The sequence below is a fragment of the Biomphalaria glabrata genome, chromosome 4 (genome assembly GCF_947242115.1).
Source record: "Biomphalaria glabrata chromosome 4, xgBioGlab47.1, whole genome shotgun sequence".
Classification (NCBI taxonomy): domain Eukaryota; kingdom Metazoa; phylum Mollusca; class Gastropoda; family Planorbidae; genus Biomphalaria; species Biomphalaria glabrata.
Window position 1 is genome coordinate 39,050,995 of NC_074714.1, and position 114,293 is coordinate 39,165,287.

At 34.1% G+C, this 114,293-nt stretch overlaps 4 protein-coding genes and 2 long non-coding RNA genes across 14 annotated transcripts; 4 read left to right on the forward strand and 2 right to left on the reverse strand.

Annotated features, from left to right (window-relative positions):
* Positions 1–8,344: 8,344 nt before the first annotated feature.
* On the reverse strand, positions 8,345–12,651 carry LOC129925849 (uncharacterized). Its single transcript, XR_008777576.1, has 4 exons — positions 12,142–12,651; positions 10,819–10,944; positions 10,401–10,469; positions 8,345–10,043 (listed from the first exon to the last, which is right to left on the reverse strand). It is a non-coding gene; the product is annotated as an uncharacterized LOC129925849 (long non-coding RNA).
* Positions 12,652–12,949: 298 nt separating this feature from the next.
* LOC129925848 (G-protein coupled receptor 84-like) lies at positions 12,950–61,746 on the forward strand. Its single transcript, XM_056026954.1, has 3 exons — positions 12,950–13,176; positions 54,498–54,738; positions 58,609–61,746. Exons 1-3 carry the CDS (start codon positions 13,155–13,157, stop codon positions 58,700–58,702), a joined length of 357 nt encoding a protein of 118 aa, XP_055882929.1. The 5' UTR covers positions 12,950–13,154; the 3' UTR covers positions 58,703–61,746.
* On the forward strand, positions 36,363–43,034 carry LOC129925850 (uncharacterized). The gene is made up of 2 exons (XR_008777577.1): positions 36,363–37,238; positions 42,519–43,034. It is a non-coding gene; the product is annotated as an uncharacterized LOC129925850 (long non-coding RNA).
* A 3,264-nt stretch (positions 61,747–65,010) lies between the features above and the next one.
* Positions 65,011–67,625, forward strand: LOC106060510 (NADH dehydrogenase [ubiquinone] 1 alpha subcomplex subunit 12-like). The gene is made up of 4 exons (XM_056025842.1): positions 65,011–65,169; positions 66,221–66,303; positions 66,434–66,506; positions 67,272–67,625. The coding sequence occupies exons 1-4, from the start codon at positions 65,081–65,083 to the stop codon at positions 67,444–67,446; spliced, it is 420 nt and encodes a 139-aa protein (XP_055881817.1). The 5' UTR covers positions 65,011–65,080; the 3' UTR covers positions 67,447–67,625.
* On the reverse strand, positions 67,626–90,604 carry LOC106060509 (NF-kappa-B essential modulator-like). 5 transcript variants are annotated; one of them, XM_056025840.1, is made up of 17 exons: positions 90,483–90,604; positions 85,780–86,024; positions 85,276–85,386; positions 84,699–84,865; positions 81,427–81,582; positions 80,785–80,892; positions 80,212–80,367; positions 79,036–79,194; positions 78,483–78,590; positions 78,016–78,159; positions 76,678–76,811; positions 73,786–73,926; positions 72,658–72,751; positions 72,263–72,445; positions 70,988–71,167; positions 69,462–69,533; positions 67,626–69,194 (listed from the first exon to the last, which is right to left on the reverse strand). In XM_056025840.1, the coding sequence occupies exons 2-17, from the start codon at positions 85,892–85,894 to the stop codon at positions 69,051–69,053; spliced, it is 2,172 nt and encodes a 723-aa protein (XP_055881815.1). In that variant the 5' UTR covers positions 85,895–86,024; positions 90,483–90,604; the 3' UTR covers positions 67,626–69,050. The 5 variants fall into 5 exon arrangements, with proteins under 5 accessions (XP_055881815.1, XP_055881813.1, XP_055881811.1 ...); XM_056025838.1 differs by lacking the exon at positions 90,483–90,604 and adding an exon at positions 90,414–90,431; XM_056025836.1 differs by lacking the exon at positions 90,483–90,604 and adding an exon at positions 90,167–90,386.
* Positions 90,512–114,081, forward strand: LOC106069747 (uncharacterized). 5 transcript variants are annotated; one of them, XM_056025835.1, is made up of 19 exons: positions 90,512–90,641; positions 94,774–94,939; positions 95,645–95,778; positions 96,821–96,881; positions 97,205–97,408; positions 97,927–98,082; positions 98,738–98,845; positions 99,670–99,721; positions 101,224–101,292; positions 101,639–101,855; positions 101,999–102,123; positions 102,483–103,033; positions 103,244–103,396; positions 105,823–105,911; positions 106,347–106,489; positions 106,984–107,072; positions 107,266–107,349; positions 110,994–111,240; positions 112,073–114,081. In XM_056025835.1, the coding sequence occupies exons 2-19, from the start codon at positions 94,781–94,783 to the stop codon at positions 112,150–112,152; spliced, it is 2,721 nt and encodes a 906-aa protein (XP_055881810.1). In that variant the 5' UTR covers positions 90,512–90,641; positions 94,774–94,780; the 3' UTR covers positions 112,153–114,081. The 5 variants fall into 5 exon arrangements, with proteins under 5 accessions (XP_055881810.1, XP_055881807.1, XP_055881806.1 ...); XM_056025832.1 differs by lacking the exon at positions 90,512–90,641 and adding an exon at positions 91,950–92,075; XM_056025831.1 differs by lacking the exon at positions 90,512–90,641 and adding an exon at positions 92,082–92,227.
* The last annotated feature ends 212 nt before the right edge of the window (positions 114,082–114,293 follow it).

Consider the following 114,293-nt stretch of genomic DNA (forward strand, 5'->3'; position numbering starts at 1 on the left):
AATCTCTTAGTCTATTGGACTATCTCCATCTTTTCTCTTATTCTATTTGACTATCTCCATCTAATCTCTTATTCTATTGGACTATCTCCATCTCATCCCTTATTCTATTTGACTATCTCCATCTAATCTCTTATTCTATTGGACTATCTCCATTTTTTTCTCTTATTCTATTGAACTATCTCCATTTTTTTCTCTTACTCTATTTGACTATCTCCATATTTTCTCTTAGTCTATTGGACTATCTCCATCTAATCTCTTAGTCTATCGGACTATCTCCATCTAATCTCTTAGTCTATTGGACTATCTCCATCTATTAAAATCGTTTTATATTGTTTTCTTTTCGTTTCACTCTCGTCATTTTTTTTCTCAGCTCTTTAAAAACTAGGAGTGACTCACACAGAAAACGAAGAAAACAAAACACGAACCAGCTCTTTTTGAAAGATAATGCGTGACTATTCTCTGGACTGTATGCTTTAGTATCCTCTTAGAAATTGGGTCAATTACATCTTTGCCACTACTTTGACGTCAATGAACTGGGAGATGACAGATGACGTCAACGAAAACTAGTGATACGGGGTTCCCAGAAAGTAGACTAGGTAAAAAAAAAGACAACTATAACTTTCAATAACGTAGAAGTTATCTCCTTTATTCAATATCAAGCAAACTTATTGATTACCAATAATTAATTGTCTAATTGATTCGTGTTTTGTTAGGTACAATAAATAATTGAGCAAAGTTTCAACTTGATCCGAGAATGGGTGTGGGAGAAAAAAGGTTTTCAATTATCTAAGGGGAAGTAACCCTACATATTTAGCCGCATCTGTGAATGCTGCAAGATTAATTTCCCTTGTTTGTATCCAACAAAATAACTAATTACCAATAATTGACTAAATGGTTACTTTTTTAAATTTATTGATTTATGTCTTGTGCAAAGTTTCAACTTGATCCGAAAATGGGTATGGGAACAATAACGTATACAAACGTTTTACCAGACAGACAGATAGACAGACAGAGTGAGTTGATATAAGCTTTGTACAAAAAAATATAAAAACAAAAACACAACGTAAGCATTCAGAAAGAAACAAAGATATTGGCAAATTTCTTATTCCTAACGCTCCTTCTTCCCTAGTGTCATTAGAACATAGAAGGGGTTGCCTGAATCAGACAAGAAAATCAATGACTTTACAGAATGTAAGTCTCTATTTAACACGCAAGACTATATTAGCATATGAATATGCGTGGGTCATACTTATCTTCTATTTTGAAAGAACTTCTGCAATTTAATGAAATTTATAGCCAGTATCGGAAATTAACGCTGGCCCCATTTGTTATAAGTAGTCTAGAATTGAGAGTCTAGCGATGTAACAAAGGGCGTGCTCAGAATGCCAACTTTAGTTATTGGAACTATTTTCAAGTGTGATGATTGTATTTGTATATAGTATTATAAACAACACTTGATAGAATCTTGGGTGTAAGATTTTATGAATTCTATGTTTATTTCATTGGTCTATTAGTTAAAGTGGAGTGATGGCCCTTTGGGATATTGTTATTGTTGTCAGAGGCTGGAGTTTTGTGATTGAACAGTATAAGGCAGTTTTATAGTTTGATGTATATTTAGTAATTCAACCTTTGTTGGCGTTATCTACAGTTATAGTTATTCCAATTGCTTTATTAAATATATCCTGTTCTTAATACATCCCTGGTGTGTCTTTGAATCGCTGTAATACACACGTTATGTGTCCATGTCAAAGCCATAGGCCAGGAGTTCACAACATCAAAGTTTACACATCATGCAAAATATCAAAATACATTACAGATTTAAAAAAAAAAAAAAGTATTCCCTATAAAATCATTATTAAGGTGTGCTCAGCTAATATTTCGATCATAAAAGTCAGCAGAACTAACCAATCGTGTTATTTCAAAATATTTAAAAGTTCAATAGAAACTACTATGTAAATATCATGCGACTTTACTTTTGGACTACGTCACTAAATGAAGGCCATTTTCCAGGAACCTTACGACGACATTTGTTTTTCTAGAGGAGGAGTTGAAGAATGATCACGCGCTTTCCATCGACAAGGAACTATCAATCAACCAATCATTTTAAGCATTTTATTCGTTTCTACAAATATCTTCCTCCACCCTCAGTGGAAACCAGAGTGGCTTTTTTTTGTGTAGTTTTCAACAAAGTGTTCGGCTTATGTTTGCTTCTCATAACTGTTTTACTCTCTGTAAACATTGTCCTAGGATCAAGATGGTGATCGTACAGAGTATAGAGCTTCCTAATTCTACTCTAGGAGTGGTGGCTGGTTTTATTATAAGGGATGAACAGGATCTTCCCGATTCTTATTTCGGGCACTTAAAAATAGCCTTGTATTTTACAGGACCTAATGATTAAATTGATAGACATCTAGTAAAATCGAGGCGCGGTGGCTGAGTGGTAAAGCGCTTGGCTTCTGAACCGAGAGGTCCCGTGTCCGAATCCTTAGGAAGACTGGGATCTTTAATTTTGGAATCTTTAGGGTGCCCCGGGTCCACCAAGCTCTTATGGGTACCTGAAAAATTGAAATTGGTAGGGGAAAAGTAAAGGCGGTTGATGGTTGTGCTGGTCACATGACACCCTCGTTAACTGTGGGCCTAAGAAATAGATGACCTATACATCATCTGTAGATCGCAATGTCTGAAAGTGGAACTTTACTGGTATTATCACATGATGGCCTAAACCCTAAGTGTCTTCTTTTCTTTTTCCTCGTTCCTTGTATCACTATAGCTAACCCAGTCCTATATCTAAGACTAGTTGATAGATCAGGCAGTTTTCAATACACTTTGAATTCTAGATGCGTGTTCTGGAACCAGCATCTTGTTCTAGCTTCTTGTTCGGGCCTCTTGAACGATGTGATCAGCATTCTCTGGTGAGACTCCACAAGGGCTGGTTTCGCTAGTCACAATTTCTAGCTTCCGGAAAAATGTGTTGTCTCATTCTATTGAGTTCTGTCCACCCAAACTGAAACATAAATGTCCAATATACATGAGAAGGCAATTTATAAGGGATGGAATATAATGAGAGTCTGTTAATTACTCGATACAACCGCTGTAGCACTGATGCGCTAAAATTCAGATGTAAACAAATCTGTTAGTCATTGGGGATTGTTTACACTAAATGATAGTTACAGTAATCTGCTCTTTGTTTACACCTTTATTATTAAGGGCCCAAAGAAAAACTCTGAAACATGAAAAGGGGAAGATTGGCAGACATTTTGAAATTAATCGATAAAATAAATAATGGCAAGAACGCCATATTTAAAGACCACTGTTGCCAACTAAAGTATACACTTTTATTTTGTTCTACAAGCAAAAGAGCTCAGAAATGTGATCCCACAATACTTCCATATCCTGTACACCGGAGACACCAAAAAGCTTGCTATTTATAGATTCGGCTCCATGTTTGAAAATCTCCAAAATTATTCTAAGTCAATACAGGATATAAATGCATTTAATCGCGGCTCGCGATCTGTAGAGTGGGATTTAGAGCACACATCATTGAAATGAAGTCTTAATTGTTTCTTTTCTCTCTTAAAAGTCTCTTTGAGTTCATGTTTTGTTCTTCATTTTATTTTTTTTTGTTTCTGTCAGACATACCAAAAATATAATCTTTGCTCGGCTCACGTAAAGACTACGAAATAAACAATCTTAAACGCGTCAAAATATGTTGTCTAAGAAGGTATTTGATCTACCTGAATAGTTCGCCTTCATAGTTCGGTAAGTAGGAAGTACACCTTGGGAATATGGAAATGTAAAGGATGTGGCAGGAATGTGTGTGAATGGCTTGGAAAGGTTCATACTGGTTACTGAGTCATTGCAGTTGAAAACGAAAATAGATTGTATCTGCCTTTAGATCCAAGTATAACTTTATGTGTAGGTCGCAATAAAAAAAATATGTGGATGGATTACCATAAAATCTATTTCACATAATTATTTCTACGTTTCCATACAGAAGTCACCGTTGTTTTTTTTATTTAAAACCGTTTTATTTCATCCGTTGGGTGGAAAAACCCAGACATCCGAAGTGAGTTATTCAAAAAACTTAGACATTCGAAATGAGTTATTCAAAAAACCCAGATATCCGAAATGAGTTCTTTAAAGTAGCATAAGAAAAAGAGTGGTATGGAGGAATCCTAATTATCTTGAAGTCACGTGCTCAAAGAACTTTGGTTGAGCGTTGAATGGGAGGAGTAAAATAGATCCAGAGGGACACAAGAAGATGAAAAGAGATACAATGAGATGAAAAGAGATGGTAAGAGATGAAAGGCGATATAAAGAGATTCAAAGAGATACAAGAGATGAAAATAAATACAAAGAAATGCAAAAATATGAAAAAGAGATGCTAAGAAATACAAAGAGAAGCAAAGCGATGCAAAAAGATAAAATAAAGAAATAGAAGGTGAGACGAAGTGACACAAAGATATGCAAAGAGATACCAAGATATGCAAAGAGATACAAAGATATGCAAAGAGGTTTTAAAAGAGATGAAAAGAAATCTCATTTTTTTTCTGTCCCTTGACTTCCGTCGTAGGAGTGCTGTGACAGTTCACGTAACCAAATCCCTCCAGTTTTCCCGGTCAGCATCTGTTCTTGGCAGGAAATCGAGAGAGAGGCCGGTCCATTATTTGATGTTGTCCAGCCAGATTGTCTTTGGACGTCCCTTTCTTCGTGCTCCCTCCACTGGACCTTGAAGAACGACACTTGATTACAATATGACCAAACCAGACCAAACCAGCTCAGTTGATGTTACTCTTCCAGATTTTCCACAGTAGCTCATGGCAGCGGATGCCAGCTTAAACGGGTTTTTATCTCTTTCATTGGATCCTCCATCTCTTGTTATGTTTGACCCTAGGTATTTGAATGAATCAACTTTTCCTAATGTTTGGCCATGCTATTTATACCACAAACTAGTATTTAGCTCTTTTCAAACACTGTTGAACAAATTTATTAGCATCAGACTGTTCAATATCTCCAACAAAGTGATCTCCGCCATAAAACTTTGTAGACACTTTGAAGACAATTGGTCTCTCAAAGTGACGTACTACAGACATATAAATAGGAAACCCTGATGAATCCTTATTTCCCAGCAGTAAGACTATTATTTTTCACATTGCGAAGTAAAGCGCCAAAAGCCCTTACCTACTCGTGTCTTGCTGCCCACAGACCAGGATTTAAGGATCGTCTTTGTTTTAACAAGCAATACAATAAAACAACATAAGAAGCCAATAAGAGGGCCTCCTTTGGCAAAATGCAAATGACATCAACATTCCAAAGTCGAATCCGTCTTAAAACCTTTTATAATAAGTAATGTATTGATCATGACCAGTCGACTCTCATACAGGGCATGGTTTTGTTATCATACCAATTTAATGAATCTAAGTCTTTATTCTGAAAGTAGTATCTTTTCTTAATTAAGGGCGAAGCATCTTTACTTTAAGGGGCGTAGCTAAGAAGCTGAATTTTCGATCTGAACAGGAGTAAGTGGGGGAAGCCTGAGTCAATGTAAACTAATTAATGCATCCTTGTCTAACACATTTTAGGGGTACCAAGCCACTCTTAGTTCTCTGTGATCTGTATCTTTCTCACGATTAGATCTGAAACAAAAAACGCGAAGAGCCTTTGAATTAATTTATAAACTTATTCATTAAATGTGATAGATCTGTAGATCCACCCAGCTACTTTTTAAAATACTTTACTTAAGCGTTCATTGGCTAAATAATTATAATGATCGAGAAAATCCGTTTTGTACTATAATTATGCACTTTTCATCCTTATATGTGTTTTAAAATTGTTTGCTAGATCATGGAACTATACTAATGGAACACCAGCTTCGAGTTTTTTACAAAGATAAAGAGAGTCGAAGTGCCGTCGCGCATCTTTTTCGCGCACCATACCATTTTGAAAAATCGATGAGGATGCCAAAGAAGAAATTTACTCCGAGAGCCACTTGGATTGACCTTCATTGAGAGTAAAACTTCCCCACACTATATTTTATTAGATCTGTACAAACTTTATCCATTTTCTGACTACCTGATAAAATAGATACAATTTCCCTGAATAAGAGATCGTCACAAAAGTTATTTTTTTCGATCACCCTATAAGATGCCACTTATTTTCCAAAAAATAGAATCTAAATTCCGAAAATACAATCTTTCAGTGTTTCTGTGTTTGGTTTATTTACACTAAATCTGGATATAGACATGTCTACCGTTCCGCTAAATGCGTATTTGTTACGATATACTAAATTGCACGAAATAAAAATAGGAGGCCTAATACAGTTTTGACACTCCAAGCTACGCATTTCTAATCGTTTTTTTTATTATCGAAAGGACTAGGCTATAGGCATACATGTCTCGTGGGAAACAAAGAAAAAGTTAATCTTGATATATATAATATTGTAGCCTAAAAAAAATGACAAAAAAAAAACTATAGCCTAATCTAAAATGAAATAGATCTAGAGCTAGATTTTCTTGGACGAATGATATAAAATAAGTATAAATAATAAGTCATATAGGCCTAAATCTGATAGATCTAAAACAAATACTGATAGATTCATTCATTAATTAATTATTAGAATTACTTGACTAACAACTGGGTATTTTTATTGCCAAAATACAATGTATTTTATGTGCATTTATTAAAAACAACAACAAAAAATTAAGCGTTTGACGCAACTAGATCTAATATTAGTAATATATAGATTCTAGTTCTAGATCCAGAAAGCTACTTCTCTAATTCAGTTTTCTAGTTAGATCTAGATGTCTAGACCAGTAGATCTAAATCTAGTAAGGGTTTTTGTCATGGAATAGATTTATAAAACTTCAGCCACCTACTGATCACGATATGACAGAAAGGCCTACTCTCTCTACTACTAGACTCAACATCTACTAATGATCTAGTAGATTCTAGATCTAGTTAGTTATTAGTAGATCACTACATTTGACTAGATGATTACTAATAAAATTCAATGTGTACTTCCGACTTTAGCTCAACAAACAAGTCTACTCCAAAGTATAGATCTACTAGTAAAGTCACAAAGTGTAAAGGATCATTATATATTCACATTAAAAAAATTATAGGCCTAAATGAATCGAATAATCAGTCAATAATTTGACTAATCAGTAATCTAAATTGTAGTTTTTTTTTAAATGGCAAGTGTTATTGATGACTTCTGACTTGTAAACCAGTTGCAGAGATTCTAGTTTTTATTTTGATGACATGTTACAATATATCAATGATATTTAGATAAACGCAAGTACCTAGTGGAACAGACAGAAGGACCATTTAATATAAGGCAAAGAAGTAAGATGTTTATAATCCATCAAACTATGATCAAACTCACAGAGGACATGTGTCATTTGTGACGGCATTTCATGCATTTACAGAAGCTACAAACTATTCTACAAAAATGATAGGCTTGTCTTTGATTCCGAAGACTTATGGGGAATGCTATGTTTCCAGAGGCTACTCATCCCCAGCTGTGACCTACATATTATGCCACACTGAGCACAGGCGTAACCATTGTCCACCTGTGGTAGAATCAGTTGTTTTTTTCTTTTTGCCGTCTACCCTCGGCAATTAATTTTCATTGGTGTATACCACACCTTTGTAAGTGACCTCCAGCTGTCTCGTTCTGAAGCTGTATGCAACCAGGTGCTCTCTTATTCTATGTCAGTTAAAGCAAGTTGGCGCCTAAGCTTGTCTTTAAAGCATTTCTGTGGTACCTCTTTATGTGCATATGACATGTTAGGCAAATAGGTTTTGCCTATCGGAAGGCCATTTCGGAAAGTATAGGTGTTTAAAATGAAACTCCAAACATCTGGACTTCCAGTAACCAAGAAAATAAGCTTAGGATTCAAAGAGACGACACTGGCATTTCAACTAAGTAAAATTAATAGCAACTTTAATTGCAGTCCACCAATCAAGATAAAAAGAAACAAGTGTGGCTTCAATAGCATTGATGATATTTAGTTTACTTTTATCTCATTTACTAGTATTACTATTCATTGACTAAGGTTTTTTATTGTCAAATATGCATAAGTACATGTACTATTTCCTGCAATTTGATGAAAAATAATAATTAAATTGTGTGTAGTCTATATACAAATGTTTATAAGAGATCACACATTAGCTTAATTTACTTAATTTCAAAACTATGATTTTGTGTTCTAACTCTACTTAAATTATATTTTATATATATATATATATTTTTATATTTTATTTTAAGAATGCAAAGTTGGAAATTCTGTTCTGATGAAAAAAAAAATTAAAATAAAGTAGATGTTTATGGTTTCTTTGTATTTATTTTTTAGTTATTTATTCATTAAAAATTAATTGTTCATTAACATTTACTTGAAGTAAAGATCAAAAACACAAATTCAATACATGATCAGCTCTCAATTCATGCAGATCACAGCCCATCACTTAAATGTATTTACTGTCAATTCTACACACTATTCATTTCAAAATGTTGCTTTAAATTGTTATATGACACAATCAAAGTACTGGTACCTCACATTGATGTAGGCCTAAAGCAGCTGAAATAATTACAAATTTTCATTCAATAACTTGTACTGTCATTTATTATCAGACGTGTTAAAACTAATGACCTGTATCATAATCATCATCATTGGCCTCCTTCAGTTGTAGAAAGACTAAGGTTTCATCTCAGAGCACACTTCCTCATGTGGCTGTGGAGCCCTATTTTGGAGAGACACTCCCGTCCACAGCACAGGTTAAGGTGGCTTTTGCTTCAGTGGTAGAGGAGCTGGCCGTTTTTCGGATTGTACATTTTTCTTCCTGAGCTGAGACCCATGTACTTTCACTGTCCATAGCTTTCTTGGTCACTCTCTCTCCATCTGTTGCGGTCTAAAGCTATGTCTTCCCAATTGTCAGTATTGATGTTCACTGATTTGAGGTCACGTTTTATTACATCTATGTAATGGAAGTGAGGGCGACCAGTTTTTCTTGTGTCAGTAGTGTGTTAAAACTAATGACCTGTACATATAATTTATTAAGCAGGAGCATCAACATATCTTGAACAATAATTGTCTACAGAAAAACTTTATTCTTATCCAAACAATATACATTTACAATGTGTTTCAGAAAGTTAATTTATATTTATACAAATCTATATGGCCTAAAGATTATAGTGTATTTTGATGTGTGAATACCAAGTTACATTATTACATGAAAATAGTGTACTAATTTTTTAAATATTCTGGGTAATAAAAATAAAATCTAATGATACAATAAAATTGAAGCATTAGTCAAAAAAAGAAAAATTTCACTCAAGATCTATGTGAACTCTGCTTGAAAAAAATCATTTTGAAATTAATTAAAAAAAAAAAATTATGGTTCTTTAGTCAATGGCAATTATTTAACAATTTCATGATTATCCATTCATTTCAATATACTTATAACTGAAAAATAATTCATAAGGTTTAGATACAACCATTTGAAATAATGATTATAATTTTTTTCTTAATTTGCTTAATTCAAATCTAATATAAACAAGATTTCCTCTGTCAAGAAACTTATGAGGGAACAACATGCATGTTCTTCTCAGTAAGGGAATTAAGAATATTTAATTGATGTTGCTTTTTTTTTTGCCAACATTTTAAACCTTTGCACCAGGTTTTAGTTTTAAGGAGAATGCACCATATTTTATATGTTTACTTTTGTTAGATTCTTATTTTTAATTTTAAAAAAGTAAAATTTCCCTTACCACTCATCCACTGCACTCCCTCTTGTTTTAATGGGGCTCAGATTAATAGTTTTCAAGTACAATATCAAACAGATTTAAAGAAATACTAAATCCAAACCTGTTGGCTGAATGACAGGATATACATAAATATGTATACAGCTTACAGTATAATATATATATATCTTAAATTAAAATTGGTCCAAGACTTTTATTTTGCAACATGATGGGATTTTCCTTTCTGGTGGTGCTATGCAGGAGTCCAAGAATCTCATCTTTTCTCATAACAGAAAGTTATCTAGTTAAAAAAATAAATAAAAGGATTTAAAAAAAAAAATATGTGTGACATATGTGTTGACCATGCTAAACGTATATATGTTATTAAGTATAGTTATATAATTTTGCCATTCTAAAAATAGTCTGTACCTAAAAGGAGCTACTGCGTTAATGTGTAGACATGGCCCTGACCTTAATAGTTATGAATTATTACTATAGGTGAAGGCAGATGTTCAGTTAATGTGATGCACATTGAACTAATCTAAAAGCAACTATAACATATATTATGATTTACATTTTCATGGAAAACTAGTTTTTCAAAAATACAAGTACTTCAGCTTATGAGAAAAGTACATAGGGAAAAATTGCAGTACCTTACCTTTAAGAGGTGCAACCAATCAGTGACTTTTCAGGAATGCATGCCTTTTTCTTGCATTTCCAAACATAACTGTAATTATACAATTAGGCATATTGGTTAATTTCTTTTGAAAACATTAAAATAAAAAAAAATATTATTAAATTGAAAACGTTGTTGTATCAAACATACAAATTATCAGACAATTTTGCCTAATTTCATCTAACAGTTTATTGTAAAGGAATGGCCTGCACAACAGCCAAGGTATATTAGGCACTCATGAAAGATGAATGTGCTTAAGACTGTTATAAATAAAAAAAAAAACTAGAGAAAAATGTTAAATTCCATCCCAGATATTTGGATGTTGCTTGACCATGAAAATCACACAATACATAAAACATCTATTAGATAACTAAAATAAAAAATGTATAGTAGTACTTACATTAAATATTGAATGGATGCCAATATTATTAATGTCTGCCCAGAGAGTAGAAATAATATAAGTATGATCCTTGAGCCATTCTGGTACATCATCAGAACTGGTTGCCATGGTTCTACTTGTTAATAACTGAAACATTACAAACATTTTTTAAAATTTATAATTTATCACAGACTAGAATAGAAATGTTGCCAGGAAAAATACCAATGGTTAGAATACACCTGATGCTACATTTGTAGCCTTATTACTGGTTAAAATGCACCAAAACTTCATTAATTAAATCTGATAAGAAACATATATGTATCACACAAGTCCAAGTTTATCAGAGTGTCATAGCAAATAATTAACTAGATATGTGAGTTTTATATGAAAGTACTGAATTTCAGGGGATAGATCCAACTTGACACCACATCATTTATTATTTCATGAACTCATGGGTCTGGGCATGGCATGGAATGGAAACTATTATTTAATATACATGGGGTGTAGGCAAGGCATGGATTATAAATTGTCTTGTATAGATTAGATTGGGTAAAACTGCCAATCGAAGGTAACTTTTACTGATAGATCTGGATCAATTATAAATTTATGGGACCTAAGCCTGCATAAATTTTATCTTTTATTTATATATTTTATGTACATATATAACTAGTCTAGAATCTATAATTATATCTTAATAATAATTTTTGTAGATGTCATATAATATCTAACATATTAAGTATAGATCAGTAGATTTAGAATTTTAGCTAGTGAATATTTTTATATTCCTAATCTGAACTGGATCTATATATATCTAGAATTTAGATCAGTAGATTTAGTATTTTAGGTAGTAAAAACTTTTATATTCTAAATCTAAACTGGATCTAGATCTAATTATTCTAGAAGACTAGTTGTCAAGATTGACTACACTATGGCTAATGCACTAGCTTAGTAGGCCTACTAGATAGATCAAGAGACAGAGTACTAATAGACTCGTCTTGCCTCGTTGGGCCTCTCAAATCAGCTACAGACTTTAGAGACAATTTAGGAAGGTGAATATCGATCCAATTCAAAGATCTACGATCTACATGTTAGAGTCTAGCTAGAGATGCTAGATCTAGTCTAGAAGGCTTATCAATTAAAAATAAAATCAATCATTTCTAAAGTTTGTAAAATTATATGTAGATCTAATCTATCTATTTATAATATAATAAAAATCTATGTCTACTTTTTAAATATTTAAAATGATATGGCTGATGATATTAATTATTTTAATTGAGACATTGACATACTGTCACATACAAAGTAACAAAATAATTAATCTTATACTAACTCATAGACTCATACCGTATTGTATTAAACCTTCGAGTTTACGTTCCACTATCTTGACTTGACTATATTGACTAAATAAAGGGCACTATGATTATAGATGTAGATTATTATCTATGATGATGATGTTTATCAACTGGTAGATCTATAAGTAGTATCGTCACTATAAGTATAATAAGTATAACCGCTGCATTCTTTTCATTCATTGTCTGTATCAATAATCGTGTGAATGTGATGTGAAAGTGAAGTCTAGATTTAGATAGAATTGATAGATTATAGATCTACTATTAAAAAGTATTAACTATACTAACTATAGTGTCTATACTATAGTATAGCCAGTATGACTCGTATGAGTATACTCATATACTGTAAAAGTGTATACTAAGTCTAAAGCTATAACTATAGACTATAGACAGATTAGATGATCGATAGATCTAGATCTAGGTGTCTAGACTAGATCTATAAATATTCATATTCATATTGATCTCATGTATGGTCTAGATCTAGATTGTAGATAAAATAGAGTGGATCTCATGACTGTCTATATTAGATCTATCGATTTTTTTTAAAACGTTAAATAAATCTAGACCTTAGTCTTTAACTTTAGTCTAGGTGTTGTAGATCTATATTATTCTAGATAGATCTATTATACAAGAGATCTAGATCTATATATAAGTTCGGTTTTTTAAAAATTCGCATTCGAAATTTTAAATACCCAGATTTAAGTATTTATATACCCATATTGGTAGGTCCGAGTTAATCATTTATTAGATCTATTAAAACATGTCTATATAAAAGATTATTTTAAAAATATATTATTATATATGTAGTGGAGTGGATAGCGTTTCAGAGAACACCGGCCACCCCGATATCCACGTGACCCTTCACCCTAGATGGCACCTTGTGTCCGCGCATGACAAGGCAGACCAACGTGGGCACTGTCCATTCGACCGGCATCTCGTATCGCTGTAATGTCCGTATGTTACTGGACCTAAGTCGTCTCCACTCCCTTTTGTGCTTGGTTCTACACCATGTGTTCACGTATGGCTGCAGGTAATCACATTTTACTTATTCATATTAGCTTGTAAATTTAATTACCGGTAGTAGTTTATATAGAATATCACTACCGCGGTTTTGTTCATGTTGGACTATTCTTATTTTTAGAAGCCAGCATGTAGATGAATTCATTTATTGAAATGCGTACCTGTAGTATTCTATATAGAATGTGAACTGTCCATTTTGTAAATGTATTTTTACAACAAGTGTTTAGATACTGGCTTTTAAGAAACATTGTATTTGTGAGTGTATAGATTTGTTCTATTTAATTGTTGTAGTTTTTTGTAAGGAAAGTAAAGAGCGAAACTCTTCAAACAATGTATATTAGTTTTATGTAGGACAACTAGTTGATTTATTTTTTAGAGAACTACATTGTCTTTTATTTTTATAATGTTTCGGGTGTTCCATATCTCTCTTGTGTTTGTATAAGAGAAGGTTGGTTTACACTATATGATTTTCTTTTCGTTTTTTGTTAAGATTTAGTATTTAGACTTTGATGTTGTGTGAACAACTTGGTCTAACCATTTAGGCTTATTAATCATGTTTAGTTTATGTTTAGTTTATGTTTATTTGTAATTATGTTTTATGTTTGCCTTTGGCAGGTCTTTAGTGTATAGTAAAGTTTTGAATCGCCCTACGAGTCGCCTTGTCCTTTAGTTTGTTCTGTGCCAAACCCACCACATATAAAAGATATAGTTATGAATATTTACTTTAAAAAATTAAACAAATGAATTTTTCACTTTTGCTGGCTAGCAAAAAGGATGACTCCTCAATACTGTGAAAAGACGATAACTGCATGAGTTGGTTTGGAATTGTATTTTGTAAGACTAATTTTCAAAACATATCCTTCATGAGAGAGAACGAAAAAAGGTTGTCAAAAAAAAAGCTGGCTGGACTACGTAAATAATGGACCAGCGTCTCTCTCTTGATATCTTGTTAAGAACATTGGTGACCGGGAAAAGTGGATGGTTTGGTTGCGCGGGACAGATGATAATAGACATGTACATAAAAAATAATTCCAGATTTTGTGTAAAATACCCAAATGAGGAAGTACTGGAAACACCTATTTTAACGAAGTGGCCTTAAAAAAAAATCTTTTGTGACGATCCATTATTCAGGGAAATTGTATCTATTTTATCAGATAGTCAGATGGATAAAGTTTGTACAAATCTAATAAAATATAGTGTGGGGAAGTTTTACTCTCAATGAAGGTCAATCCAAGTGGCTCTCGAAGTAAATTTCTTCTTTGGCATCCTCATCGATTTTTCAAATCGGTATGGTGCGCGAAAAAAGATGCGCGACAGCACTCTGATCATAAAATCTCGAAGCTGGTGTTCCATTAGTATAGTTCCATGGCTAGATTTGATAAGTTTATTTTAACGGGAACAAATAAAGCAAACAAAATTGCTGATAAGCAATATATTTACACCCTATCGAAACGTAACGACATGACATGCTGAGACTTTTCCCCTTGAGCACGTGAAAAAGATGTGGTTATAATTAATTTAACTATTCCTTAGGTTAAGGATAAAGAATTTTGTAAATATGCTTAAGAATTTTTATAGTGTTTTTTTTTTCTTTTCAACTATTTTTAATTGCTCTTTTGATTGGCTGAAGTGAAACGAATAAGTCCAGAACCTTTACCTTCACTTTTAATTAGATGTATTAAGGTTTAGTTAGTAAGCCTTTATTAAGCGTTGATATGACAGGGCGAGGAGGTCCTTGCTAAAAATAAACGAAAAAAAAAACGTAATGAACTTTTTATAAAATATTTCACACAGACCTATATAGTTTTAATTCTACAGTACGACGACTGCTTGTTTAAAAATAGGTCAAGGGGATATACCTTTAGTTTTCCAACATACCATTGGTTGAGGATGAAAACATAAAGTCTGGGCAGGTGAATTTCTAGATTCAATTTACAGCCAGGAACAAAAAAGCCAATCTGTGCGGACTAAGTTAACCATCTAGACGTGCACAAAGAGGGGGGGGGGGGAATGCGGGTTCAAAAAAAGGGGGGGGGCAGTAGAAAGGATTTCCGCACACGCGACTGGCCCCTCGCCCCAACGAAAAGGGTAGATGTATTTTTTTTGATTATATCTAGACAATTTGTACATTTTAAAATTAGTCAATAATCTAAAAGAGGCTTGATGGCTGAGCGGTAAACCGGCGATCCCGGGTTCAAATCCTGGTGAAGACTGGGAGTTTTAATTGCGGGATCTTTGGGATCTAATGAGTAGGCTACCTGACATTAGTAGGGAAAGGTTAAGCCGGTTGATCGTTGTGCTAGCCACAGGACACCCTCATTAACCGTAGGCCACAGAAACAGAGGACCTTTACATCATCTGCCCTATAGATCACAAGATCTGAAAGGGGAAAATTACTTTTATTTTTAATAATCTAAATTATTTTTTTATATTTCAACACATTCTTATATTGTGTCGCACCCCTCTCAAATTGCAAATTCAGTTATTTGAAAATATAAAACAGAGAAAGAGGGCGGTACCTAATTAAGCAGCCTGTGAAGAAAGCATGGCGCTAGTTACACTGATGAATGGAGTTTGTGCAGCTTAAAATACAAGAACACAATTGGCGCTAGGGTTCCGACCCGTCCTCTGCTGGGGGAGCTCTTGACGCTCCCACTGGCTTTCTAGCTGTCTATAGAGTTACACAACATTTGTTTGCACCAGTCATCAGACTTCGTCTGAGAAATAAGATACTTAATAAAGCAGTTCTATACGCTAAGGTTACAGCCAAGTTTTGGATCAAATAGATGTACAGTGTGAGACTAGCTTGTACTTTTGTTTTGTTGTGGGTGTTCTTTCTTTCATCCTTTTTCTTCTTCTCTTGGCACGCAAGTGTCTGGTAACCCAACTACAAGGAAAGTCGATTAAAAATATGTCATTAATAGCAAAAAACGTGGCGGAGTAATAGGCTACGTCTATTTGTCAGTAATCTTATCTTATATAGCACAGACGTTTCTTCAAAAAAGATGATTATTTTGTTTTTGTATTTGAAGATTATGGTTCAGTGTTTTATGTATAATTGCTACTTTCGCTTTGCATCTTCTGTCCTGAAGGCTTTCTAAATTTAGTGATTTAACTAAAGGTGTTACTCTAGTCAAGTGTGAATATTCGTTTGTTATGAATCTCACTGCTCTATTTTGTGTCTGTTCCAGTTTCTTAATGTTTTCTTGAGTTAGGGGGTCCCTAACAGAGGATGCATACTTGTGTCTTGCTCAATTTGTGGAGTTTTAATTACGTTTGACTAAGACAGTGTTTTTCTATTGTGCTGGTTCAATTGTTGATATTGAAGATATAGACATGCATATAGTGTTGCAGGACAAATAGAAAGAGAATATGAAAGCGTCAGGCGTTTGATGGAATGCCAGATTTCATACTTTACCATTTAGATAGATAGATAGATAGATAGATAGATAGATAGATAGATAGATAGATAGATAGATAGATAGATAGATAGATAGATAGATAGATAGATAGATAGATAGATAGATAGATAGATAGATAAATAGATAGATAAATAGATAGAAAGATAGATAAATAGATAGATAGATAGATAAGTAGATAGATAGATAAATTAGATATATAGATAGATAAATTAGATATATAGATAGATAAATTAGATATATAGATAGATAAATTAGATAGATAGATAGATAGATAGATAGATAGAGATAGATAGATAGATAGATAGATAGATAGATAGATAGATAGATAGATAGATAGATAGTTTTAAAAGGTTTTGGCTTTTTCCATAAAAATATAAACTCCGCCTTCAAAATCCTCAATCAACGCCCAGGCGATAGCGACATACTAGTACGATCTAAATCCAGCTAATCAATTAATAGCTTATCACGGCAGTTCATTCCAGGGCCTATCCTGTTGTTTTGATGCTTTAGAAAGCGTATTGTCATGGTAGGGAGCTCATTTCTACACACACACACACGCACGACACAATAACATAAGGTAAAAAGTAAGAAAAGAAACTCTCAAGGAGATGATACTGACAGGTATACATGTACATTCATCTGAGTCTAGAGACGAGACGAGGCACCCATTGGACAATATTTTTAGAAAGCATTAAATGTTGTCTAAATATAACTATACAAACCCTAGGAAAAGTTTTGTGGGCTTAGTGTATGATGTTCTCATGATGAGAAGTGATAAGGTCATTATTAATTTTGTTTATTTGTTGTGATAGGGAACAAAATGACAAGAAAGGAAGGAATCAGCTGTTTTCCCTGGAAAATATATTTTCCAAGTCACTTTTGTTGGACCGCCTATTTCTATGACTAATGGAAGAATATGGGACAGGCATGATAATGTTGGAGATTTTTTCCAAATTACACAAGTGCAGAGATTTGCTCCCATTTTGAAAACCCCCATTTTGAGTCTCATTTGACCGTAACGTGTGTTGCTTCTTCTTCAATTAATGCTGCTATTTTTAGCAGCCCCCGAAAGGGGAAAAGACCCTATGAGTTTTGTGCGAAATGTGTGTCCGTCTGTCCGTCTGTCCCGTTTAGATCTCGTAAACTAGAAAAGATATTGAAAATCCGACATCACAATATTTTAGACCATTCAAAGTTCTGATGCAAGGGCTACTTTTTTTTTTCTGAAAGCGAAAAATCTAATTTTCAAAATCAGCTATGCAAGCAGTTTTTTTTAAAGAGAAAAAGGTAATTAGTATGCATTATAAGTTAGACCCAAATCAAAACGAATAGTAATATTGTAAATGTCATTTTCGTGAACTATTTCTAATACCACGGTCGCTATGATTATTTTTTTTTTGAGCATTCGAATAATAGATTGAACCTTTTCAAAACAATTACATTAATTATAAGACTTCAGTTAGGCCAGGGGTCGGCAACCTGCGGTTCGCGAGCCACATGCGGCTCTTTGGATGTTCAGCTGCGGCTCTTTAGTTCCATTCGCAAATATTATTCGAAAAAAAAAATTAAAAAAAAAAAACATTCTGATTCGATTCTATCTCTCAGCAATTTGTACTCGCTTTTCAGCGCAACCCTCCCACATGTCTTGAAATGTAACATATTTGCAGGTGGAAAATCTTAAACTTTCTTCTGCCTTATCACTTGATATATATGAGACTTGCGACATAAAAGACACCGCACAAATTGCCCTTTTTATCAGGTATATGTCTTCCCAAGGTCCTAAAGAAGAACTTCTAGGACAGACTAGCGGAGAAGATGTAGAGAATGTCGTGCAAAAATACCTTGAAGACATTAAAATCGATTTAAATAAAATAGTTTCAATAACAACTGATGGAGCCAGATGTATGACAGGAAAAAATAAAGGGGCAGCTATGATTCTTTGGCGCAAAATAAACCACGAAATTTTTACGGTTCACTGCATAATACACCAAGAAACGCTTTGAGTCCAAATATTTTAGACCGAAATAGTTAAGGTCATGAATTTGGAAATCAAGATTGTTAACAGCATCTTGTCAAAAGCACTCTACAATTGTCAATTTAAATGTTTAACAAAATGGAGATTCAGTATTCCGACCCCCTTTACAATAAAGTGAGGTATTGAAACGTTTTGCTTTGTGCTTGAATGAATTAAATACATTCCTAAATGATAAAAGAATTAATTACCCTGAATTAGAGAACGACAAATGGTTGCAAGCATTTTACTCTATGGTGGATATAATAATGAAATTAAATGATCTGAATCTAACAGTACAAGGAAAGGGATATCCAATTATGTTTTGATAGAAGAATTCGTTTGTTTTGAAGAAAAAAATTATTCTTTTTACAGAATATATTCAGAACAGTCGATTACTTCATTTTCTATTTGTAAAGCAATATTGCGATAAAAAAAATGCAACTGTTGACACGAGTTACTTCAGCACAGTTATAAAGAAAAATGAATTTGATGACAGACTTGAGCAATTCAAAACACTCCAAACGATTCTAGCTTTTATAATGAAAATCTTCACAACGCTAATAGCACCGAAATCCATATCGAGACATTTGGAATTGATACTGGATCTCTGGACATGCAATTGAGCTATTTAAAAAGTAACGCTTTGTGGAGTGGAAAATTGACAAAGTTGGAAGAGTTGAAGGTCCAGAAATAAATGTAACACAAAAAAAGTAGACAGCTTTAAAAGAAATGCTCGAGACTAAACACCTATATTCGACGCATGAAATAGTCTTCCAGATTGCTACAGTTTACAGCCTTAGTTTCCATCTGCCACCACGAGGAGGTGCTGCATAGGACTTGCTGTGGAGAGGCTATGTACTGGCAAGAGTTTCCATCTGCCACCACGAGGAGATACTGCCTAGGACTTGCTGTGGAGAGGCTATGTACTAACAAGAGTTTCCATCTGCCACCACGAGGAGATACTGCCTAGGACTTGCTGTGGAGAGGCTATGTACTGGCAAGAGAGACTTACAAAATTACTCCCCTTTCACAGATTCTACTCAGCGGTGGCAGCAAGTTAAGCTACCACACTAGAAGCTTGGCACAGCCTTTGAAAGTACCTTGCCCCAACCAATTATAACAAGAAAATAAAAGTAAAGCAACGTAAATATGTTTGACTTTGACTTGCCCCTTTCATTAGGGGCACCGATAAATGGGATTGCGTTGGGCACACCTAGATATAGACAACACGGATAGTCCTAACTCTCGTGAACAGTTACGAGATTGACAAGGAGATTCGTGCGCAATGAGCAGCGGTAGTCGTGGTTCTGTGTTAAATCATGTGCCAGTGACATCAAATACTTCCGCTCGTCAATACATCTTTTAACATCTTCCGTTTGAATTTAAGGAAATAAATAATTCAAATTCCGAATAGGTAGAAGATGACGTCATCAAAATCAGATTAAATAAAGCAGGAGACAATCGAAACGTTGTACCTTATCTAGTGATAGAAGAGAAAGGGAGTAACTCCTGTGCAATTAATTTTGACTTAACCAGCTCTCGAAATAGGCTATTTGTAGTAATCATTTCCCTTTTTGTCCCTAATTATAATCCACATTTATACATATTAATTAATCTTAAAATTACTTTGTTTTTAAATTTTATATTTTTGCACTAAGAAAAAAAGATTATTTGATTAAAAATGTGGGTTTGACCTTATAAGAAATGTAGATAATGTTTTTTTAATTAAATTCTGTATAAGAGTCCGAGTAGCATCCAATGCATATAAAACATATTATATATTTTACAAATGTAGTGGAGCGGATACCGTTTCAGGAAACACCGGCCACCCCGATATCCACGTGACCCTTCACCCTAGATGGCGCCTTGTGTCCGCGCATGACAAGGCAGACCAACGTGGGCACTGTCCATTCGACCGGCATCTCTTATCGCTGTAGTGTCCGTATGCTACTGGACCTACGTCGTCTCCACTCCCTGTTCGTGTCTGGTTCTACACCATGTGTTTATGTATGGCTGCAGGTAATTGCATTTTACTTTTTTATGTTATATTGTAATTTTATTTAGTAGTCTACATAGAATATCACTATCCCCGGATTTCGTCTATATTGTTGGACTATCGTTATTTTTAGGAAATCAGTATGTAAATGTTTCCATTTGTTGAATTGTGTACCTTTAGTATACCATACGAATTAGATCCTATATAGAATGTTAAATGTCCATCTTGTTAATCTAATTCTACAACCAGTGTGTGGATACTGGCTTTTATGAACCAGTTGTTCTATTTAATTGTTATTGTCTTTTATTTTTTATAATGTTAAGGGTGTTCCATATCTCTCTTGTGTTTGTATAAGAGATGGTTGGCTTACACTATATGATTTTCTTTTCGTTTTTTGTTAAGATTTAATATTTAGACTTTGATGCTGTGTGTGCAACTTGGTCTAACCAGTTAGGCTTATTAATTATTTTTAGTTAATGCTCATTAGTTATTATGTTTTATGTTTGCCTTTGGCAGGTCTTTAATGTTTAATAAACAGTTTGGAATCGTCCTACGAGTTGCCTTCGTCATGTCATTTAGTTTGTTCTGTGCCAAACCCACCACACAAATAATGCATTAATGACTTTCTTTATAAGACCTTACCTGGTCTTGCCTTTTTATTATGTAAATTATTTAACAAACTAGTATTATACAAACTAGTTTATATAAATGTATTTTTTTTATACAATAACAATCGCAGAGCTAGCGAGTATAATGAATAGGTAGAAGGAGAAATTTTAATAATTAAAAAAACAGAGAACAAAAACTTGAAAAACAAAACATGATTAAATTAATAATAATTGTATCTATTATATTAATAATAATAAGGCCCTTAACATTCCTAGGAACATCTTCGTTGCCTGAGGGCGGTACTGCTGCAGACCTGCCACATCACCAGAAAATTCCTCAGTGGAAACTGTTAAAGGGACTACGATGAATTTTGTTTCTCTTTAGCGAAACTCGACCCTGGCAGCGCCAGAGAATGACTACTCGTTCATTTCTAACATAATAATAATTGAACACATTATGGCAGGATGTCCAGCCCTATCAGAATCAGCCTACCTAGGTCGCCATAACCAAGTTGCAAAGTTAATACACCAACACCTGGCTTTGACGTACAAATTGATCGGTAAGGACACTCCCCCTTATTATAAATACTCTCCGCAAGAGGTTCTCGAGTCTACTGAACATCTGCTGTACTGGGATAGGCCTATTCTGACCGACAAAACGGTAGATTTCAATCGCCCGGATCTGCTTCTCGTCGATAAAAAAGAAAAAAACGCTACCATTATCGATATCGCCGTACCACTGTCTCATAATTTAAGAAAAACTGAGATAGAAAAACAAAGAAAATATGGGAACTAGGCTTGGAGATTAAGCGTCTATGGAAATTGTCCAAAATAACAATATACCCCATTGTTATATCAACCGAGGGGATAATAACAACTGACCTCACAAACACCTTCAAGGCCCTTAACATTCCTAGGAACATCTTCGTTGCCTGTCAGAGGGCGGTACTGCTGCAGACCTGCCACATCACCAGAAAATTCCTCAGTGGAAACTGTTAAAGGCACTACGATGAATTTTGTTTCTCTTTAGCGAAACTCGACCCTGGCAGCGCCAGAGAATGACTACTCGTTCATTTCTAACATAATAATAAAATAATGTATAGAGCGCTGTTAACAAACAGTTTATTTTTTGATAATATTTACAAACAGCTGTCTTTCCAGTATCATTTACATATATTTGAAGTCTATAAGTCTTCGTTTTGAGTGGTAAAGAGCCTGGCTTCCGAAACCAGGGATCTCGGGTTCGAATCCCACTGAAGACTGGGATTTTGAATTTTTTTTAGGGCGCGCTTGAGCCCATCCTACTCCGATGTGTACCTGACATTAGTTAGGAAAAGTTGGTCGGTCGTTCTGCTGGCCACATAACAGCCACAGAAACAGATGATCTTTACATCATCTGCCCCATAGATCGCACGGTTTGAAAAGGGTTCTTTACTTTTCTTTTGACACAAACTCATTAGCATATTACTCATTCGATTAACCAAAAGCACGTGCACGTGCGCGTGTCGAGACAATGTACTGGGCAGAAACATGTTCGAGGCAATGTACTGGGCAGAAACATGTTCGAGGCAATGTACTGGGCAGAAACATGTTCGAGGCAATGTACTGGGCAGAAACATGTTCGAGGCAATGTACTGGGCAGAAACATGTTCGAGACAATGTACTGGGCAGAAACATGTTCGAGACAATGTACTGGGCAGAAACATGTTTGAGACAATGTACTGGGCAGAAACATGTTCGAGACAATGTACTGGGCAGAAACATGTTCGAGGCAATGTACTGGGCAGAAACATGTTTGAGACAATGTACTGGGCAGAAACATGTTCGAGGCAATGTACTGGGCAGAAACATGTTCGAGACAATGTACTGGGCAGAAACATGTTCGAGGCAATGTACTGGGCAGAAACATGTTCGAGGCAATGTACTGGGCAGAAACATGTTCGAGGCAATGTACTATGCAGAAACATGTTCGAGGCAATGTACTGGGCAGAAACATGTTCGAGACAATGTACTGGGCAGAAACATGTTCGAGACAATGTACTGGGCAGAAACATGTTTGAGACAATGTACTGGGCAGAAACATGTTCGAGACAATGTACTGGGCAGAAACATGTTCGAGGCAATGTACTGGGCAGAAACATGTTTGAGACAATGTACTGGGCAGAAACATGTTCGAGACAATGTACTTTGCAGAAACATGTTCGAGACAATGTACTTTGCAGAAACATGTTCGAGACAATGTACTTTGCAGAAACATGTTCGAGACAATGTACTGGACAGAAACATGTTTGAGACAATGTACTGGGCAGAAACATGTTTGAGACAATGTACTGGGCAGAAACATGTTTGAGACAATGTACTGGGCAGAAACATGTTCGAGACAATGTACTGGGCAGAAACATGTTCGAGACAATGTACTGGGCAGAAACATGTTTGAGACAATGTACTGGGCAGAAACATGTTCGAGACAATGTACTGGGCAGAAACATGTTTGAGACAATGTACTGGGCAAAAACATGTTCGAGGCAATGTACTGGGCAGAAACATGTTCGAGACAATGTACTGGGCAGAAACATGTTTGAGACAATGTACTGGGCAAAAACATGTTCGAGGCAATGTACTGGGCAGAAACATGTTCGAGACAATGTACTGGGCAGAAACATGTTCGAGACAATGTACTGGGCAGAAACATGTTTGAGACAATGTACTGGGCAGAAACATGTTTGAGACAATGTACTGGGCAGAAACATGTTCGAGGCAATGTACTGGGCAGAAACATGTTTGAGACAATGTACTGGGCAGAAACATGTTTGAGACAATGTACTGGGCAGAAACATGTTCGAGACAATGTACTGGGCAGAAACATGTTTGAGACAATGTACTGGGCAGAAACATGTTCGAGACAATTTACTGGGCAGAAACATGTTCGAGACAATGTACTGGGCAGAAACATATTCGAGGCAGTTCCTTGAAAGGGGAGAAAATGCCTCTAGTATCTGTTAGTTCTTAGGCACCTCTAGTCCGTATTTCTCTAATGGGTACTTGACACTAGTTGTGGAAATGTAAAGGCGGTTGAACTTTGTGCTGGCCACATGACACCCTCGTAAACCGTGGGCCACAGAAATAGATGACCTTTACATCATCTGCCCTATAAATCACAAGGTCTTTTTTTACGTACACAGAAACAAGGCACACTCTACGCTGTTATCCAACAGGATGTCACCCATACTCTGCTTACCAGGTCACTAAGGTTATCTAAGAAAAGAATAAACATGACCCAATTAACTTAACTAAAGTAATTTAACATTGACCTATTTTCACAAAGCATTGTTTTGACTCTACAAAGCTTATATTAACTCACTTCGTCTGTCTGTCTGGTACAAATATTGTACACGTTATTTCTCCCACTTCCCATTCTTGGATAAAACACAATATGCTAAAAGTATTCATTGTTGATGACAACACGTGATTTAATCAAGAAAAGGTAACCAATTAGTGGTAATTAATTATTTTTATATAGAAAAAGGGAGTTAAACCTTGCAGTATTCATAGATATGGCAAAGATTTTTTGGTACTTCCCTTTTGATAAGCTTTTTTTTTAAAAATGTATTTTTATTATTATTTTGCTTGTTTTTAGTTCAGTCAATCCTTGCACAGGAAATATGACAGTAGATACGGGATACAACATCCGCCTCCTGCAAATGGGTGTAGTCTCTTTTCACTGCAGCCTCCTCGTCTTCTGTGTAAGAAGCTGGTATGCTTCGAGGCACCAAGAAGTCCACCGAAACATTCAAACAGGTCAGCGCGTATCTGACCTTGCCGAGTAATAACTTAACGTTCTGTTTTAGGGTTTAGCTGAATTATGGAACTTTTCTTTGCGTAGAGTTGTTACAAGTTGTAGAAATGTTGATTCCACAATATGAAATAAGGTCATGTACAGACAGTAAAGGGCGTGGACTTCTAATGTACCACCAGGAAACTAGGAAGTATAATGAACTATGGATATAAAAAGGGAAAGGGGTCTTATTATCTTATCTTATAAAATACAGACAATCCTTCAGAATAGAAGACAATTACGTCGTACCCGTACCCATGTGTTAATCTAGTCATGTATGTTAAACTCTTTCTATCTTCATTCGAATTATTTAAATACTTTGAAAGGTTTTTGTTTTTCATTAAGAACTCATTGGGGAGAAGACACCCAACCAAACCATCCAACCTACAAAGAAATTCAAGTTAAATTATTATTTCGAAACATTGGATATTTAATGTTGCATCTTCTACATATTGTTTTATCATGTTATTTATCTAATAAACAGGCTATCAAAATATTTTTAAAATATTTTTTTTAAACAAAGAGTATCTAAGAGGAATAACCACAAAGTCAAAGCCATATATATATCAATACTGCATGAATAAGTTCCCTTTTTCTATATAAACAAAATTATTTAATGTCCACTAATTCATTAACTAATTGGTTAACTTGATTGATTCATGTATTGTTATTGGCTTAGAATTATTATGCGAAATTTCAACTTGATCCGAGAATGGGAAGTGGGAGAAAAACGTATTTAAAAATCTAATGCGAGGAATAACTCCACATATACAACCACATATCACAATAAGTAGAATTTATTTCCCTTTTTCGATACCAAACAAAATAACAAATTAACTAATTAGTTGTATTTTTTTTATTGATTGATGTTTTGTTAGATACAATAAATAATTGTGTTAAATTTCAACTTGAGCCGAGCATGGGTGTCGGAGAAATAACGTGTACAATACGAACATTGTACCAGACAGAATGAACTGTAAAAAAAAATACTTAGGACCACGTGATCGTGTGCTATTTATATTACAAACGGCGCTCCTCCTGAGAAGTGAAAAATTACATTCACTCAGCTCAGGAGATGTATTAACAATTTAAAGGAATTGAGTGTAAAGGTCCATTGTTTAGTTGCGTGTCCTGTACATTTAGTTCGACGGCAACTGAAAAGTTAGTCTGTTACATACTCACTCAGCCCTTTAGGTTTTATGTTCTACACACTCATATGAGGTCAAATAATGTGTCTAATCAAGTCCGAAAAGCTGGTACATGTGTTAGCAAAATAATTGCTTGTAATGCTAAATTTGAGACGCATACCATTAGAAAGCATTTTATAGGTAGTTGAGTGCTTACATCCATTACCACTTCCGGCACTAGCCTCTGAAAACCAGTCCAACTCCTGGCCTTGACGTGTGGCTCAGATATTGCGTCCTGCGGAACTGTTCTCACTAACAGGAGAAGGGACAAAGGCAAGTAACTGGCGCTTTAACAAGTAAGCTTCGGGCAGGAGGGGCTCGTTAGCCATGGCTGGCTACCCACCTAGGAGAAGGAAAACTCTGAATTCAAACCTCTGTTGCCTTGCAGCTATACCCAATCATGGGAAAGGCTTCGGGAGTCAACCCTGAGGAAAACTCAGGAGCTGGCGACCCTGAGGCAGTTTGCAGCACCCATCGCTACACTCTGCGACGCCGCTGACCCCAAACTGTATCGGCACTGCCGTTCCTTTGTGGGCGACAACGTTCCGACCACAGCTAACGCCCAGGCATCTATCTCATTTCCATGAGATGATCCATAGTCGCTTCGCGACTGAAGGAGGCCATAGAATACTAAATGCTAACTGGATATAAAGGTTGTTGTTTTTTTTGGCTCAATAATGGCGACAATAGTATTTCTAGTAATTACTAGGATTTCCTCAACAGTCACACAAATAGGCTACATAGCAATCGTGATCTTGGTCCAACTAAAGATCAAACCAGAAAATGAAAGTTGACAACATGGATGTATTTAGTTAAAGTCACAAGCAGGACATTTGTGTAAATTACAATAGAATCATGATATTGTTTATACAGGAAATAAATACGATTTAAATGGATGATCACAATGTATTTTTTGTACAGGACATAGAGATGATTAAAAATGTAGATTATTAAATTATTAGTCAATTACAAAAGTATCCGTATGCATGTATTTTTCTAGCCAATGAATAAAAGAAATAAAAAAGTCAACAAATGTTGTGTATTTGTAAGTTGGTAATCTCATTTCACATATTTACAGTCGGTTAACAAGTATATGGCTAATATAGCCTACATGTCATCAGTAATACAACTGTAGCATTGAAAAGAAATGATGCTTTAGTTTTCAACTGAACTTGTGTTTGGAATATTTAAAGCATATGCATAAATATTAGTGGCATAAAAAAAGTATGCATTATGTTAATATAATATATATAGCCTATATATATATGTAAAAATTAATAAATAGGGAAACCAATGATATACACATTTCTGATTTCATTACAATAACAATTAGTGTACATGTTGTACACGCGAACGGAACACAATTTGAAATTAAAAAGTTATCATAGGATCCCCATATTGACGAAATTATTGGAAAATCAATCAAAGCATTAGAAATGTGTACAAATAAAAAACAACATATAACTAAAATGCTATTCAGCCTTGATTAGACCAATATTTCTTGGGTCTCAAGAAAACATAAATTGAATATTGAAAACGAGGCTGTCTCACCTCTCCCAGTTTATCTCAAACTCAATTACTTCAGTTTTATATCGGAAAAGTTTTTAAAATGTAACTTACGATTACGATAAGGGTTGGTAACGGCGCTGAGCAAATTTCATCAAACACGCATACAGGCACGCGCACACAAACACACATTGTTTTGGTTACATTATATTGTTATATTACACAAAAAATACTATATACAATTTTTAACTGTAGTTACATTTGACACAAAGAGGTAACATTAAAATGTGATTTAAAGTTGTAACTTTTTTATATGAGTAAAAAAAAAAAAGGATTGGAGGCGCGATGGCTGAGTGGTAAAGTGCTTCCGAACTGAGGGTCCCGGGTTCAAATCCTGGGGAATCCTGGGATTTTTAATTTTGGGATCTTTGGGCGCCTTGAGTCCAAACCAGCTCTAATTGGTACCTGACATTAGTTGGGGAAAAGTAAAGGCGGTTGGTCGTTGTGCTGGCCACATGACACCCTCGTTAAACCGTGGCCATAGACCTTCACATCATCTGCCCTATAGATCGAAAGGTCTGAAAGGGGAACTTTACTTAAAAAAGGATTAAGTCTGGTTCTTCATGGTATACAAAAATTAAACCTAAGTAAAAAAAAAAAATAAAATTTGCCACTATTAAAGTCGCTTTTCAAGCATTATGTGGATTTATATCGAGGCTTCGCGTTTGAAAATATATAATTATACATAATACTATTAAAAACGTATGAATCAATAAATAAATTCATTGTCTTCATAATTAAATGTCATTAATTGCCATTCATTTTAAAAGCAATAATTTTTAATCTAACCGTCTCAAGAAATTCTTAAGGTGTAACATTACAAAAAGTAGTTACTTGTTCGTTCAAGTTCCTTCAGTACTGAAGAGCTCAGTTCTTTCATTTCAGACTTCCCTCAAATTTCTGTAGGCTGGCAGGACATGAAGTAGTGTCGTATCGTCAACCCTAAATGCCAACTCAGCACACCATTAATTGACCGGAATTACATGTTTGTTTTAAATCGTTTGTGAAATTATGCATTGTCAATTCCAACTCGTGTAAATGGGCGTAAGCCCTTTTTCCTGTATCCTTTTCGTCTCCTGCAGGAGAAATTGGTCTGTTTCGAGGCAGCAAGGAGTCCATCTCGACATTCACACAGGTCAGCGCGTATCTGACCTTCCCGAGTAAAAACTTCACAGCTTCGATTGCTCCTTGCATTTGGAAACTTTTAGACTTGACCTCCTTGTCCACTACGTGCAGACGAGACAAGAACGCCATCAGGCATGTAAAGTAATCCTGGAAAGCAGTTTTGTAAGCTTCGGTGTTACAGGACATCTGTTTCGCCGGAAGTGACGCTATTTTCAAGGCTGTGAGATTCTTGATGCTGTTTATTTCTGCTACCGTCAGGATGTTCTGGCTGCTTATGCAACGCATGACGTCTTGCACTTTGTGGATGATTGCGTTGGCTGCTGTGATAATGTCTTTCTTTAAGTCGTGTGGACTTGGGGTTGAAGTCGAATGGCACTCACAGCGCAAAGTTGAGTCTAACAAAGGGGCTAAGTTAGCCACTTTAGTTAGTAAACACAGGAATAAAACGTGAATCAATGCCATCTTACTGATCTTATATTTTTAATGAGCAAAATTAATCATTAAAACTTGATTGCTGAATTGATGACGAGCTAAGAAAGTTCAACTTTGTTTTTATTATTTTAATTTTATTTTGTTGATTATTGCTATCAATTATGTTTTTATTAACAAAATCACTTTAATGTTTTGAAAGAGACAAATATTTCAATTAGTATTAAACATCGTTAATTCTTTGTTAATCTTCGCCTGTTTTATGACCCTTTTTGAACAGGTTGCCCCTTTAAATATCATTCTTATATTGAAACCATAAAACAAAAAGGCAAGCCTCTTCAAAAAATGAAAGTTTCCCCTACGTATGACGACAATGACTATTGTGCTATTTATAGACACTAGGTGTAAGCGACTTTTATTTCTCGTTTTCATTCAGACGTTAGGGTCATTCATGAGGGGAAATCCCCAGTAGTTACCTTCCTAATTAATTAACTTTCGATCTATTGTTGCGTTAACCTTATCCGTCGAACCTACCTCCACTGAATATGTGTCCGCATACCGAGCCAGTCAAGAAGTAAACATTGAGCGTCCTAGTGAGGTGGGAAAAGTGTCCCCATTCGTCAAATTCACTCGGGCCGCCTTGCTCGTTTCTTTGGGGGATGTTCTAATTACTTCCGGTGCACTTTATTTTAATTTGTGTAGGACTTTTAAAAAAAAATATACACGTGTTAGTGAAGGACTGGGTACAAAAACAAAAGTGATGGAAAACATCAGTCATCACTCATAACACGATGGGAGAGAGAGAGGGAGGGAGAGTGAGGGAGGGAGTGAGTTATAATGAGTGAGAGAGTGTGTGATGAGAAAGGGGGAGAACAAATATGTGCAGAGAAAGTGAAAAAGTGCGACAGAGAATGAGTAGCAGAAAGTAAGCGGAGAAAAAATGTGTGCAAAGTGAGAGAGAGAGAGAGAGAGAGACAGAGACAGAGAGTAAAAGAAAGTGAGAAAGAGAGTGAGAGTGATTGAGAGATGAGTGAGCAAGTGAATGTAGATATAGTGAGTGAGCGAGCAATGAGAGTGTGTGTATATGAAGGGAAAGAAAGAGAGAGAGAGAGAAAGAGAGAGAGAGAAAGAGAGAGTGTGTGTATATGAAGGGAAAGAAAGAGAGAGAGAGAAAGAGAGAGAGAGAGTAATAAAAGAAAGGGAGAAAGAGAGTGAGAGTGATTGAAAGATGAGTGAGCAAGTGAATGTAGATATAGTGAGTGAGCGAGCAAAGAGAGAGTGTGTGTATATGAAGGGAAAGAAAGAGAGAGAGAGAGAGAGAGAGAGAAAGAGAAGGAATATGAGTTTTAAAAATAGCTATAAATTAATTACATTCTGCCATTTACTGAGTTTTAGGAGTTTCTCCTTCCAACGTGTGATCCCAGTTTATCTAGGTTTCAAAACAATCCAAATCTCAGGTTTCTCCACAAGTTTTAATCATCATTTGAAAAACTTTGTATTCCTGCATTTCCTGCTACCAAACTATTGGTATTTTTGTTTAACTCTTCATAATTAATAGTCTAAACCATTTTAATGTACTGGCACCCGCTTAATAATTAATTCAAATTATCTTCAAGAGATAACCATTTTAAAAAGTCCATTAATACCTATATTTATGTTACTGAGATCTATTTTTAAATAGAAAATTAAATATCTAGTTTTTAGTAGTCTATAAATTAACGGCATTCAACACCGGTTACGCCCGTCTTGTTCTCTAAGTATTTATTGTTTTCCATATACCCTACCCCCCCATCTACTGCATTATTTATATCCCTTTCATCTTTCCACTCTGGCACATAGTTTACAGGCAGTTACTCACCCCACACCTCTCATTCGTTTCAAATGAAGCGGCCCGGAGTTCGTCACTTCCCAAATATACTTTTGGGATTTTAATTGTACTTTATGTTGGAAAGATCCAATTTATATCGCTTCTCCTTCACACACCTAATTTTAGCCATTCAATTCTGTTATCACTTTTCTCTACACCCCCCAGCCCCTTTCCTCTTTGTAGCGACATAGAAGGTTTTGTTGTTGTTGTTTTTTTCGTGATTTTTCATTTGCAAAGTTAATAACATAAAATAAAAGTTAAGTTCCCCTTTCAGACCTTGTGGTCTTTAGGGAAGATAATGTAAAGGTCATCTGTTTCGTGGCCTACGATTAACAAGGGTGTCATGTGGCCAGCACAACGACCAACCGTCTTTACTTTTCCCCAACTAATGTCAGGTACCCATTAGAGCTGGGTGGACTCAGAGGCGACCGAAGATCACGATATTAAAAATCCAAGTCTTCACCAGGATTCGAACACCAGCCCCCCCGGTTCGGAAGCCAAGCGCTTTACCGCTCAGCCACTGCGCCTTCTAAGTTAATGACATACTCAAAGTGAATTGTTTCGGCCAGCTCCTTCTTCTAGGCCAGAGAAACGGTCCTACCCTATTGAAGCACTGAAATAGGTTAAAACGAATTTTAGATGATATCGAGACCCACTTTGGTGTTCCTTGACACTTTCTGCATCCGGGGCGGCTGCACCTCCCACCATACCCTCGGCACGCCACTGTGTTGTTATTGCCCATGTCAGCTTTACTTGGAAAACAAAACAAGGGTAATATAGACCATGAATGATGTTGTAGTTTCCATCCCCAAGCCTTCTTTTTTTTGTTTTTGTCTCCTTCTCACGCTCAGGGGAAACAAAAATGTGTACACCGGAAAGTGCATTACGTCATCTGTGGTGTCGTAATAAGTATCAACAATGTGACGACAGACCGGTGACCCGGCAACCAGCTATTGGTCTAAACATGCCCACAGGATGCGACGTCGCATCGCAGGTCAGTGTTCAGGCCTTCTATAACGCATGGTCTCGAGTAGGTGAACTGCATTACACGGTAGAATGTAGCGAGACTTTAAAAAGTTCTGCTGTTCGAGTGGAATATTAAGCTGATTTATCGTCTGTTAAATAAAGAGTCGATTTCATCAATAACACCTTTCCAGCCCCCCCCCCCCCACCCCACCTGTTCCGGTCCTGCGTCGCAGTGCATTCTTGAGCTCCAATAATAACATAGAAAAGAAGGGAATTCCCCTAGTGGAGTGGTCTACCTCTAACTCCAACACAACAGTAAAGGCGAATTCTTGGAATTGGTGAATCGATCCGGTCCACCGGCAACCGAAAGTTAGTACATCTCTGGAAATGATGAAAAGATTGAAGCAATTAATTACTGAACAGTTATAATTGTACACTCCAATAATTACACCGCTAAAGGCCAATGTGTAATTGTTGTTCTCTTTGCTACTTTTTTTGCTTAAACTAGTTTTGCGGTGTATTCCCCCCCCCCTTTTAAATACAGATACATGAGGCTCAATATTTTTTGTTTTGTATTGCTAAGTGTCGATTTTTCTATGGATTATCTACACCTGCGTTTCTCAAACTGTGAGGGGGCGGGTGGGGGGGTCCTAACTAGGCCGGGAAAGGGAAGTTTGAGAACAAAGCCTGTCAATGTATTTTTCATGGGGAAAAAAATATTTTCATTGCATTTATAAATTCATGTTTGAATAGTAATCAAGTAAAATGAGATTATTACCAATGTTTTAAAAAATTAATGTCGCAGTTCAGTGGTCAGGCGATACCAATAGTTATATGTTTTTGTGTATGAATTGTATGTGTTTCGGTATTGTGGAGAGACCGTATCACTAGTCGAGTACTTTTAGACTAAATAAACAAAAGTTGTGTAGTTCGTGATGTCTATTCCTGCATCCTCGAAATATTTTTTACGGGGTCTACTTTTAAAGTTACGTCGTTGGGAAAGTTGTCTCCTCTTTCCTATTTCTCTCTGTCTTTTTTTTTTCTTTGAAAGAAGGTGTGCACATTTAAAAGAATATATGTTTTGAAAAGAAAATTTAGCGGGATTTTTAATAATTCCCCCCACCACCACCACTAGCGGATCCAAAACTTTTGAGTGGGGGCGATTTTTTCAAAACCCTAACCCATACGCCCATTTAATCCTAACCCTATGTATAAACACACACACTGCATATATATACAGCTTATATTTTGACAAGAGTAAATAGTGGTTATATTACAATTAGAGCAGTGTTTGTCAACCTTCTGGGGAAAAAAGCAATAAATTACGTTGGTGGTCCTTCCCTTGACAGCTAGGGGGTCTGGGGAAGTGCTGTAATCCTCCCCCCCCCCTGCGGGGTTCGGGACGAGCCACGACTCCAATTGTTTTCTTGCATTGGCCAACATGCCAGAAAAGGGGGGGGGGCAACATAATATTACGATTATATTATATTGATATTCAACTCATTTTCTTTACATACAATGATTTCTGCATACAAAATTGGACCGTACCCCTCCACTCAAAGGGTTTGTGTGAGGAAGGCAGTAGATGTAATTGCCCCCCTCCCACCCTCGACCAACGACCAGAAGGTGGCGATATAATATAACAATAAGTTCAATTATTAATGCGTAGCTTCAATCATATAAATATATAACTGTTAAAAAATGGGATTTCTACAAAAAAATTGGACCGCTCCCCCCTCCCCCACTCGAAGGACTATGGTGGGGGGAGGAGGCGGGATCAATGCAATCGCGCCCCCCTCCCCACCAAATGGACCAACATACTAGAGGGGGAGAGGGCGGCAAAATCTAAAAATTGGTTAGAATTTAATTAATTAGTATATACTAGTCGACCCACGGCGTAGCATGCGTCGCTATTTTGCAGGGCCGGCCTTAGGCCACTGCAACCTATACGACAGCAGTGGGTCCCACACTTTCATAGGACCCGCGCTAATTCTAGGTGATAAATTATTAAATTAAACCAATTTATAACTTATAACAGATTTCCCGCGGCCTCGTGTCGATTTACCAGGAGCTCCTGGAAATCTGAAATTGCAAAATATACGAAAAAGTCCAGGAAATTATTAAAATCTTTAGAAAACTCATAAAAATCTCATGAAATATATAGACAAAAAATGTCATTTTGGGGTGTCATTCAATATGGAAAACGAAAATCCTACGCGCGATAAAGAAAAAAAAAAGGCATTATGCAATACCCGTAATTGTGGAATCAAACTAATGAAGAGTTACTTGAGGTCAACAATTCTCGTAGATGGATCGAAAAATTTGGTAATTCTTGTTATTGAGAGTCATCTATGTAGGAAACAAAATTCTTATGATATACTGTATGACTTCGCTACACACAAGGCTCGTGTAGTAATTCTGTACGTAGTAAAGAATGAATAAAATGCAAAGACGAATACATTTTCTTATACAGACTCTTAATTTTCACTTACAAGCCGTATCCCTACCCAAACTGGGCCCCACGAAATCCGTTTCGCATTGGGCCCCCACAATGGTTAAGTCCGGCCCTGCTATTTAGTGACGGGTGAATACAGAGTAGATTACTTGTTCTCTTTCCATGACTTCTTGGTCACAAATGTTAATTCCGGCCCTGCTATTTAGAGACGGGTGAATACTACTTGTTCTACAACTACAACCCCCACACCTTTTTTTCGCCTCTAAAATTACGTGGGATACCTGTAGTCCGTCCGACTCGCAAAAATAAAAGTGTGATATTTCCATTACGTGGTGTCTAAACTCATGAGCCATGAAGAGAATTATATATATATATATATATATATATATATATATATATATATATATATATATATATATATATATTGTTAGACACCTTATTTATATAGGTTAGTTATTTAGCGACGCACCATAGGAGACGCATATTGAACGGGACTAGTGACGTTTGGGATATGTTGGGTTAGAGACTGGAAAATCAGTTAGCGATAGAACATTCCAGGGTAACGACGTGTTTAGTGACAGAGACTTCTACTGTGGCCTTTTATCAGAATAAACCTATGTACAATTGTTCATCATCGTTGACTACATCTCTTCACTTGTTAAAAAACCGATGTTAATTATTCCTGTCTGTATTGTTCAACTACACGGAATACACCCGAACAATTACACCCAAACGCCTGCAGAGTAATTGGTTGACTTCAAGACAGCCTGAATAAGCAACATCACAGTGGCGACCCCGAACCTCGAAGCCGGACCCCTGATGAAGCTGAACATCGAACCGGACCTCGAAGCAGAACGTTTACTCAGGTGAGGGTCGTGCACTTGAAGTTATAAAGTTTTATCGGAGTACGGCTGAACACAGAATCATCGCAGAGTGACTTTGTTCTAGATCTACATGTTCTTGATCGTACGTTCAACGAGCCGTTAACTCAGGGTGACCTTCGTCAGGACAGTAATCATCGTAACGTCTGGTCTACTTAACCAGTATAGTATCAAAGCCTGATCTTCATATGCTGAATCGACCTACAACCAGAGAAACCGTTCATTCATAACGGGTGAGAGATCACTAGTGAACCTGTTGGACATATTTTTTCTTCGTCATAGGAGCCACATTGAGTATCAAGTTTTACCTCGTCAGTTTCGAGAAGGACAGTTTGCCCGCTGTCAGAAGTATTATGAGTACTACAAGTTTGGTAGCTAACTAAATCGAAATCGCTCTGTCGTCTTACCCTTGGAGAGATTCTTGTGGAGCAGTTTGCTCATTGAACCGGTTGCTTACCACTTTTATAACGGTCACTGTGTTTAACCTTTGGAAGGTTAGTGAAGTAATATTTATCAGTACTGAACATTGATCTATGTAGTATTCGTTGGTCTAGACGATATCTAGACGTGCTGATATTGAAGTTGTGGAAACAGCTACATCCACTTAATTTCGTTGAAAACCGTTAATCGTCTAACGGAACGTCGTCGGAGGTGACCTTGGTCTCACCTAGTCTACATTGGACAGTTTGGTCTAGTGAAGCAGAGTACAACAGCAAACTTCGTCGTACTACCAGAGTAGCAGCAGAAGCAGTGAACTATTTTAGAGAACCGTTATTCGTCAGCTCAGATCAAGTCATCGTCAAGAAATTCGTTATTCGTCAGTCGTCCAGATAAAGTTACCGTCAAGAGACTGTTATTTGTCAGTAGTCGTCTACACAAGTCAAGTCATCGCCAGAAGAACCGTTAACCTATTCGTCAGTAACTGTGTACACAAAGTCGTCGGAACTACACATACGGTCATCAACAGTCGTCGAAGAAACTGGAACATTTTGCTGTGGCATATCAGGACATCTGTGGCATTACGTGGGATACTGGTAGCACCGGAGAACAGAGTCAGAACTGGAAGAGAGGCAGTGGAATTTGTTGTGATCTAGCATATTCGGGAGTCCGAACAAAGGGATCTTTCTTATCAAAAGCTAAGTGCCATTTTTCTTATTAGTGTATGTTTAGATTGCCCTTAGAAATAGATTTTGTCTAAATTTGGTATGTTAGCCTGAGTAAAATCAGGTGGTGCTGAAGCCTTAAACCCGTTCGGGGTAAAGACATAATTTAGATGAAAAGCTATATTATACGTTTAGGATTGTAATTTGTTTTGTTTGTGTAAACGTCATATCCGTTGTTGCCTAGTTACTTCGTGACGTTATCATTGTGTGCCATATTGTCATATCCCAACCCATAGCGATAGTCTCATTTAATTATTTCATTTGTTTATATTATTTTAAATTATTTATTTTTATTAATTTAATTAGATCTGTATTTTTTTTTCACTTAATGATAGAAAGTGCGGGTAGGATTCTTTTACTGTGAATCAGACTAAAATAATTTTAGTTTGAGCGGTTAAAATCAAATATGATTTTGCCATGAGAATAATGCCGAAACTGGCTATGTAGTCAAACACTATCGTCTGGCTAAATTTAGATCTACAAATTGTACAACTCTTTGATACATTTGATTATCTAGACTCTAATTTGAGAATATTACTAATTGAAAGATGAATGAAGGTAGTACATTCTAGATATATATATCTTGTTGAAGATATATTTGACATTGTATACATATATTTGTTTCATATGGTTGAATAGAACCATAATCTACTCTAGATCTATTCTAGACTCTAGACAGTCTTTGAATTTACTCTAGACACTTCAGTCATACCAGGTTTTAAAATTGATCATAGTTATTTATACTGGATCTAAAAGTCATAGTGCTCTTGATAACTAGATCTAAATGGTATTATTATACATACTATAATGTACTAGATTTAAATTTGGGTGATACTAGATCGAATATACAGATCTGAATATAACTCAGACTAGACTTACTCATTTACTAAATCTATAGATCTAGATAAAGACATAACATTTAAAACTTGTATAAAAGTTTGTAAAAACCTAAATATAAAATAAATTTAAAGTATAGCCATAACCAATATAGGCTAAGTAAAAATATATATAAAATATAAAACACAATGGCTACATCATCATATGTGGACCTTAAGGAGGTTAAGGAAACAGCTATGCAGGATGGAAAGGCCATGGAGTTAAAAGGAAAGGACTTAGCAGCTTATGTACAGCAAGTTGTGAAGGAAGAAACGGAACGTCAAAGACAAGAGATAGAGAGACAAGATAGGATCAGAAAGGAAGAATATGAGAAGCAAAAAGAGGACCAAGAAAGGCAGAGAGAACATGAAGCTAAAATGGAGAAGATGAGATTGGACGCAGCACAAGCCAGAGCCCAAACTGAACAAGGCAATAACACAAATAACTCAAATAATTATACCACTCAAAGAGACAACCCTAATTCGCAGACATGGCTAAAGAGAAAAATACAAAGTTTTGATGAACAGAAGGATGACATTGGTGATTTCCTGAAAAGATATGAGGCAAAAATGTCTACATTTAATATGCCTGAAGAAGAATGGTCTGAAATACTGATAGACTTTGTTCATGGTCAAGCTCTAACAATATGTCAAAATCATGACCATCATATTGATGATAGCTATCAAGTTTTAAAAAGAGAGTTATTGAATGCATATGGTCATAATGCTACAACTTTTAGAAAGAAATATTTTGACAATATACCATCATTAGGAATAGAACCCCAAACCACCATTAATATGGAAAAGGATTTTTTCAATAAGTGGGTAAAATTAGAAAAAGTGAATAACTCTTATGAGGGATTAAAAAATTTTATTCTAGTGGACAACTTTGTAAATAAATGTGATCCTCAATTACAATCTTTTATTAGAGAAAGAAATCCAAAAACTATAGATGAAATAACAGAAATAATGAGAGTATACAAAAATGCCTATCCAAATAAACCATTTTCTGATAGAGATAAGAGCAAAGTAGATTTAATAGGATACACCAAAGAAAATGTTGATAGAAGTAGAAATAGAAACAGATCAAATAGTGGAAATAGAAAATATAGTGAAATAACTTGTTTTAAATGTCAAGGAAAAGGTCATATAGCAGCTAACTGTAGAAGAGGGAATAGTAGGTCTGGAAGTAGAAATAGATACAATGAACAAAATAACAGTAGATATAGGAGTAGAGATAGGAATGACAGGGAAAATTATAGAAATAGGAGTTACAGTAGGGAATACAAAAATAAAGGTACAGATAGGGTATATTTCATGGAAGGAAATAGGAACAATTTTGCAGTATACCCAGGGTTTGTAAATAGAATTCCGGTGGAATTAATCAGGGATTCAGGTTGTAACACTTTGGCAGTAAAAACTATATTTGTCAAACCTCATTGGTATAAAGGGTTTACTAGGAAAGTAGAATTAGCAGATGGAACTGTAAGGGAATTTAAAGCTATAAGGGTGTACATTGAAACTCCATTTTTCACTGGTTATTGTGATGGCATTGCAATACCAGAAATGAGATATGATATGTTAGTAGGAAACATAAAAGGAGTTAAAGAATGTTCAAGAAAAGAATTAGAAGACTGGCAAAACAAATACAAAAACATAAGACAAAATCATGAAAACATAGAAACACAAAATATAACAAGTATGATAATAACAAGATCAATGGATAAAAAAGATGAGAAACAGGAAAATACAATAAATATAATAAGTAATTATAAAGAAAAAGAAACCAGTAAAGTAATACAAATAGAAAATACAGATGTTAAGGAAAGAGAGATAGAAAATGAAACACAAAATAGTCTTGAAACACAAATATCTCAAAGTGAAAAAGAAACAATACCCACATTTGCATTAGAACAAATGAATGACAATATTATTGGGAAAATTTATTCAAGAATATCAGATAAAAACAATAATAATCCAATGGAGAAATTTTGTATAGAGAATAAAATATTGTTTAGACAAACAAGTAATGATAACAAGAAAATAAAACAACTTGTCTTACCACAGAAATATTGGAAAGATGTTTTAATCATGACACATGATAATAATTTAGCAGCACATAGGGGAGTAAAGAAATGTTATAGGAATTTGTCAAAACAAGTATTTTGGCCCAAAATGAAAGCAACAATAAATAAATACATAAACTCATGTGACATATGTCAAAAGAGATCTAACAAAAGCCTAGTGAATAAAGCACCTATTCAAGAAATGGATGAACCTACAGCACCATTTCAGAAAGTATCTATTGATTTAATAGGTCCTTTAATTCAAACTGAAAATAATAACAAATACATTCTAACAGTAATAGACATGTTTAGTAGATACCCAGAGGCAATCCCATTATCAAATACAAGTGCAGAGAATATAATTAATGCCATAACTCAAAAAGTAATTACAAGACATGGTATACCTAAAATTATATTGAGTGATCAAGGATCTCAGTTTAAGTCAGAACAATTTAAGAAATGGACTAAACAATACAATATACAACATATATACTCTTCGGTTTACCACCCGGAGAGTAACGGTTTATGTGAACGATATGGTGGTTCATTAAAAAGATCACTAACAAAGATAATTCAGAATAATCAGAACAAGTGGGATCATTACATTAACTATGTACTATTTGCTCATAGAAACAACATCCATGAAGCAACACAATTTTCACCATATGAAATAATACATGGAAGAAAACCTAGAGATGAATTAGATGTTTTTAAAGAAAATCTAATAGACAATGAGAATAAATTAAATAATGACAGTGAAACAACAATCACAACAGAACTGAAAGAAATATGGACTCAAGCATATAACAACAATAAGAAGTACAAACAAAGTGCTCATGAGAATATAAATAAGAAAAGACAATTGAAAACATGAGAAGTAGGAAACAATGTATTAATATTGATAAATGACCTGAAAAATAAAATTGGTAAACAATGGAAAGGTCCATTTAAGGTGATAAAACAAATTACTGATGTGAATTATCAAATTGAAATAAATGGGAAAATTAAAACATATCACATAAATAATTTGAAACTGTATCATGATAGAGAAGATGAGTTGATACAAAACATTCAGGAGGAAATAGAAAATACATTTTCAGAAAGAGAAGAATGCTTGATGATAATAACAAATGAAAATCACAATGAAAATGATATTAAGGAAATACCTGTAATAGAAACAAAAGAGAATCAAACTTGGCAAAAGATTAATCTTAATAATTTAACTAAGGAAAAGTCAAAAGATATAACTAAAATAATACAGGAATACAAAGAAATTTTTTCCAGTATACCAGGAAAAACTAATATTATTAAACATGACATTAAAGTAACAGACTCAAAACCTATCAAGCTTAAGCCATATAGAATACCGCTACATTTACAAGACAAAGTAAAGAAAGAAATAGACAATTTACTAGAATCAGGTATAATTGAGCCATCAACATCTCTTTATGCTTCACCAATTGTGATAGCCAAAAAGAAGAATGGAGATATAAGATTATGTATTGATTATAGGAAACTTAACAACATCACAGAATTTGACCCATATCCAATGCCAAATATAGAGGATATTTTACATAAATTAAATGGAGCAAAATTTTTTACTAAATTAGATTTAACTAAAGGTTATTGGCAAATACCTTTAACAGAAAATGCAAAACCTTACACAGCATTTGTAACACTATATGGTATTTTTCAATGGAATTATATGAGTTTTGGATTAGTAAATGCACCAGCCACATTTAATAGAATGATGAACATGATAATTGGAAACAAAGAAAATGTTATTTGCTATTTGGATGACATATGTATTTTTAATAATAGTTGGGAGGAACATTTGGTAGATGTAAAAGAAGTGTTCAAAATAATAAAAGAAAGTGGACTTACAATTCAAGCAGAAAAAGTAGAAATAGGATTGGAGGAAATAATTTTCTTAGGACATAAAGTAAATAACAACATGATTAGCCCTATTGAAGATAACATAAAGAAAGTACTTAATATTGAAATACCTACAACAAAAAGACAAATTAAAAGCATATTGGGAATAGTAAATTATTACAGAAAGTTTATAAAGAACTTAGCAGAAATAGTGAATCCATTAAATGACTTACTTAAAAAAGGAAAACCTCAAAAAGTAGTCTGTAATGAGGAATGTGTGAAAGCTATTGACAGAATTAAAGATGTTTTTAGTCATGAATTAATATTAAGACTACCTGATAAAGACAAAATATTTTATGTCACAACTGATGCATCTGGTAATGCTATCTGGTGGTTGTTTAATGCAGAACTATGATAACTTACATCCTATATTATATGTAAGTAGAAAATTGTCAGAGGCAGAGAAAAAATATAGTGTCATTGAAAGAGAAGCCTTAGCTGTAATATGGGTAATTACTAAGCTAGAGAGCTATCTAATAGGAAGGAAATTCATATTATTAACTGATCATAAACCTATTCAGTATATACAACAAAAGAGCATGAAAAACAGTCGTGTTTATAGATGGTTCTTAGCACTACAGGAATATAAATTTGAAGTGAAAGCTATTAGTGGATCTGTGAATATTGTAGCTGATCTATTGTCTAGAATGACATTGAAATGAAATAAGTTTGTAAATAAACTATGATTATATTGATCATGTAATATATATTAATATATTGACACCATTTATATGTTATGGAAAAGGGAGATAAGTAAATTTGATGTTAAGCATTTAAAAGTAAGTATGGATATTTTTTTTTGTGTGAATCATTTCATATATCATTGACGAAAGTTAGTTCTATGGAAAAGGGTGAGTATAAAAGAAAAATGGACAAAAGCGTATAAAAGGGTGGTAAGAAAAAATTTATTGAATGTGTAAATAAAGTCTATAATTGTTTTTTGAAATGTTGTATTTTATCAGATTACTACCAGTGAAGAACATTTGTGAGTGTATGACGTGCCCATAAGATGCCACATTTTCCTCCATAATGAACTGTGTACTAATGAAGATGATTCTGGAATGTTATGATGAACTGTGTACTAATGAAGATGATTCTGGAATGTTATGAACATTGACATTGAATATGAGGAACTGTCAAGTTAGGATGAAGATGTCAAGATGAAGATGTCAAGATTTTATGTTTGTTTGTCTTCCCCTTAAATTGAAAATGCCCTTGTAAGACTTGACAGTAGTGGAAAAATATTGACATATTTTTTTTTCAAGGGGGGGAGGAATCTGTTAGACACCTTATTTATATAGGTTAGTTATTTAGCGACGCACCATAGGAGACGCATATTGAACGGGACTAGTGACGTTTGGGATATGTTGGGTTAGAGACTGGAAAATCAGCGATAGAACATTCCAGGGTAACGACGTGTTTAGTGACAGAGACTTCTACTGTGGCCTTTTATCAGAATAAACCTATGTACAATTGTTCATCATCGTTGACTACATCTCTTCACTTGTTAAAAAACCGATGTTAATTATTCCTGTCTGTATTGTTCAACTACACGGAATACACCCGAACAATTACACCCAAACGCCTGCAGAGTAATTGGTTGACTTCAAGACAGCCTGAATAAGCAACATCACAATATATATATATATATATATATATATATATATATATATATATATATATATATATATATATATATATATATAGAGAGAGAGAGAGAGAGAGAGAGAGAGAGAGAGAAAGAGATAGATAGATAGATAGATAGATAGATAGATAGATAGATATAGATAGATAGATAGATAGAGATAATTAACATAATTAAAGAGTTCCTAAACTCATTGAGTGCTTTATCTACAAAAATTCTCTCTAGTGAGTATCTGCAATCTGTTAAAAGGAGACAATTAATCACTTGACGCTTGTAATAGTTAGGCTGCTGCAACACGAGAAAACTGCGTCACATGAACAACACATTTAAGGACAGAAGTACTAATGGACCTCATTCATCAATCGTAAACAAACAACATTTAGTCACGTGATCTTATTGATAAACAACGGAAAAAAAACTGTCACGTGACAACCATCATGAATCAAACATGAAATCGTAAATTATATAGAAGAGATAGAGCACCACGTGGCTAAATGTTGTTTGTTTACGATTGGTGAATGAGGTCCATTGTGTTCTTGTAACGACTGCACTCTATAACTTGTACGGCGTAATAATGTAGGAGACAGCATTATTTCATTACTTCTATAAACAAGAGGTACACGACTTGCATTCACTGGCGGATTCAGGGGGGGCAGACGAATTTTAGTATAGAATTCACACAATTTGTATACGAATTCATTACTTATGTTAATAATATATACTAATTATTTATATTTCAACCTATTTTTAGATTATTTCGCCCCCCCTCTAGTATGTTGGCCGATTTGGTGGAGTCGGGAGGGGGCGATGGTATCAATCCCGCCCCCCCCCCACTCGAAAGTTTATGGGGGGGGCGGTCCAATTTCTTTGTAGAAATCACAGCTTGCTAACAGAATCAATTAAATATCTATGTGATTAAAACTTGTTTTTGATATTTTAACCGATCTTTGTATTATGTCGTTCCCTGTTTGCCAATTTATCTCTACTGCCCTTCCCACCTAAACCTTTTGAGGGGGGGGGGCGGTCCTACTTTAATGGAGAAATCATAGTTTGTGAACAAAATTAGTTGAATTAATATATAGATTTATATTATGTCGCTCGCCTTCTTGTATCTTGGCCGTTTCGGTGAGGTTGGGGGAGGGGGAAATTGCATGTACTGCCCTCCCCACTCTAGCCCTCTGAGTGGGGAGGGCGGTCCTATTTTTATGGAGAATCCTAGTTTGTGAACAAAATTAGTTGAATATCTATATAATATAAACTACATATTGATATGTGAACTCATTGTATATTATGTCGTACTACACTGTAATCTCAAATTTTATTAGTAAAATTTAAATGAAAAAGGGTTGTACCAGGTGGGAGGGGCGATTCATGCAATCGCCATTCCCCCATCGGACAAACAAATACTTTTTCTTTTTGTATTACAGTTAGGAAATTACAAAACAAAAACATCTGTCACTAATATAATTTATATATACTATAAATTAAATTCTTATATCGAGTCGCCACACCCATATTCTTTAATGCCAAATGCAGTCTTTAGCAGAAATTATTAAACGAGCGAGGATTAATCGTTTTCACTCTACCGCCCCTACCATTTCCAGACAGAGTTTATGTAATTTCACATGAATCTATCATAACTATTTTAAGAAAGACTTTGCATTAAAAAAATTAGAATTCAAACGAAATTTTTCAGTATAAGAGTCACGATTGAGATGAGTTCTAAACCCAAATCATTTTTTCATAGTCGCCTTTTTCTAAACTTTACTCAATCTGATATTTTTCTAGTTAAATAAATTTGGGACTATAACTCACAATTTATACTTTGATTTTATTGAATATTATTTATCGAAGAATTTTTTTTTCGGCGGAGATCCTCAAAGCCAAAATCTAAATATGAGGGGTATCTTATCTTTTCAAGGAACAAATCGGAATTTTGCAATGTATTAAGGGCCTATAAATTCATATAAGAATATTTTTCAAGTACAACATTATTCAAAAGGTCCTTTTTAAAAGTATAAATAATGAGTTTTAGGTCAGGAGAATACGTTTCTTCTGTGAAGTATGCAAGAAAACTCTTTTGGCGGCGGGGCTTAGCCCCGAACTCCATTGATGAATAATGAGCTGTAGATGTCAGGAGAATGCGTTTTTACAGTGAAAAATGCAAGAAAACGCTTTGGGCGGCGGGGCTTAGCCCCGAACTCCATTGATGAATAATGAGTTGTAGATGTCAGGAGAACGCGTTTCTACAGTGAAAAATGCAAGAAAACGCTTTTGGAGGCGGGGCTTAGCCCCGAACTCCATTGATGAATAATGAGTTGTAGATGTCAGGAAAATGCGTTTCTACAGTGAAGAATGCAAGAAAACGCTTTTGGCGGCGGGGCTTAGCCCCGAACTCCATTGATGAATAATGAGCTGTAAATGTCAGGAGAATGCGTTTCTACAGTGAAGAATGCAAGAAAACGCTTTTGGCGGCAGGGCTTAGCCCCGAACTCCATTGATGAATAATGAGCTGTAAATGTCAGGAGAATACTTTTCTGCAGTGAAAAAAGCAAGAAAACGCTTTTGGCGGCGGGGCTTCGCCCCGAACCCCCTTGAAAACCTTATAGCACTGCCTCAGTTGTTTTGTTTTTCACCAAAGGTTGAGAAATGCTGCTTTTTAAAAATTCTCATATATATATATATATATATATATATATATATATATATATATATATATATATATATATATATATATATATATATATATATATTAATGCATAGGGTTAGGGTTTACTGGGCATTAGGGTTAGGGTTTGGAAAAAAATCGCCCCCCCCCCCACTCAAAAGTTCTGGATCCGCCAGTGCTTGCATTGGAATGTCTTTCGGTGAATATACAGATATATACAGACTATTATTATTGTATAATATAGTACTATGCACACACTAAATTTGTCTCATTGGTGTCGTGCGCGCGTGAAGTTTTCTATTCTTGTTTAATAGTTGTGTTTTAATGTCTAGGAAGTAGTTTGTATTGGGCGTGTTTTGTTGTCAAGAATATTGTGTGTGTGTTTATGTCACGCTTAGTTCCCGTATTGTCTTTGTAGCAGAGAGAGCTTTTTAGCTGCAGAGCTGTTAACGCTACAGTTTACAGTTTCACTGTTTCCTCGTTTTAACGGGTGTTAGTCTTGGGGCTATGAGGAAGAGTCTAGTCTTGAGTTCGCCCTTGGAGCCGTGACTGGAGTTGTACCATAATGCCGTAACGGAGTGTGCGTGTGTGAGGTGTGTTATTTATTCAACTTGATATGCTGTTGCTCGTTGGTTATTACATTAGCCTGTTGAGGTGGGGGAACCCGGTCAAGTTAGCAAACTCCTAGATAACTTGTAAACCCGCCTGGACAGCGGGCCCACCACATATTCTTGAACCCGGGCCCACGGATACCTTGCTACAGCACTGGCTCTTTTTATAAGGTCCCAGTAGGCCTCCTTGAATGCCAGTTCTTTCGAGATGATCATGACCATATCACGAGTGAGTTGTAAGAGTAGTGTTCAGATCACAAATCTGTCCTGAAGCGTCGCCCTTACTCACTGTCAGTTTTGACCGCGACACGTGTAAGTTGATGAAACACACGATTATACCTACCCACGTCGCCACCACATTTATAACACTATCTTTCTCTTGATATCACACACATTGTCTCATTTTCTCTCACTCGCATATATCCCGGCTTTTTTTTTTTTCTATCTTTTTCTTTCGGTACGTGACGTTTTGGTGCGAGATATAATTTAAAGATAATTTAATAACCGCGTAGCTTTTATAACAATAATTTATTTCACTCTAGTATAATATTGTATGTATAATATGAATTCTAACACCATCCAGCGAATTTTGTTTTGTTTTGTTTTTATGAATATGTAAGTCAGATTCCTGAATGGTAATGACATGCTTCCCCCTCCCCTTTAACTATATATGATTTCTGCTAAGCGCGGTGGATGACATTTAAAAAAAAAGAATTGACATCAGTTTAATATCCGAACAAGCTAAGATACTTTTAAAAGATGTATCTCTAAAAATTGGGTAAGGGTGATTTGGGTGATACATCTCCCCTTGACGTAGGTAAAGTCAAACATATGAAGACAAGACCTGCACCGAGCACTGCTCGTTGGCGTTATGCGTCTGGCGATCATCTCCTTTCGACTGGTCAATACCTATGACACCTATCCCGCCCCCTCACTTTCGGGCACATTTCGCTTCTTGCACAGACTGGCAAAACTTTCGCCATTTCATACTATTATATTTTTAACTGAAAACCTGGTGGCAGTCAAACAGTCGAAGCGAGGAAAAGTCAAAATTTCGCTTGAAGGATATCTCTCTGTTTTTGATAGGTCTAGTGCAGACCACTCTAAGAAGTTCTGGTGTTGTGAACTTAAAAATGAATGTAGAGCTCGTCTCCACACAGATGCTGTAAACAACGAACTTGTTCTAAATCAACAAGGCCAGCACATCCATGGATGTGATGATGCACAACTTCAGGCTACCTCTATTTTCACAACAATCAAAAAGAGAGCTGCTTCTTCCACAGAGATCCCATCTTGTATCATAAATAGCGATCTACAGGGAACTTTAGCAGCAGTGCATGCGAAATTGCCCAAGAAAGACGCTTTGCGTAAAGTAATTCAGCGGAGAAGAAGTGAAATTCAAGGAGCTCCTCCACAGCCTGAACATAGGTCAACTTTGACTATTCCATTAGATTACCAGAACTATATAGTTTCACTTGAGCTGAAAGAATAGTTTATTTTGTATGACTCGAGAGAAAATGACGATAAAATATTTTTACTATTCGGTAGAGAATCAAATGGCAGTTGAAGCAGTCAAATGAAAAAGCTTTACGTGGATGGGACATTCACAATCTCCCTTTCTATATTCTCACAGATCTACGTTATTATGACAGATGCAGTAAGAGGTGGTTTTTGTACTGCCTGTCTTATATGTACTATTGCAATATACCCCCCCCCCCCGAAATTTTAAAAATAACTTTGACTATTTCATACACGCTTACTGTGAAGCATGGATGGCTGTCTGGTCTTGTGTAATATTAGTGATCTAACAATAATTAAAATAACAAACTTCAAGACCAAAAATAACGGACAAAAGTATCTCTTGTTCTGTACATGAAAAAATCGTCTTAACACAAACACTCATACAAATATAGACATTTATCATTCTTTTTAAGGAAATAATACAATGAATGTAAATAATGTGACCAAAACATTTCGAGCCTAAACGTACATGCGCCAAAACGACCTTCGCTTCAAAACGGCTGCGCCAAAACGTCCTTCTTCGTTTCTCTTTATCTCTCTTTTTTTTTTGTCTCTCTTTTTTTTCTCTCTTTATCTCTCATATTCACATAAAGAATGGTTTATCTGTTTCAAATTATTTTTCCAGTTCTGCTCTTTAAACTATTCTCTGTCCATAGTTTAACTCTAGAAAAAAGAGATGAAAAATCGTTAAAAGTTTAGCTCTAGTGTTTAAAGAAAAAGTGAATTAAAATGTACATGTTTAAGAATGCCTTTTGTTTTCCACAGAAAATAAAAATATTGCTATATAGGGCAGTGACCCACAGCTTGACCTACTCGCATTATTTAAGTGCTTTCGTTTGTTGTTACAGAAGTAGTTAAAGTGTTGAAAGTTGAGTAGTAATTTCTTCATCCTCAAGTCTATAAATAGCAGGGCGGAGAATTCGTTGTAAAGACGTCATAATGGCAGGCGCACCACACGAACTAGGAAGCTGGCTAGCCTATAGCCGTTTCGCTTGCGATCAACCACGAGACCGGTCAGGGCAGCATCGATCTGATCTCACGGTGGTCAGGGTCAGTGTGTACCATCGCTCTCGCGTGTGACAAGTTTTTTCCAAGAATGGGTACATAATTAGAACAGGGTTGGATAATTAACTTAACAAAATTGTAATTGTTAAAATTGGTTTTGAAAATGCCAACATTTGGTTGCGTCCTTAGTGAGCGTCAATTAAAGAGTCGTGCAGAAGGGCCCTGAGACACGTGACCACAAGAAATAATTTCTGTCAATGAGAGATTGACTCTTCGCCGACCTTTTTGTTCGAAGATCCCCAGCATCTTATGATCATGTAATCTTGCCCCCCCCTCCCCAGCCCTTTCGTATCCTGGTGAAGACTGGGATTTTTTAATTTCGGGATCTTTGGGCGCATCTAAGTCCATCCAGCTCTAATGGGTACCTGAAATTAGTTGATGAAAAGTTAAGGCGGTTGGTCGTTGTGCTGGTAACATGATACCCTCGTTAACCGTAGGCCACAGAAACAGATGAACTTTACGTCATTTGCCCTATAGACCACAAGGTCTGAAAGGGGAACTTTACTTTTTTTTTTTTTTTACTGGGCACTCAGGAACTCACTCCTGACTCTGAAACCGTAGAACAGGGTAGTCAACCGCGTAATAACAAAGTAACTTAAGGGAGAGAAAAACTAGACCGAACTACAGTCCAGTGTTGTTTATCTATTGTACTATTTATATTGAATATACTAGTGTTAATTTACTTGTCACACTATTTACTATTATTTACAACAGAAAGTAGTATTTGTTGAATGTTGACACTATTTGTTGATATGTTGTACTACAGATACCAGTATTTTTGTTATTTAGTTATAGGCCTACTACGGCCTATTATATTACGTTGCTTGCTATTTTCACCCTAGGAGGGATGAATGTGGTGAAATAGTTGACACTGGTTTATGTTTTTCTTATGTTTGTGTAACGTCGTGGGAATGTGTTCACGGCAATGGTTTCTAAAGTGTGTTATTGTCTATATATCTTTCATCAGTTCAGGTGTCGTTCTAGCTTAATAAAGTCTTGTTTTATGTTTCTCTGTAGTATACAGTGTTACTTTATTTTATTACTTTATTACAATAGATCTACTACACGTTACAATGTTCCAATGATAGGTCTTTAGATCTAGACTTAGAAGACGATGCGAAAACTTTAAAATTTAACTTTAATTTATTTAAGTCTTGAATCAATAATGGCTTACATGCGGAAATTCCCGAACGTGATAGTTCTTTCAAGAACGCGATAGTCCTTTCAAAACCGTTGTTGGATCTAGATCTAAACCTAGTTCTCTAGCCAAATTAAAAAAATATTTTTTTTAGTTTGAAAAATTATACCGGTTTAACTAGAGTTTTGCCAATGTGGCCAACGAGCTAGTAATTATTTACTCAACTTTTCTTGAAAAATCGTTAGAGCGGCTTTTGAGATTCGTGTCCTGGTTCAGGTTCCATCCTCCATCCTCGCTTCATGAAGTTGTCGAATCTTTTCATTGACAAAATAATCAACTGAAACCGATTCACTTAGTTGCTTTTCCATATTTGTTAACCTTGACTGATTAATTGTTGGCTTTGTCGAAAACTTCAATTACTTAGGTTTGGGGGGGGGGGGTATGAACATTTAATAAAAGGAATAAAAAAATAATTTCCAAATCAATTTATAATTTTTGTTTTATTATGACTCGGCTACATTCTAAACATTGCGACATTGACCTGTAATTGTTTTATTGGTGTCCCCTTAACTTGGACGTCTTCAAAATTTCCTCTACACCTGGCGCATTCAAGCCTTCTGCGTGACTTTTTCTTAAGTAATTTTCCTCCCCCCCCCTCACCTTTTTCCCACTTCAGTCATTAGACAAGTAACCTAATTGTCCCTTAAGCTTTTTTTATGTAAGAACATCCTTAATGACAACATTGTAAATCTGTTTCATTGCAGGGGCATGATGTTTGTAAAAAAAAAAAAAAGTGGTTTCATGTCACGTGATAACTGATTTGACTTTAAAAAATGTAAATCCATAAAATATTTTTAAAAACAATGTTAAACTGCACTGATCATTTTTCAAATCAAAGATGCACTCTATCGAGACGCACTAACAAGATATATGCTTCTCAACACTGCTAGAGAAGAAAAACTATATGGAGAGCTGCCTCACCTGGAAACCAATGCGCAGTTTATTTCAGATATAAAACTACTCGTCTGAATCCTCTAACATAAAAATGAGAACGAAGAGGAAGAAAAAGAAAATGTTTCATACAGTTGGTTTCATGGCGTCAAGCAAGGTTGGGATAATGACAATATTGTCACAGATGAATGTGTCTATAATCTATTTCATTTGAAATGTACCCCCGAATGACCGGAAGTTTTAAGTTTAGACAAGGCCAGAGGCCAGTGTGTGATATATGCTAGCAAGAGTAATACAGTTGTTGTGTTCGTCATGATCCATTTATTAGTGTTTTGTTATTAAAGCTGAACTCATGGACACTTGGTGAGAAACTTATGTAGTTTCTATAGAGCTAGATAGAATAGAAAGATGTAACAATGTTCAATGATTTTCATCAGGGCATTGCTAATGAGCCTAGTAATAACAGAAGTACAAAATGGCCTTCTGAATACGCCTTCCAATCTTAAGGCCCACTTAGAAAAAGGAAAAAAATCTAATCTCTATTTTTCGTAAGGAGCGTTATTCTATCAATAGAGTAATATAAGAAACTGTCCATAAGCTGTTGTTGGGGCTGGTATTTGTCACGAATCGATACTGTTACATCATTCTTATAGAAACGGGGTCAGACCAAATAGTCACAGGAGTAAGCACGTGTTAATTTAATTAACCAATTAGAGAAAGAAGTCAGAAAAAATGTCGCAAACGTGTTTCTAGAAAGTCATAGCTAAGAGAAATATTTGGAACAGAAGTTTCTAGAATTATAAGAGAAATGTTTGGAACAGAAGTTTCTAGAATTCTAAGAGAAATGTTTGGAACAGAAGTTTCTAGAATTCTAAGAGAAATGTTTGGAACAAAAGTTTCTAGAATTCTAAGAGAAATATTTGGAACAGAAGTTTCTAGAATTCTAGAAAAGACGATTTAAAAAGGTATAAATTGGGCGAAAGTGAGTTAGTCGAGGTCCTTGAGTTGTAGCAAGTCTCTGAATTGAACTGTTCCTAGAATTGTTGCGGGTCCATAAGTCTTTAAGCGACTTTGAGTAGTTTGCATCTTTGAAAATTATTATTAGTGAAAGTAAAGTTTAAGTTAAGAAGATAGAAAAGTAGCTCAGTCGATCATTATATTTAAGTGATATTACGTTGTGAATTTATTATTTCAGTGGTTTTGTAAGACTAGATGTCAAGTAGTGCTGTAGTGTGAATTATTGAATTAATTTTTGAAGGATTTCATTAAAAGAAAGAAAAAGAAGTGGAGACATTTTATATTTCCCCGTCAAGCGATTCTCTTTATGCCATTACATATACACAAAGGAAAAATAAGCACTGCATTGTAAACACATTCCTAAATATGAAACCCTCACATATTTGACACTAAAAACAGAAATCCCTACGGTTTTAACAGAAGTGACATTAGGAATGCATGGATGTGTGTGCGACCACGTACGTGGAGGTTAACCCTAGGCTGACCCTAGCCCATCAAGAACGGTACCTGCAGTAAACCCAACCTCCAATCCTGGCTATTGAAAAGAAGACAATGTCTACATATACTTTAAACATAAACTTATACGTAGGCGGAACATGGAACCATTTTCTCATTGCAAACTCTTAGTGTTCATCACTGTTTCAATTGTAAGAAAAATTAAACATTTGATAATTCTGTAAAAATGCTTAAAATTAAAGGGTGAAATAATACTATAGAAAATACTACTACTACATACAATGATCTAATTCAAGCAATGCTAAATCTATGTTTATGTGTTAAGTATATCCTTGAGAAAACAAATTAATTGTTTACACTAAAAAGAAACCTTTGGTTCGACCGTTATAAGTTTAAAAAAAAAAACATGTCTAGACATTAGACTTTGTTTAATAAGTCGTGTAATCAAGAAACTAGTTTCGAATGCCGAAAAACAAAGTTCTTTTATTACATATGACTTTAGCGGAAATTCCCCCACTGGACTTGAATGGGGTGTTGTTTTTTTTTTTTTTTGTTGTTTTTTTTATTATACTTAAACGAGTTTGAAGACTCAATGCGCATGCATGAACATTTGCCGACTTTTTATTTACGAAGGCTTTAAGAGCACCTGAAAGGCTCTACTCATGACGTTTTGACAATTTACAGAAAACATGTAAGAACGTGGATACTCGAAACTGGACTTTTCCCCTCATTTGTCTACACACACATTTACACACAACATTTACACACACATCCGAAACATGTTCAAGAAAAAAATAACTTGAAGTCATTTTTCATTCGTTTTTCTATTTAAATAGAATGTTTTCTAAAGAGTCAACTATACAAGCTATAGAGGAACGAATCTGGGAGGCAAATGCCTCAGCGTTTTAAGATATCCACGTAAGACATGTTCACATCTAACTCAAAGTTCTCTGAGAAAAGCATTCACTAAGATGTATGCACAGGGAAGTACATGATTTGGTAGGTTCCATCCTCAATACACTAACCGAATCTTTTATAAGGCAAGGAGATCAGCCATCAGGAAAGTACGCAGATCGCACACTTAAAAAATGCTGAGAAAAGAAGCGGGCAGATCTGTACCAGATCCAACCTATCAGTGCCCTGTATGCTGCTGGCTTAGCGAGGATAGGACTCTATAGCCATCTTGGAGTGTCACGAAGGATGAGAGATAGAACCGGGAATAGTCTCTACGAAAACTCCAAGGCGTATATCTTGCTTGATCACCTCCATCTGCAAAAGTGCAAGTGGTGTGACTGTATGTGGGAGGACTGCCGACCCTATCATTTGACCTGTATTACAGATGTTACCTCAAAATGCCTCTTTCTTGAAGGGGGACACGACGGGAAGAGAAGCCCTTCTTGTCTTGCTTAATGATCCATTAGTCTTTAAATGGTGAACTGCGAGACTTTCCTATATGCCTCTTGCGCATGCTCCTTTGGCTTTGCGTGAAAGCGAGAATCGATTACAAGGTCGCCACACTTTGTCATCAGTGTACATATAACAATGAGATGCCCTTGTACCTTAGCGAACTGATTACTCCATATTTCCCCCAGAGAGCCCTGCGCTATTGGAGTCAACGCTTTTAGTGGTGCCACGTTTCTCCCTCAAAGCTACGGTCTGCGGGCTCTTTCAGTGCACGGACCTCAGACAGACATGCTACACCACTTTTATGAAGAACATTAAGACCTATCTGTTTAAAACTTTTTTAGATTAATTGTCATTTTAGCCTTCGTGTTTGTGTTTGTAATGTTATTACAGCGCCTTGAGCCTACATTTCGTTTGTTAACAGCGCTTTATAAATAAAATTATTATTTACTTTATCTATTCCAGAGCGTGGAGTGTCCAAGACAGATATCAACCTGATGAAGTCTCTGTTCGCAGTCTTCGTGTGCCTGGCGGTTTTCATGACACCATACATGATGTCCCTCCTTCTAGACATAGACAACAGCTGGACGTCGTCAGCCCACGTGGCCTGCACGTGCACATCCATTCTGAACAGTAGCATTAACTGGCTACTCTATGGCTTGATGAACAACCAGTTGCGCCAGGGCTACAGTGACCTCCTAAATGGGTAAGTCTTTAGCAGTTCGAGAGTAAGAAGCTTGAGTCCTTTTCCCTTTCACATTGCAAATCTTTTTGTTTTCACCAAAGAGATGCCCTACTCTGTGGGCCGTATAAATCGAATTTAACAGAGTAATGTTATTATATTTAAAAAAAAATATCATCATCATTGATGTTCTATTTGTTATGATTATTACTATTATTAAATATTATTATTAAAGAAAATAATATTATGTTAAAACAATTGACTATCTTTGTACTTTAAATCTTTTAATAAATGACCATAATTTTTACAAAGCTTATATCAATAGACACTGTCAGTCTGTCTGGTAAAAAAGTGTGTACACTTCTCCCACACCCAATTTCGGATGAAGTTGAAACTTTGCACAATTATTTATTGACATAGACAAGACATGAGTCAATAAAAACAGTTACCAATTATTGGTAATTAATTACTTTGTTTAATAGCAAGAAGGGAATCCAATACTTTATTATTCAAATATATGGCTAAATTTATTGGGTTTAGTCCCCTTAAATAGATGTTAACGCTATTTCTTACGCATTTTCTGATCAAGTTCATACTTCAAACAATTATTTGTTGTACTTGTACCTAAATAAACATGACTCAATAAACAAAAATAACTAATTAATTGTACTTATTGTTTGATATTGAATAAGGGAAATAACTTGTACATTTTTGGTATATATGGTTTTAAGGACGGAGTTCTTCTCCTTTAGATACGTTTTTTTTAAAAGGATTTTTAAATCTTTTACTTGTTCAAATACTGGCATCATTCATTACAGTGACTGTTTCCAATTGTATCCCTTAATTTTGTTTTTGGACTCTTCAATTAACCATCTTAATTTAGAATATATCGCTAAATCACTGCAATCATATTGTCCTCTTCATCTTTCAGTGGCGTAGCAACATTGCGCAAAGAACCCCTTTGCGCCCGGGCCCTATAGTAGCCCAAACGGGTTCTTGCAAGGGGATAAATGTGTTCATTGAAAATATGAAAATGTTTCAAAGCCTGTACTCTTAAGTGAGCTATTCGTGTATGTATGAATAATTTTATAATGAAGTCATTTTGGGAATATTTTTGTAATTACGAAAATGAACGATCGGGTTGCTTTTGTGTTGTTAGTTATTTCTAATTGTATATATATATATACACACATTTCGAAAACGTCTCTAACGATTTTCTTTAAAATTACAAGGTCCATATATATACATAAGAAAAAAATTCGTGACTCATTGGTCAGAAGGGGATAACCCTAAGTCGACAGTAATATCGGTTTGAAAAATGTTCATTATCGAAAAATTAATTTTGGCTAGAAAGTTTTATGAATAAAAATTTTCTATATCACGTCAAGATGAAAAAAAAAACTTGACACCGCTAATGTCAATGGCTTACAGCAATACACTAACTAAAACATTTCTTTGCAAACATGAACAAGTTTTAATGAATCCATTGGCCTAATCATAAATATTTGCGCACCGTCTTATTATAGGCACGAACGGCCTCGACACCAAAGTAAAAGTAATTCGCAATTAAAGTTTAAACAATTTATAAAGCACTTCAAACACAATAACTAATCATACATCGGCACATTGAATTCCATAGTTCCCTATTAAATCAATCTACCGAAGTGTTTTTAAGAATCTGTGCATTATTCAAATACCTGTAAACATAACTCTGCTCGACCTTGTTTGTAATGATTTAACTGTATAGAATTTAGCCTTTGTTATATAAAGGGAGAGTGATCCTTAAAAGAATTACGGGCATGACATGGCCTAAATTATGCCGATGTGCCTAAATTCAAAACTCAACTCAACTCAAACTCGAGCCCATTCGATAAGTAGGCAAGCGACTCTTGTCACTCAGCCAAACATCACACATCGTATATCTTATGTCAAGAATGATAAATAGAATATTGCATAGAAGTTTTTTTCTTTCGTCACTTAAAATAGAAAAAAAACCATCAGAAATAAAAAGTTATTCACAAGTTATGAATATTCTTATGTTTGATTGTTTTAAAATTTGGTAATTGGTGACTCGAATCGTTTCACCTTTATGTACGTACCTCCCAATGCAGTCGATAAAAAGTTTTAGTTTGACCCCTAGCTAAAATTTATTATGACTTGGTAAACAAATAGATGTCATTTATAAATCTGATAGGTTTTCATTTCAAAGCAAACGACTAACTATTGACAGTTTAGATAGCTTAGAATAATTAACATTGTTAATGACTGCGTCCTTGTATATTTTTAAACTCACAAAAATAGTTTGAAAATATGTCACCTCATTACTAACTAGGAATCAAACGAAAGTAAACAGGAATATGTTATGGGTGTTTTATTTCTACTGACAAACGCAGATAGTGACTGTCAAGCCAAGGGTTCGCAGAAAGGGTCTAGTTCTTCAGTTCACCTGTCTTTTCTGCCCAGCCTTTATCCAGTGTTTCACCATGTCGACACGCCAGTTGTCGTGCAGGACGAAGGACACCTTTCTCCTGTTCACTACATTTAGTCTCCTTAATTAATACTTTGAAGAAGGGAGGAGGCGTATCTTTCTCAACAGCGTGTTCTAGACCCGTTCTAAATGGTGCGCAATACAGTGAAGGAAGGCAGTGCGCAGGGCAGAGTTATTAGTACTTATTACCATAACTGCTTTAGTTTACATGACTTAAGTAGGCCTACTAGACTAATAGACCTCTAAGTAAACTCGTTTAACAATAAACAATATTCAAATTGACTTCAAAAAACAAAAAAAAAACTTTATAAGTTTCTACTTGAATGTTTCTTTCTGATTTGATCTTCAAAGAAACTGGTAGGGCATTCCAGTGTGTTGACTTTCGGAAAAACCTGTACCCGTCTATTCATTATGATATATCTGTTGAATTCGAACAACTGTCGAGGTATGTCGAGGTTAATTTTTTTTCAAAACATATTTGCCAAAAGAATTTAATAAACCTTTGGGGCCTATATTTATATATAAAATAAAAAGAGAATGAGAAGATGATAAAGAATCACGTTGTATCAGTGGCGTAGCTAGGGATTTGGGGGCCCCGGGGGGAGGGGGAGCTCGACCTCTTTAGGCGCCTCTGCATTAGTACAGTCGACCTCATGACATGAGATAATGGCGATTATATTTAACGTAAAAACAAATTTCGGACACTCATTTGGGTGACCCTCAAGTGAGGGCCTGGAGGGATTTTCAAATTTGGACCCCCTTCCTCTAAACTAGCTACGCCACTGCGTGGTATTGTCTTAGCGGGAAAAACAAGTAACTTGAATGTCGGTTTTTCCCCAAGGCTCGACCAGCGAATATCTTTGAAAATTATCAAACTACCCCAAATAGTTTTGTGCTCTTGGCAAGAACCACAATGACGTGGATTTTCCTAACCGCACTTTTAAATCTTTGGTAAGGTGTCTCAGAAATGAAACAGCCAGAGGCGAATTACTGGTTACAAGTCAAGCCTTGCCTTTACCGTATCGAGTGCAGTCAGTCAATATTAACATATCCTGGATAGTTTCAGTATAGACACCTTTCTTTTAAAACAACCATAATGACTAATGATTAATTGTAATTCTGCATTTTTTCATAGCTTCTATCAACTCACTCTGTCTGTCTGGTACACGTTATTTCTCCCACTGGAATGGCTACTTCCCATTCTAGGATTTAGTTTAAACTTTGAACAATTATTCATTGTGAATCAATAGAAAAACAACCAATTAATTAGTGTTAATTAACGAATTGTATTTAATATAGAAAAGGGAAAATAAATCTTTAAGTATTGAGGTATATGGCTGTAAATGTGCAGTTCTTTCCTTTTTAAAAAATTATTGTATAATTTGCTTGTATTTTTTTTTACTCAGGTTTATCCGACTGATCAAAGTCAAACAGGACAACGAGTTTATGGTCATCGATTGCCAGCAGAAACAGGAAACCAGTTTGGAGAATACTTGCTGAAATTAGCTTAAGAAAGAGATGTGTGTGTGTGTGTTTTGACCTGAAATTGTTGCATCAGTCGTGATCGATTTAAAGTTTGAATCTTTACAAGAACTAAGTCTGTATAGCTGTTGTGATACAATTTAGGCTACTACGACATTGTGTTGACAGCATAACAATCTGTCGTATTTTTGACGTACTTACAAATGCCAGATTTTCATTGGAATTAATGAAATCGAAATTCTTCCTTCGACTCCGGGACCACATGCTCAGGCAGAAGCAATGCCCACCTTTCCCAGGTCAGATGGTGATGAATTGTAAAAAGCTGACGAGATGCTTTTAGCTAGAAACTGACATGAGTGGGTCTAAACATCAAAATAGATTGTGTCTCACATCTCCAGTCTAAACATCAAAATAGATTGTGTCTCACATCTCCAGTCTAAACATCAAAATAGATTGTTTCTCACATCTCCAGTCTAAACATCAAAATAGATTGTGTCTCACATCTCCAGTCTAAACATAAAAATAGATTGTGTCTCACATCTCCAGGCTAAACATCAAAATAGATTGTGTCTCACATCTCCAGGCTAAACATCAAAATAGATAGTGTCTCACATCTCCAGGCTAAACATCAAAATAGAATATGCCACTGTGTTTAACAACTCTAATTTAAATAAAAGAATCAAACTGTGTGTATAAGATCATCTGCCTAAACACCAAAATAGAATATGCTAGTGTGTTTACTATCTCAAGACATCTATTGATGTTGTTATTTATCCCACTTTTCATGGAATGAACAAAAATTAAAAAAATTTTTTAACCTGGTCGTCCTTTCCTTTTAGACCGTTGTAAGTTGATGATATGATTTGAACCAAATATCTCCAGTCAAGAGCTCAGACCCAACCATTCACATCTTGACCATCAAAATAATGATTATAAAAAGTGCCTCTCTCTCTTTTTACTTATTGCTGTTGAGTGTCTAGATATTTTTCAACAATATTGAATGCTTAATTTGTAAAACGGTTCTTATTTAACTATATTTATAGTTTTAAAAATTCTTCTGATCCGTAGCACAAGAGCCACTTATGTCACTGGGAGGAGGGATGACTATGGCCTCCTTCAAAGCGATTATGAGTCATGAATGCGTGGGTATTAGTTATGGTAGGAACGACGTAGCCCAAATATGCAGCAGATGTTTCCAAAGGAGGGGCAAGTGCCGGGTTCGCAGGCTCTTCGAGGGTGTAGCACTGTGTGTTGCCAACTGCCTAAGTGTCGCCAGCTTCTGATTTCCGCGAACAAGTATTCATTCTCTGGCACTGCCAGGGTCGAGTCTATTTAAAGAGAAACAAATGCTTACTTACTTACTTACTTACTTACTTACTTACTTAATCATGTGTACTCCCAGAAAGCATAGGGCCGCAACGACACCTCTCCACTAAACTCGGTTCTGAGCAGACAACGATAATCTTCTTAGGAATGTTCAAGGCATTGAAGGTATCTGTGAGGTCAGTTGTATTATCCTCTCGGTTGATATAACAATGATGTATTGTTATTCTAGATAACTTCCATCAGGGCCGGGAGTAAATTATTAAATTAAACCATTTTAACTTATTATTAATTAAAATTATTAATTGCAAAATATAGGCCTAAGTCATGAAAATGTCCTGGAATTATTAAAATTTTCTGAAAACTCATGCAAATCTCCTTAAAAACAGACAAAATTGTCATTTCGTGGTGTCATTCAATATGGAAAACGCCTATCCTACTCGCGATTAAAAAAAAGGCATTGTCAGCTTTCATTTATTAAAAATGTAATAACAAGGCGAATTTTAACCAAAACAAGAAGTTCAAATACTTAATTTACTTTAATAGTCACTGGCATATAAATATAGATCTAAATCTATCTAGAAAAAAAAAAGCGATATTTTGCTGTCGAAAGTAAATCTAAAAGGCAGATCTGAATGTTTGTCGACTTTTTTGTTGGAAAACTACTATCTACTGTAGATGGCTCGTAAAGTTAAATTGACAGTGATTTTGTACTAAGCAAAGTACCGGTATGAATAAAATGCAAAGACGAATTCCGTTTCTAATACAAAATCTTAATTACACTTATTATCATTATCCCTACCCAGACTGGGCCCCGCGAAATCCGTTTCGCATAGGGCCCCGCAATCTGTTGGACCGGCTCTGACTTCCATAAACGCTTAAAGCCAAGTGTTGATAGTTGATACATTAATGCAACTTGGTTATGGCGACTTAGGTAGCCAGATTCTGATAAGGCTAAACATCCTGCCATTATGTGTTCAATAGACTCACCCACATTTCCACATTTTCGGCATTTGTCAATAACTCTGAGTTTTAGGATATCCTTATCGTATTTTTTTTCCTAATTACTCTGTCCTGTATTGATGTAAAAAAGCCTTCTGCTTTTAGCCATGTTATTATTATTATAATGATTATTATTATTACTGTTATTATTATTAGGCCTACTATTAATATTGGCAAAGAAAAACTACAGTGATAGTCCTAAATTTGAACAAAGTCGATAAAATATAAAATCAATATGTTTCAAGGAGGAAGGAACAAGCCGCTCCATTGAAGATTAAAATAAAAATGTAGGCCTACGCTTTAAAAAATCAATGTAGCTAATCAGCTAGTTTATTATAAAAATGCTTCAATTCTAGTCAAATGGACTTATAAAGTTACTAAATATTTAAAATGTGTAGGCCTATTGGTCCATATATAAGGCCCTTTAATAAAAACTGAGACTATATGTAGGCTACCATGTATAAAGTTTTGATTTCGCTACTCGGTATAATAATAATGGCAATGCTCTTCAATTCCGAAGATTAAGGATGAGTGCAGGCCTATTTATAATTTATCTCACACCATTATTAGGCCTAAACGGTAGACTTAATTACGAAATATTTGACAACTATTGGTGTACATACGTAGGCCTATAGCTATTTGTTACAGTTGTTTTTGATATGTCGTTTGTTGTTAGAAGAAAAATTGTTTTAGGCCTACTTGAATTCATTGTGAAATAAACTTTATAATTTTTTTTATCAAAATTTCTTTTTTTTTTTTTAAATCAATGTATCTCTCTCCTTAAATAAGTGTGACTATGTTTGTTATAACTCAATAAACGCACACACACAATAGGCCTAAATTTCTTTTTGCAACCATGGAAATTAAGACCTAGGCTATACGTCTTTGAAATATAGGCCTACAATTTACATATATTAATTTATTTGTCTTTAACATATGTTATAGGCCTATATGTATAGCCAGGGGACAGTGATGCTGAGAGAGTAATTGTAGGAAATTGAGTGCGATACCATTGAGGTAGCTGTAAAATAAATAATAAAATTATTAAAATAAATAATTTCTAGAAAAAAAAAGGAGCGCATTATATATATAGGCAGTCTCTTTTTGGTGAGCTAAAAACTGGTCGACCTGGTTGTGGCAAAATATGTAGGTCACAGCTGGGACTGCGCAGCCACGGGAATGCCACAACCAGGGCAAGCATAACCATTGTCCGCAGGTGGTCGATTCATATTTTCTTTTCGGCGTCTGCGTTTGTCCTCGGCGCAGATTTTATTTTGGTCTCAAATGTGTATCCCGCGGCCTTCGTGAGTGACCTCCAGCTGTCTCGTTCTGAGGCCGCATGCAACCAGGTCGACCAGTTTTTAGCTCACCAAAAAGAGACTGCCTATATATATAATGCGCTCCTTTTTTTTTTCTAGAAATTATTTATTTTAATAATTTTATTATTTATTTTACAGCTACCTCAGTGGTATCGCACTCAATTTCCTACAATTACTCTCTCAGCATCACTGTCCCCTAGCTATACATATAGGCCTATAACATATGTTAAAGACAGATAAATTAATATATGTAAATTGTAGGCCTATATTTCAAAGACGTATATTGTGAATAGGGCGTTCGAATGTGCGTTGTTTAGATCTAGGCCTATACAATAAATTATTTTATGTTAAACTAAGTGTGACTAATATATTTTCTGGAAACGGCTGTACTTTTTCATAGTAGTAAGTAGAATCTAGATATAGTATTTATAGATATAATCACTCATCCCTTCAATAAGTTCAGTCTGTTTTGATTCATACTTTTCCGGGTATTCCCGCATACCTGTAGATCTATATATAATCTACATTACAATTTACATCTAGTTATTTTAGGACAAATTTATTCGGTATTTATATATTAATCTTCACTATATCTATATTTTTTCTAGAATATTCAAACATTCCTAAAACATTAGCACTTAATGAAAATCTTTTGTTGATACACTCCCAAAGACTAGTATTAGTATACAATTTTCATTTTCTTTTCCTGGGAAAACAAAGAGAGTGCACTGCGCTCAGTAGCAATACATTTTGATATCACAGTACACTCCCTTGCCAACCTATTTTTAAAACGAGGCTTGAAAAAAAATGAAACATCGTCTAAGTATGGACATTAAATCTTACATTTAACCGCTTATTCGATAAAATTAACATGTAGAAGGTGTTACATTTAATCAAGACTAATTTTTACATTCAAAATGAGACCAAATAAGGTACTAGTTTACGAGTATAAGTATATAACCATTAATTCTTCAACTTTGCTCGCCGGGAGTTGTGGCGTGCTCCTGTAATCCAGCTACTTGGAGGCTTGAATAGGAGGACGGCTTGAGGGCGGGGGTTCTGCCTTCGGGCGTGCCATGTCGATCGGGTGTCCGCACTAAGCCCGGCATCAATATGGTGATCTTGGGGGAGCCCGAGATCTCCAGGTTGACTAAGGAGAGACGCACCGGCTCAGGGGGGAAACCCAGCAGGCAAAAGTCTCCGTGTCGCGCAGTAGTGGGATCGCACCCGTGAATGGGCGTTCGTTGGCAGCCCGTCCGATATAGTCGGACCCTGTTCTTTTTTTTTTATTTTAATTTAATTTAATTTTTCTAATTATAATTATATAATTTAAAAAAATCTAAATAAAAACAAATTGAAAAAAAAAATCTTGTAGTTATAAAAGGCACATTTCTTATTCCATATGCTTATTTCATTAGCAATTATTATTAGGCCTACTTATTAGTAAATAACGTCAAAACGGCTCCTTAAATTAGAGCGCGGAGCGGGTTGCTTGATTGCCAGGAAATTTTTAAATATCTAATCAACATACACGACTAGATATTTAAAGCACATACATACGGGTAGGACGTACTTTTCTTTAATTTTATTATAAAGTAAGAAGACATAGACAAATTCTAGACCTCGGACTTTTATATCTAACACTTAAGTTTTGCTTTGAAAATGGGAAGATCTAAATTTTTATTTTTTTTATGTCAAGTAGCTAGTATGATATAATACATAAAACACTAAACTTACAAATAGAAAAACAAAACCTAATGAAATACTCATAAAGACACAACGATATAAGCACATTTCTTATTCCATACTCTAGATCAAATTTGTACAAGTGCTCCTTCTTCCCTAGTGCCATTAGAGAATGGAATGGGTTGCCTAAATCAGCCACTAAAACCAACGACTTAGCAGAGTGTAAGTCATTGATTAACATGCATGACAAGATTGACACATGAAATCTCCAGTTGTCTCATTTGGAAGCCGCTAGCTGCTCTCTTCAATGTCAGTTACAGCAATCAGGCGCCTAAGCTAGTCTTTAGAGGGGCTGCTAATGCTCATAGCCCGTATGGGGGACGACCGTATGCCAAAGCCTAAAAGGCAGCGCGTTTTGATGAGCTGAAAGGTGGTTGGCGCAACAGACTTTTTTTTTCGAAAACACTTTAATAGGTTTTAAGACCTTTGCATTTGTGTTGTCTACTGCAAAAAAAAAAGTTTAATCTACATCTATCTACACCAGGGGTTCTCAACCTGTACGTCGCGACCCCTTTGGGGGTCGATTAAGACCATCGACAATATGGATTGTTATTGTCTATTCTTCTTTTGCTGTATATGTGTGTGTGGGGGGGAGGGGGGTCGCGGCAGAGTGGGGGACTGTAAAAAGGGGTCGCCGAGCATAAAAGGTTGAGAACCGCTGATCTACATAGACTTCCTCGCTTTAAACAAAAATTGACCATTAAGACCGAAATGACGCCATAAATTAGATCTACTTGTTTGTGCTTAGCCCAGAACTCTTAAAATGTCGACATAGGCCTAATATATTCAAATCAGAGACATATAGATCTATATATAATAAGGCTTGTCTTCGAGTCCAAAAATTAATGAGGAATGCAGAATTTCTCGTGGCTAAAAACAACATAGGTCTGTGAGCGTAATGAAAGCCAGAACATTGTGGCTCATAACTTTTTGGTCCATAATATGAACACATTCAGTCGGAAATAGGTTTTGACAAGGTCGTCAATGTTTGTATATTAAAGGAAAAATGGCTTCAATAATAAAAGTCATTGGAAACGTTCGAAGGATAATTTCTCACAACAATGGGATAATTGGAAGTTTTCTAAAGATGTTTCGGTATGCAATAATTCATTAGTCGGTCTAGAATATACTCTGCTTTAAATTTAAAGACTTTCCTTAGCCTTAGGCTCCAACTGGTTAGTTATTCGGCTTAGTTGTCAGTGTTTGAGTGTAGAGTGTAGAGCCTAGAGGCTAGGTACTAGAGTCACAGTACTCACAGAGTGTAGTCAGTCAGACTCAACAGTCACTCAGGTAATAGTTTTGTTATGGAACTAACCTTGAATATGATCGTTAAGAAAAGAAAGTAGAAGGATGATATTAAATGATGCTTTTACCTCAATAGTTACAGCAGGAATTGAGAAACCACAATGCGTTTTTTGTAACGACGTTCTATTATCAGAATCAATCAATCTTTACAATCTGAAAGTCATTTTAATATCAAACATCCTAGCTTTGCCAAAAACAACATAGTATAGGAAATGTAAACAGAGTCAAGAAAGCCCAAACTTGACTGCTGACAAATAAGCAAAACATAGCAGTTGAGCGGTTGAAGCTTCTTGTTTTGTGGCCGTCAGAATTGCTAGAGCTATGATACCTAACATCATAGCTGATGACTTACTGTGGCCAGCGGCCAAATTCAATGTTTGAGTACCGGTAATAACTGGAGCCGTATTCACTAGATCTATTCAATTTAGTTCAATCTCCATATCTAATGACAGAATAGCTGACATGTCTGGTGATTTAGCGATAAGATAATCCTGGAAATTATATATATATATATAACTCTGCCTTTGGTCCTGTTTGGAGCATTGGCCATCAACCTCCTGCCTCTAGGCATCTCGGTTCTGGACAAATTTCTCCAACTGTTCAGAACATCTTGCCCATCTGCTTAGCATAGGCTTCCAAATAACGGCACCATGGGGGTCTTGTGATGTTGGATGCAGACTTATGAAGGATCTGGCTCCCCTTCAAATATTTGTCATCCAGCTTGAAGAAAGATTATTTGATGGATATCAATAAAATATGCACTTTAAGAAGCAAAATCATCAAGTAGTTTTATACTTACAAATAAATACTAATTACCATCCACCATTTTTGTTTTTAACAGACATGATGACTTAAAGTGGGGAACACTGGTTGGCGAGGACAAATATGGCAATAAATATTATGAGAATAATTACTACTTCTTTGGTAGGTAAAACACTTCATTATCATTCAGACTAGTCAATTTTTGTTTTATAATTGTTCTTTGCATTATTCAGTTAATTATTGTGACATGTTCATATGTATAGCAATTATATTTGTGCTCTCTTTTCAATAGGTAAAAATAGATGGGTATCCTATCCTCAGTCATCAGGATTTGACTTTGATGCAAGTGAAATTCCCCCAGAATGGTAATTATACTTAATATAATATATATATTTAAGAATTTAATACAATATGAAAAAAAAACGGGGTGACAGTATCTGAGTAGGCTGCACGTGCAGGTCAATGGTACTCAGACATTATGTTACAAACTTACCCCTAATAGAACTCGTAAGTCTGTTTTAGGTCTCTAAATTTTTTTATTTATTTGCCCTTTGCAACTTCTCCTGACTAAAGAGGCTAATCCTTGATACACAGCTGTGGTCACAACATAATAATATTTCCCCAATCTTTCAGCTTTTAGTGCCATCTGCAATCTGGGACCCTTCTTTTATGCTTGCTCTCCATCTGGATCTATCCAGTGACTCAGTTTCCCAACTGTTGATGTCATAACAGTGGCTTTGAATTAACCAATATAAAACCATTACTGTCATTAACCGACAGGTACAAGTATTCTCATTCTTGAATTAAATGAAACACTTTGTAAATCTTTTTTTTTAAATCAAAAAAGATTTTACATATGTGCGTACCATATGCTTACTTATTTTTAAAAACAAAAGATCATGCCACCTATTTTAGGCATGATCGCAAAGTCAAATTTTAATAGAACTTTTACTTTTTGAGAAAGAACCCTGTGAGACAAAAGGTTTGTGAAACTGTGTAACCAGAGTCTAAAACAGTTGGTCATTTTAACACTTTAACTATTTACATGTGCAGCTCATCTCTATTTTAGTTCATGCAAATTGTAAAGTTTTATTACAGCTATTTTCAGATTTTTTTTCTCTTTTCTCTAGGCACAGATGGATGCACTATATGACAGATGATCCACCAACCAAAGTGCCTTTACCCCAAAGAAAATGGATGGCTGATCATACAATGAATCTTACAGGGACAAGCAGGGAATATGTCCCATACAGCACCACACGGCCCAAAATACAATCCTGGGTGCCCCCAAAATCATCAGACTAGCCCTTGACAATTTTAGACACCAAACTATGGCTTTGTTTTGAAACAGGTCTTATTCGTGCTTACACAGCCAAGCCAGATGATTATTGTTGTAATATAAGCTATTGAATTTATCTTTGTACATTGCATGCTTTGGTATTTGCTGCAACCAGACTTGTTTGAATAAAGGAAATACGCTAATAGCAATTTCTTTTATTTTTATTTGAAATCATTGTTATGATCATAGTTATGAATCGTACGGTATTTACACAAATATAATTAAAACAGTATTTAACCCCTTTATGGTATACAAGTAATACATTGTATAGTAATGAGATTTACTTTAAAAATCTATTTGTTAGACCTATATTGGGACAAAAAAAATGTGAACAAAAAAAAAATTCTGTTATTTTTTCAAACATTAATTAACACTAATACTTTATTCAAATATATATACTATCAGTACATTAACAAGTCTATACATTTCCAATAAAAACCAATGACACTGATTGTCAAAGTATATTAAATGATTCAAATTGCACAAATTCAATTTGTAATGCATTACTGTAGTGTGAAAGACAACAACAACAAAAAAATAGCACCTAAAAATAATGATTGAAAAAGAAGACCTATTCTTAGTTCTCAATGATTAAACAAAAAATTTAAGGAAAAATCTTAAAAGGTGCAACAGAAAATAAAGATAAAATTCTCCATTTTCAACATTTGTAATATTAGTATTTTAATTAGTTCTATTTGAATTGTATCTATTATTTTACAATATGGTGAGAAATGAAGGAAATCTAGCATACAGTTACAAAAACAATACTACTATCACTAATTTTGAACTAATGATAAATGTTTAAAAAAGGAGAGTAAGAAGTACTTTACATGTTCTTATTGCAAGCACAACAAATATCTGCATGTAAAAACAGAATGCAGTAAATGTTCACAAAAATAAATCACATAAATCTCTCAAATTCTGAATGGAACAAGGTTCTTATGTTTACATGTGCTTGTAAGTCAGTCAGAATGTGTTCACAAAATGTTAGAGATGTGTATAAAAGCCATACTAAGCGGACATGGTTTCCAACTCTATTGTGCTATTATGTTCATAACAATAGTCTAAAATTTTTGTTAAATTCTAAATGAGACTTTTTAATGTACCCAAAGCTTGTCAAGTAGAGTTGGCCTGGTTCTGGGTACCATTGTTTATGATATTACTATTGTAATGTCATATGGTATGATAGATATCAATACTCTACCACAGTGTTTCCCAACTGTGTTCTGCGGAACCCCAGTGTTCCACGAGGCCTGAATAAGTGTTCCAAGAACTACTGGAATAATTAACAAATGCACAAGTAGGCCACTAAGTAAAGTGTTCCGCTAACTACTCAGAATGTGTGAAGTGTTCTGTTAGGGAAAAAGCTTGTGACAAACACTGACTGCTCTACTTAGACCAAATCAGTATTACACATTATTCTTAATACCTAAACTTTTCAGAATACAATACATATCTTCACCATACATGAAATAAAATGTACAAACTGATGGGGAATGTATGAACCAATCAGAAGAGCAACTACTAAACCAGATTTCAAACCACAATCAATGATAAGGTTAAAAAAAACTTAGTTGTCAATGCAGTCAGGAACATGGAGCTGGAGAGAATCAATGTCAGGGAAAAGTGTGCTACACTTGGGGCAGTCATACTGTTGGAAACTTTTCAACTCCTCATCTTCATCTTGTCTTGGAACAACTGGAACTTGGCTCTCCTAGTCAGAAAATAAAGGGTGTTTAATTCATTAGCATTTTAGAAGGATTAGGAGAATACTAAATTAACTTGGCCAACATCTAGTACCAACAACCCAATATTATAAACTATGATCCTATTTTAAAAAATAATTGTTTTCCAATGCAATATATGGCACAAATGTAAGAAAAATATCTATGTCAAACTTTTAATTGATGAATATCCTCTACTGCACAACAACAATGGCGCTAAATCTACATGGCAAGGGGCATACTCTAGTATACCGTACCGGAAACACATTCCATCCTGCTCCAGAAAATCTGTTGGTGTTCAAAGGGGGTGTCCTTCTCTGCCTTTCAGACTGAATTACATAATAGCAAAATTTATAGCACACACACAATAATAATAATTTTAATAATTTTTTTAAATCAGGGAGGAAAATTTATTTTACAGTAGTGCATTACATCTAACTAACAAACTATTATAATGCATTTGAAATGTACATGCATTTGAAATGTACAATCATACTATTGTCTCACACAAACTTTACACCAGAAAGTTGGCTTTTATTCAATAATTTAATAGCCAAGGAAACAAAAAATTTTTGTTTTTGTGATCCGTTTGACTAGTATTTTACCACTAATTGTAATAGGTTGCAACTATTACCAAAGGGTTTTCTTACATTTAAAAACTTTTTAGCTTTCTTAAGATTTGTTGTTCTCTATTTTTCAGTGTCCCAGTGAAGCTTGTTTGTAGCCAATGATCATTAGTTGTAGTATTTAGGATTTTATTTAGATGCCAAACCAGAGAAAGATGTTGAAACATAAAATACTGCAGGTTTTAACATTTTAATACATTGACAAGGCTTTTTAGCTAACAATAAAATATTTTCCTGAGTAGTTTTAGTTGTACCTTCAAGGTGAACACAGTGCTAAGTTATTTAAAACTTGAGACTATTTCAATGTCCTCTCCATATACCAAAACATTGCTGTTTCCATTGTTTTCATTAGGAAAGTTTATAATTTCACTTATTTTTTTCACACTTAATATAATTAAATTATTATTACTGTATTTAGATGTTGTTTATTTCGTTAATGCTATTATTCATATTTGAGCTTTCAGAGAGCAAGGAGTATAAAATGCAGCATCGACTGGCTGCATCTCAGTCCCTTCAGGTGCCACTGTATTAACTTTATGCTTGCGTTAGATGTTGCTGATTGACCCTAACTGCCTGAGGTCTCAGTGTTGAAAAATCATTAGCCCATAGTATAATGTGTGCATTTCTTCATTGCTTTCATTTTTTCTATAAAAAATATCTATTGTATTAAAAGCTGATGAATAATCAATAAAGAAAAGCAATTTTGAATAAGTGTTGGTGAATTCAAGGTGTCTCTAGACAGAAATAATGTACATATAATAGATGTCATCATCAGACACATTTTTCCTTTCGGTATATCAAATGTATAAGATCTAACTTTGTATAAAGATGACAAAGAAATTGGTATAATTGCAGATGACTTCCACACAAATAAAAGAATATTGTGGTTCAAGTGGGAGTTTAAAAAGCTTAAGCTTTTAAGCAAAATGTCTTTGATACACAGGCTAAAAAAGCAGGAGTTCTACCCTCCGCCAAAATATTCACACCTTTGTAAGCAATTTAAATAAATTTCAATATATTTTTTATTCTGATTTCCTTTAATCCCATTTCCTAATGTTTTTTTTCCTTTTTGTGTTTTAATCCATGCTGCCTGTGGGATAATATTACAGGAAAAATTTAAGATGATGAATTTTCATCAGCTGACAAATCATACTTACATCGTCAAAACGTCTCTGAATGTCCCGAATCTGTCGCTGATTGTAGGCATCCAATTCTTCCCTTAAAGTTCTGTTCAGCTCACGCAGTTGTTCCATCTCTTCTTGAAGCTTTGATTTCTCCTCAGCCAATTTGGTCCTGGCCTCTCTCTCAGCAGCAAAGTCACTTTTGAACAAATCAGCCTGAAAGAATTTGTTGAATATATTATTGAAAAAAAAGGCAGCTAAAACAGTTTTTCTAGGAGCGCCCTTATTTTTTTAAAAAGTAAACCCTATAAATAGACCCCTAAGATTGTACAGATGAAACTAAAAAAAATTCAGACTTGGAACTTAATTTTAACTTTTATCTCACTAGCAATTAAAAGCTTTATTTGTATATTTTCTTTCTTTTAAACATTAATTGATGTTCTAATTTAATAATAATTAAATTAATAATTATTTAAATAATTAATTAATTATTAAATAAATAATTTAAATGAAAAAAAAATGAAATCAGATTTTTGTAGAATATATAATATAACTTTCTATTATTTACATTTAGTTAATACTGCTTTGTCTGATTTATCTCATGGTGGAGGGTGAGTGATTTAATGCCATCTTGTGTTTAGTAGTATTTCTCATAAGATAAAAAATCTTGTAGCTATTAAATGGCTTTTTACTTTGGTAAATGTTATGGTGAAGTTATTCTTCTGTTTCCAACCACTGTCATCAAAGCATTTGCCTTTTTTTTTTTTTTTTTAAATAACAACTGTTATTTTTAAAATACTTTATGGGGCACATACTAATTGTCTCTATTAGTTAAATGTTGCATTTCCAGTTTCGGGAAATAGACCTTCACATGCAACATGGAATGTTACACAATTTGTTGAACTATGCTAACAGCACATGAAGGTCACATGATGCCATTATATAGTTTGCTTTTCAAGAGATATAAAAGGCAAGAGGAGACATACATGGTAAAAGCAAAAACCATACAATTTGTTTACTGATAAATACAAGGGGCAAAAAAGGATGTTTAAAAAATCCACATTTCTAAGGTATCCTCAAAAAACTGTTTCTTCACAGCACATCACATCAAACTAATAATGAGCAATAGGAATACATTTAATTTTTAAAAAAATTTCCTACAGAAGTTAAAGCTATTTTTCTGCTTTTTACTATTTATTATGTTAAAATTAACTTTGAATCAGATTTTAAATAATTTTTTTTTTAAAGTTTATTAGTGAAACCTTGTAAACTTTTCTAAATCAAGTAATACAAGTTAGTAAAGTTACAAACCTGAAACTTGAGCAAATGTATTTCCTCACTGAAGCTGTTTGAGGCAATTTCAGCTCTGAGTTGGGCAATCTGCTCATCTCTGTATGCAATGGCTTCATCTGCAGCAATCACCTGAGCAGTCAGCCTGTTGATCTCTTCCATGGTCTCTCTGGTAGGTTGTCGAGGGTAACGTGCCTGTCTTTCCTGATAAATAAAGATGACCTATAACACATAATGGCTAATTACAAATTCAATGGGAACACAGATTTGAGAAGTCATCTTTACTTTTTAGAAACAAATTCTGAAGTTTAAAAAAACAAATCACCAATAGATGTTGCTGAAGTAGCATAAATACTTGGCAAACAAATACATTATAAGAACAGTTTAAGAACTTAAAAAAAAAGGCTGATACAAACTGTTTGTGTCCTATAGGATTCAAAGGTTTCTTGCAGTTCTTTATAGTCAGTCACTAGCTTGCTGAATGATTCTTGCAACATGCTATACTGCTTCCTGTTAACAATAATGTGTTTCTTAATGTTAAATGCATAATTTTTTTTACAATCTGCTATTGTAAGCATCCACTTAAAATTACCATATTATAGAAGCATGTCAATCAAAATGTGGAACAATCAAAAGAAGAAAGTAAAAAAAAAAATACTAAATTAAACAATTTTGGCCAACAGTAATCTTGACTTATTTTTTTCTAACATTCCTTATCTTATCTTATCTTATATAATACAGACATTACTTCAAACAAGAAGATGATTACGTCCCACGCGTCATGCATCTAGTCATGCATATTAACCAATGACTTAAATTCTGCCAAGTCACTGGTTTTCCTGGCTAGCTCAGGCAACCCATTCCACGCTCTAATAGCACTAGGGAAGAAGGAGTATTTGTACAAATTTGTCCTAGCATATGGGACGAGGAATGTGCCTTTATCTTTGTGTCTTTCAGAGTATTTTATTAAATTTTGATTTTGTATTTGAAGATTATCGTTCAGTGTTTTATGTATTATTGCTTCTTTACTTTTGAGCCTTCTGTCCTGAAGGCTTTCTAAATTTAGTGATTTTACTAAAGGTGTTACTCTAGTCAAATGTGAATATTTGTTTGTTATGAATCGCACTGGTGTTACTCTAGTCAAATGTGAATATTTGTTTGTTATGAATCGCACTGCTCTATTTTGTGTCTGTTCTAGTTTCTTAATGTTTTCTTGAGTTGAGGGGTCCCAAACAGAGGATGCATATTCTATTATTGGCCTAACCAAGGTTAAATAACATTTTAGTTTTATGTTCTTATTTGATTTATAGAAATTTCTTTTAATAAATCCTAATGCTTTGTTTGATTTTTTTGTAGTTTCATCAATATGTGGATTCCATGACAGTTTTTCATTTATTATAACACCTAGGTATTTTGCGTTTTTAGTCTTATTCTGCATCCTGTATTGTGTTTTTCTATTTTACACATTTTATTTCTGCTTTGTTTTTGTAACATTAAAAACAAAATTTAGACAAAAAGGAAGCCAACAGCACTGAGCAACTTACTTAACACTCATATTTTCAGCCTGGGCTTTCTCTGATTGGTGGTTTATGGATCTGAGCTGCTGAATGAGGTCAGTTGTGCTTTGTCGATATTTAGCCCCTTCTTGCCTCAAAGCATCATTTAAATTCTCCAGCTCTACTATTCTAAAAGGACAGAATTTTTAGATCAATTTTAAAAGTAAAAAAAAAAGTTAACTAAACCTTTGCTAATATTAGCAGACCTACTAAAAAAAAAAGTAATCAATAAGTGAAAAAGACAAATGAAAAACAAAGTATTGTAAGTGGGAGGATGATTGGACACTTCAAGAAAGAGTACTTTAGTAATTCAGATTAATTTTATTTTAATCAACTATGCATTCATAGTTTTCATCTAGAGCAGGCATGTCAAACTCAATAAGGTGTATGGGCCGCATAAAAACTTAGTATGACCTGAGGGGCCGCAGCCAAAAATCAGTTGCAAAACAGCCTACTAGTTTTATGTAAGTTAGAAACAATACAATAGAATGCAATAATTAATGGCATACCTGTCCCTTAGTTAGCTAAATTTGTAGTACATTTTGGTAATTAAAAATTATTATGTTTACACGTTATTTTCGTTGTCCTGATGCTTGACATCTTTTCTGGGATACAAGTTATTAGTGTCAGGTTGAAGTTTGTTGGCCACTCATACTGTCATCAATGATGACAAATTTTGATCAGATATTCTCGAACGGTGTGATATTTTTGTATCTTTCATTATGGAAAAGAACTGCTCTCAGAAATCAGTGCTGGCAAACATAGCTAGAATTCTAGCTGCAAGTTCCACAATTCAACGTACCGTTCAGGTAAAAACTGTAACATTTTGGCACAGCCACTTCTATGTACTTCATTTTTAACGAAGAATCTGACTCAATTCTATAAGCTTAAGTTGCACATTACCAGCAGCATTTTCAGAAGCAAATGAAAATGGAGATACAAATAATAAAAATTCTGCTCGTATGAAACGAAGTCGCGAAAACAGTCATTGAAAGCATCTACTAACGTTTTCAGGGGTAGGACTAATTTACCAAATATTGCAGCAGTATTTAATCTTTTTAGTTCCTGACACGTTGAAAAGTGAAAATTTTCTCTTCATATTTGGTTTATCCAGTTGTGACAATTTTGTCTTTACTTTGAAGTTTCAAATTCAAGTCTTGCAGGTGACCAGTGAGACAACTGCAAATGCCAAATCCTGAACCCATTCGTCAGTTTGGAAATATTTAACAGATTCACCTTTCATGTTCAGAAACAATACAATTTCTTCATGCAGTGCGAAAAATCTCTTCAATACTTTATGAAAAAAGAGCCAGCTGAGTTCTGTGTAGTAGGGAACACAATCAAATTTGTGGATTGAAACCACGTGGACGAATAAAATTGAGAATGACCTAACCCTAACCTTGTAACTGTAATTGCTGTGCGCAGAATGTTTCTTGGTGAATGATGCACTGAAAATGAGCAAATTTAAATTTAGCATCAGTCTCTTATTTTTGCAAGTAGCTTTACATCAAGACCATTTCATTTCATGGTTGGTGCATCATCCGTTGACCAAAGATAAATTGTACTGCAACATCACCTGTTATTTCTCAAAACCATCCTCACTTGTGGTGTTATGCATAGAACAGAACTCAAGTAGCTCCTCATGTATCTCAAAATTCCTGTCACATGCCCTTATGAATATAGCCAACTGAGCTACACCCATTACATCAGTTGACTCATTGAGAACCAATGAAAAGAATTAAATCCACTATTTTGTTTTTTAATTGTCCACGCAAGCTGACTGACATGTCATTTATTCTATCCTAGTTAACGCTATTTCTTAGAATGTTTTCACCTTTTCTGGACAAATTACTTCGGCAGCTTTAACGAAACACTCCTTCATAAATTCACATTCACTAAACGATTTGCTAAGGCTTGCAATTAAGTTTGACAAAATGTAGCTTGCTTTCACTGGAAACCCAAATCTCGTTTTTCAGTTTAACAAATACTATTTTTCAATTCAAGTAGCTTGTCATCTTTTTATTTTCCAGCATAATAGTTCAACATTATTTTGATAATTTTTGAGGTGGCCAAGGAGCCGCATGCGGCCCCCGAATGCCTTGTTTGACATGCCTGATCTATAGCTTTAAAAAGGCAGGATTCAAGTCTGTTGAACCCTGATCATACAGAATTTGATGATGATTAAAAAAAATGTTTATGTGTACATTATTTGTGATAAATTATAGAGAAAACTGATTTTAATTTATTACACACAGTAGAACATTGTGTTTCCGAACAGTCATCTAAAATGTCAAATATATTGACTTTTTTTTAACAGTGCAAATCTATGTGCTCTTGCTGATGTGGAACTTAAGTCTATTCAGTTATCCAGATGATTAGTATCCGGAGAGACCATGTTTCAAATTAATCTGGATAATCAAGGTTCTACTGTACATGAACTAAACAGTAAAAAGTAATAAATATGGCAAGGAGTACACTTTTGCTTTCAGGAAATTGAATTCTTGTTTTTCTAGCTATACTGTAAAGCTGCATGCTCATTCTGCAGTCTATTGGACAGGAAAAAGAAAGATTTTTTAAAAATTGTTTCGCTGAAGAATGTTTAAGCTTTAATTAATAAAAGTAAATTTCTTAAATTACTTTACTTTTGGATATTTGAAAAGATGGAGGTCTGCATTAACAAGGATATTGGGGCGATCTCTAAACTTTTTTAAAAATTCATTCCATTTAGGTTTATTGGGCCACATAAGGATTTTATGATTCTGTTGGAATAAAATCTGTTCTAACACTGTATTTGAATAGTTGAGACTACTAGTAGTAGTAGGTAGGGGTAGGAGTTCTATAGAAATGGAAGAGTATGGGATATAATATTAAGAACCTAACCTGGTATCTTTCAAGGTATTGGCTTGAATTGCTGCAGAGCATTTGTTTTGAGCATCATAGACTTCCTTAAGGAGAGACAAGACTTGAGATCTTAATGCAGATGAATCGTCTGTATTGCTTGCAGCTTGAAAGTCCTAATAAAATTTAAAAAACTACTTTCATAAGGAATTCCATATTTTTGCAGTTTACAAGGTAATAATACTTCTATAAATGGTGTAGATTCAACACAGAATTTTTAAGATGGAATCAAAAGTACAAAAACATACATACACAAACATATACATATTTATGTTTGTGAATGTATATTCATGTACTGCTGAAATATATTGATTTTATATTGCTTCCCAATATTGGTTTTAATAAATGCAAAATCTAAATGTTTGATAGCACAAAAAGATGTTTAGTTTTTTTTTTTTTTTTTTTTTTTTTTTTTAGAAAACACATTTTCTTCTGCACCTAAAATAGTGATTATTACTAGATAAAAAACCAAAACATTGATAATTCCTTTTTATTTTTAAAAATGATATATTTTGAACAGATAGGTACTAAGTTATGAAAGTTTTTAATGGAATGTTATAATAACTAAATCTACATCTAGACTAGATATAAACTGAATATGTGAAGAATAGTCAGAGAGTGTGTGTAAAACTATTTAGGGGGAAGGGGGGTAAGGGATACTTGACTTCACAGATCAAAAGTGATGACATACATCAGCTCCACAAGCGTATTGTGACACATGTCTGGTCTCTATTCATTTCATCTTTTGTTTCATGCTGTGTTCAACTGTGATATATTTAAAGTGCCTTTCTGTAATGACTATATGTCAGTTTACAAACAATATTATTTAGTTTTGAACTATCATTACATATTGAATGACGTTGCGCAAACTTGGCAAGAATATGCATAAAAAATGTGAATATATTAAGAGGTTTAACCATGGTGAAAACCTGATTGCTATTTCATCGATTCATGGCATCGGATTACCTATTGTTTAAGACATAATAAAAAATAGGGAGAAAATAGAGTAAAAAAGATTGGAGATGATGCTAAAAGAAAACCCCTTAAATCGAGCTAATATTCCCAATTTGAGGAAACTCTTTCTTAATCATCTAATGTTTATAATTTAGCCTTGAAAGTCTAAGAGAATATCTTAGTATATCATAATTAGATTGTTCATCAGACAAACCATGAAATTCTTTAAAATCCAGCTAACCTTTGATAAAGCAACATTTTTGGCAATATGACACTCCCCCTGTCCTGTAACTGTCAGACCATCAATAGTCAACTGTATAATATTTTGTTAAAATAAAATGTCTGATGTACATAAATGTGACTTGCCTTGCTGTCAGGTTTATTTTTAGCCATTGCCATAAGTTTCTGCTCATATTCCATTGACATTTTGTCTGTTGTCTCTCTGTTCTTAGCTCTTTCTTCAATGAGCTGTGCTTGTAAATTGTTTACTTTGGCAGTTAAATCTTGCACCTGTAAATGTGGAAGAAAAAGTAAATTTATTTCCCTTTCAGAGTTAATCCCAAAGTCTCAACCACAGCATTATGATTGGCAGCTGAATTCTCAGCCACTCAACCAACCCTTACAGAAGAGCTTAAATATATAAAAGTCATTGAAAAAGCGTAACTACAAGTTAGAAATGTACAGAGAAAAAAAAACAAGCAAAAACATTATGCAAAAGTATATTAATATTTCTATTTGTCCCTTATTGTAGAATTGAAGGTTTACACTTTACAATTTCAATCTTCACTTTTTTATACAAACAAATTTATGAGAGTAAATATATTTAATTTGACCTCAGTCTTTAGTCTCTCAACTTCTTGTAAGAGATGTTGTTTCTCCTCATTGGATTTCTCAACTTTTGATATTAAATCTTTTTGTTTTATTTCCTCCTGCTGTTTGGCCTGCGATAGAAAGATATTAGCATAATTATAATCTGTACAACCATAAATCATGATTTTGTAAATGAAATAAAAAAAAAAAACAACAATTAAAAATAAAAAAAATAAACATAAATAATGCGGTGAAATGTTGTGGTTTTATTTATTTATCATGCAATTGCAATGAGTTTTGTAGTTTTGAGTGTCTATACAATGCAACAAGCCATTATCCTTAGCAGAAATAGTATTGTAACAAAAAAAAAAGGGATCTGGCTTATGGCGTACTTTTTATAATATTTTATAAATTTTCATTTCAGCTGTCCATGAATCACTCAGTTGAAAAGGATAGCCAAATTATACAGATATATAATATTCCATCTAATAATAATACTGTTCTTATAACAAAATGTGTCAGTTTAATTAAAAAAGAAAACAATAAAAAACAACTACTTTACAATCCAGCTGATACCTCCAGTGATTTGGCTATGTGCATCAGATCCTCCATATTGTCTGGAAAACTAAAAAAAGTTGAATCCCCGTTCACTTCTGAAGATGGCTGGGTAGTATTTGTGGATTTCGATAAGCCCTGCTCCACCTGCATTTCTTTCCTGGTTGAGGCAATGACAGACTGAAAATAGTTGAATTTAATCAAATATAAAAAAATGTAAATGTGAAATTTATAAGACCAATGTAATAGAGTTTACGTCTCTTACATCTTACAATGCAGATAAAAGGTAACATCAATCGTGCCACATAAGATATAACTAAGGATTTATAAGTTCTCTGTGCCTTGAAGAAAAACAAAATAACAAAGATAGTTTGTGTTCAGACCCTGTGGGTCAGTTGTATTCAACATGTTGATGTTGTATTCAAATATAACTTTTAACAAACACTGAGTATCAACATAAACTGGTTATCAAATCTTGTTTTAAAAAAGAATGAGTAAATGTATTTGCAAACAATATGCATACTTAGTTGTAAAAAAAAAAAGGGCAGGCATTGGAAAATATATGAAACTGATGCACCTGTAATCACATTTAACTTTTTTTTATCTTTCAAATTACAAATAACAATATTTCTAATAAATATGCTACAAAAGCCCAAAACTGTAAGTTATTACATTCCCCTTTCCAATGCATCCTATACAGTATTATCTTGATTTAAAAAATGGTATCAATGCATTACTAAATAAATTTGCTTATATGATTATTTAAACAAAAAGGTTTGCACCAAATTTAGAGATAGCATTAATTGAAGGGGTGAAATCAGATTCCTAATAGCATTATTAGCTATTGAGATTCAATGTTCCGTACCCACAGGTAGTAAAAAACCTACAAGTCTTTTTTTCATATAGAGAGGTGATGGCTTAAAAAAACAATTAAAATCTAAATTGTTTTTACAGCTTTATGGGAAAAAAAATCCAAATACCAGAATGTGGAATGATTATAGCTAATGATTTGGAAGAGATCATCTGAAGAGTGTACTGGAACATTCTTTCTAGAAAGATCTAACGACTTGCTACAGCTAACAGAATGAGTGAAATTCTAGAATTTTTTATTTAAATTTATTTGAAAAGTATTTGAACAGCAAGACCATCAATATTTGTGTGTGAACTATTCCTGCATGCCTACTACATAGCATCTACCTGCATCTGTTGATGAAGTTTTTGCTCTGTGTCCATTATTTTTTTAGTCAGGTTTCTGTTCTCTTCCTCCATAGTTTCCTTCAGCTTCTGCTGAGACTTCATGTCTTCGAGCAATAGTTTAGTCTGCTCATGACTGTGGGCCAAATCTGCTTCTAACTGTATGAAGTAATCAATGAATAAAAATGGGTTATATACGAGTGTGTGTGTGTGTGTGTGTAGTTATATGTATAATTCACTTTTGTACAGACAAACACAAAGGCATCATACAAACACAATATTGTTTTTGTTTCATTATAAAAGTAATTATTTTATTAAGTAAATATTGCTTAAAATTTAATAGTAAGGGAAATATGAGATTTTATTCAATGCAACAATAAAAATTACTAAATCTATTCCTTTCATTTTCTAAATGAACAATAAGATTTTTCTATTTCAAAAAAATAGTCATGTAATAATGTTTAGAAAAAGTTACTGGTGAAAAAGAAAATATACATTTACAAAAGCTTCATTATAATCACATAATAGTTGGTATGAAAAGAAAATTTTGGGTTTCAATTTAGATTGTACAATCACCTTTTGTATGATAGATTTCAATTGAGATATTGAGTCCTCCTTACTACTGATCTCCTCTTCAAGCTGTGATATAGTTGCTTCTTTGTCTAATTCTGAGACATATACAATCTGAGAAGTAGAGTTATGCTCATTTCATTGTTTTTTTTTTTATAAAAAAAAAGACAATATTTTTAATGTATTTTTAAAAAAATGGCCCTATTAGTTTCAAGGCATGCATACAAGATTGTGTTGAATAGATAGTAAAACAGAGAGCAATATTAACTTCTTTAATCTGGCAGTGAACAAAAAATGGAATGAGAAAAAAACAACAAACAAACAGTGAAGCTTAAGAAAATATTGCATTTCACTTAGAGTTGAACAAAGAAATGACCTAATTGTGCACATTCATAGCAAGAAAGAGAAGTAAAAGATGTATAATACTTAATAAACAAAAATCTACTTCAAAGGAGGTGTTTATTTTTTAGTGGTGGGAAAGTACCGTGTGAGAATGAGGATCGATTGAATGATGATGGAAGGAAGTTGATGCATCTACTTTCTCTTTCTCCTCAAAAAGTGCTCGGTACAATGTGAATGCAAGTGAAATGAAAAAGATTTTAGTCATGAAAAGAGTTTAGGAAGAGATGAATGAAAGAAGAGCTTTACATCTCTGTCAATGTCCAAGTCTTCTTTGAATCCTTTTATCCCTTGCTCTTCAGCCAGTCTACACACATTCAACATGCGTTGATCACTGATTGCTTTTTGACATTGAACTTGGGCCTTCTCTTCTTCCACAGCTTCAAGTCTCTCGGTCAATGATTTCTGTGAACATAAATATGTGATTCTCAATTTGTATACCTGGAGGAAAGACTTTCATTCTTATGAGTATTTCAAACTTCTTTTCACTTAAATATACCCTTAGAATCATTTTAAATTCAAACAACATTTAATTAAATTAAAAAGTTAATTCTACAATCAGTGCAAGGAAAAACCTTTAAGTGTCAGGTACACAATTAGCAGTCTAGGTCTACAATCCCAATTTAAAAATTCACAAGCATTTAATGAAAATAAAAGCTAAATTCTGAATCATCTCTATGTAATAGCATAAACATTGTTGGATTAGAAAAAAAAAGCATGATCCATGCCCACTAAACAGAAATTCTTAATAAAAATTTATATGTATGCATCATTTTTGGATTCAACAGAAGATCGTTGCCATAAAATTTAATATTAAGTTTTGTTTGAAGTCTCACCTAGATATATATATGTACATATGTATATGTAATATAACTCTTAAGGAGAGTGAAATTTCTGGGGGTTTTTTAGGTTCAAAATGAGTTTAGCAGTGACAATTTAGTAATATCTTTGCAAGATATAATTTAAAAGTTATTTAACCCTTTGACGCCAAGGGGTCTGTTTTTTTTCTTTCTGTAACACAACTTATCTTAGATAATTTGTACAAGAAAATAACATCATATCTGTCTCTAACTCGGGGATATATACTTGTTTGAGATTGATGTATTAATATTATATTCTTTAATTTCTATACTGAAGGGGCACATATTAACCCATTTCAACTAAATCCAAAGAATAACAAGTCCAAATATCAAAATAAAAACACAGTACTAAATACTACTGAATGAACAATCAACTGACAATTACAGAGCTCAACTGATTTAACAAGATTACAAAGACAGTTTGTGTGGATCCCCCCCCTCCCCCCCCCCCCCCCCGCGAAAAAAATTTATATGTATTTATGTGTGTGTACATAATCTTTATTACATTTTGACCCTTCATTCTTTCGGAAGACGTTTATTGTGCCCTAAAATAGGTTCTTCCATGAGTTAGTGGAAAAATTGTAGATTCCCCGCCATTACTAGCAAGGGGGTCTGGGGGAGCGCTAGGAGCTTCCCCAGCGCGGCTTCGCCCCGCCGCCAAGCACTATTTCTGATATTGGAAGCCAACAAAATGCATATTCTGAGGTATCTACACTGCATTTACCAGCTATTAAAAAGTTTTATTTCAAAAACCTAATGTGCTATTCTTACTGACTTTGACCCTCCCGCGCCGTTCGGAGCATTTGCCGTCAAGCTGTTAACATAAAAATCTGTCACTGGTAATGTCTGAAGCCTCTTCCAACCTGCCATGAGGACTTCCACGAATGTGTGGCGTCATGTTGTACTAGGATATCATGGCAACTCTTCTTATGCGTAATTCTTTTTGTCGGAGAACATGTCCCGCAAACCTCATGCGACGCTCTGTCACAATCTTACTAAGGGGTCGACTCACAGTTCGGCATAGGATTTTCTTGATTTGGACCCGATCTCTATAACTGACTCCTAAAATCTGTCTATCTGTCTTAGCCATCTTTATTGAGCCACATTTAGTGTTTTTTCAATTTCGGCAGATGACTATTCACTGCACTTTATTGAGGGAGCCCCGCCACAGGTAAAAATGTGTAGTCTCTCTTGAATACGCTCTTGGAATTAAGTGACTGTAGTTTGCTTTAGATTTTATATCGAAAAGGGAAGTTTTATCGTCAAAATCATCTGTTAGGGGTTTTCCAACTCCAAATGCTCTGTAGGGGGATCTTAAACTCAAAATCATCTGGAGGGGTTTTAAACTTTTAAAAAAAAGCCATCTGTAGGAGAGGGGTTTAAACTCAAAACCCCCGATTGGATTGGCTACGCTCAAATAATTTTAGTGTGTTATTTGCTTTTTTTTATATTGAAGAGGTACTTTAGCATCAAACCCCCCTGATTCAGGGGGGTTTAAACTCAAAAACCCTTACGGCAACGCTCATAGCATTTTGAGTGCGTAATTTGCTTTTTTCTGACACTGAAGATGTATTTTTTAGCTTCAAACCCCCTGGCGGGGGGAGGGGGTTAAACTCAAAACCCCTTTGGCTACGCTCATAGATTTTAGAGTGAGTAATTTGCTTTAATTTATATTGAAGAGGTACTTTTTAGCTTCAAACTCCACTGGAGGGGAGTTTAAACTCAAAACCCCTTTGACTACACTCATAACATTTTGAGTGTATAACGTGCTTTGTTTTTATTATTAAAGAGGTATTTTTTACCTTCAAACCCAGCTGAAGTGGGGTTTAAACTCAAAACTAAGTCAAAACCCATTTAGCTACGGTCATAGAATATTGAATGCGTACTTTGCTTTTTTTGTGCTCTTGGAATTTGGGGATTTTCGTTTGCATTTTTTTTTTGGAGATTTAACTGCAAAAACCCCAGGTAGGGGGTTTTAAACTCAAACCCCCCTGGTAGGGGTTTTAAACTCGAACCCCCCTTGTAGGGGTTTTTAAACTCGAACTCCCCTGGTAGGGGGTTTTAAACTCAAAAACCCCTGGTAAGGGGTTTTAAACTTAAAACACCCTTGGTTGTGCTGGGGCAAGTGATGGTTTTGTATTAAAATCTCTCTAAAATAAACAAAATCAAAGCAAAAAATCAGTCACTAAATTCCGATTCATTTCGGGGGGGGGGGGGGGGGGGGGGGGGGGGGTTGAACCCCAAACACCCCCCCCCCCCCCGGCTACGCCCATTTGTCTTATAATAATTATCTAATTGTTTTGTAAAGGGTCAATCTCTTATTCAAATCCTCAAGGAAAAAAAAAACATTTCCGTAAAAAAAAAATCTCCTTTAGTTAAGAGTTGCACACCTGTACTACAGGTAAATGTGTAAGTCAGACTGGTTTAAATTTAATAATACTAACTTTTTTTTTTCAGATTGATGAATTGAGATTCACACACTTATATCCCAGGGCTCAAAATTTATCACTAAAAGCCTAAAATAAAATCACTCAAATACAAGTATTGTTTGTTTACATGTATCCCAATTATTTTCAAGGGCTTTTTTTTTACATTGAGAAGTGAAACCATTAAAGGTTTTCACTTCTAATACAGACTTTCAAAAACTTAGTAATTATTTACTTCATTTTCATCTTTGGCCAACAGTTTCTCTTGCAAGTCCTGAATTTCTGCCCTCAAAGCTGTTATCAAAGCTTTTGTCTGTTCAAATTTCTCCATTTCTCTTTTCCTCCACTCAGAGACAGCTTCATATTGTTTTTTTACAACAGCATTATTCTGCCGAAGGCTATCTGTGGAAATTAATGCGAGAACACCAGGTCTTAAGTGCCTAACATCAGACATCATGCAAATTACAATTTATACTAATAAACTTAAAATCCCCCCCCCCCCAACCTAATTTTTTTTCTTAAGTATTAACATCCACTTAAACAAGCCTTTATGTAATGTGTCAAGATAAAAAAGTAAACTTTTTAAACAAAATTCCTATTTAATGAATAGTTGATTGCTAAACCAAGAGCCACAGATTCAAACCCTATGGGAGGTTAAGATTTTTAGATGTTCCTAATGTGCAGTCTAGCATTTCTTAGGGAAAATTAAGATGGTTAGCCTATGTGTTTTGGTCACATGAAGGCTTGCTCCAGAAACAGATATAAAATTTAAATCAAAATAATTAGATCAATTCAAAAGCAAGTGAATATACCTCTCAAAGCCAGATTTTCATTTTCTATTTCACGCAGTCTAAACACAGCTTGTTCTAATGAAATGTCTGTCATACTGTATGAAGAAGCAGACATTTTTAGCTCCTTCGAACCTGCAAATTATCACACTGATATTATATAAGAATAAAAATGGAAGTACATGTCAATACATGCTCATTATGAAGCTCCTGTAACTATAGCATAAGGTATCTTTTTTTTTTTTTTTAAATAAAGGTGGAAGTCATTTACTCATTTGGAAGCCTCTATTGGTTAAGATTTTTTTTTTTAGTGATTTTAGAGTACTGAGATTCAAAGGAAAACAATAATAATAGTTCTTTTTTAAATTATTTTTTTGGGAATTGTTTTTTTTTTAATGTACTACATGCCCATTACTATTGGTTAAAGAGACAGGAATAGAGAGAGAAAAGAAAGATGATTGGTAGTAGTTGGGCTATAAAGTATGGTGTAGGGATCCAGAGTGAAAGAATGTGCAATAAGTTCCATACTTTCCTGACTTGCCATGGCCATGTTATTCACAGAGGATGAATCGTTGAAATAAGGGTTAAAATTGGTAGTAGAGTTGCTGGAACTCTCCTGAACTCCTGAAAACTTTTCTTGCATATGTATTTAAATTGAATAAGCTTCAAAGTCAGGCAACGCTGTTGTGTACACTGCCAAATCCATTAATACTGTACAACAGTTGACTTAAGAATTCTCCATTACCATGAGATGATTAATGGTATTTATAGCTCTGGAATTAGAATAACAGAGCATTAGCCATCCTAAGGTAATGAAGCTTTTGAGTATGTAAAGCAAAAAATGAGAAAAATTGAAGTTAAACATAAATAATGACACGTGTTTATAATACATGTCAGGAAAGTTCATTTTAATATCTATAATTATCTTTGTTTACATACTGTCTTGATTTATAAGATTATATTTTATAATAGGTAAAAACAAGATATTATTTTTAAAAAGAAAGTTAAAGTTAGAATAAGACAGTATGTAAAAAAAAGAACCATACACCATTTCATGCATTTCTGTTTAAATTTTATTCACATATCTCTAAAATTTAAGAAGTTACAGCCTTCAAATTATGAAAAAGTACTACTTTTCTATAGTTTTTTTTTTCCGACTTAGTCCCTCTTCTATACCTAAAAAAAAATTCTTTTAGAACTTCTATCTATGGTTTTAAAATAAAATAAGTATCAGGCATTTCTGTCGAAAATTGTATTCAATTATCTCTAATGGTTCAAAAGTTAATCTTCCAAGTAAGAATAACTACTTCTTTGTCGATCGTTTCTTTTCAACAAGTTACCCAGCTTTGATATTTTCAAAAATTATGTTACAGTCTATCACATCTTTGAAATCAGAATAAATATCTGGACATATTTCTTTTCAACAAGTTACCCAGCTTTGATATTTTAAAAAATTATGTTACACTCTATCACATCTTTGAAATCAGAATAAATATCTGGACATATTCATGCATTGCTGATGAAAATTTCATTCACTTATCTCTAACTCTAAGGGTTAAAAAGTTAATAGTAGTAGCATTTTCATAGTAAAATTTCCCTGTTTCGGTCACATTTTAAAAATATATGTATAGGCTACAGATAGGCACAATAACTTCTGTTCTAGTTAACTTAAAATGACTTAAATGAGGTATTAATAAAAAAAAAACTTGGTTTAAAAAATCTCTTCTAATCTATCTAGATCTATTAGTTTCAGTTTCATTACAATGAACTTGAAAATTTTATCAAAGTACCTTTTAGAATCTAGCTAGGACTAGATCTATAAACAGTAGTATGAATAGTATATTATCTATTTAATCTAGACTCTAGACTAGGTTGTCACTAGGTAGATCTATTAAGTATTGGTCAATTATTAGTGTATTAGATCTATCATCTAGTACTACTAGGGGTGCACCGGATAGTACTTTTTGATATCCGGCCGGGGCCGGATATGACCGGATAGTAAAATTTGATATTCGGCCGGGGCCGGATACCTAAGTGTCTTGTTAATAGCTTGTGTTGCTAAACACTTTACGAAACTGTTAAATAACATACCTATATTGGTTGGTTTTATTTTTTTTTTCCTTTTATATACGTTATTGTTTTAAACTCTGTTACTGATTGATTTATTTAAGCTTAACAGTATTTCTAAAAATCTGTATAGCATGAGTGTGACTGTGTGTATACGATGCCACCAACTGTAAAGGATGTGTGTAGGAAGGTCAATGTAAATAATGTTAGTATATATATTTAACTAGTTACTAATGTAAATCTCATAAGTAAAGTGCAATCTGCCATGTATAGTGGTCGGATGTATGTGTTCATGAATTTCAGACCAACAACCTGGTCAGATATACCTAGTGAGCCTACACATGTAGTCCTAGTGTAGTGTGTATAGTTGTTTGTGTTAACCATCAAGCATTGTTTTTTCCTTGAGCATACGCACGCAATAGAGTTGGGTGTCAGTCAAAAAAGATAACACATTTGCATGGTCAGTCAAGCATATATAGATAAATTATACCCGTCCACTAGTTAGAGGTCAAGGGTTGTTGTTTTTTTTACGCTCCAGCATATTGTTTCTTTGTTTGCTAGATCTAACTGCGGTACTATTATTCAATTTATTTTATGCGATTTTAAAATTTTACTGTAAAGTTTTCCGTTATTTATTAAGTCAAAAGAATTAAACAATGAAATTAGCTTTCTTTGTAAAGATTTGAATACAAGGCAAAAATACACACACGCAAACATGCACATCTTTGTTTTATTTTATTGTGCAAAGAACGTACGTTAGAAACATCTTCCTTAATTATTACTTATTAATTATTTTATTTGTGGTTTCAGTAACTGTTACAAAAGGGAACGATAGTAAGCCTATGGATGTCAGGTGTGTAAAAGTCGTCCTAGTCTGATTACGCAGTGGCTAAGTAGAAAAAAACCCAGTAATAACAAGGAGTTAATTGACTGTCACAAATTATTAAGAATATTGTTATCAAATCAAGACACTTAACTGCAGGAGTAATATTCAAGTTAACACGTTAGAAAAATTATTTAACAGAATTATTTATTGACAGTGTAATATCCTTTGTTAGCACGTTGTGTTTTTTCATTCTGGCTTAAAAATGTTCAATGTCTATCATTAAATTGGGTGTCAAGGACCAAAGAAATAAAATAAAGAGTAGGGTGTGTTTAGCTCTCCATTTAAAAATAATTAGTTACTGGCTTACTGGGCTATATAATCTCGCGGTTTGTGTTCTGTGTAGCTAAAGGTCACTCGTTTAAAAATAATCCAACTTACTAATTGAGATTTATGTTCAAGTAACTCGGCACACTTGAAAAGGTGTGGCCTCTAGCCCAACCACGTGATTAAGATTTTTCTCCAAATAAGCAAACTACTTGTCCGGATACCCATGTAGATGTTTGGCTTAAAGTCCAGTCCACCTCCCCCCCCCCCAATTTAGATTAACTACTAAGTAAACAAACATAGTTCCCTCGTGTGACCTCTAAAGAGTGCTTACGTCCATTGTATCTGACTTGTGGTCACCTGTCAATCAATGAACTAAATGTGATGGACTAAACAAATAAAAGGGGGAGGGAGTTGTTCATCTGGAAATATACCTGGTTACCTTAGAGGTGTGGCTATGGCAGTCCAGCCCCCTAAATAAAGATTAACTACTAAATAAACAAACTCAGTTCCCTCGAAAGGTGTGACCTCTAGAGAGTCTCAATACGCTGACATGAAACCTACATCCATCGTATTTAACTTGTGGTCACCTGCCTATTAAAAAAAACTCAATGTGAAGGACTAAACAAATAAAAGGGGTGGGAGTTGTTCATCTCTACATAAGGAGATATATACTTTATGCATATTAAATAGGTGTATTTTTTTACTATCCGGTAGTGATATCCGACCGGAGCCGAATAGCACCGAATAGTAAAAAATGCCGGATATTCGGCAGAAGCCGGAGCCAGAGCGACTATCCGGTGCACCCCTAAGTACTACATTAATAAACTAACTAGATTCTAGAATACTAGATGATAGATCTAGTTTAGTATTGGTTTGTGCACTACTCAACTACTGACTGATTTTAAATACAAAGCTAGAAGTCTATAGAGCTGTCATCCTCCCTACATTGCTCTAGATGCCTCAGAAACATGGACAGTGTACAGAAAACATGCAAAGAAACTGAACCACTTCCACATGACATGTCTGAGAAAAATACTGAATGTCAAATGGCAAGACAAAATACCAGATACTGAAGTCCTTCGAAGAGCGGGTCTGCAAAGCATCCACACAATGCAGTCCCAGCTGCAATGGGCAGGACACGTCTGCAGAATGGAAGACCACTGCATCCCTAAACGACTCTTGAATGGCCAACTAAGCGAAGGAAAGCGCTCGCAAGGTGGTCAAAGAAAGCGCTTCAGGGACACCCTCAAAGCTTCTCTGAAGGAATTCAGCATAGACCCAGGCACCTGGGAGACAGAGGCACATGACAGAGCATCATGGCGTCGCGCTGTGAAAACTGGCGCACAGGTTGCTGAGGAAAAGAGAACAACGCTGGCAGAAAAAAAACGCCAGTGAAGAAAAGCAAGGCAAATGACACTAGCTCCAGCTGGAATAACCTGCCCAATGTGCGGCCGAACTTTCCGGGCGCACATATATATAGATCTAGGTCGCACCAGCCACATGAGGAGGCATAAAACCCCAGTGCAAATCTCTCAGCCCCTTGGTCCCTTGGATGACAAAGTCAAAGTGGTCATCATCGAACCACGATGGACGAACTAGATATAATACTCAACTACTGACTTAATTAGTTAATATATTAACTATTATTATACTAATATTACTAATATAAATAATAAAATACCCCAATTAATTTACCATGATGACAGATGATATTATATTTAACTTTAGTTACTAAGTTAGTCTAGTAATAAGTAGTAATATATAATAATATAAAATCACTGTTATGATGAAATAGTTGAATATAAATTAGATCTATTAAATTCTATATCTCAAGTTTCCTTAATTCTTAATTGTTAGTTGCTCAAGTCAATAGAATCTATAGTATAGATCTAGATCTAGAAATCTAGATCATCTAATAATATAATTCACTGAAAACACAGACCATCGGGAAATCCCTATTCTGAATACAACAAATAAAATTCTCCATTCAAGTTTTTATTTTTTTATATACCCAGAAGTGATATTGTAGGTAGGTTATGTATCTAGACTCCAGATCTCTAGTTGAAGGAATCCAACGCTATTGGATGAAGCGCTTCATTAGACTAAATAACATTTCATGATTTTGACTAGACCATGTGTAGCCTAGATCTAGAATCTAAACAATTAAGCGGTATTCGAGTAGTAGAGTCACTATTGCGGAACAGTTTGCAGCTACTTTTAGTCTTCAATTTTTTGCTCCGTAATGGTTAGACCTATGGAAAAACTAAAAGTATCTAGGCATTGCCCATCCATTTTCCGATAAAAATAGAAGCATGGTTTAGTTTTTCAACAGATATTTTAATTTTACATTCAAATCGACTGAGATATGGTCAGTCACAATTACGGAACAGGATTTTTTAAGAAGTCACAATTGCGGAACACGGTAAAAATGTCGGAACAACGCCTATATAAAGCATATATTTATTAGTCTTATAAATACTTGAACTCCTTGCCTTATCCTTTACATTAATTTTATTTTATTAAAGCTTAAGACAACACATTGTCACTCTTTGATCTTTTACCTCTTTAATTTAATTGACGTCACACTACCCTGATTTTCCTTTCAAGATTTTATTTTTTTACTATTCTTTCTTTATATATAGGCCTATATGATATTATTTGATATTATGATTTGTCCTCTTTTTGCTGGACGTCTGGTAATCATAAATTATATATTATATGTCATTTTATTATCTAAATGTTTTAAAATTATGTATACTAATACAAACTCATATTTAAATTCCAATAATCTAAATCACTATGTAAATGTTAAGCTAAATGCGCAAGTCAAATAAATGACATCTATAGTGTTCCACAATTGTGACTATCTTTAAAAAGGTAAAAACTGGGTAAACACCTCCCTATTTTTTAAAAATTAAATTACTGGTAGATAGCTATGAAATGAAGTTTTTCCACATCCATTTATAAACCGAAAAATAGGTGTATCATGCAGGTGATGTGTCATTATCATTTTTAAAAAGTCTTAAGCCCTGACCTATGTGGATCTCCTGGTACGTGAAAAATAATGGACGATTCCACACCTGTCAACTTTAACCTGGAGTCAAAATTAATTTTCTGCCGTGAAAGGAAAATCCTTATATTGGAAATGTAGAGAAATGGACTATTCGCAGTACCGTTACAGTAGTTTAGCAGAAAATTTCAAAATAAAGTAGATTGTAACTAATTTCGACGAGCTGTTCCGCAAACATGCCTGCTCCGCAATAGTGACTCTACTATAATATATCTCAAAAAAACAAAGATTTACTGCTGCAGGGGTAAACGACTGTATAGAAAATACGAAAAACATGCATATATGTGACCCTGCCTTTTACTTGGTCCGGCAGGGTCACATATATGCATGTTTTTCGTATTTTCTATACTATAATATATATATCTAGATTTACATTGACCTGGCTTTAATCTAGTAGTCTATATATTATATATATAGATTTAGTCTGGGTAAAAAATCTAGATTAATTTGATTTAACCCTAAACCCATAGCCTAGAGTCAAAGAACCTAGATTCTATGGGTCAGTGATTTAAGGAAAAACAAAAAGTTGAAAAAGTAAGGACAGGTTATGAATCTCAAAAAATTTTCTTTTTTGACGTAACTGTAACTACTGTAACTATTCTAGATCTAGATTATTTAATAGATCTAGATCTACAGTAGATTCTTATATCTGAATACCGACTTTCGGGAACTTGATCTAGGCCTAGGTCAAATTTGTATTAAATTGTTTTTTATTTGGTGAAGGTTTAACTGTTACTTAGACTTAGAGACTAGAGTAGTAGACTAGTCTAGACTTACAAAAAACTGAAAGCAGATTGACATTCTTTGTACCCACTTTATAGTTTTATACTTTTATTAGTTTATTAGTTTATTTCTTATTCTTCAACTAGTCTAATGTAATGGACAATAAAAATAGCTGTGTTTCTTTGTATTACCACTCATAGTCAGGATTTTATATTAAAATAAATAAATTAAATTGGGTCACTTCATGCTCCTACTCTGAATGCAGTTTTTGTGCTTTCCCCTTCATTGGACACTGAGCACCGTCACTGAACACCACTATGTTAACTATGTTATCTTATCTTATATAATACAGATGTTACTTCAAAAAAGAAGATGATTACGTCCTACGCGTCATGCATTTAGTCATGCATATTAACCAATGACTTAAACTCTGCCAAGTCACTGGTTTTCCTGGATAGCTCAGGCAACCCATTCCATGCTCTAATAGCACTAGGGAAGAAGGAGTATTTGTACAAATTTGTCCTAGCATATGGGACAATGAATGTGCCTTTATCTTTGTGTCTTTCAGAGTATTTTATTAAATTTTGTTTTTGTATTTGAAGATTATGGTTCAGTGTTTTATGTATAATTGCTACTTTACTTTTGAGTCTTCTGTCCTGAAGGCTTACTAAATTTATGTTACACTGACTACTGTGACTATGTAAATTGTAATTGCTAATAAATTATAGACTATCTGATATTCTGTGTTAATTAAAAATTATAATTTAGATTGTATTAAAAGTTTAAAAGAAGTAGATTCACTTCCGCAATATGTATTTATAGTCTATATATGTATATATATCGTTTATAGATTATTTATTTAAATACCTATATAATCTATGAGTAGATACAGACAGAAATAAATCTATATAGATTATAGATCTATAAATGAATTATAATTTAATAAACATGATATTTTCAACTAGGCTGTACATGTATTCTCTCTTTCTTTTAATTCCCATCCATGGACCCTCTTCTTGTTTTCATAATTTGGATGTTTGTTTTGTTACACCTTAACACCCCCTCCCTCCTATAGAAGGTGCTTATAATTCTTTTCATGACTCTGTCCCCCCTTCCCTCCACTGCCTGTTTGATAGGTTGTGACACTACACGCTTAGTTTATACCTCTCCTCACCGCCAGCTCACCTGGCATGATCACCTGCAGTGGGCATGGTCTCTGGCTTCAAATTAGCAGCTCTCGCTTTTTCTTTCATTCATAAATTATATATATTCTATATATCTTGACCTAAGTCATGTTTATTAATTGAAAAAATCATAGATTTATATTAATCCCAATAATATTTCTTATTACGATTTTGCAGTGTCCAATGAAGGAGAATGAGTTAAATTAATTATTATTCGTTGGGACTGCTCCTTTTTAAATTTTATTCAACAGCTAACGATATAAATGTTATTGGAATGTCTTTCTCAAGATATTTGGAAGCTTATTTTGATAATCCCATCAGCCTACGATCAAACAAGCTCATATAACAGCCCATATCCCTTATATGGGTGTGAATTTCCGGGGGAGGTTAAAACAATAGCTTTACATACTTGGTTTCGAGAATCTAAAAAACTGCCATCTGCTTTGGAAAAGCTGAACAAAAATACCGGAGCTTATCTAAAATTGGACATGCGCAGTCCCGAATTGTCAATTTTTGCTCCAAACATAAAAATGAATTACAAACAAAAAAAAGCGAGGTGTTCAATGAAGGAGAATTTGATGGGGTGTACCAAATATAAGAACCTCCTCTTAAGTTAACCTTAAGTTATAGTAAGGTCTGATGATCTAGATCTAGATTCTAGAATAAAAATTTCTATAAGATATAGAAATATAGATTAGATTCTACCCATCATAATCATAGAGATGATATCTAGTAGTAGAGTAGATATAAGATTATCATTAGATCTAGAGGACACTTCTATTGTGACCTACTTAAACATCTTACTTGACCACGTGCAGTCAAGCATAACAGCAATCAAGTCTAATTATAACAATGTCATCTAACTTCTATAAATCACATATACAGAAATTTTCACTGACATTACAAAAACATTCTTCATTCTAGATAAGGACTCAAATTCCAGACCCTTGTTTAATTTTTATGCTATAATAATACACATGAATTAGATTTAGTCATTTTGAATGTATAACATGTTATGGGACAGATTTTTTAGGACAACTTTGTTTTGGTAAGATTTAAAGATAAGGGTAACGACAAGACAACAGCTTGAAAAGAAGGTTACAAAAGAAAAAGAAACTATAAACTTCACTGGCGCTAGGAATAATAATGAGCCAACCAAATAAAAAAAAATTAGCTACAAATAAATACTTTCTACTTTGTATTTATAATGTTTCATTGGAGCCTTTTTTGTGAAGCTTTTTCTTGGGTATATGGAGATGATTGTATCACTTAGTTTTAGCAATGTAAATGAATTATTCATATAAAATTGAAAGTTTTATATTTAGGTAAGAAATGTCATGGAAAGTGAAAAAAGGTGATAATGAAGGGTCAGGCAGCAAGAAGAGAAAATTGGATGCAGTGGGTGCTGATAATGATTGGGATGATGACATAGGCTTTACTCAAGATGAACTAGAAAAAATTGATGTCATTGCATCGCAAGCTATCCTTCAGGTAATATTTTTTTTATTCCAATGTTTTAAATTGAAATAAAATTGTAACAAAAAGTAATAATAAAAAGTTGAGAAAATTTTTTTTTTTATTTTTTTTTTGAAAACTCAATCAACATTTATATTTTTTTTTTAAATGTGCATTATTCTGAGATAACACGTACAGTATGTAAACATAAAGAAATTGTTTATGATTTTATTTCCACTTCATAAGATTATTTTTGCTTTGCACTATTTGTTTGGCATTGACATTTTTCAAAATCCTTTTGCAATTAATTCCAAAACAATCCTTAAAAAATATCTTTGGACAAATAAAATGTTGATATTGTCAAACATTATTTGCTTGTTTAATTTAACTAAAAACAAATACTTTATATTTTCTTAAACAAGGGAGTGGGGAGTTTTTTCTTAATGTTTTACTTATTGACTATATGCTCTCTCTGGAACATAATGCCATACTGCATCCTTTAGTTTCCCTTTTTCCTTAATTACTTTGTTCTAATAGCTATTCCTTCTTTTTTTATGGAGCCAGCTTCTGTGACATTTTAGGATTTTATCCAGACTTTTCCCTGCCACCGTGAAAATAACTGCAATTTTTTAATTATTACCCTTTTTTTTTTTTTAGAAGTATACCCTATACCTGTTTTTTTGTATTTACTTTATTTATAGTTTAGAAAACTATAATTAATAACTTCTTTCTGTCATTTAGTCTCAATCATATAACACAGAAGGGACTGCCATTGCACCTCCTCTCAACCCATTTGCAAGTTCCACCACAACAAGTAGGAACTCAAGTTCATCAGCTTTAAAAGAATCTCAGCTTCTTCTCACTAGCAGTTCTAGGTAATGAAGATGTTTTTCTACTGCACAATGTGGTATTAACCAGGAGGCTTTTTTTGTTTTCATTTGAGACTCACAAACCACTTCCATATTCTGAGTTTTTATCCATTGAAAAATATTCTTCATAGTGCACTGTCTTGTGATATGATTTATAAGTTATTACTCCTTGTTGACAAGAGAATAACACTAGGCCACCATAATATTTTAAAACAGGTAGTCTTCAAGACAGGTAAAGAAATAACAAGTTTCTTGGGTCAAAGTTACTAGCTGGTTTAAAAAAAATACATATTTGATATTTATCATTTTCAATCACTGTTGTATTGTAAGTCATCTTAAACATGGATAAGATTTGTTGACATTTCTGTAATGTTTACTTTAAAAAAAAAGACAAAAGGTACACACCATTTACAATTTACAACAAGCAAAATTTTAAAAAAACTTAAAAAAAAAACAAAGCTTATATTAAGTGTATCAATAAGTTTGGATCAGTCATGTAATTAAATTTGTAATAAGCCTCAGATGACAATCTATAAAGTGGACCAATTCAGCTTATACCACCACTTTAGTCAAGTACTATTTCTTTCCCTTAGGAGACTAATTCATCTTATACCACCACTTAAGTCAAGTACTATTTCTTTTCCTTGTTTAAGATACCAAACAAAGTAATTTATTACCAATAGTTAATTAACTAATTGGTTAATTTTTTAAATTGATTCTTGTGTTGTCAGGTAAAAGAAATAATTGTGCCAAATTTCAGCTTGATCCAAGATTGGATGTCAGAGAAATAACGTGTACAAACTTTTAGACAGACAGACAGAGTGAGTTGATATAAGCTTTGTAAAAAGAATGCTTTATTCAACTTACTACACAAATGATGTTGTTTTATCAAGCTGAACGGATTAGTTTTCTTACTTGCATCTTTGTATCATTTATTGGTGGAATAATCTCCTTAAAAACAAATATAGGTTTTCTTAATTAAACCTATCAACAGAATAAGATATTTGGTTTATATGCTTTCTTAGAATTGCTTTTTATTATTTTATAGATCTAATAATGACAGAATAAGTTCAAATGGCCGCACTTCTCAGACTAAACTAGAACAAGAGGTGAGACTCTTTATTTTATATATTTTATAATTAATTTTTTATGTATATAGATTTTTTTTTAATTTGCATTTTCAAAAAAAAAATGTGAGCAAAATTTTATTCTAATATAAACTCTTAGAAGTAGTAGAATAGTTGTAAAAAGAAACTGCACAGCCTGTATATATATATGTTGGCTGTCCTAAAATAGGTATATATTTGTTTTTTGTTCAATAGTTTTAAAAAATGCATTGTAAGTTTTTGTTTTGTCAACATTTATTTGTGTACTTTTCAAAAGTGTATTTATTTCTTTTACTTGAGATTTCATGGATCAAATTTTGTTTCAGATTCAAAGAACTAAAGATGAAAGGGATCGTTACATTGGGGAAGTGAGATACCTGAAGGATATAACACGCAGCCAAGAGGTGGAGCTGGAAAAGTTGAGGGCACAGCTTGAGGATATGAAAGAGGCACAGAAGTTAGCTCAGATGAGTAAAATACAAAACTTGGAGAGTGAAGTGGAAAGAGTGACCTTTGAAAAACAGTTCAAGGTATATTTTTATATCTACCAGATTTAAATGTCATAGTTGTGTTTGCATTAAAATAATATCTGTGTTAATTGATTGAAGTGTGAGTCTCTGAACAGTTAAGACTATCTCTAATGACCTCAATTCTAGAATTAGTGAATTCAACAACCTCTTGCTGACTCAAATATTAAGATGCTACAAGGTGTTGCTTAAAACTCAAATACAAAAATATCACAAGGTTTTGTGTATAACTACAGACTCAAATACAAATATACCACAAGGTGTTCCGTATAATTACATGGCATAGTCCCAATGGAGAAAACCACAACCAGACCTAGCATAAAGCTAATGACCTCTATTCTTTATATCAATAAATCTTTTTTCAAATAGGTTCTTTCCATGAAGATGCCCCCATTTTCACTTATGTAAAGTAAAATTTTGCATCAGAAATAATTTTAAGGATTTCTCAGTATGAGTAAAGTAAAAGCCAATAAATATAAATAGATGATCAATAAAATCTATGTGGCATTTTGTTTTCAAAGGATAGAGAAATTGAAGAATTGCAACGACAGCTACAGTCAGTTCAACAAAAGCTGCGACGCCTGGAGGCTCAGCATCAGAAAAGTCAACAGTATAAAACTAGCAGCTCATCTGTCCATGAAACTACAAAGTCTCCAGAAAAAGCAAGTCCTAAGAAGGTAGATATGATAAAAGATGATCTTTTATGTTTATATGCCCTTTGTTTATGCACATAAATTAGTGGACACATTTGTAATGAAAAGTTTTGTGGATAAACCTTGTGAGTAAAACTCTATGTTGATTTGGGGTACATTTTTATATTGTAGATTTAGATTTTTGAACCAATTTGAGTTGCATTTCCTAACTTCATCTGGAAAAGGCAGATTGCAGTGATGCCATTATTATAGTGGGTAACTTAAAACTCGTCACTGATGTGAAGATTTGCTTGTATTTTGTGCAAAGATTTTTTTCTTACTCTGACATTGTATAGCTTAATTGTAAACTATGTCTGTTTCTGTTGTCTGCTCAGTGATACATTACCCCAACTTATTTAAGATACCCATTGGTGATTTTTAGATTCCTCATATTTTGAAGTAAAATTTGGATCTTCAGTATTCAATCTCAGATCTCAGCCTCTTAGGCTGTAATATCTTTTTCCACCAATAGATGGGAAATTGTAATACTGTTTTATGAAAGGATCTTTAAATTTTGTTTTTATTGTATGATTAAAACTATCTAGATACTAATTTCATGATATATCATGAGTTGAGATGGGATAATTATAAAATAATTAGAAACTGCATTTTCATTATCTTGTTTGCTTAATAACTGTAGGTAGCTGTACAACCATCCCCACCCAGCAAGAAGAATCAGAAATTGTTGGAGAACCTCCCACTGTCACAGCAAGCTAATTTCCCAACATATTATTCTTTTATTAATCAGGTTAGTTAAATTCCACATTTTGATGTTGACTTAAATATTTAAATAATTGTTAAATTATACATACATATATATATATATAGTTCGTCCATCATGGTTTGATGATGACCACTTTGTCATCCAGGGGGCTGAGGGCTTTGCACTGGGATTTATGCCTCCTCATGTGGCTGGTGAGACCTATGTGAGCCTGGAATGTTCGGCCGCACACTGGGCAGGTTATTCCAGCTGGAGCTAGTGTCGTTTGCCTTGCTTTTCTTCTCTGGCGTTTTTCTTCTGCCAGCGTTGTTCTTTTTTCCTCAACCTGTGCGCCAGTTTTCACAGCGCGACGCCATGATGCTCTGTCATGTGCCTCTGTCTCCCATGTGCCTGGGTCTATGCTGAACGCCTTCAGAGAAGCCTTGAGGGTGTCCCTGAAGCGCTTTCTTTGACCACCTTGCGAGTGCTTTCCATTGCTTATACATACACAGGAACAATGTCTAATCAACTTTAATAAATGCAAATTCTTTATGAGAATCTTCAAAAATATATAAATTCAGAATTTCCCAGGACTTTTCAAAAGAATATTAAACCAAATGTTTTTTATGTTTGCTTGCAACTTATGAATATAGATCAAAGTCATCTCCCTTTCCTTCCTTCTAGAATTTCAAAAATTAAAACCATTGCATTATACTAATAACTATAAATATAAAAGATCTCTTTGTTATTACATTCTTTTGTTTTCCTTCAAAATCTTCTCTTTCTATTTGTCATTTCATAATAGAAACATTCATGCTGTTTTTTTTTTTCCAGTATTCTGCCAACTAAAAAATATGAATTTTTTTTTGTAGAGTTCGTCACAAAGTATTGTTAACAAAACTGAACCTGTTACACATTCGCCTGGTAATTTGTCTTTGTTTTAAAGTTTAAATAAAAGAGGTTTTAATTAAAACTTTTTTTTTTTTTTATTAACCTTATGATTCCTTCAATCCTGATTTTTACCCAAAATTTGAACATAATAAGTAAAAAATGAAGCAAAGTTTGCTTTAAGATCTAAGTATAAACATAAGTATATGTTGATGTGGGGGCACAGTGGCTGTGTGGTTAAGCACTTGGCTTCCGAACCTGGGGTCCTGGGTTTGAATCTCTGTGAAGACTGATTTTTGAATTCTGGGATTTTTAGGGCGCCCCTGAGTACACCCAACTCTTATGGGTACCTGACTTTAGTTTGGAAAATGTAAAAGCGGTTGGTCGTTGTGCTGGCTACATGACACCCTCGTTAACTGTAGGCCTAAGAAACAGATGACCTTTACATCATCTGTCCTATAGACCACAAGGTCTCAAAGGGGAACTTTACTTTTTTTATATGTTAATGTGTGGAGTCTGTGTTGAGATTTAGCACCAGATACCTAATATCCCCACACCCTGAAGGCATATTTACTAACTCACACACAAAATTAAATAAAAATTTGAATTCCTCTTTTATGACAAAGTAAACTGTCTTTATTTTATATATATTTACAGTGTTTTCATATCAGTGTAGAACTATACAAAATTAAATCCCAAGACACTAATGGATTTTCAACAATTTTTAAATCTAAAATTCTCACCTTTCAATATTCATGTATCTGTCAGCCTCTTCTTTCAGTAATTATATCTTTTAACCCCAACACATGTGATAGCCTCTTAGGCAGAGTTCAAAAATTACGTCCATAATAATCTACCATTATAAGTCTCAAAATCCCAATTTAAAATTTGTAGCCTCCATGGGTTCACACATAAGACTCCTCAACCCATCAGCTTAGATCCTACCACCTGGAAGCATCCCTTTTAAAATCATTTATCTAAGTTGAGCACATGTTGTAGATAGCTGTACACACCTGATTTGTTTTGATACTATTTGTTTAAGGTGTTTTATTTCACTTCTTCCCTACTTGACAGCCAGGGCTGGCCTTACGTTTGGGGCCCAATTAAATGGATGCTTGATGGGCCCCTCTACTAATTTTTTTTTTTTTTTTTTTTTTTTTTTTTTTTTTTTACAATAACAAGTATTACTGTTAATTAGAATTAGAAGCAACTCTATTATGGTAGGCGCATAGTGAATTAATTAAAGTTTTGTCAATACACTAAATATGTTAAACCTTCAAGTCCTACATCTTTAATAGCCTGTGACAAGAGCCATGACTGAAAATGATATGCTAAATTTAAATTGCAGGGCCCAATTTTGAGCTATCGGTCAAATCAGCCCTAGGCTGGCCCTATTGACAGCACTCTGATTTTAGAGCCTAACCTATTACAGTGCTCATGTAAATCTTGATAAAAAAATATTGATGTTAAGGCTGTTTGTAAATCAAATTATTTTTTTTACAAAAATAAGCCTAGTGATTTTTTTTTTCTTTGTGTAGTGAAAGTCCATGTATGTGACAGTGACCCATCAAGGAAACTTACTACAAAAAAAATAGAACTTAAAATTGGTAAATTTAAATATTTCATTTGATAACTTGACTAGAATGATATTTTTAACACATTTTTGTTGAATCAAACCATAAATATAAGAGTCTAAATGTTTAACCCTAAATCTAACACAATATTTGGCACAAAGCATTTGTCAGATAAACAGATATGTCAAAGCTATAAAATGTCAAATCTCTTCAAAAAAAAAAAGTAGAAACATTTCTAGAATAAGTTTTAAGTTATATTCTTTTTAAACTTCATTTAAAATAAAGTATGCATTGTGATATTGAATTTTTTAAATGTCATCCTACAACACACAAAAAAGGCGAGATAAAAAAAAATTATTAATGTATTGATATAAAATAGGTCCTTTGCAAGATCAAGGTCAGAAGATAGCCACACATCTTTTACAAACATCTCAGATGCCCAGTGATCAGAAAGGTGATTTGAAAAGTCAGATTTGGGATCCTGGACTGATACATCTCCTCAGCGATGCAACAGTGGCACCTTTGGCACCCTTAACGAGTCTGGCTATCAGTAATAGAAAAGAAGATGGTCATATATCCACACCAAAACTACCCAGGTACAGCTATGTTTGTTGAGAAGTAATACAATAATATTGAGATATTTACTTTTAACTTTAGAATGATAAAAAAATGCAGATTTAATTTCTCACATCGACTTACAAGTTTAAGAAATTTTAGTTCAAAAATGTGTTTTAACCAGTAAACAGGTGAACAAGAAGAGCCTTGAGTCTCTACCACAGATAGTAACCAGGGAACATTATAGATTAGCTGTTGATGGATTGCTGTTCTTGTTAAATGACCAGAGGAGTGAAAGTTATTTGAAAGGTAACTTATCTTTATGTCTGGGATTTTTGTTAAAAAAAAATAAAAAAATCAGAGTTTACTTATTTAAATTATTACCAAACTTATTTTTAAATCCTCCTTGCAGTGTTACTCAACCAGATATTTTAAAACCCCCTAGAAACTCTATAAACAGGAAATGGCTTCTGAAAATAAATTTTTGTAAAGAAGAATAGTTATTTTTGTGTTTGAAAGGTTGAGTGGAGAGTTTGGAAATTAAATGTTTACTGAAATAGTCTTTTTTTTGTGTGTGGAGACAAGTTAAGAAACAATATTGTAGATTAGGAAGTGCTCATAACATTTCTATTTGTTTTCACATATCAGTCTTTACTCATATGTTTCAGACCTTAACACAACATGTAGTGGCTCTATAAGAAATTCTACCTTAGGAGAAACAAGCCCAGAAAGGCAGTTATTTAAAATCCACCCTGAACAGCAGGCTGATGAGGCAGTGTATAAATTTATGAACTTAACTCTTGATGCATTCATGAAAGAACTGAGCCCCACCTGTCAAGCCTTAACCAATTTATTACCAATGTTATTTGATTATATTGAACATTATGTGAAACTTGTAGAAAAAGAAGGTCTTGTTCTGTTCAGGAGTCTTTCTTCTTTGTCTAGCTCCACTTTGTCCACTCCATCCAGCATTGAAACAAAAAGTAGTTCATCACTGTTATTAGACACCACAGGCTCATTGGCCAGTTGCCTTATTCATTTGCTACAGGGAGAGAATGGGCACTGTGCCACTGGCATTGAATGCCTGACCATCTCCTCAATTCGGATTCTTATGTTAATACTGCGATTCTGCCCTGAGGTTGGTCAGGTTATTTTCAAACATACTTTCCCTTCTAGAAATTTTCGTCCATCTAAAGAACTAGAAGAGGATCAAATGAAGGTGAGTTAAGCCTGTAATATTACAATTTTAGTATAACAAATTGTACCTTGCAATTTAGTTTTTATCAGTATTTTATGTACTATATTTTTAGATTTATTCCAGTGTCCAGCTAGATTGAGAATTGTACTGGGTCATTTAGTTTTTATAAAGAAATTATTCTTGTGCCCTGCTGTTTTAATGATTAAACCAAAATGAATGTAATTTATGTAGAAATCATCTTCAAGTGGCAATGCAGATGATGAACTTAGCATCACATCCACTGAGACACAGATCATACTTGATCTTCGCAGCCCAGTAAGCAGGCATGGCCAAACAAATTTCCAGTTCTATTCTGTTATAAAGATAGCTAGACAAGACTTAGAGGTGAGCTTTTTTTTTAAAATTAAGTCAAACAGATTAAATCTTTTGTTTTTGTATGAATAATTTGCTAGATAATTAGAAACCAAGCACTATTTCTGATATTGAAAGCCAACGAAATGCATATTCTGAGGTATCTAGAGTGCATTTTCTTGCTATTAAAAAGTTTTATTTCAAAAACCTAATGTGCTATTCTTACTGACTTAGATCCTCCCGCGCCGTTCGGCGCATTTGCCTTCAAGCTGTTTCCATAAAATTGTAGACTCCCCGACATTACTAACAAGGCCAACAAAATGCATATTCTGAGGTATCTACAGTGCATTTTCTTGCTATTAAAAAGTTTTATTTCAAAAACCAAATGTGCTATTCTTACTGACTTAGATCCTCCCGCGCCGTTCGGCTCATTTGCCGTCAAGTTGTTTCCATAAAAATCTGTCACTCGTAATGTCTGAAGCCTCTTCCCACCTGCCATGAGGAGCTCCATGAATGAGTGGCGTCAAGTTGTACTAGGATATCATTGCAACTCTTCTTGTGCGTAATTCATTTTGTCGGAGAACATGTCCCGCAAACCTCATGCGTCGCTCTTTCACAATCTTACTAAGGGGTCGACTCCCAGTTCGGCATAGGATTTCCTTAATTTAGACCCGATCTCTATAACTGACTCCTAAAATCTGTCTTAGCCATCTTTGTTGAGCCAAATTTAGTGTTTTTCAATTTCGGCAGATGACTATTAACTGCAGTTTATTAATGGAGCCCTGCCACTGGTACAAATGTGTAAACTCTCTTGAATACGCTCTTGGAATTAAGTGGATGTAGTTTGCTTTAGATTTTATATCGAAAAGAGAAGTTTTATCGTCAAAATCATCTGTTGGGGGTTTTCCACCTCAAAATGCTCTGTAGGGGGATCTTAAACTCAAAACCATCTGGAGGGGTTTTAAACTTAAAAAAAAAAGCCATTTTTAAAAGAGGGGTTTAAACTAAAAAACCCTGATCGAATTGGCTACGCTCAAATAGTGTGTAATTTGCTTTTTTTTATATTGAAGAGGTATTTTTAGCATCAAACCCCTCTGACTGGGGATTTAAACTCAAAACCCCTTTTGGCCACGCTCATAGCATTTTGAGTGCGTTATTTGCTTTTTTTCTTACACTGAAGATGTTTTTTTTAGCCTCAAACCCCCCTGGCGGGGGGGTTTAAACTCAAAACCCCTTTGGCTATGCTCATAGATTTTAGAGTAATTTGCTTTTATTTATATTAAAGAGGTACTTTTTAGCTTCAAACTCCACTGGAGGAGAGTTTAAACTCAAAACCCCTTTGATTACACTCATAACATTTTGAGTGTATAATTTGCTTTGTTTTTATTATTAAAGAGGTATTTTTTACCTTCAAACCCCGCTGAAGTTGGAATTAAACCCAAAACTGAGTCAAAATCCATTTAGCTACGCTCATAACAGTTTGAGTGCGTAATTAGCTTTTTTTTTTATGTTGAAGAGGGGGTTTATCGTAAATTTTAGAGGGGGTTTTAAAATCAAAATCTTCCTTAACTGTGCTCTTGAAATTAGGGGATTTTCGTTTGCATTTTTTTTTGTTTAGTTTTATAGAAGATGGGGAGTTAACTGCAGAAACCCCAGGTAGGGGGTTTAAAACTCAAAACCCCTGGTAGGGGTTTTTAAACTCAAACCCCCTTGTAGGGGTTTTAAACTCGAACCCCCTTGGTAGGGGGTTTTAAACTCAAAACCCCTTTGGTTGTGCTGGGGCAAGTGATGGTTTAGTATTAAAATCTCACCTAAAATAAACAAAATCAAAGCAAAAAATCAGTCACTAAGTTCCGATCCCTCCCTTTGAGGGGGGGGGGGGTTTGAACCCCAATGAGAGGATGAGAATAGTTTGAGCATTAATAAATCTAATTTTAATGAAAATATTGATTGAATGTTGTAATTCGAGATACAGCTGTGCTTGTTAAATTTTTCAAATTTTATAAAAAAATGGAATTTTAATTTAAGGATTGTGTTTCTGCATTTTATTCTTTATGGATTTGGATGTCTATCAGGAATGTGTGGGAACAAAGAATCCACTAGATCCAGCCGTATCTGAGATACACATACAGTATACATATATACAGTGTAACAAGTCTATTAAAAAGTTAAACTCATCAAGAAACAAAAACTGCACATTAAATAAAAGTGTTGCACTTCAGCTTATTTCTCATCACTGAGTTAAGGAACCACTATGACTGGTATAATGGTTCTTGAGTTTAGTATAATTTGAATTTATGAACCAACTTTGGGCATATCTTTGTTATCAACTAGCACTTCTAATGCATATTTGAAATATGTTGAATTTTTATCTAAAAAGGTCAGTAGCTAAAATATTTGATTCTCCATGTATGATTAGCTGTAGATGAGTATAGTCACTTGTTGACTTTGTTCTCCAGACTGAATCGACTAATCCATTGATTGTGAATGAGGCTGTCAAGTGTCTCTATACTCTATTACAATGTGTGCCAAAACAGCTTCTTTATAAGTAAGCCAACTTCTATGTTATGTGCATACTTTAGTAAGAAGTTAAATACTTGTAATTAGTTATAGTATTAGATCTAGGATTATTTTTAGGACTAGTCTTTTGGGATTAATTTGAGGTAAATATTAGATTTGGAGTTAACATTTAGTTAACACTAAATAAGAATATTTTTAATGTTTATCAATTAAATAAATTTCATATTCATTTTCTGATGAATTTTTGGCATGCTTTTTAGTATTATTTGTGTGCTGTCTAGTGCTAAAAAACGTACTGGCTATGTAAACTAGTGATACATTTGCATTATTTTTTATATCAGTTTCTATATCAGTTGCGTATTATATGCATAATACATAATACAGATTCCCTCTTCAGTTTAATATGATAATTAGTTGATAATTAGTTGATTGTTGATTTGTACTTCATTTCTATCTCCAACAGGCTAGAGACTTTGCTGCCACTTCAATTTCTAAGTGCCTACTTCAAACAAACTAAAGCTATTTCTATTCATTTGTCAGCTTTGAAGCTGTTGGCGTCATTAGCCAGATGTGAGAAACTTCTAGAAAAGTTATGTTCCAAGTCTGGTAGGTTTGACCTATTGATCCACATAATTTTATTAGGCCTAGTTTTCTTCATCCTATAGGAACCATTGACCAACTTAACCTAAACCTCTGTATAAATGAAAGCTTTAAGAATTTCTGTAATATATATCCTATGGTGATCCTTAAGTCTCAAGATAAAGGAAAACAGAAGGGAAATAATAGATATTAACAATTACCTCAACAAGGACTTGATTACATTTTTTGTAATTAATATATTAAATATTTATTTTAAAAAAAAATAGATTGTACGCTACATCAAAAAATAAAAGAAATAGACGTACCACCAGCAGCTAAAAGAGATAGACAACAAGTCTGTTAGCGTACCACCAGTAGCTGAAAGAGATAGACAAGTCTGTTAGCGTACCAATCTTTTGCTATTTTCTGCTATCCTGTTTCACTTAGTGATGGTCTATCTTTTAATGAAGTTCCTTTTTAGTATGATATCAATTTTATTAATTTTCCTGACTCATGAGCAGATAACTGTCCCCTGTTCCTAGTACACAGATTGTGTTCTCACACTAATCCTGAGGCACTTCTCTCTGAAAAGATTGCTTTCTATCAAGAAGTGAGTGCTATTTATCTAGTCATTCAGCATCTTGTTTTTTTATCTGTGCCTATTAGTTTTAGAAATAAAATAAATTATGCTGGTTACTAAGTTTATCATTACTAGCTACTGATAACTTTATTTTTTAAAGCAAAATAGCTTAATCTTATATTCACTCTTTTCAATATGTGTTCTTTTATTTTCATGACCCCAGTATATATCATGCATATTGGAACTCTTGTCTCATCCTCTGGGCCTCAAACTATTGCTGACCAATAAGTGTCCCTGTACAGAGGAGGTAACTAAGCATACATCTTAAGATACTTAGATCCATTTATAATATTTTTGTAATAGGCTTACTTGGAATGTTGGCTCAATGGTATAACTTAAAGTAACCAAAGTGTTTATACATTTTGAGATCATTATTAACTTCTTATACAAATAAGCAAATTTTGATTTCAAATGTGTTTTACTTCAAAAAATTACATTTTTTGATTAAAAATATTTTTATTGGCATGTTTATAAAAAATTGAAGTATAAATATTAATGTAAAAAAAAAAATTCTTTATTTAAATTACAGGTTTTATTGTCTGTAATCCAGTAACTTATTAAGACAGTAAAAGTATTTAGGAGTCCAAACATTTTAAAAACAAGATTACAAAGACAGTTTGTCTGGAAACACAAACTCAAAATCGCCTCCCGAAGTGGTCCACCTAGAGTCTTCACCAGGATTCCAACATGGGACTTCCGGTTCCTAGTGCTTTACCCCTCAGCCACAGCATCTCCATATATTCATTTAGCGTACACTTATATTTTTTTAAAGTAATAATTATTAACCTTATCCATACATTCAAAATTAATAACATGTTACATGTAATAAAGAGAAACTAAAAAAGATTTATACTTCTAACAAAATTAGATAAAATTGGCAACACAAAAAAAAAATATTCTTTTCATCTTGAAACAAATTTTAAACCTATCGACAATAGGTTGTTCAGGATTTAAAAAAAATGAAAGTAATTTACTAGAAACGATTATTGAAAATCACTTTTTAGACTTATTTTACATTTTATTTTCTTGCTGAAACATAACAAAAGTTTTTTAATCGATAAAGAATGTTCAGGATTTGTTTTGAAAAACATTACTTACATTTTCTTACAAATCGTCACGAAAAATTTCAGAATTTTTTATGAAAAATCTACTAACACCAAATAACTGTCTTCTAATTAATAAAACAAATAATGTTCGCATTTACGAAAAAATGTTGTTCCGGATTTTTTATGAAAAATATTTTAACCCTATTTTTATGTAAAATCTCACTTCTCTCTTACAGTACATTTAATTTTCTAACTAAAGCGTTACAAAATCTAATTATCGTTAATATTATGTTCCAATTTTTAAGGAATTAAACTTCCAAACACCAAAGTATGGTATGAAAATCTCTCCACAAGGTTGTGGTACACCTAATTTTTATACAAGACCATTCCAAAAACTTAATTAATGGTATTACATTTATCTGGAATTCTCTTTTTCTCTTACTATTTATACAAACATTCGGAATGGATTCTTTAAATGTAATGCTAAAAAACTTGTTCCACCAATGTCTATGAACCCTTGAAAAATTGCTTGTATTGATGTGAAGGCATTTTTTAGTTAACTAGGCCATGTGACGTAGGGGATTTTTTTTTCCTTTGACGTCATATGGAATTAATTCTTTAAATGAAATGATAAAAGAACTCACTCGATGCACCAATATCTATGATCACTCGATAACTGGCTCATATTGATGAGAAGGCATTTTTTAGTCTAACTAGGTCATGTGACGTAGGGGATTTTTTTTCCTTTGACGTCATATGGAATTCATTCTTTAAATGAAATGCTAAAAGAACTCACTCGATGCACCAATATCTATGAACACTCGATAACTGGCTTGTATAGATGAAGGCATTTTTTTAGTCTAACTAGGCCGTGTGACGTAGTGGATTTTTTTTCCTTTGACGTCATGTGGAATTAATTCTTTAAATAAAATGCTAAAAGAACTCTCTCGGTGCACCAATGTCTATGAACACTCAATAACTGGCTCGTATAGATGAAGGCATTTTTTTGTCTAACTAGGCCGTGTGACGTAGTGTTGTTTTTTTCCTTTGACGTCATATGGAATTAATTCTTTAAATGAAATGCTAAATCAACTCATTATAGTAATGTTTATTAAACCTCGTTATCTGACTCATATTTTAAAAAGACATAATAACTAGATTAAGATCTTATCTAGATTTTTTTAACTAGATCTAGATTTTTTACAATATATCTAGCTTTTTTAAACTAGATCTAGATTTATATTCTAATTAAAATCATTCTAGGTCTAGTTTAAAATGATATAGACTAGATCGATATATTGAATTTCAATTTCTAGACTTAAAGTGTAAATTTTGATTTCCAAACTTCTAGATCAATATTGCAATGCTATAATCTACTATTTTTAAATTTATTGTTGCATTCAGTCTATTGAAAGATTATCTAGGCTTTTCATTGTCATAAATCTAATTACATCTAAATTATTCCAAATTTATATTTTAGATCTAGATCTAGTAGATATAGATCTTAAGAGTGCTAAATCAGAAGTTTAGTTTAGGTAGATCTACATCTTCATTCTAGTTCTATTTAAATGAAAATGCCAATAGCTCTGTTGTTAACTGTGCTGAGATATCGAAGTAGGCCTACAAGCACGATATCTATTCTTTTCTTCTTCTTTTTTTTCAATTACAAATCAATGCTAAAAGATTATCTAAAATTGCTCGTTTGACATATTGTACATATCCGGTAGATGTCATGCCATAATGTGTAATATATCTCTTTATCAATAATAGGCTATTCGTTTGTAACCAGTTTGTTATTAAGTTAACAGCAATGCCTGGTCATGTGGTTAGCATGCTGGACTAATTATCTCGACAGTCCCGGGTTCAGATGACTAGACCAATACATGAGATGAACTGCGCAGTGGTTTCCAATTCAGGGAGCTCTCCATATAGTTTTCTTTCTATTGGGGTGTTTTGGGGCCAGTGTCTTATACGGGCCTCTTGGTAAAGAGCAGTTTTGGAGGACGTGGTCGGCATTCTCTGGTGATACTCCACATGGGCAGATTTCACTGGTTCCAATTTTGAGCTTCCGGTACATGTGTTGCCGCATTCTGTTGTGTCCGGTCCTGAGGTGAAAGATTAGACGTTGGTTTTGTCGGGATAGCTTATAGTAAGCGTCATCTTTCTTGTGATTTGGATGAGAGTTCGTCCATTTCTCATTTATTTTGTTTACAATTAATTTCTTCAATTCTTCTGGATAGAGTGCAGAGTTTATTTGTGAGTTAGTTCTCCAACTCTTGGCGAGTGTGTCAGCTTTCTCATTTCCTTCTAGTTGTATATGAGCTGGTATCCATTGAATAATAGTTTTTTTTGCTGTTGTGGTTGAGCTTTGTAAGTGCTGTTCTGAGGTTTTTAATATAAGAGGAATCAGAGTTTTGCAAGCTTTGGAGGGTTGTTTTCGCATCAGTTAGAAAGACAATCATGTGCTATGTACTGAGAATTATTGTCATTGTTTGGTCTCCTAATCATCATTTGCTCTTGTCATTTAAATAGTTTTTTCTAGGATGTAATGATCATCATTTATAAAGGAATGTTTCTAACTGAGGTGGAAAAAATCTGAATTTCAATACCTAGAGAAGTTTGTTATTTTGATTTTGAGGGAACTAATCAACACAGGATATGATCATATTAAACCTTACCAGAGAATTCTATGCCTTTCTTTAATTTATACAACTAGTCCTTGTCTTTCAACAACATGTGTTTCTTGATTTGATTAAAGCTGCATTTATCTTGCCAAATTTGTTTGTTAATGAAATACTTTTGGTTGTTTTATAATACACTTTAAATGAACCTTTTTTTTTTCCAGTTAGTGGTTGCAGTAATTAGAGCTTTGAACCAAGTGCTGTGTTTTTACAAGGATGCCAGGAGAACTTCTGATTCTACCCAACACCTGCTTGAGACACTAGTCCATGGTGTTCATCTGCTGCATGCCTTGGCGCAAGGAGACATCATCTTTGTTCAGCACTCTGCCCCCGTCCAGACTATTTATATCAGGCTAGTGATAAAACTAGAGAGACTGTTTCGATCTCTCCCTAAGGATTACGAGTTAGTTTGTAAGTTGGTAGCTTTTTCTTAGAAACCTTATTTAAATTCTTACCAAGTAGTTATCTCCTTTGCTCAAAAAGTAATGACTTGAATCTTTCATTCATAACTATCCATTTTCCAAGTAACTTTCTTAATACCAAGTTTTAGTTTTTGCATAGTAAAAATAATCTGAGTACTTTCTAGTTCTAAAAGAAGAAAAGGAGGGCTCAGTTTACTTCACATTAAAAAAAACAACACACAATATTTCTCAGTACAAATAAAAGTGTGCATATTCCCTATTATTATTATAGCTTTTATATAGCGCTACTTTCATGCTTATAGCATGCTCAGAGCGCTATGGTCCAATCTCTTTTGTGGACCAGTGGAGGGAGGGGTGTCTGGGAGAAGGTTTTTCCATGCTGCCTTAAGCTAAACACAACTCAGTAAACACAACTCAGCTCGAGTCGTGTGTCAAACCTCCAGGCCCTTCATAGGTAGCCAAGACAAGACAATTTCAAGCGTACTTAGCCTCTTGACCACGCTTCCCCTCAAAAAATAAGGAAAATAGCTGCCTGGTCATGTGGTATGCACTCTGGACTGTCTTGGAATGGTCACAATGGTCCTGTATTCAAATCCCACCTTCTTAATAAATTGCCTTTGGTATATCTCCTATTCTCTATTCCAATAAAATCCATGTGTCATGTTTGATACATGCTGAAGCTGAATGCACTCTAGAACCTTCTATCTGTTATACCACTCAGACAAACTCTAAATTCACCAAGTTTTATCTCAACATTTTAGTGGGTCATTGCCTTGGTTATAGATCTTACAATTGTGTGATATTGTCTATGTCTCCCTCAGTGTTAGCATTGGAAGACTTAAGTGACTTTGATTCAGAGACTGCAGAGGCTTCACAAGATATGGAGACAGATGAGAGATGATGACAAATCATTCAGTGTTGCCTGTACATAAAGTTTGCATGTTGTTTTTGTAGTATGTGGTTACATTAACTACATATTGAAAGCATGTGTAAATATTTTTTATAAGAATCATGTGGATGAAATCTCGTTTGAAAATCTGGATGTTATTTTGTTGTGTTTTAATGGCAAAACAAATGTTTTTATTTACATATTTTGCATATTGACACACTTGTTCATTGAAAGATCTAGTCTGTAACATCTTTCTCCTTTTATTAAAAAAAAACTGTGTTTTTGTTCAAGAAATGATAGACTTCCAATGATTAGCTTGAGAAAGAAAGATAATTATTCCCTAAATATTCCTATTATTTTATTTATCTCCATCTCTAGGCTTCCACTAGGCTCTAGTCACTTCCATTTTTCAAATCTTTTCCTTTGTCTTACATTTTCTTGACATGTTCTACTTCTAGCTTATAAAAATGTGTATCAATTAATTGATATTAGCTGATAAGGTAAAAAACAACAAAAAAACAATATCACACTGACTTTGACAGAAGCTTTAAGGTAATGTAAGATTTAGATTTCATTAGAAAAAGTTTTATGGTATAGTCGCTTCATAAATGATTTTAATAAATGCCTGATCACGTGATTGAATATCTAATGGAAACAAAGTTATACTATTGAACAAAAGTACTATTAATTATACGTTTTTGTGAAAATAAACCAAGTACATCACAATGACAAGAGAGAATCAAACAGAGGGACAAAATATCAAAATCAAAGACCACGAATTTGAAAACGTCCAAACTTTCAAATATTTAGGAAGTACTATTAATTTCAAAAATGACCTACTAACAGAAATAAAGGAAAGAATAGCAGCAGGCAACAGGGCATTTTATAGCACCCACCATTTACTTAAGAGCAAAACGATTTCAAGGAAAACCAAGAAAATAATATACAAAACCATAAGACCAGCAGCAATGTCTGGAAGTGAGACCTGGACACTGACAAAGACATCTGAAAATTTACTTAACACTTGGGAAAGAAAAATTCTTAGGAAAATCTATGGTGCCATACAGGATGAAACAGGCTGGAGGACACGCACTAACCATTAGTTATATCAATTATATGAAGACCCACCAATAGTGAACGAAATAAAAAAGAACAGACTATGTTGGGCAGGTCACCTTGAAAGAATGTCAGGCGAAAATCGTATACAGGCGAAAACCAAAAGGCAGGCGACCCAAAGGCAGACCCCGAATGCGATGGATAGATGACGTGGAAGCAGATCTGAAGCAGCTTGGGGTTAGGGCGTGGAGACGAAAGGCCCAGGAGAGATCTGAATGGAAGGATGTGTTAAAGCAGGCCAGAGCCCTCCATGGGCTGTAGCGCCACTGGGATGGATGGATGGATGTAAAAATATTATTTTAATACTGCCTTCTATCATGTATGTGTTCATTTTTTTAATTTTTATATTTCTACAGAACAAACATTTTTATACCCAACCAGTCACATTTCATTCTGTATGACTTGTTCTTTGCTGTCTTTGCATTAATAGGAAAAATTGTTAAAAGAAAAAAATGAAAGCAAAATTGATTGCCTCTTTATCTAAAAAAAACAATCACTATGAGAATAATTCCCATACTGTTTTAACTAATGAGAGCAGTGTAGAATGTTTTATTAGTAAATACTAATACATGCTGTATAATTAAAACAACAACATTGTACTAAAACATAGCTTTTAGCAAGAGGTTAAGATATGCAACCAGTTGTAAGCTGACCATATACCCTCATAAATTGTTGGAATAAATGAAGTCAATACAAATGTTTTGTATGATTTGATATTGAATTTTATTAGCAATCTTGTTTGTCTTATTTCATCTTGTTGATAATTTAAGAAGATGAATTTGAAACTATTAAGCCAGAAAATAAATTATTCCGTTTTATACACATTACCATTCTTGATTTATAATCAATATTTATTGCTTTATTTTTAAAAAAATGAAAATTGTAAATATTTAGTTATAAAATTATTTTTTCCTGCAATGAGCTAAAGTGGGAAAAATACTTTCTGACCAAAATGTCTATATTTTTAGGTTGTTCTTATAATTACATATTTAATCTGGTAAATAGCAAGGCACAGACAATACTTATTGAAAATATTT

Excerpts from the sequence above, each read along its gene's own strand:
- LOC106060509 (XM_056025840.1), bottom strand. The coding sequence starts at position 85,894 with ATGCAAGAAAAGTTTTCAGGAGTTCAGGAGAGTTCCAGCAACTCTACT. Across the intron at positions 79,195-80,211 it reads AACTTCATCAACAGATGCAG|TCTGTCATTGCCTCAACCAG; the intron begins GTAGATGCTATG and ends AACTATTTTCAG. Across the intron at positions 78,591-79,035 it reads ACATAGCCAAATCACTGGAG|GCCAAACAGCAGGAGGAAAT; the intron begins GTATCAGCTGGA and ends TTTCTATCGCAG.
- LOC129925848 (XM_056026954.1), top strand. The coding sequence starts at position 13,155 with ATGTGTTCACGTATGGCTGCAG. Across the intron at positions 13,177-54,497 it reads GTGTTCACGTATGGCTGCAG|AGCGTGGAGTGTCCAAGACA; the intron begins GTAATCACATTT and ends TATCTATTCCAG. Across the intron at positions 54,739-58,608 it reads TACAGTGACCTCCTAAATGG|GTTTATCCGACTGATCAAAG; the intron begins GTAAGTCTTTAG and ends TTTTTTACTCAG.
- LOC106060510 (XM_056025842.1), top strand. The coding sequence starts at position 65,081 with ATGGCTTCAATAATAAAAGTCATTGGAAACGTTCGAAGGATAATTTCT. Across the intron at positions 66,304-66,433 it reads GAATAATTACTACTTCTTTG|GTAAAAATAGATGGGTATCC; the intron begins GTAGGTAAAACA and ends TCTTTTCAATAG. Across the intron at positions 66,507-67,271 it reads AGTGAAATTCCCCCAGAATG|GCACAGATGGATGCACTATA; the intron begins GTAATTATACTT and ends TCTTTTCTCTAG.
- LOC106069747 (XM_056025835.1), top strand. The coding sequence starts at position 94,781 with ATGTCATGGAAAGTGAAAAAAGGTGATAATGAAGGGTCAGGCAGCAAG. Across the intron at positions 101,293-101,638 it reads AAAAATAGAACTTAAAATTG|GTCCTTTGCAAGATCAAGGT; the intron begins GTAAATTTAAAT and ends GATATAAAATAG. Across the intron at positions 111,241-112,072 it reads TAAGGATTACGAGTTAGTTT|TGTTAGCATTGGAAGACTTA; the intron begins GTAAGTTGGTAG and ends TGTCTCCCTCAG.